We start from the raw sequence: 124,601 nt of genomic DNA, 5'->3' as shown, positions 1-124,601 counted from the left end.
CCCCTACCTATGCTTGTCTTGGCTCTAGGGACTTACGTTGTGAGTCCTTTCTTCAGGGCTACATTCTCCTCTAATCCTCACCAAATATCTGGCCTGTTTGTTCCAATACTTTCCTTTAAAATGGTGGACAGTGACTCACTGGGAGGCCAGGCCCCAGATTCTAGGACCACAAAGAGATACACCTTTCCTGGGGTATGAGAGAGGCTTTGTCTTTAGAGAGACAACGGGTAATCGTCCCCGCTTCCCTGCACCCCAACTCACCTCTGAAGTTGGAGAGCATGCTTCTTGTCAGGTGCAGATGAATTTTCAAATTCTCTTACATTACATTCTTAAAACTCACGTGCTACCCATAGACTTCACTATTGGCCTCCTGGAGGAAAGCATCCTTTACTTCAAAATCTTACATTGCTAAAATGACGGCTGTTGTTTCACACTAGGCATAAATATGAACACAAAGTACTAATAAGGCACAAGATAATCAGCTTAAGCTACTATACTAAATGGCAGACAATTATTGTTTTTTGAAGTGAAATAAATGGATACTGATAGATTTCATTATGTTATAATATTTTATATTTCTGTAAATGAATGTAAGTTCATTTTAGCTGGACTGTCCATTCAATTCGGAATGGTAATACCTTAAGTGAACCACTTCAGATTACTCTGTCTCCTCAGGGTCATTCAAGGGTTGCACATTCCCTTGAGAAGATTCTATGGGTTATTGGTAGGATTTTGAGCTGAAAGTTTGCGTAGTACCACACCGCTTCAGAGAGATGTTGGAGGTCCATAGTGGTGATGTTGTTATGTGTCAACTTGACCCGTCTAAACTACATTTCCCAGAATTCCCTCCCTGAATATTTCCAGAAAAAGAAACAAGGGCTGTAAGAGACATTCTTGTGTGAGACTTGTAGGGCAGAAGTCAAGCAGCGGTACTTTGTAACTCACACCCACTGTTGATCTGCTGGTTCACCAGTTGCATGGGGCAGCATGGGGCCTGCAAGTGCTCCACTTGCCCCTGGATCTTCTCTCAGCTTCCCTGCTTCCTGGCCCTTGACAAGGGGACCAACTTCTCCTGAAGGACACTCATATCATTAAGGTCAGAGGCAGTAAGCTTTCAGCTTGCCCCTGTGTGTCCCAGTTTGTACCTGAGTCTTCAGCTTTTTCTTGCCCTTTACATCTGTCTTTCCTTCCCAACTTTCTGCCCGGTAGACTTCAAGCTCCGGCACCAGACTTAACAACAGACATACAGGGATGGCTTAGGCAGCACTCACCATTGTATAAGGTCAAGCTCCTTCAGATAGATAGATAGATCTATCGGTAGATCTCTTAGTGGTTCTATCCTTCTGTTTCAACCCCGATTGATACAACACTCCTGTCCCAAGTATGCAAATTTCTGTCTATAAGAATTGGCTCCAAGTTACCCGAATCAAAAACTCATCTTTTAAATTTATTTCTTGTTTTTATTCAGTGCTTCTTGGTGACTTCTTAGGTGTAACATTAACTTGGGGCTTGGCTTTTCACATATTATTAAAGCTTGAGATTTTATGACTTTTCCCCAAATTTTGTTTGGGGATCTAATGTAGTCTTAACATTAAGCATTTGGCATTTGACAAGTGAAATGAGGATATTTACATAATTTCATTTTGATGCTTTACATTCCCTAGTGAAGATCCTTTTGTTATCATATTTTGTTATAGATGTGATAATGGTTATATTTATATGACGTCCTTTACCATCAAGAATAATAACTAGAGAAAAAGACACATACTCTAGTAAGTCATCTAAAAAAAGTTGTGTTTCATGCAGTGGAGATTATGCGATATTATTTGAATTAAGGATTGTTAGTGCAAATCCTAACATACTTTACAAGTCATAGGTTGATACAAACAATGGGTGACAACTTACCTCTTTATAGACAAAATACCCTGTTTTATTTGGTAGTTAGGTAGACTCATCTTGGTGCTAAATATATTTCATGTTGCCATCTACTTGTAGGAAGAATAATAAATGTTACAAACCATTTACCTGACCTCCATTAGGAGGACAGCATAAAATCACTGCTTTTATAGAGGTGAACACACTGGTTGGCTGAGACTGCATTATTTTTCTATCTTCCTAAATCTGAAGCAATTCTAACGGCAGAAAAAATGTCAAAGCATGGCATTAGAAAGAAGATAATAAAAAAAACTGAACTCCTGTAAAAACTAAGCTGTAAGTTGCAGGTTGCTGTAGGGTCATGGAAATCTAGGAGTAGGAGAGAGAAGCTGGCCTCTCTAGGTTAGTGTCCCTGAACTGAAGTGCTTAGCAGTCTCAAGGGAATTCGGAGTGACTGGATCGCTGGGAATTCTGTTGAACTAGTGCCACTTCCTGCCCTGAAAGATCTCACACTCTAGTATGTTCCCATGTGCTCCTAGCTTTGGTCTTAGTTTCTGCATTCCCTCATCTATTCCACTCAATATTGTCCTCTTGCTCCAGATGCTGAGCTGTTCTGAGTCTAAGTTAGTGAGGCAGCCTGACCTGGCCTCGAAGCTCCAGATTCTGATCTTTGAATTAAGTGAATAGCTCTGTCATTCCTGGTGGGAGGAAGCTCCCACAGCCTCCCAACGCTGTGCTCAGCAGCTGGAGCGTCTGTCTTGGGAAGGCCTTGATACTGTCTCAGGCCCTCTGCTGCCCTTTCCTGGCTACAACGACTTCTTGGACACCTTGCCGCCAAGGTAGCTAATTCTTCAGGCTGCAGCCTGGTGGGATCTCTAGCCCAAGAAAACATCAGCACCCAGGCCAGGGATGGCACTCAGCTTCATCTATGCTGTGAACTCTTAACAGTAGGCTTATTAACTGTGTGACGCTGAGCAAATTCCTTACTCTCTCTTCGCTTTATTTTTCTAGTCTGTAAAATGGGGATAATAACAGCATCTACCTTACAAGATTATTATGAAGATCAAATGTATTACTATTACTATTTGAACAGTACCTGGTATATAATAAATGCTGTAAAAAAATTAAAAACAAGCAAATGAAGGGTAGCAGAATATGCCACTCCAAAATATACCTCTATGGCATAGGATTACTTTTGAGAAAGAGCAGACACTAGAGAAGCTCAGAAAATGGAAAGTTACCCTGTTGTAAGGGAAGCTGTCATTTATAAAGGAAATCTCCATTTCTTACTCTCTGTACCAGGAAGAGAAGGATGACTGTAAATCACAAGAGAATCTTATCAATGAAGAAGGCATCCACTCAAATCTATATAACAAACCTTGCCCTTGTTTACTGTGCTTTTCCTGGTAACTGCTCATAACTGCCTCCCCCCCTTTTCTCTCTTTTGTCTTTAGCTAAAGATGCTGTTTAAAGTTGGTGGCTTAGAGTTAGTTTCTCAGGGTAACTACCGTGTGTACACAAGACATGCATTGTTAAATGAATTAAACAAAGCGTCCATTAGCCTGCTGTGGCTCTGATGCCGTGGTGGCATACCTAAGCAAACCCACACCTAAGCCTGTAAAGGCCTTCAGGTTACAAAATCAAAACGCTGAAGACAACCAATCACAAACAATCAATTAGGCTTGAAATTATGGCCGATGAGTAATTTCCCTACTTTGCTTCTGCTTTTTCTCTGTAAAGTCTCTCCTGGAGCTGCTGTCCTAACCACTTCCTGTCTGGCACTGCCCAATTCGAAGTGAGTCTTCCTCCAATTAACTCTTAAAATTTTTAGTATGCCTAAATTGATCTTTTAACAGTGTGTTAATAAGCTTCTGTTCCTTTTTCTCTTGCTGATTTGTCTTTTATTACAGGAGTCTCACCTGAGAACTCAGAAGGTAGAGGGAAAATTATTTTTCCTCCCCTATACAAACAAACAATTAATGTGTTGAGTAGAGGAGAGCTACTGATGACAAGGGAGAGAGTTCTGGATTCAGTTAGAGATGTTTTCCAAGAACATGGGAGAAGAGGATGAGGCCAGAGTGCCATGCATTTGTCATCCCTGATATAGAGTCTAAAGGACTCAGCCTGAGACACAATCTTAAAGGCGATAAATTTGCAATTACTTTCCAACCTCTATTCTTCTTCCCTTTAGAAAAGATCTGAAATGTATTCTCCTCTTGATGAAAATAATCCGTAACCAATCTATAAATGAAAATTGGAGTGAGTTTATTGTGAGCCAGATCTGAGGACTAGCTTAGCCTGGGCCTTCCTTCCCCAAGGAAGGAAGGGCATCAAAGAAGTGGGGTGTACAGAGTGATTATATACCATCAAAGAGCATGTATCACATATGATTGAAATGTCCCTTTTACATTGGTCACAAGATTGCTTTGTTAGCACAGCAATTGATGGACATAGCAGATAGTAGGTCTGCTGTCTTGGTGGACACAGCAGGATAGCAGGTCTGTTATCTCAAGCTGGGTGGTCACAGGGTGAGCACAGCAATCAGTTCCTAGCCTAGGGAGAGATGCTTATGCTTAAGGAAATGCCAGTGTGGGGGGAAGTTGCATCTTTATCTTAAGGACATTTGTTCTTGTCTTTGGGACACAGCAAATGCTTAAAGCAGATATATCATGCATGCTCACTGGCAACATCAGGCCATTTTGAAAGAACAAGATCAGGTGGAATTAGGTTTATATCAAATGGCTTCCTCATACTCCAATATATCCTATTGCTTGCCATTTGTTTATCGCTCCTGAGAGTAAAATTTATTCATTTATTCAACAATAATTTTTCGAGTACCTACTGATTTCAAGGCAGATGCCACATGCTGGGGACACATGTAAGCAAGTTAAACATGGTTCCTTGCCCAGATAAAGCTTAGATTCTGGTTTGTGAAAAAGACATTACACAGATAAGTCTGTAATTACTTGTTTAATTACAATTGTGAAGAATACTTTGAAGGATGAAGATAATGTGTAACAGGTATCTCATCTAATCCTGTGGGTCAGGGAAAGTGTCGTTAAAGAAATGATATTTTAGCCTAAGAGCTGAGAACTTAGAGGAGCTGCTTAGGCCAGGGGTTCGGCCTTGAGGAAGAGAAGGGCATTCCAAGCAGTGGGAGCAGCATGGCCAAAGGCTCTGGAATTGTTAAGTCCTATCTGAGATCCAAAAGAGAAGGAGAATTACTGTCTTCCTTTAAAAAGAAGGAGTGGTCAGTAGCAGCTGTTTTACATAATCACCTGTTTCCTCCAAGGGCTGACTCTGTTGGTGCTGTAAATTTTCCCAGCATCACACAATATCGATAGGGAAAATAGAGATTAGTTCTGATTGGGGGAAGGGAAAACTTCATGGAAGAAATTATATTAGGGTTTTAAAGGATGGGTTGGGCTTCAATAGACATCAATAAACTAGAGAATAAGAAGCTATAGACCAAATGACTTACTCTGACATTGTAACATTTTTGGTATTAATAAGATGGCAGAATTTTTTATTTGTTTTTTCTTAGGTCCTCTGTCTGGGTTCCTGAAAGCATACCATGGAATCTGCCGCCAGAACCACTTACAATAAAGTTGTCTTGTTTACAGGTTTTTGGTAAGCTGTTTTTATTCTTTAATAAATAAGAAACCATGCCATTGTCTCCTATAAAATAGCTGAGGTTTTACTTGAACAAAATCTGTTTGGAAATGTTAAGCTGGTTATATGCCTCAAGGTGGTCATTCTCTCTGGATTAAAGCTGTGGAACAATTGTGGCTCCTGTTACAAGGAAAATCACAAAGAGCCATTATGAAAAGGGACAAAAATCTCTGTTCCCAGAGGGGGACTGACAAGCTGAAAGTCCTCCTCTACAGGCCAACACAAAAGCCTGATTGCCTCAGATTGTTTGTGTATGTAAATCAAAAGACGGCCATTAATTCGGCAAATGGGACTGCTAAGCAACAAAGAAGGTGGTGATTGGCTGGATTCTTGCGCATGGGCTGGTGGCAAATCCGACAAATCCCATTGCTTTTGTTCTAAGCTCTATCTGGACACCTTTAGGAAAAGAAGCTTGTTATGTACTAAAGTAAACTATATTCTTGGAGTAGGAGTTGGGACTATAGGACTTGAAGGCAAGAGAACGTATCTTATCAAGGATCTGTTCGCTCAATTTCCCCAAGTTCTCTCCAAGTTGGACTCAACTGTACATCATGACAGATGTTCCAGTGACATTTAGTCAGGTTGAGTGTAATGGGGATACAGGACCTGAAAAAGATCAACAACCAATCACTAAAATCAATGAGGAAGCCAGTGATGTGGATGGCCCTCCACCATACCATAGGGTAGAACCTAGTCTTGAAGATTTGCCCACAGAAGGAAATCAGGAGAAAAGTGAAAAATCACAAGAGAACATGCTGCTCAACCGGTCCATGGATGAGAAGATTCTAAAAGGTAAAGCATTTTCCTTCTCTTCAGTTTGCTTGATTTGATTTGTAACAGGATTCTTTTGATAAACTATTATGACAGGAATGAGCTGTGCATCCTCCCACCCCTGTTGCTGTTCAAATGTGGCCCCTTTTTCTACAGGGGCTGCATTACGTAGGGACTAAATCTCTGCCTTGGGTCAAATCCAGGCTAATTTATTTGATACCTCTGTGACCCTAGACAACTTTCCTAGCCTCCTAAAAGCCTTCGTTTTCTCATCAAAAGAAGGCAGAATAATAGCACTGACATTTGTAGGGTTGTTGCAAGGATTAGTAAGTGTTGGTTAAATGTTAACTATTGTTATTTATTATTATTTTTATGGACAGCCCCATTACTTGAGTAAAAGGAATTCAGAATTTGAAATTTTCCTTCTAACATACCTGAAAGTGTCTGAATTCATGGTTCTATACCTTATATAGATATTAAAGGAGAGGTTATCATTATGTTTATAAATGAAAGGAACCAATGAAGAAATGAGTTGGAAGAGTGAAATACAGTTTTTAGTGATTACAGTTAAAAATCAAAGAAATCTACCTAGTTAGAGTCTAAATTGATAATTTATTTTCCCTGGAACTACTTAAATGTTAAAATATTAATCTTGTGGGTTTTTTTCCCCAGAAAAACCAGAAGAGAATCTCTTCATTGTTCATAAAGCTATCACAGATCTTTCTCTTCAAGAAACAGGTGTTGATGAAGTGACATTCAGAGAAGGTAAGAGGAACTTCCATTTTGTATATAGAAATTGTTTGACTGGATATGGATGACAGTGTTTGCATGGGATGTTGTGTGAGTGTGGTGTTGAAAAAGCAATCCAGGCAACGCCTTCAAACGTTCAAAGCTGTTATAGGCAGATAAGGGATTCTGGACTTATTTGTGGGTTCCACCTTAGAAAGCATTCCAGAACCTTCAAGACTGAAACCACATGATTTTGTATAACTGATTGGCATACTTTGACCTGCTGATATAGTATCTGTCTTTTAATAAGTTCACTAAATCAACCTTTCTTTTTGACTTAGTATCTTCAGATCTGTGTCAGGCACCTTGAGAAATGTAAATGTTGCAAAAATCAGTTTATCCTAAAAGTTTACCATTGACATACAATTTAAAATAATCTTATAAATTTATTTAATCCATAGGAAAATTCTAGACTTCTGATGTAAGCACAAAATGGCTTTCTAATTCTTGTCAAAGGAAGCTCCCTGGGTGATGAGGTTAATTTTAATTGTGTTCTTTCAGAAAAAGGGAGACTAAAAAGAATGTCGATTTTTCAGTGACTATATTATATTTCAGATCAACTCAGGAGACTAAGAGACAAAATCTTTTAGATTTCTCTTCTAAGCAGACTCCTACATTCAAGCAATTTTCAAATAAGCAGGATAAAAATCTATTAATTAATCATTTATTTCCTCTCTTGCAGCCAAAAATGTCTTATCCCAAAATTGATGTCAGCTTGTTAGACTTAAGCAATTCAGCTTAGTCAGGATCTTAGGCAAAATACTAAAGAGACTCTTGATCAAAATGTTAGAACATCACACAAAATACTAAATGCCCAAGCAAGACATGGATTTGCTTGAAAATATCCTTGGTTTGTCCCCTTTGCCTGGACACCTCTTAGACTATGTCTGCTGACCACATGCACTGGTCTACTGTGTAGACACTTAAGGAGGAACATAGGAAGCTAAAGCCATTGTCAAGCTCTTACTTTATCAGAGATAATTTATAAGACTTAAGCCCCTATGAAATGAAGTAAATTATCTCTTTGCACTAATCTTTCTGTTTCCAAGGTAGCAAGCTCTCAGAGGTAGGGATCTCAATCTTCCATCTAGAACCTTTTTTAAATTAATGATCAGGAAGTCCACTGGAAACAACAGTTTTCTAGGATCTTTCATTTTGGTCAAACACAGAATGAAAATGAAAGCAGTCTGGATTTTCAAAGTAGATGGTCTCAGGGTGGATTTTCCCTGAATGGATCCTTCTGTGTTTGGTGGAGCATATGTTTTTCCTTTAGGATAGAGGTACACATTTTGGTGTCTTTTATTTTCACCATGGCAAATACCTATAAAGTCTCCACAGAGAATATGCCCGGATTGAAAAATAAGACGCTAAAAACATTGAGGAAAAGGTATAATTTAAATTCAGGAAGTAATTTCATGCATAACTCCATGCCCGAGTCATGAATATGAGCAAAAAGATCAGTTTCTTTGCTTCTTGTGGTAAAAAAGAAAACAAAACAAAGCTTAAGTTATAGCAAACATTCTAATGAGTATTATTTGTAATGTAAAGAACATGGACTAGACCCCAACGATCTGATAGGACCCGTGTACAACTAGTTAGGAGTGGTAACTCACATTTGCTTCTATCTCTTTTTTGTAAGTTTGCAATCTGATTCCTATAGTTGGAAAAACAAAAAAATGAAAAGAGAATGAAAAATCTTTGATAGAAATGGACTTGTGAACATCTTTCGGTGAAAGTAGAAAATTGTGGAGTGGAAGGGCAAAGAAGAATATCACCTCTCACTTTATTTAAAGATTCTTATGGGGTTGGAAGGGCAAAGTGAACCCCAGGCTTGATAAGGGATGTGATGCAGACAATATTTCTGAGTCATGCACACTACAGACTGAAGCTTCCCACAGAAGTCCTTTAGGGGTGAAAGCCCAGAGAATATCTACTCTCTGATAATTAACTCTTTTTAGCATGCTCAATAAATACTGTTGAGGATATGCTGATATGAGCTAATTGCTTCAAAGTGAAATTTGTGATGAATTAAGTCTTTTAAAAGTCACTATATGGTACTAAACAATGTGAGTTACTTCATTGTCATTAGGGACATGTATAAAATGATGGGCTAATCTAGTACCATGTTGATATGATCTCAACATGATTTTTAAGTCTTGGCTCTTTAGGAATCAGTGGCAGATCTTAGACTATGTTATGTATATCTGTGTGGCCTTGGTGTCTCAGTTAGCTCAGCACACGACTCCTGACCCCCTCTGGCCCCCCACTCCTCCTCCTGCAGCTGGTTGGTACGTTAGGACAACTCTGAGAAGCATGGTGGCAAATATTGAATGTGCTACTCTGAGCATGACCACATATAGGCAAGCATTGTTTTAACTATTGGAAGAAAGCCTTCTTTTCCCTGTGAGATATTTTTCTAGTTTTCCCTGAGGACTGTGTGTGTGTGCGTGTGTAAAATATAGGTTGAAATATTTTATTTTATGTATTCACTTATCCAGTCATGACAGGCTAGACAGGATTTTAAAAGTGTACCTCAGGGAATACCAGTCTCCCTGGATACAGTAGTTCACAACAAAAAAAGTTCCACAGGCAAATGAGGTTGGGTTGCCTATTTTCTCAGAGATTTACAATATTCATTAGCCTTTTATAGGTTGAGATAAATTCTAAAAAAAGCTCCCTTAACTGTATTTTCCAGACTAACTTGCTAGTGTAGCCTGTTTTACTGTTTAAAATGTATCCATAACCCACAGAATAATATCCCATAAAACAAGTTGGGAAATGATTGTTTAGAAAAGTACTTCAGAGAATAATAGCTGCGTATTTGGAACCAGCTGGGTATTTGGAATTTCAACTACCAATTGATTTTGCTACAGGGCATCAGTGGGAGAAAACTACTCTGAGCAGCAGTAACCAGGAAATAAGCAGACCAAAAGAAAGCATTGCTGAACATCCTCTAGAAGAGAGAGAAGATGAGGATAGGAAGAACAAAACTCACCAGGCAACTGAAATTGAATGGCTGGGATGTCAGAAACCTAGCCAAGTTGATGTGTTGCATTCTAAACATGATGAGCAGCCAGAGGTTTGGGATGAAGAAATTAACAATGATGATGATGATGATTGCAATGATGACGAAGACGAAATTAGAGTGATAGAATTCAAGAAAAAAAATGAAGAGGGTTCTCAAGCAAAAGATGAAGGCGATGCAAGTGAGGACTCCCCACTGAGCAGCCCCAGTTCCCAACCTGTGACACCTGATGAGCAGCCACCCTTCGGGAAGAAGAATGATATCTCCAGAAGTGCTTATTCAAGATACAATACAATATCCTATCGGAAAATCAGGAAGGGGAATACCAAGCAAAGAATTGATGAATTCGAGTCTATGATGCATTTATGAACTAACTGGAACTGAGAAGTTCTCACGCCCATTAAAGCAAAAGCTAATTCTATTTTCCCGAGATGCCTCTTTGTATGCCTTAATTGAGTCATCCCCTTTAAAGATGTGGAAGCTTACTCTCTGTTTTACTGTGGAATAATGTGGAAATAACTCTAGACAAAATCCAGTCTGGTAACCTCAAATCAAAAAGCTTTAGACTCATTCTTGGACATTTGCTTTTTAAAACTTCACTAATATAGCGTTGTATAACAAGCACTAAAGAGCCAGCACCCCCGGCGAATCTGGCTTTAAGGTAGCAGTGCTGGGAAATGTAGTCACCAAACGCAAGAGGACTATATGAAACGATTCCTGTATTTCTTTTGATGTCTTTCTTCCTGTACATTGAGGGTGTTAAAATGTCTGATATTAAACCTCTCTTACTTTTAAACAGAGTTTTATAGACTTTGGCAATAAATTTTCCAAAATCCTTTGGCTTCCCCAGTATCTTCAAAAAACATTTTAAGTGGTTTTCCTTGGCATCTACAGAGCAAAAATTCGGTATAGGCCTCCTTCCTAGGTGTTACCATTCACCGAATTTTCTCACTAGAAGGACTGAGCAATTGTCAGTCAGGAAAATTCTGTTTACCAAATGTAGGTTTTATGCATTCAAGATGAATTAAACCCATTGTGAGGTTGATACAGGGAGGGGCTGGAAATTGGTGGGCAATAGACTAAAGAGTTATATCTGGTAGTTTATTTCTGTGACTGAAAATAAAATCTTGTCTAGCACAAAGTCATTAAAAATGAAAATGACATCTTAAGCACAATTTAAAAAAAATACCCCTCTCTATTACCACGCTTTCTCTTATTAACAGTATCTCAGAATAATTTTCTTTCCTTAGAAACCTGAGACAACTCTAATCATAACTATACTAGTTACTATGAAAATGGAAATAATTATCTTAGGATATTTTCAAAGTAGAGTGTGAGCATGCATTTTTAGTGAGAAACCTCTGATAAGTTGTTGGGAATATATAATTTATTGGACCTCGGCCCAAATCGAGATGCTTAAAATTGTGCTTGTGGAGCTTCATTCAAACCAATGTGTCAAATAATGTATTGAATATTTATGAAAAGGGAGAGTCTACATTTCTATTCTTAGATAGTTCTGTAATTTTTCATTTCACGCTTTCGTATATATTACCCTGAACTTTCTGTCACCACAGATAAAGATAATTTTCAGTCTTGCAAATAAAAAAACAATTCCTTATTGTCTGAATGTAATACAGTCTTCATTGTACTGTTCAACCCTTTGTTTATTTCTCTTTCATTTTGTGAAAAACCCTGGGTTAGCCCTTCTTAGATTATTGCTTATTTATGTGTAACAAATCCCACACATTCTAATGGCGATTTCTTTAATTCCTCTTGGTCATATATTTCCACAGTATCATATACTATTGTTTAGTGTTTACAAGACTCGAATTTGAATTCAAGATTGAAGTGCTCATTTTATTCTTTCAGATACTTTGCAGACCATGTAAAAGTTCCGTCACCATCAATCTATAGAACCTACAAATTTTCTTCTTGACAATGCAAGTTTTCAAAACAAAGCCAGGGAAATCAGGTCTTCATTGATAAATGTAGGTAGAAGATTGATGCACTAGGACAATTTCCTGTTTATTTAGCCCCTCTAAATCTTCCCACCTGGACAACCTATTTTTTTCTCTGGCTTACTGATGACCCCTACAATTTTCTACTTCACTTCAAAGCACAGTGTTGTGTTATCCATCATGGAACAGGACCAGATTGTTAACCTTCCATCCACAGAGCCTGTATTTTGAATTATTCCAGCAGAGGTGATGAATGCCTGTGGAACTTGAGTGAGGTGGGTGACTTATGGCCATGTGACATAGCCAAGCAACTAGCTGCTCTTATGGGGCCCCAATATATAGTACCCCTAGCCTTTTTAGCTTTGTGTTCTTACCAGACAATTAACCAACCATGAAGGATTTTGTCCACAAAGACTTTATTTTAGAGTGTGTTCAATGGGTAAATGCTTAACGCCCATAGATGGGGCACGTAGTTGCAAAAGATCACTGAAACTATTCTTTGGTAATGGCGTCTGTTATCCTACATTGCCATCTTATACTAAGGCCCGGGAGTTAAGTGACCATAAGTAATGAGATGGTGATGGGCGTTTGCTTGATTTTTTGTAACCTAAGAAAGACAAGGGTGTGGTTCAGACTGCATGAGGGATATTTAACACATTTGAAACTCATATGGGACACGTCAGAACACAAATTGGTAACTATACAAGAAGCTTTATCACTTTTGTGATTCACGATTCAGGGGCGAAAGAAGGGCTGTGCTACCTGGTAGGAGGGAGAATTGACTTATTGTGAGAATGCTGATACTTCTTATATGACTTTTTATTTTCCTTAATTGCTGGGTGAAAAGAAATTAATAACAGCTTTACTTCTCTGTCAATATAAAATTTGCCTTTCATATAATGCTACCTTTGAAGACACAGAATATATCAGAATCCGTTGATTGATCAATTGACCTATCTATATATCTATCTATCAATAATGTAAATAAAGAGCTGCTGTGTCTGACTTGCTTTCAATAAAAGTTTGTGTACTTGTTTTTGGTGTCTAGACGTTTTTTTTGGCTACCTTTTACTTTTTAGAAAGAACCCTTGCATATGAGTAGCTATTAAGACCATTAATAACTGCTTTCAGAAATCAAGAAAACACATTTTGATTCATTTAAATTATTTATTTCAAAAAGGTCTTAAAATGATTGTGTATGAAATTGCAAAAATAATTTCTGGTGGGTAGATATATAATGTTCGTGAATAATTTCTATTACTTTTATAGAAACTGAGCTATTGTTTTAGATGTATCTTAACTACAACAACTTGGAAAACATATAAATATCTTTGTAATCATCAAGGTAATACATTGAAACTATGCTGACACTTTTATAGTAATTGTTTCTGCATATTTACATGGGGTAGGACTTTTGGCACATTTTTAAATGGAGAACGGACATTTAAGTTTTTCAAAGTGATAGAAAAATCATTTAAAATAAGAAATAATAGAGAATTATGGAAAAAGCCAAAGCACCAGAGTATCATTAAGAAGAAATAAGTTTGACCATATGAGAAAAGCAATGACTTCTTTTAAAGCCTGAACTTCATTGCTCTATAAAAATAAGAGGGCTATAAAAAGTAATGTCAAAAGTTATAGCAAACATTTGCCAATATTAAAATATCAGACACTAACATAATAAATATGAATACCAAAATGTGTATACAGCTCATGAAGAACACGAGGTGACTAGGCCATACAATCAACATGAACACAAGGACACAGGTAGTAATGAGCAGCAGAAACCCCCCAGATACATGGTGAACTACAAACCCCAAAATCAAAAGATGATGTCTAGTAATTAACTGCCAGCTTGGGAAAGTTCTGGAAATGAATTTGGAAAGTAATTTGAATTTTTACTTAGAAACTTAAAATTACATATTTGATTCCTTCTTTATAATAACTTCAGTTGGTCAGAGGTAGAAATACTGGGTACTCAAAAATGTTCAAAGTAACTCCAAATGCCTTTATACTCCATGGTTTTAATCTAGTTCTGCTATTAACAAATGTTTTCAAGTAATCAATATCAAATTCACTACTTTGACCTTTGCCTTCTCTTGTTTTTACGTCCACCTCTTCTAATTAATACGTATAAAACTAGCAACATTTGGGTAGTTGTTTGAAAGAGAAGAATGAAGGCATATGCATAATCCTAAACTGAATATCAAGCATCCTGATAATTTAGAGTTTGGTTACTCCTCTCATGTTTGGAAAACAACACCCACAGTGAAAGGCCACCTAACATACTTTCGTCCAGAAGGAAAGACACAGACACAGCTATGTGCTTAAAAGAGCTAAAAATATCCAAACATTTCTTAATTTTCTTTATTTGTAAGTAGAAACTCCTGGTTTTACTTTCTCCCAGTTCAAAGCAGAAAATATAGAGACATATATTTACACATACATATATAAATATATATATGTATACATCTGTGTTTACAAAGATGGATATGCTTTTTAATGGTCAAGTAAAGACAATCTATTTATGCTATCAAATTTTTAGTTTCAACATCAATATAAAGGCTTTATTTATATAGATATTTATGAACAATATTTTTAAATGGCAAATATCTATTAATCAATAATAAGATAGAAAGTCTCTGTTTTCAAAGAAATTATTTGTTACTTATTTGATGACAACTGCCATCATTAGGAATTCAGCATATTAGAAGTTGCTCTGCTTCCTGGAAAATGAGAATTTTCATGTGTACTTTTGAAAAGCAAAGAGTCACAGAAACTTGCAAAGAGACCCTAATTGGAGTGGTAACTGTTAGTTGACCCATTAGGTTGAAAACAGAGGCATTAGATCTGCTTGGTTAACAGTATTTTTTTTTCTTTCTTTTAGACACAGGCACCATCAACACATGAAATATCATCCATTAAACCTCATCAGGTGTATATAATACTTTATATCACTTATTCAGAGTTAGCCATGATATAGCTATTTGCCAAAAATAAATACTATATATATAAGCTTTAGTTAGTGTTCCTTTACTCATTTCAAGACATTTTGACTTATAGCAATTATTGAGTAACCTATGCAAAAGTTGCCACAAAGCACTATAGTGACAATCTACACAATGGAGTAAAAGTTACAACTCTTGGTTTGTGTTTTAAATTAAAGGACTCTTCAATTGTTCACTTCCCACCTTTGTTCAAATTGAGCAATTTGTCAGCTTTGCTTAACGGTTGGGGGAAGATAGCCAAGGTAATATTATTCACAGAGGACCAATCTCTATATATTCAGATCTCCCTCTCATATTTGTTTTAGGAAATGGAAAAGAATATATCCTGCATGAAGTCAAGGAGACAGACCACTCCAAAGCACGTGGGGATAGCCACCCTTAAGCCTATACTTCAGTTTAACAGAGAGGGAGGCAGCCTCTATTTCCTGTCTACACAACATCCGAGAGAGAGAGACCAAAGAGGTTTGACTCCATGCAGAGGGATTTTAACTGAGCCCACCTGAGTTGATAGTTGTACTTAAAGAAAAAAAAAAAAAAGAATGATAGCAGCAGGGTGTAGTGAAAGAGACTCTCTCTCTCCCTCTCCTTTTTTTAAGCCAGATAGAATGGAAACTGAGTTTTATTGCTTACTAGTGAGATGACCTTAGCCAATCTCTCTTAGCCATCCTCCTTGTCTGCATAATGAGGAAAATGGAACTCATCTCACTAAATTGTGCACAGCAGTGAGATGGGGCACAAACAGTGCCAAGCACGGAGTAGGTACTCAAAGATAATTAGTTCCTGTCACTTTTCCTTTTACTCCTTGTAATTTCAATGTTTTTCTCCAAGATATGGGGGACTTCATGAGAGGCATAATTTCTGTCCTGTGTTTAAATGTGGAGGTTAAATTAAAGACATTAGAACAAATAAAGATGGCGCTATCCAGTGTGCCTTAACCCCGTTCTCTCGCATGAGAGCCCCCTGAAAATCATTTTAAGCCATTCATGGAATCAAGGTTAACTGGGGAAATTGAATTCATTTATGCACTATAACTGATATCTTTGCCCTTCTACAACCCCTACGGCAATAATAGGAGCAAAATGTTTTAATATCTAAGAGAGTATTTCTAAATTATCATGGAGAAGCTAACAATACTTTGTGATCACAGCACATCGTGGTTTTTGATCCTATGAATGACAGCTGACTGAATGTCAGCAAGCAGAACTGAGCAAATTTGATGCTGGTGATAAAACACGGTTGTACCAACAACAGCTGTGCCATCCTTCAGGAGACTAGAGGAAGCTCTGGGTGACTGTTGAAAATGAGAAAGGAACTGTGCAAGCTGAAAAGCTCGGAAGCACTCAGATGGTTTGGTAACTTAGTTTTTGATCAAATAAGCCTTGTAAAAGATTATCAAAACAATGCCTGTGTTTATGGTAACAACATAGACCTTATTCTAAGAAAAGGCAAGAACTCAAGCCAATCCAGGGGAAACTCTGAAGTCCCCAACAGCACAGCCTCCTATTAAAGAATTCAGGACTGATTAGAAGCCCTGATGTGTCCCCTCAATGGTTTTCTCATTAGAAGTGCCAGAAGACCCAGTAGCATATATACCTTTATTATAGTCTTCTGAAAACAAAATTTAGAGAGCAATGATTTAAAAAATGTTATTAGTAGACTATACAATTAGTCAATGCTCTTATTAAGGTTAGACCCATAAGATTCTTAACTAGTGATTAGTTCCTTGTACCTCAGAGTAATTGAGCAAACACATGGTAAAAGCTGTTTTTAAAATTCTATCCAAGAACAAATATGTGATGTATGAAAACGGTCCTTTGTTACATTGACAGTATAGATTCAAATATAGCTTCATATAATAAGTATGTCAAGGTAAAGTCAGGAAGAGCATACACTGAACAGACCATTGAGGGTTCTTTTGAGAAAAACATTCAAATTTCTTCAGCTAGTGTACCCAACGGTAAATATATCCAAGACATAATTTATCTTTTTCTGAATAGAGTTGATGTTTTTGGTGGATACTGTTTTTGAATAAAAAGAGTGTCGTTAGACTGGTGGAAAACTTTTCAAAATTTTTCAGTTACACGAAGAATTGCATGAGGCATCCAGCATATTCAGTTTGGTCAGCAATTCAGTTAGTCCTTTGGCAACTGTCTTGTGTTTTCTCTCCCATATGGCTCTGTTTTGAGAAGAATTATCTCATTTTCTAGCCATTCTTTATCTCATCTGCAATGTCAATGATTCAAATAAAACATCTTAAATATGATGCAAATATGCAGAACTATTTCCCCTTCCGATTCTTAGTTTTTGCTCTACTTTTGTGTAATTAATTGGGAGTTAAAATTAAATTTTGTCTTCTTGTTTTTTATTTATTTTTTTTTGGTGAGGAAAATTCACCCTGAGCTAATGTCCATTGCCAATCTTCCTATTCATTTGCTTGAGGAAGATTAGCCCTGAGCTAACATCTGTGCCAGTCTTCCTCTACTTTGTATGTGGGACACCTCCACCTCATGGCTGATGAGTGGAGTAGGTCTGTACTCGGGATCTGAACCCGTGAACCTGGGCTGCTGAAGTGGAGTGTGCTGAACTTTAACCACTCAGTTACAGGGCTGGCCCCCAAATTACATTTTAAACAGGAAGTCAGAATTAAAGATGCCTAATTTTAGCATCAGCTCAACTGAACAAAGGTTTTCTTTTTTATGTTAATAAGCATATAGCATGGATGTCCTCCAGAGACACACCCCAGCAAAAATATTTATGTATCTCTTTCAGAGGAATGCTTCGGAACAGATTTGTTTAGGCTGGTGGCCTGGGGCAATTGAACGAGCCCTGTCTCTGGAGATGCAAATTCTAATTCTGATTCTGTCACTAACTGGTCTGGGATTTTTAGACAGGTAATGTATCTTCTGGGCATCAACTTTTTTGCCAAAATGAATGAAAGGGATATCAGGATTTCTAAGATCTCTTCTGGTATGTGCAAGTATTGGCATACCTAAGAATAGGGGCTCTTCTTGGATCAAAGAATTATTGGACTTTCCCCCAAATTTATCAATGTTATCATTAGGCCCACATCTGGGGCTTTATTATTTTTTCCCCCCACAGAGGTGTCAGATCCCCTTTCTTTTTTGGCCAAGTGTAGGGCAATTTTTTCTCAACTCTCTTCCTGATGGTTGTTTACTTCATTCTTTTCCCTTTTTACTAGGTTTCCTTCACTTTATTTCTACTTTGATATCTTTTAGAGCCCATTTTTAGCACACTTCATCCCTGTGACTGCTGCTAAATCTAAAGTAGTATTTTATAGAAAAGAACCTGAATACTTTTCCAGTGCTCTATTTCTGCCTTATTTGTTTCAACTCTTCTTATTTGACCCCCCACTAGAATGTGCTCAACAATTAAATGTGTTTTTGGTTGCTACGGTGTGTTGAGACCCGGCCTCTTCTTCTTTGCCTTTTTTCTTTCTCTTTAAATATCCACACAACTAGTAGCTAGAAAGTTACTAGTATATGACTTTTTTTAAAAGTGTAGTTTTAAAAGCAGAAAATGAATCGAAACAATGTCCATATCTAGAATTGAATAAGCATTTGACTTCCTCACTTAAAATTTTTTCCACTGAATCAGATTGGGAAAAAACATTATGCAGTGTCGAGATCAAAATCCTGCCATCAAGGAGTATTACATCAACACTATTTCACACTGTTGGGTAAACACGCTTGTGGTCCAGCGGGATTTCACCAAGGTGATAACTTTGTGTTTCTGAGGTCTTCTAGCTATAGCAACTCAAGTAAATTTTTTTTTTTTGGACGAAGAAATAGCAAGTAAAAGACCAGGTTCTCATTGATTTTACCTACTTGTGGGCTGAAAGAGTTAGTTATTAACAAAAACAGTCATCCTTCGTATCAATGTGTTTCCCCAAATACTTCTGAACTCATTTCCGGTTACCTTTAGATGGCATGGGGAAACTTGCAGGCTGAATTCCAGCATAAGGGGAAGAAGCAGGCAATTTAAAAGGCCACCAGGTGCTGAAGAAGGACTCCAATCCAATGTTGGACTGTTTCCCTGAGTTAACTGTTGCTGTCTCAAATATTGTGATTTAAAAAAAAAAATCTTCCATTCAAATGTTAATAATTTTGAAACTTTTAAACAACCCTGGAGAAATATAGTCACCAAGTTCACTGTCATTTTCACAGTGTCTAACGGGTTTATTAGATAAAAATATCAGTTGCTCTTCAGTCTTCATAATATTTTTCAAATTTCCACTTTTGATTTGGCTTCACTGGGTCACAAGCAGCAACTTTCAGGGTCTTCTGAGAAAGATTTCCTTCCAAGCATAACAACTGGTGATAGTTTCCAAAAACAATGTGGTTCACCTGGAGAGAAAGGGAACCTGGGAATGAGTGGTGGGCTGAATTGGACAACTGAGATGCAAAGAAATAGAGACCAATAAAAAAAGATAGTTTATTGTATTTTTGATTCCTTAGGAATTCTACTGAACTAAATTAATAACATAAACACAGGCTTTGGACAGTATTTTTTTCTCTGTCTCAAACTAGGTTCTCATACTTCTCTAAGCTACAAGACTTTTAGCTCCTCAGGAAACAAAAGATGAATTTTCTGATGATAATGGGTAATAACTGTATTATTTAAAGGAAATAATTCCAATTGGCATTTACTATATTTGATACCTGGCTCCCTCACTGATGGTGGTAAAGAAAAAATACACCATCACAAAAAGTAAGCTAGTTAATTTCTTAAGAATATGCCTCAGAATGTAAATTTGGAATACAACGTGTAATTAGAAAAAAGTCAAAGGTATTTCAAAGGGTGCAATTTTGCTTAATATTTATTGAATATCCTAGAAATGGTCGATAACCTACTTAGAACGTGTTCATGGTTTATAATTTTTTTCACCCATCAATGCTCTCAATTATCCATGACTGTGACAAAGATAATCTTCATTATATATATATTGTTTTGAAATACTTAAAAAAATTGATCGAATAGGGTGACTTCATAATAATTTATTTTAAATATGCTCCTACAAAAACATCGCTCCCCTTGTAGGAATTTGGAAATGTGGCGATTGAGTATGCTCAAGGTTTTGTAAAGGAGCTGGACTTGAGCAAAAACATTCTGGATTATCTACAATGTTCTGCTGGTCGATTGTAAAGAGGTAACTAAATAACTCGTCCCCAGCCTAAAGACATTTGATGTGGGAACCAGTGGTGGAGGAGCATTTCATGTCCCAATCACAGACACCACCTGTGAGAGTATTTCCTTTTAGATGGTCACAATCCAGTGCATTTGGGGAGGGCTGATCTAGAGGACGCCTTTTAAATGCAGATCTAGAAATGTACAATTTTAGTAACTCATTGGTATCCAGGGTCAAACTCACTACTACCCTTTGTCCATCCCTGAAGTTCTCAATTACTAATGCTTTCTAAAAGAAGAGAGATGCTTCTGTGATTTATAGCCTTATTCACCATTTCTCTTGTTTTTTAACACACATATGTTTGAGCACTTGGGAGCTTTAGTACAAAAACTACCAAAAACTGAAAAAAAGGAAAAAGATGACTGTCAAGATATTCCTCTCCATAACATCTAGCAGCATGAAGAGGGGAACCCAACGCAGAAGGCAGCTATGTAACATGTGACAATGTCGCAGGCACAAACAAGGTAGGGGAGCAGCTTTCTAACTTTTGCCATCTTAATTAAGTTATCTTCTTACAAATTGGCTTACCTTTTAAGGAGACCAAAATTGAGCCTATACAAATATCAGCTAATGAAGGCTTAAGTTCCGGGGCCAATCTAGCTGGTAAATAAGCCCTATGTGATTTAAAGACTGTCTCTTCCTAAACATTTTCTCATCAACCTGAAATTTTTTCTGGTGACAGATTCACTTCTGGAGATGAGGAGTGTGTTCTGATTCTCAATCTCTCTCTCTCCCCTTTAGCACAGGGTTAAGAAAGCAGAAGGTAAGATGTAATTTATTCAATAGATGTTTACGGATTTCCCCAACACTATGCAACATAAAATTAGCAGCTTATACGCTAGTAATTTCTAATTTTTTGGTGATAAAATTATCACCAAAGAGAAAAAAAATTGTCCAGAAGGAAATGAAATATAACAGGGAGGATCTATGGGGAGGAAGATTGGAGAATGTGTTACTCAGGTCCTGAGTTTGATCCTGAGCAGGATGAAAAATGTCGTGAAGAGAATAGTCACTGGCTGTGACACCAAAAAGATTGAAAGCACTTCAAGGAAAAAGTGTGCTCATTTTGGGGCTGGTCCTGAGCAAAATGATGATCTCCATATACTCGATGCATTCAGTGGATTTGGTGGCCACGTGCTAGTAAGATAGTGGCAAATTTGAGAAGGCAGTCCTCAAATTATTTCTGCCACCCCAAGATCCTACACTAATGCTTATGGATTTGTACCCTGTTAAAATATAATTGGGAAAAACTGAGAGGACATTGAGAGTGAATAGGATAGAGCAAGTGTGTTCTAGTAAATATGAACAACTGGACCTCTGGAAAAAATCCCTTGATTGGTAGTGTGGGAGTGACACTCCCATCATGGCTGGTTTCAAGCTACCACTGTAGGGGGGCAAGTGCTGTACACAGTCAGCTCCTGCAAGCTGGTTGGAGCTGGCTCCAGCAGGCCCCTGAGAGCCTAGGTCTCTGGGATCCAGATGGCATGAGAAAAAGTCTCCCTGTGTGGAAAGGAGGCACAATGTGGAACCAGATTCATACTAGAGGGCAGGGCTTGTAGGAACCACACTGCTTCTTGCTTTCCTCATATACTCTCCTTATAAACTTTTCTGGTAACCAGTGAAAACCAACTGTAGCCACTAAGCCTGACTTTTGGCTTTAATGGACTGAAGCAAATGACTTTTAGAGACAAAGATGTTGACGGCAATATAACCCAAAGAACCTGGTGACTTCTATTTAAAATTACTGATTTGAAATAATATTGTCAAAGAAAAAAAAGGACTTAACAATTAACAAAAATATCTGCTCATCTCTCTGGATGAACTTTTACACTGCCTCTACTGTCACAAACACATTTAAAGCTTCTGATTGAGGAAGCTGACAATGGGGGTTCTATGTCCTATTTAATTGAAAGTTGGATTTGTGGTAAAGAAGAAGCACAGATATTTTGCTTACCAGTTCTGGGTGAAAGACTGATGTTGATTTATGTAGCCATTTTAGCCCTTTGTTTCTGTTATCACAGAGGTGCAGCCTCAGGGCTCTGTTATCAGGGATGGGAGCTAAGCACCATTCTCCATGTTTAATAAGTCTTAACCAGGTGTAATTAAATTGTTGAAGCTGTGGGAGAAATGAATAGAGAAGGTCACTTCAGGCAGCAAACACAAGTAGGAGCCCTGTCAAAGGTTTCTGACAGCAGTGGTGAAGAACGTGGGCACCCTGGGCAGATGTTTTGTATTCAAATCCACTTTCAATTCTGATAGTGTGGGCATATTATTTACCCTGTCTAATCTCATTTTTATCATTTCTAAGTTGGAGAGCAATAGCGTTTATCTCAGAAGGTCGGGGTAATGACTGTCAAGTGTTTAGCACATGGTAAGCCCTCAATAAATGTTAGCTGCAATAATAAAAATTATTTAGTATAGTTAGTACTAAGATGCAAATGGATGTCATTTCAAGGGCTCTGAATCCCAGACAGCACTGGTGTTTGAGGTATTGGAACATTCAAACCATCACATGATTAAGGCTCCAATTTTTAATGATTAAGCCACTGGGGCTATGGGGAAGTCCAAGTCATGGTCCTAAGTTACTTTGGTGGAAATTATTATGCTTCTTTGCTGGACTGTCTAGACAACTGGACTCCTAGAGGCTGTGTTCTATTGTAGGAAAGGCTAAAGTCTTTCTTTGCCAACAGCACAAGGAATCATCAGGTTGCTGGGGTGTTCGCATCCTCCAGTTCATAGGAAGTGCTCTCAGAGAAGTCCAGTTTTAAGGAGTTGCCAATGTCTAAAATAAATACTGATTTGGGTAATGGAACGGCATTTTCAATTTTTATAAATATTTTCTCCAGTTGTTTACAACCTAGTAATATCTACCTGGTCAATTAACTCTAAGGCTCTGGATCTGTGATCAATTTGTTTTTGCACCAATGTAAACATTTTAGAAAAAAATAGACTGTTGGCAAAATTTATCTGAATGGTTTCATCTGGTGAATCATTTATAATGTAATTGAGATTTAACTTAGATTATCAAGTGCATCATTGGGTTAGACCTCCTCACTCAAAGGGTAGTCCCTGGACCAACATCAGCATCACCTGGGAGCTAGTTGGGAACGCTGAATCTCAGCCCCACCGTGGACCTATTGAACGAGAACTTGCAATGTAACAAACTCCCCAGGTGCACCTTAAAATTTGAGAAGCATGGATGTATGTCATCACACAAGGAATTTATGTTAGTACTAAGAGAAGTGAGATATTCCCTTGAAAAGAAACATCTCAGCTGGTTGAAAAGTTAATAACTAAGGAGACTTTTTATGTAAGGTGACGGATAGGGCATGATGGTAGAATCCTAGTGTTTTATTCCCTTTGAGGTTTTTTGGAGGAATGCTATAGTCACTGGCTTGGTATTAAGCCTTATTAATTCTGCCTCACATAAGTTAACTTCCTTCATGTTTCTTTACTTTTTGTTACTTAAACCAAGCATAAGAAGCAGAAGCTAAATAGGAGTAATGAGACGAAAAAGATGGGCCTCTGTGGAAGGCGCGGGCTGTGTAATTCAGACCTTTGCCTCCCAGCATCCCCTAGAGATGCAACAGTTTTCAAGATCAGAACTTGGCTTTTCCAATAAAATACTGGTTAATCAAGCACAGGAAATCACTAAAATGATGAGTCTTGAAGGATTGCATTATTTAATATTTTACTCTCTTTCCTAATTAAGAAAGAATTCCGTAGGGGCCAGCCCTGTGGCCGAGTGGTTAAGTTCCGGTGCTCTGCTTTGGTGGCCTAGGGTTTCGCCAGTTCAGATCCTGGGTGCGGACATGGCATGGCTCATCAAGCCATGCTGAGGCGGTGTCCCATATAGCGCAATTACAGTCACTCACAACTAGAATTTACAACTACGTTCTGGGGAGCTTTGAGGAGAAGAGTTAAAAAAAAAAAAAAAAGAAAGAATTCTCTTAGCCTCAATTTTGTAATCCACGGCTGAATTACAGCAACAGAGATGACAAAAATGCCTTTTCTTCTAGTAGCACCTTTGAATTAAGATCTTAGAAATGAGATGCACTTGAAAATATAAGCAGCATCTCTAAGTTAAAGCAAAGAAATAAGTCTACACAAGCCTAGATTGTCATCTCAAAACAATTTCTCTATCAGAGTGATCTGCAATTTACGGGACTGAGTTCTACTGATGAATTGATGTTCCTGTGAGTCCTATTTGGCACCCATACTGTAACTGTCCCCACAGAATGAGAACAGGTGGGAAACGTATGTTGGAGAGTGAGGTGCCGTCACCCAGAGCTCAGCGCCAGCACTGTGGAGTCCCTGCTCTGTTCTCCCCGGCCCTCCTCCCTCCTCCAACCATTGTGCTCTGAGTTTGTGGGAGTTTTGCTGTCGGGTTTTCTACCATGGATCATGAAAGTGTGATTTGCATTACTTCCTTAAGATGTAGCAGAATGGGGCGGGGCAACTGAAACAGAAATAAAATTGCTCCCTTAGGTTAATTATTTAAAAACATGTGCTGTCTTTATTTTCTGTATTATTTTATCTTTATATGTAATGTGTTACTTTTCACATTTTTGTCTTTATTCTGGTAGCAGTGAACATTTGTGGAGCACTCAGTGTCAGATATTGTTCTCCACACTTCATACATATTATCTAATTCGATCCTCATGCCAGCTCTAGGGTGGGCACTATTATTACTGCCATTTACCTAAACTTTAAGGAATTTGCAAAGTTAACACACTTTAACAAGTGATGGGGCCAGAACTGGGTCCCTGAAGGGGTTGACTACAGTACCTACACCTTTACTCCCTCAGTCGCTGTCTGTACATTTAGTGGTGGACCCTCTTAGCACCAACCTTATGATTACATAGAAGTTTAGAAGTGAGTTATTATTTCCATTGGTAAAAATGAATTTCTCAAGTGAGCGATGAAGATGTTGTACCCTGCGCCTGTCAATTACACCCGTACCAACTATCAGCTGCACCTCCTATGAGGGAGAAAATCCAGCTCAACATACCTTGCTGCTCCCGTCACAGTCTTCCAGAATGATGGTAGTGTTTTCAATGGAAATGCATTTACCCAAGGCCACATTAATAAGCTAGGAAGCAAAATATAAAACATGCATTCAGAAAAAATATTTTAAAGTAGAACAAGACATTCAGAAAACACAGAATATAAATATAATAAGGTTAAGAGATGGCTAAGTTAATAGCTTGGCATTACTTAGCACTACGATTTTATTGGTTGCTATCTCTAACAGAGACATAATGTAATCTTGCTAAAGTACAGCTTCAATCTGTCCATTTAGGCCTGTGATTCAGCCACAGAGCCAACAAACAGAAGCTTTTAATTAACCCTTGCCCAGAATGCTGAATAGAGAATGAGCAAAAGGTGGCATGAAAAGTAGTTATTTTCTTGTCTCAAGTTTGTCTGATGCATATATTAAAAGTCAATGCACATATGTGCAATTTAATCAAACCAACAGTTGTGGGCTGTGTTCCCTGGCTGACCCCTCCAAGCTATTTGACTGCTTAGGCACTGAATCATAGATAAGTTGAGTCCTTCAGGAACAGCAGATTCAGGCTGATTCCCTGTCAGAATCTTCTTAATGACTCAGGCAAGCTACAATTCATTACAGGAAAGTCATGAAAGTTGATACAGAGCCAAGTTTAAAGGCACTTTCTGGCAGGCCCCCAGGTTTTTAATGGATTTACAGGGTCAAATATGGAGGCAGCTTTCTATAAGTCACCATTTAATGCAGAAAAATGTTGATTCCCTTGCCCCCTTTGACATTCTGAGCAGGGCTAACGAGATGGTGGGTTAACGGTGCGATTTAGACTTCTCAGATTTCTGGAAGAGTTGTGTAGAGCAAGTCTACATTCAGAAAGCCTCCTGTCCTGGGAGGTGGTAAGGTTTTTGTTGCCAGGGACATTATCTGTGGTCCTTCCTGTTTCCTGGTGCCTAACAAAGATCTCTAACTCTGGGGTGCTGTATGACTCAGGCTGTGTCGCTCACAGAGTTGCCAAACTTTGTAACAGTCTGCTCAGCGGCTTGGTCCTCATTTTTACATGCATAACTTAGCTTGCAAGAATGTAAGAAGAATCTTAAGGCACTACAAAATGCAGGAAAATCTAAAAGCAAGAGGGAAATTTTCAAGTATTGGTAAGCAAGGGGCCAATATTGTAAGGACAGGAGAAAAACTTGGGCATGGATAAACCAGAGTTGGAATTGAGGTCTTCTACATAAAGGTGGAAAACTAAAGAGTTAGACCCTCAATGGAACGGTGTACTGGGAAAAACAGTTTACCCATTAGTACAGAGAGATAACAGGGAAGCTAGATTCTCCCATGGGAATATAAAACTTTACGCCAACCTTAGCTTGGGTCAGAGATGCAAATTTGCACTGCTTGCATTGGATAGGAACCATGACAGACCATCAAAGCACAGAAAGAAACATAAAAATTGTACCAGGTTGGTTACTTCTGGTGTGGCTGGCAAGCAAAACAATTCTAGAAGATCAGAATCTCCAACAGAAATTCTCAAAGAAAGCTCTATTCACAATTTAAAATGAAAAATATGGGAGGAGACAATCCACGGTCAGTAAAGGAGAGCGGTCAGAATGCACAGAAAGAATCAATGACCATGAACGTCAGAGAGGAGATTTGATAGAAATGTACACAGGTAGAATAATCCTGGAGTTTAAAGAAGAAAGTGGTGTTCCAATTGTTCTCGGGGTCTTCACAGAGATCAGTATAAGCTCCCGTATTGGTAGATTATACAGAAAATATTCTCTCTTCAAATGGGTTTGGAAACCTCTGGCTTCAACACAGCTGAACAGGTTGTCCTACTCCAGAACTTCCAGAACCTTCTGGAAGTTAACCTTTAGTTCTCTGCTCTAAGAGGCAATGTAGTGTGAAAGTTTGCCAAACGTATTTGACCATGGAATCCTACTTTTGTCATCACAACTAATAACATTGCCTAGAACAGTGTTTGGGAACCCCTAGTTTCACTGATTTCTTTGCATTTATTTTGCACAATACCTTCTTCCAAGCACTCAAAGACAGCAGAAGGAAAGAGAAAACTTTTCTATCCCTTGCCTTCACTTCATGTGAAGATCTGTTTCCCTTCTCTCTGACGGGAAATTACTGTAGAAACTGCTTTTCTTCATATAGAAATAATCTATGAAGTGCCAAGAAATTGTTATTCTTTATCTCATTGTGGATTGTTTTCAAAATTGATTTTTCATTTTATTTTTAAAGAATTGTATCCATGCTTTTATTGTAAGCCATTGCAATCTTTTTTTAAAAAAAAAAAAATCGGACAGTATATAAATTTTAAATGATCTGTTTTGAATTATTTTATTTTCCAACTTAGGAGGTGGGTGTCCACAGTTTATCATAGGATTGTTAAACATTAGCTTATAGGCTGTTTGCTAAGAGTTAAATCCAATATAAATATATAATATAAATTATTTGTGACATTATTTTATTCGTATCAAGTATATTTGTTTAAATAAGAAATGATTTGTTCTCACTCAAAAAAGATAAAACTTTCAATGGATTTAGATTCCTGTGTGTAGGTTGAAAGAAGAGAAAACAGGAACAAGAAACAAAAAATTGTGGAGTTTATTTTCTTGGAACTTTTGACGATTGTCTATCCAAAATAATGATCTAGATAATCTCACTCTGACTTGCCTGGAGAAAGGTCCCATTTTTTTTTTTTAAATAGTGATACTGCTCCCCCCTGGCTCCTTAGAAGGAAGCAAAAGACATCTTTATTTAAATTTGTCTAAGGAAGGCATCAAACAGTGAGGTAATAGAAGGAAAGGATTTGTTAAAATCATTAAAAAGGTATTTTCTGCATTTTGATATATTATAGCCCAGACATCAGCAGACAGCTGTCTCATTTGGAGAACGCTTCAAAAATGTCCTGGGCAGGCTTAACCCAAGTCAGCCTTGCAGAGGAGGCGAAAGGTAGTTTTTTAGTTCCCTCTGGTGGCTAAAGTTCAGTAATGCTCTTGCTGAGATTCTGTGCTGTTGAGAGGGAAAAGTTACTACAACGAAAATTTCTTTCTTTTTTCCCTGCTCAGGAGACAGAATTTAAAAATGTAAATTTATTTTACAGACATGTTATTTGAATGGTGTATAAATCCAGGGTATTCTTCCTAAAGAGTTACGTGGGATAAAATATCAGGTCGAACCGCCTGAAGTAGCTGCTGTTCTATCTTGATCTATAAAGAGGGCAATTTTATGATACATTATGTTACATACAAACAGGTCACATAGACCTGTTTTTATAGAATTTTATAAAAACAGAACAAATTTTTGGACTAGTTTCCTCTCTTTCACACTCTTCCCAGATCTCCCTCTACCGTCAAGGAGAATGGCTTTACTAAAGCCTTGTCATTGGGAGATTTGCTAGGCAGAGAGTGGTTGGTTTGTACAATCCACCTTGTGGGGAGAACTGAAGAAACTTGGCCTAAAAGAGCAGGTTGACTGATGGTCAAGTCTGAGAACCCCTTGCATGAAGAAAAAGGAATCTCTGAAAGAAAATGAAACAAGACTGGGAATCTTTATGAGTAAAATTAAATGAGAAATAAAACAATAAAAGAGAGTCAAAAATATGCAAGCCTGGGGAGGAACTTGAGGTCAAAGCTTGACTAACCTCCCTAAACCCATTCTATGGTAAATGTCCTCATGTCTTGCCATCTTCTTCACATTAGGCCTCACTCCTAGAGTGGGTTTGAAATGCCTTTCATCCTTGTTTTCTTCTTAGCTTTGTACTACCATCCAATCTATCTAGCTTGGCTTCTTCCCTTTTGGTATGTTACCTTGTGCCCTGGAACTTTCTCTGCCATTGTCTGACAATATTTGTTATTTTCAACACCTCTTTGAAATCTGTAAAACTCTAGTTAAATTATGGCAACCCATTGCTTAACCCTACTCAATAACTTCCTATTACGTTCAGAAGAATGCAAGCAAGAGTAAGAAAGAAATACATAAAAGAAGAAAGAAAGAGAGAGAGAAAAAGTAAGAAATAAAGAGAAAGAAAGAATGCTTGCTCTGCCTAGAAAGACCTACATTATCTTTCTTCTTCCTCCCTCTTCAGCTTCATCTGGTACCATTCTTCTGTCCCTCACACCCTGACAACAACATTCATCTAATTTCCTGTTCTTGATTGCCTCAAACTGTCACCTTAGAGTTTTTGCACAAGGGGTGTCCTCTGCTTAGAGCTCTCTGCTTTAGCGCTTGACTGACAGACACTTCGTCTCTCAGGCCTGGCTTTCAAAAGCCCCTCAGGTGGTTCCCCTAACTTAGAAGGATTCATCACTGTGGCCAGTTCCCTAAACGAGAGCTATTATATTTTTTATTTACACTTTACTAGCTTATTTGTTTATTATCTTTCTTCCCTACTCAATTTTAAGCTTCACAAAGAAGGGATCAGGTCTACTTAATTCATCACCCTATAATCCAATGCTGAAACACTGCCTGGTTTATTGATGCTCAATGTGCATTTGCTGAATTAATCAATGAACATGACTGCCTGGAAGCCTTCCACAAGTTTACCTATATTTAATCCTCAATCACATTTTGTTTCATCTGCACTCATATTTGGTGTTTATTCATAACGTAATAAATCATTCTTTCCCACACATTTTCAAAAGAGCTTTGGCATTTTGTTTTTTTAGAGTGATATTTTAAATTGCTGCTTGAACTTACCACACCACTAGCCCTCACAATGGGAGCCTTCAAGTCTGGAAAAACATTGTCCAAGTACCACTTGAAACTTTTGCATTTTAGCTTCTTTCGAAGCTCCCGTTGTTGGGTGAGGTTTCCGACATCTAACCCTTGGTCTATGAGGTGATCCCCATGGCCATAGAACAGCTCCTTGTACTCGTCAAGCCAGACCTCAGCAACCCGCACCAAGTTCCGCTCCACTGTCTTCATCCGGTCTTTGGGGAAGGAATACGGATTGTCATTTCTGAATATGTGACCCACTCGGGAACAGGGAATGATTTCAATTTCACCACCACACATCCACACCTGGAATAGTTTGATGATAAGCATCAATTATCAAATGATTGTCCACAATTCATGGGCAATTAACAACAATAAGAAACCACCTGGTGACTCCCCGCCCCCAGCCCCGTTTGAAGTAGGATTTTTAACTTCTAAAATCTTTTTCAATAGAAAATTAAACTCACAGGTTTATTTAGTTTTATATATTGCTGAGGATCATTTTAGGATTTGTAAAATAGATATATTTTTCCTTCCATACCCCGCAGGGTAAATCCTTTTCGCTAAAGACATTCTCACAGAATTCCAATGAATAAAATACATAACATGAGTTCCTGCTTTGGTTGAAACAGGGAAAGGAGTATATACTTCCATTTTTTCAACCTTCCTTTCTCACATCTTGGAATGATCCATATGATTTGTGGAACACAACTCGAAAACCATTTTTCTTGATCAGGAGCTCAAGGTAATACCCCTTTTACTATATACCACCCCACTCCATGGGAGAGCAGTTGCTGTTTGAACATTCCCACATTCCCCAGTATGGCTGCTGTTGCGACTTTCTTGGGTGTTAACCAATGATTGCATAAACACCCAGAGTTGTCTGAGGTGCCCAAAGTTGTGCACTGGCCCCTGTTGGTGGCCTGCTCTAGAGGCACTTCTTGTACTTCTGTTGCTTGGACTCTCCAAGATGACCCATTACTGAATAATTTCATTACTCCCAATACATTAGAAAAATGTTCTGGGAGAGTTGTTTTGCATCAAGTAAGAATCCCATAGCATTTACACTGAATGGCAGCTATTTCCTCTATATTCAGAGGCAGAAATAGTATTGTGAAATATTAAGGAACTCTAGTAAATTTCATGAGCGCTGCTGATTCTTCCAAATTCAGTATGGGATATGAAACCATTAATCCAGAAGCGTTGAAATTTCCTCTCAGAGGCAGTCACAAATGTGATTGTATTAGTAAAATGAAACCATTTAAAAATGATAAACTCTTAACTGTAAACAGAATTTGAGAAACACCTGGTAATACCTTGAATGAGAGCTCCATATTTTCTCCACCCCAAACATCAAGCCCAGGGTCATAAGTTCCAAGTTCAAAAAAGTAGTTTTTATCGATAGAAAATAATCCACCTGCCATGACAGGGCACCTACAAGAAGAAAAGTTTGTTTTTTAAACTTGCATGTCATGGGAGCTCAACTTTTAGAGTGGGTCCCCTGTGCAGTTGTGATGGAGTTAGGAGGCATTTCAGAATAGCTACCAAGCGCAGGGAGATGTTGGAATGGAGTCACAAAGAGCATGTAAGTGATGAGTTCCCTGGTTCATGAGGACAGAGCTTGATTAGGGTCAAAGATGGGGCCTGGACCTAGGATTCTTATTTGTCCTTTACTCTCTGACACAAACTCTCCAGAGATGTTATTTTTAACAACACTTATTTAGTGCTAAGGGAGTACCAGGCACTGTTGTAGGTATTATATATATATATAAAAACTCATACTTCACAAAAATCCCATGAGTGTGTACCATTAAGAAACTACAACATAGCCAGCCCGGTGGTGCATTGGTTAAGTTCGCACCTTGCACTTTGGCAGCTGGGGGTTCACCGGTTCGGATCCTGGGTGTGGACCTATGCATGGCGTGTCAAGCCATGCTGTAGCAGGCATCTCATGTATAAAGTAGAGGAAGATGAGCACGGATGTTAGCTCAGGGCTAATCTTCCTCGGGAAAAAAAAAAAAAAAAAAGAAAAGAAACTACAACATAGAAAAAGTGAGAAACTTTCCCAAGGCCACGGACTAATATGATGTACATCTGGGGTTCAAATTTAGGTGTTCTGGCTTAATGCTCTGTTCTCGCACTCTGCTATACTGCCTCTATCGTAGACAAGATTTACTGACAGCTCATGTGGCGAATACTTTTTTTTTTAACAACTGATGCCAATCTTTTTTTTTTCTTCTGCTTTATCTCCCTAACCTCCCCCCCCCGTACACAGTTGTATATCTTAGTTGCAGGTGTGAATACTTTTTAAAACCCTTTATATATATTATCTGATTTAATTCTCAAAACAGTCTAAGAGGTAACTTAGTCTATAAATTAGTCTTAATGTAAAAATGAGGAAACAGATGTTTCCTCAACAGGTTGTCATTTTTTAAAGCCCAGACTACTAGTAAGTAGTAGAGTTGAGATTTAAACCCAGAGTCTGACTCCAGAGCCTTCACTACTGTTATTGATCATGGAGGATAGACACGACATTTGAGTCAGCAGTTAGACAAGGCGGTAATCACCCCCCATGGTGATCGCCACTGGTGGTCAGCCAGCTGAAGGTGGCTTGTGTGGAGGTCCTGCCTTGTGTTCTGGGTCTACAGCAATCTCAAGGGTAAAGTAATTCCTGCCCCACACCTACCTCCCTTGCCCCACCATTTATGTACATATTTGATCTGTATCCCAAATGTCCTTTCCAGACTAGCCAGCATGCATTCTCTTCCTAACCTTATATTGAATATAATCTGAACTCAACCGCTACATTGACTCTCAAAATGGGAGTCTGAAAAAGGCAAAGAGTTTCTTTAGGTGTGGAATTAGAAAAAGAGTGTCAAATTCAGGCAGATCTGAGTTTGAATCGCAATTTCTTCTTTAACTAGCTGTATATCCTTGGGAAAATTACTTAACTCTTTTACATCTCAATGTCCTCATCTCTATAATGGGAATGCTACCACCTCTCTCCTAGGGTTGTAGAAAGGGTTAAATGCATAGGGCTTAGTAAATGATAGTACTCCCACTTCACTTGCCAGGAGTATCAATTCTGAAAGCATCACACCTGGCAAGGAGGAGGCCTGCCTTATTGAGGGGTAAGTTCGGGGAAGCCATGCTGCAACGCACAGTCTGGGCTCCAGCTTCCTCCTGGGACTTGCTGGCTTGCATCTACTCAAGTTCTCTCTCCAAGAGGAAAGCTCAGGACTCCCGCTGCTCTGCCTGAAGCTGGCTGTGTGCTAGTCTCATAGATCTGGACTCTGGGAGAAATTTTAGGAAGCTCCCACTTTGGCTTCAGTTCTAAGCTGTGTTCTTCAATCCTGCTTCTCCAGCAATAAAGCCCCAATTTTAATTCATATATGGCTTCTGTGTCTATTTCTCAATTTATTCACAGAACTTGGCATCCCTCCCATGGAAGGAGTAGGATTAAACTCGAAAAGAAAATCCTAACAGCAGCTATCATTATAATGGTATTTCTATTACTATTATTTACTCTTTTAATTTTCACTCATGTAGACTTTCATATTATGTGTGTTTATACAGCATTTATGCAGCATATTCAACTAGCTTATGTCTCTTAGGTTGTAAATCCCAGAGAACAGGAATAGTGTTAGCGAATTTCTCTGGGTTCAGGGCTGAATAGGGAGAAATTGACCATTTGAAAAAATGCATTTTATTAGCGGAAACTAATTTCTCAGGAAAACTTTGCTTTTGGTCATCTATTGGCTAGAACTGTAATTCTTGACGCTCTATAGAATGACAGAATGAAAACATTTGTTTGTGGAATTGCTTCCTACGCCTTTATAAAAAGATACCTGACTGCTTCCTAATTTTAAATTTCACACACTTACCTTATTATGTCAGTGTCTTTAATTCTGTTTTTTGCAACAATGTCTGGAGGAATTGTTCTCCAACCAAAGTTCATGGGCCACACAAAGACGCCTCTTTGAAAGTTGTCCACTGTCATGTAACTGATCCAGGAAATAAACCAAAAGTGCTACCTGAGATCATATCCATATACTTAATCAACCCGACGCCATGTTGTGTTCAAATGAATGAAAGAAGTGCTTATGCATATGATTTTAGATCATCATAAACTTTTAAATAATATTTCAAGAAAACTTATAAGTACAATTTTCATTAGTGACTAAATGGCTGGATTGCTTACTTTTAACTTATAACGTTTTGGTCACTTTTCAGGGGAAAAAAACAATTTAGGAGCATACATATATTTCCCAAAAAAAGAAGAACTAATATGAAGGAAAATAAATATTTTGGAGTTCAGCTGAACAGAAAGAGGAAGGAACTGGACAATGAGTGTTAGGATTTACTGGTCTTAAGGATTGATGATGATTTGATTGATGATCAAATAAATTATTGGATTGACCTGCTCTTGTCCCAAGATATCTATCACATATTTCTATTTATTTAAATAGATAAAGTATGTATTTCTTAGATTTGCACCCCACATGTTAATAATATGACCAGGTATTTTCTGTTGCTGCTGGTTAAAGACTCAGAAGTATCTTATGGAGTATGACAATATTACCTCATATCCTTATCATTGATGACTTCGATTACTGGACAGGCTACTTTCTTTCTACTTAAATAAACTCTCTCCAGAAGAGGTTCCAACCAACCAACGTTACATTCCACGTGAGAATCTAAGAATGTCAACACATCACCTAGAGAGCCAGAGGAAAAACAATCACTTGAAAAAGAGACCTACTGAGTGTGTGTACTTCATGTTCGAAGGTCTCAGAGGTAGCTCCAGAAATGTGGTCGTAAAGGCGGTAGTATTTTCTTCTCACCAAATTCCTGATCCCTATAATTTCATTCTATAATGAAGTGAAAGAAATTTTGTTTCTAGCCAGTGCTGTGGGGCAAGCAACATTTACGTTTGGAAAAAATTGATAAGCCACTTAGAATGGGTAGCCAAGACTGTGAAGGGAATATTTAGTATTAAAGGTGGTTGCTTATGTCCCTTCTAGGGAGGGTGGGTGCCATTAACTCGGAGGGTGGAGAATGAGGACTTCGTTTGGCAGAAAACCAAGAGGAATTTGAGATTCTAAGTTTGACCTTAGGAATGATGAAGAGGAAAAATCTCTCCACAACATAGTGGTGAAAAGAAATTAAGGTGGAGGACTCAGCAAGACATCGAGGACGAGGTGTGTTAAAAGGGTCACAGGGGAGGGGAGAGGGAATAGGGAGTTGTTTAATGGATAAAGAGTTTTACTTTTGCAAGATGAAAAGAGTTCTGGAGATTGATTGCACAACAGTGTGAATGTTCTTCAGAGTACTGAACTGTACACTTAAAAAACGGGTATGATGGTGAATTTTTTGTCATATATATTTTATCAAAATTAAACGAGTTACAGGAGAAAAAAAAAAAAAGGAAAATTGGAGGCCAGAAATACTTATTAAGTATTCCTTTTTTTTTTATTAGGTGTGTGAGGTAACACTCTCTCCCCAGTGAAAATCTCAGTAGCATCTACATTGTTCCAAGTGATTTTATACAAGTAAATTGTGTGTGTGTGTGTGTGTGTGTGAGAGAGAGAGAGAGAGAGAGAGAGAGAGAGATTAATAATAACCGAAGGAATCTGAACCCTGGCCAAAATCTTATGTGTGATCTTTCAGGCCCAACCATAGACCGTAGACAATTGCGAAGACTTACCTGGCAGGCCTCATGCGGGAAAGCTGCTCTCCCCTCCAGGCTTCCTTCGCAGCCAATACACTGCAGACTCTGAAGGGAGTTGCAGTCAAGGCCTCAGGTCCTCCCTGCCCTTGGGCTGGACGTGCTTTTACCACATAGCTGCGTTCCTAGCCCAGCTTCCTCCATTTGAAAGCCCCTCTCAGGCTAAGATCTCTGCCTCTCCTTATGGAGCTGGGTGGATCTTCAGGACATTTTTCTCCACTCTGACTCAGTATTCATTACTTTCCCACATCTTCTCCCTTTCCCTCATCCTGGCCCCCTGGGGCCATAAAACAGGAGCGGACTCCTCAGGCAGTGAGATGATCCTCGTCTCGGCTCTGATCCACCAGCCCATTTTTCTGTGGAACAGTGGAACACTGGGGGAGTCAGAGCTTTCTTCTGTTTTACTTCTTACTTATACGATTGCAGGAAGTTATTAAAGACTTGACTGTTATTTTCTTTTTGGCTCATTGTTTTAATTGACCACTCTGACACCTGGCTGTTCTTGTCACCTCCTGACAAATCTATGATAACATCAATTATCTTCAGTTACTCCATGCCAGACACTGTTCTAAGCATTCCACACGGTCATCTTATTTAATCCTTACAACAAACCTGAAGTATAGGTCTAATTTTTATTCCCATTTAAGAGATAAGAGATATCGGTCTAAGTTTTATTTCCATTTAAGAGGAACAAAGAACTTAAGCAACTTTTCCAAGGTTGTACAGCTAAATGGGAGGCTGGTATTAGGAAACAGTTCATTCAATTGTTCATGTCTCAGGGAGGGGGGAAAAAGCCAGAAAGAGGCAGAGCTATGAGTATGAGAATGCTTAAAGTAAAAGCAGAAGATAGTAGCAGTCAAAGAACAAGGTGAAATTAGATATGTGGATGACAGATTACGATCCACTGAGATCTGTAAGCAACCTCTGAATTAACGGAATTCAGCATCTTATTAATTATCTGATCAACAATGGAAGTTTTGCATGAAAGTAAAGGGACTGATCTTAGCCAAGGTCTTAGCCAGGATGGGGGTTGTTCTTAAGAAGTCTCTTTAGATGCAACCAGGCTGTGCTACGCAGAGGTCACCTCCCACCCCAGTCCCCTAGTCTGGGAGACAGCAGTTACATCTCCTGATCATGGGGGAATCCTAGTTTCAGTGAATTATAGCTTGTTTGATAATGGAAGGTCATTTTCTCCTAAGGGTGTCCTCTTACACAGCCCTCTTTCTGTTGTGGGAAGGTTTGCAGGGGTCATCTAGGTGTGAAGGATATGTGAGCATGGTCTGCCAAGGTCCCTCTTGGCTAGTGGTCTAGTTTCTTTCACCACTCCTACTCCTGGTCCATTCAGACTCAAGAGTTTACAGAGCAGTGTCTGCTAGACTCTGTCGCTATTCCCATAGCAGGCTTGTAGGGTCAAAGGGGCCTGGATCAATTTCCTCAGTCTCCAGGGCAGCAGGATGGGTCCCCAAACTTGCATTCACTTCCCACCTGGCCCACATCCCCAAAAAGGTTCTCATTCACTTGCAGCCAGGACCAAAGGGAAGCAGCATCTGTCCAACACATAGGCTGGAATTCTATATTGTTTTATTTTGGGAGAGAAGAGAATCTTCGCATGTATGAATGTCATTGCTCCACTTTCAGACATTTTATTTGTAAGTAAGATCTCAGAAATCAGAACAGGGAGCTGTCTGTGTAGCTGACTCTGGATGGGATTTCTGATTGTTCTGGATACTGTATGGGACATTTTGCACACTGTTCCTGACCCCGAGAGGCTGAGAGGGATGTGAAATGAACACAGGATTGAAGTCACACAGAACTACCTTCATCCCAGCTTCCTTTCTCTTAGCCTCACTGGATAAGTTACTTTTAACCTCTTTGAGCCTTACCTTATGGGGATATTTCTAGGATCTACCTAATACCTAAATTCCTAATAAATGGCAAGTATTGTATACTGTTTTTCAATGAGTGTTTAAGTTATGGCTCAGAATAATTAACTCAATCTTGATTGCCACATGGCAAGTTTTTCTGTTTCATTAGAGTAGGTCCAATAATGCTGGACTGTTTGCAATGGGTTTCATTGTGGCTTATTTATTTATTTCTATTTTGGTCAACTCAGAGCAGCTTAATGTGTCAAACAGCTTTGGCTTCTTTTTGAACATGGACCCCCGCGTATATTTAGCTGACCAGGTTGGGATATTGCTGCCAGCACCAATTAATGCTGGAGTGTTGTGTTTAGGGTTCCTTGAGACATGTGCACCTGGCTCGCCACTTACTTTTACATAATGATTTATAAGTGAGGCTAAGGAAACCACCTGTTTTATCTGCAGCAGAAACAAATTGTAGAAATTCACAGAAGGACTGTTGCTCTTCAGGAGACCTCAGAGTTGGCCAGGAGCTAGATGTCACTTCTTGTCCATGTACTTAAAGTTAGCCAACTGATTTTTTGTAATGCTCACAGCAATGTCAAGTATTTTGCTAAATTCCATGTCATGAAGGAAATGAGAATCTGATCTCTACTCTGACTCTCTGGAATGTACGTAGCGTTGAACCTGCCCAACTGCAGGCTCCTCTTGACAGAGCAATAATTCACTCAGTCCATTCAATATTAGCATGAGATCCAGGTGGTCGGCTTATTCCTGTGGACCTCAATGACCTCATCTCTTTTTACTTCTGTTGCCTTCATATTGGGACTTTCCCTAGAGATCCATTGACCTTGGCTTACCCTTCAAATTTTGAAATTCTACCTGGCCTCTCTAACTCCTTATTCCCAGTAAACAACTGATTGGACCTGATCTTTTTGTCTGAATCAGATTCAGATGAAGAACTGTCACGCCCTAGAACCTGAATGCACAGTGGACATTGCTAGTGGTCAGAGAGTTACTGTTTTGTCCTTATTATCTTGTAGAAGACTTTTTAGACTTTCAGAGAGCCTAATAATGCTATCCTAAGGGTAAATCTTTAGGGAACAATAGCTGTCAAGGCCTGTCAAATCCTGAGTTCAGATTCTTATCTTTGATTTCTTTGTTTGGCTAAGGCATTCTAGAGCAAATTTCTGCCCTGATACCTTTGCTGATTTCTGATTACAGAGATCCTTTAGGCCCAGAGAGTCTCCTACTAGGCTCTACTCATGAGGACTGGGGAATGCCCAGGGGAGCTTTAGAAGGATTACCCAGGCTGGTCAGCCCCGCTCAGTGATGGTCCCTGAATTATATCCTTGGCTAAAGCTGGTACAGGATCCTGAATCCCTTTGAATTCCCAATAGGGGTTGAGCACACTTTAGGGCAGCTGGGTGTGTCCTTAGGCAAGACTGTTATTAATCTCATCGAGATATCCCTTTCTGCTTCTTTCCAAACCCAGGTACTGGCCCTCCACCAATGCTGCTCAAAGTGTGGGCCATAGACCCTGCTGTCTACAGGGAGGTACGAACAGAAACTGAGAACATATGTTTTAAAACTTTATAGCAGTTTGCCAAAGTAACTTATTGTCTATTTCATATATGTGCATATATAACATCATTATATATATTATATACACACATATACATATGTATACGTTGTACATAGTAAAATTATGTATTTATATACATAGATATATTGCAAATATAATTATGCATATATTTATGTGTTATGCATATATCTATTCATAAATCTATGGCTCTCTAGGGAAGGTCCCAATATGAAGGCAACAGAAGTAAAAAGAGATGGGGTCATTGAGGTCCACAGGAATAAGCCGACCACCTGGATCTCATGCTAATATTGAATGGACTGAGTGAATTATTGCTCTGTCAAGAGGAGCCTGCAGTTGGGCAGGTTCAACGCTATGTACATTCCAGAGAGTCAGAGTAGAGATCAGATTCTCATTTCCTTCATGACATGGCATTTAGCAAAATACTGTTTTTTTTTTTGGAGGAAGATCAGCCCTGAGCTAACTGCTGCGAATCCTCCTCTTTTAGCTGAAGAAGACTGGCCCTGAGCTAACATCCATGCCCATCTTCCTCTACTTTATATGTGGGATGCCTACCACAGCATGGCGTGCCAACTTGTGCCATGTCCGCACCCGGGATCTGAACCGGCGAACCCTAGGCCACAGAAGCAGAACAAGTGCACTTAACCACTGCGCCACCGGGCCGGCCCCAAGCAAAAAACTTGACATTGCTGTGAGCATTACAAAATCATAGCTACTTGCATAAATATAAACATAATAACATATATGCATAATATAAACATAATTATAAAATTATGTATATATTTATATACATAGATATATGCAAATATAATTATGCATATATCTATGATATTTATGCATATATCTCTATTTTTTCCCATTTCTCTTTTAGATAATTTATTTTTATTATAATTTACAAAGCATAGGTCTACAAAAATTTGGAAATTAGAAAAAGAGTTCTATGAGAAGCTACTCTTCACTAGATAGTGGAGAGCAACTAAGATGCGCTTAGCTGGGGCTTTCCACACTAAGAGTTGTGACTCTTTAGTGAGTCATTAAAACAGCTGAGTAGGATTGGCCAGAATCTAAAAAATAAGTACAGTAGAAAAGAAGATAGTAGAATTCATGGCACTCGTTATTTCTTGAAATGTCGACGGTAGTTTTTCGTGTAACCTGTACATGGATGGGGTTGTGAAGTAAAATTTATTTCTTAACATGGGTCATGGTCAAAATAGTTTGAAAGTTACTCAGCTAAAACTGAACTAATGTGCTCAAGGGTGTTAATGAATGACTGAGACACAAATATACATTTCTGCATTTGGATTTACTAAATTCAAAGAAATCATTTTATGGTTGTAACCAAAAATACTGAAGCAGGCCAATTAGGCAACTCTTTGATCAAGTTCATTGCACTCCATCTGAACACAGCCTCCCATGTTGTCTACCAGTTTAGACTGTTCTAGAGATCATTAACAGCGTGCTTTGTGTTCCACGCCGGCAGAGAGAAATTTTTTAAGAAGCACTTTTTTGGTTCTGTGCTCATCAGCTTTCTCTACATGGAGTCTAATTTTCATCTCAGACCTACCTGGATGAAATCCGAACTCAATTGCAATCCCAAACCTGTTCCTCTGCTTATGGCCCCACCACCCATCAAATCATTCAGATTCCAATCCTAAGCTTCGTTTTTGATTTTTCCCATTGTTATTCTCTTCACATCTAATCTGATGGTAACTCTTGTAGGCTCCATGTCCACAATACATTCTAAATCTAACCACTCCCCCCACATGCCCTGGCACCTTCCCAGTGCCTGGACAGTTACAGTATCCTCCTAATTGGTCTCCCTACTTTCTCTCTCATCTCCCTAATATCTGTTCTCTATGAGGTGGCCAGAGTGAGCTTTTAAAATGAAGTTAGACACTTTTATTCTTCTCTTTAATGTCCTTCACTGGCTTCACATTATACCAAGAATAATGCCTGCACTTCTTAAATGATGCATAGAACTTTACAAAAGCCTACCTTTACCTTTCTCTCCAAATGAACCTCCTACCACTCTCTCCATGATCGGCACCCATTAGCCATAATAAACTTCTTTCTTTAACTTGAATATACAGAGCGTGTTTCTACATCAGGACATTTGCAATTCTTGTTCCATTTGCCTGGGAATATTCTTCACTCAGATCTCAGTCCAAAAGTTACCTACTTGGACTATTTCTTCACTATCCTATTTTTTGTACAGGGAAGTAAAACTCAAGTGAGCAGATAATTCACCATCAGAACATGCTTGAATACAAGCTGGTGGAGGTCTGCAAAGCCATGGCCTATGGTGGCAGAGTGGCGGCTAAATGTCTAGAGGCAGCAAAATGTAGTAGATAAGAGGCAGATTCTGGAGTCAAGGTTTCTGTGTTCCAATCTTGGCTCTACCTATACTAACTGAGAGAAAATGGGCAAGTACTAACCTCACTGTGCCTCCATATCTTCATCCGTAAAATGAGGAAAATGATCATATCTATTTCATAGAGTTATTACGAGGATTAAATCAATTAGTATAGAAAGTGTTTAGAATGATGTCTGATATATAAGTTCAACTATTATTATGGGGTCCTTCCATAGTAAGACGTGTAAATAAACCAAAATGTTTGATGTTATTTTTAGAATGCTCATGAACTGAAAAGATTTGCCTCTCCCGTTCACCCACCAACATCCACACGTTAAAAAGAGGTGAGAAAAAAAACACCTGTTGCTCTTTGGGAAGACAGAAGGGGCTAGAGGAAGAGCAGACAGGTCAGGGAAGAGAAAATTCAAAAATTCTGAAGTCCTCAAATACTGATGAGGTCAGGTCAAAAAGGCACATGATTGCAGGGGCTTCTGCTGGTCAAATTTGAGACCATCTGAGCACTAAAAAAGTAATGCTGATAATATACACATTGAATTTTTTAAAAATAAATCCATAGTGATGGGGGCATGAGAGGGAAGGAGGAAGGAGGGAGAGAGAGAGAAAGGGGAGGGAGAGGAGAGAGAAGGAGGGTGAGAGAGAGAGGGAAAGAGAGAGGGAGAGAGAGATTTCTTCTTTATGAGGGAAGTCAGCTAATAAAAGAAGGAATGATAGAGTTAGAAAAACAATTTTGCAGCCCTCACTGTAAAAACTGATTCAAGCGATGATCATCAATGGATGCTAAACCATTGGGTAAAATGTTGTAAGGAAAGCAGAATATTCTTGTGGATCAAAATATCACCCCACAAATTATTCTTACCCCCAAAAGAAAGATGTAGCGGTCAACATCTTAACCAAGTGCTCAAAATTAGCATCACCAATGGTGGGACAACCTGACATCACGTACCTCTTGATTTGAAGCAATAAGAAGTACATTATTCCTATCACATATGTAGTAGAATTCTATATAGTATTTATGCAAAAACATTTGTCCTGAATGTGATATGGGGAAACAGTGAGGAAATTTCAGAACATGGTCAATTGCACAAAAGAAATGGCCTAAACTTTAAAAAAAAAAACCCAAGTCAATGGCCACTAAACAATGTGTGTGGAATTGACTATTCTAGATTGAGAGACTAAGGAGACCAAACAACCAGATGCAGTGCATGAAACTTAATTAGATCTCAAATTTCAAAAGAAAGAAGCAGCTATAAAAAACATTTTGGAAATAATGAGGAAATTTGAAAAGAGCATATACTGGATGATATTTAGATATGAAAGTTATGCTTATATAAGAGAATGTCTCTATTCTTCAGAGTTACTTACTGAGGTACTTAAGGGTGTAGTGTCATGATGCCTGTAAATTCCTTTTCAAAAGTTCAGAAAAAAAGTGTGTGTCTATAAACATGTGTCTGTGTATGTGTGTGTTAAAGCACATATTGCAAGAAGTTAAAACTCGCGGAATGAAATGATGGATACATGGGGGTTCACTGTACTATTATTTCAAATCTGCTGTATGTTGAAAAAAATTTAAATGAAAACAAAAATGTAAACACAACAAAAAAATTAGCAGCTTCTTACCTGTTGCATTCTGTGCTCCCGCCAGCCTGGCTCTTATTAAGCCGTGTCTCTCTTTGAGGCGAAGAATCCGAACTTTTGGAAACTGAGACATGTATTTATCCAAATTATCTTTCAGGTAGTCTGTATCCAAGTAAGGATAGACAAGATAACACTTTAATTAGCTAGGTCTGGATAATACCAGAAGCAATGACTCCTCAACTTCAAATTCCAAAAACTATGACAATTACTACAGTCACAAACTTTTATCCCTTGGGCTGTGATTTTATTTTCTGACATCATTTTTCTTGGATGGATTTTTGTCTGGGTTCAACACTCTAAGCTGTCTGTTTTCTTAAATCCCAAATCCTTCTTTTCAGTGTTGCCATGTTATACAGGGGAGGGCTCATCTTTTCTGAGTATTTGTCAGGACAGGGACACATTTACCCTGAAATAAATGAAGCTCAGGTTTCTGCACAAAATTCCCAGATTGCAAGGTCTTCTTCCAAGACCCAGGGAAGAGGCTAAGCATTGTATGCAAATTGAAAAATTTGCCAAAGAAAGATATTGCAACTGCAATTGGGTAAGACCACTGTGACTTCCTGTGGTGACATCCACTCTGTCATATGTTCCCTCTCTTGCTGGAAGCATGAGGGAGGCAAAGAGGGGTCCAGCTAAAGGAAACTTGTTGGGGTTTTATGGGGTATATTTATGTAGCTTGCAGTCCCTTCTATGTATAGTTAAGCTACTGACAGTTATCCCAGATAGAAGGGGATTCCAGGGACCCTTCTGCTGTTCACTTTCCTGCTAATTTTGTGTTCTTTTTCTTAAAGAGGACCCTGAAAACCATATAAGCTTCAGGTCCCAGGAAATCTGGATCTACCATTCATAAAGGGACTATTACCTACTTGGTAACTATATACTATTTCTGTTTATGCTTTCAAGGCCATTTCTTAAAGTTTTCAACTAGTTTTCCTTAGACATCTCATTGCTCCTGGAGCTCAGGGTGATTGGTTGGGACACTGAGGCTGAGGAAACTGGCCCATGTCATTGTGGTCATGATCAAAGCTAAACGGTTCTGTTAAGGTTGCCCTCTCTGCTATTTTCCGAAATTTTCTGAAGTGCGTTGCATTTGGGGAATTAGTAATGTGGCGGTGATGGGACCTCTGGTGGTCATGGAACTACTTGCATACACAAATTATTTGACAACCCAAAGAGAGATTCTTCATTGTAATAAACAAAAACAAACATAAAGATCATGGTGGATTCTGCCTTTGAGCTCTGTTGGAATCTCATCTCTCCAGTCCCATTGGCAATTTGTCTTCCTGACACTTAACTGAACACACAATATGCTTTGCTCTTGAGGACGAAGCCATAGGCTTTCCATTTCTTTGTTTTCCATAGAATCTAACTCTTACTTTAATTATTACTGGTAGGAAAGGCATCCCATTAATTGTGGGGTATTTGCTTATTAGATAAAAAAAGTACTAGACATAAAAAGAATATTTGTGCAATTGCAGAGAACATCTTCTGGTCTCTGGAACTTCAAAGTGCCCATCTCCAAGGAGCTGCAGTTAGAAAATCACTCCTCCATTGCAGAGAAGTCACAGCTGAAAGGAAGTCTGAGGCAGCTAACCTAACAGAGCCTGATGATAGTTAGAGATGACTTTCTGTATCCAATAGACGCTTGGACTCAGGCCTCTAAGGTACCACATGAAACAATGATCTGGCATTTGTAAAACGTTTATACTTTGTTAAGTTACTCTATAATTTTGCCCTCCATCCAAACTACTATTGCCTCATATCAAGCTATGATTTTCCAGGAGTGATTTTCTTACCTTTGGTGCTGAAGTCATCCACCAACAGAATCTCCTTGATGAGGTGTGGAGGAGAGCGATTGAGGACGCTATGAACAGACCTCAGGAGAGTGGACCACACTTCGTCCACAAAGCACATGATGACACTGGTGGTTGGGAGGTTATTGTGAACTAGCTGTTCTGCACACCTGGGCCAGAACACAAGCAGAGTACAAGCAATGTGCTAACAAGATCCACAAGATGGTTTTAAAAGTCACAGAGTGTGATTGTATGTATACACATATACACTCACATGGTCTGTTCATCTGTCTGTGTTTTTGTCTGTATGTCTATATATTTATTTATCCATCCATCCAGTCGTCTGTCTATCCATCCATCCATCCATCCATCCATTTATCTATATCAGTGATGATTTTATCATCTGCTTTCTCTTGGGGAGGGGAATAAGCAAAATGAAAGAGCAGAGGAAGAATAGCCAGTTACAGTAGTTGCTATAAAAGGACTAGCAAGGCAAGACACGAGAACTTCCTGTGGAGGCATCACACTGTGGTGGAAAGGATGTGGGCTTTGCAGGTGGTTAGAAGCCATTTTAAATCCCACGACCGCTATTTCTCAGATCTTTATCCATTGATACCTTACTTAATCTCTTTGTATCTCAGTTTCCTCATCAGTAAAATGAGGTAATGATTCTTATTTAAGAAAGTTTAACAACCTAGTGAGAATGTACATAAAATGTCTAGCACAGTTTCTGGCACAGGAATTCACCAAATGGGAGCTATTGTTATCCCAATTAGATCATATACCACAAGAGAACATTCTGACTTATTTAATGTTACTAAGTAGTTTATGAATGCCTTTCCAACTGGCCTTCTGCCAAATGGCAAAGGAAACGTTCTTTCTCCCACTCTGCCTGTAAAGGTGTTTATGGAAATGTATATACATTAGGTGTGTATTTATGCCAAATGATTCACCATTTCAGCTACCCTATCTCTGCTACAGAGTAGCCACAGTTGCAATTATGTTCTGGCACAGAAATGAGAACAAGGCTACAGTGGGAGTTGGGATTCACGTGGGTTGTAATTGCTCTTGGGTTTTTTCCATACCCTGCAGTGCAGACCGCCTCACTGCTGGCATTTTTCCATCTCCCACCTGTGCTCCTCTTCAGGGGATGGTGCCCGGTGGAACCTGGCAAGGACTATTTGTCCTCCCTTAAGACAGCTACTGTTAGTAATGCAATTATTAAATTATGATGAGCATCAATAAATATTGTAGGCACTCTGCATTATTTCAATTCAAACCTCAAACCAATAGCATCTCCTCCTCTTTTTATAGATGAATAATTGAAATCATGGGGAGACTAGTCCATGATTATACTGTTAGTAAATGGTGGAGTTGGGATTCAAATTCTGGTTTAGTCTGGCTCCAGAAATAACCATTTAAGAAGTCCTAAGTCCACAAGAATAAAAGCAGCTGGCAGCAGATGTAACATTTTGTGGGGGCAGGCACTTCTGCCAGATAATATAGCTACACTTCGCTTAGTCTGTAACTAAGAAGTAGATAAGAGTAAAAGCCATAGTAAAACCATATTTGCATAGCACTTTACAGTTGGTAAAGTACTATTATGTACATGACTAAATTCAATCTTTATAACAACTGCTTGAGATACATATCATTATAATCTTCTTCCAATAGAGGAAACCGAAGCTCAAGAAGTTAAATGACTCGCCCAACACATCATTTGCCCAGAAAGAACGTACATGGAAATGTGAACAAATATTTTTCATTTCACTGCACTATGCTGATTTTCTCGTGCTAAGGGGATGGGTTTTGGAATCAGAGAGAGATGTGGTCGAATATCAGTTCCCCTTGTTAATGGTTTGGATAAAGTATAGAACTTCTTTGAACCTCAATTTGCCAAGTACAAAACAGAGATTGAGTCTACTTGTAAGATTAAATGCAAATATTATATAAAACTCACCTAGAATATATCTGACATACAGCAGGTACTTAAGAAAAGGTAGGGGAATCTAGCTATGGTCTGTGATTTCAATGGGTTCTTGAAATGGTTGGTTACTATAATAACCCATGAAACCTTAGAAAAACATACATATCCAGTCCCCAGCCCCAGAAAATCAGTTCAGGAGGTCTGAATAGGCTCTGAGAAACTTTCTCTTAAAAAGCAAACAAACAAAACAAAAATACAACCAACCAATAAAAGACACACAAGTTGTTGAGAGGCCAGTTTGGGAACTTGAGCTCTAACACAAAGTGGATTTATTTGCCTTGTCATTTGTGGCTAATCTTAAAAAAATAAATTGAGGGCTGATAGGAGCATGTCCCGAATCTTCAAGTGATGTAAAATAACACATTTGGTCAGGTATCTTGATGTAGTGATTAGGTATCTAAAGTCAACATAAACTAGCAGGCAGCCTAAATTTGTCTGGTTCTACACCAAGGATCCATGCATTGGCATCTCTGAATAAAATGAGACATTCCTGACTTCACTTAAGGGCTGCATTAATTTCTTGTGACCGTTCTAACAAATTACCAAAAATTTTGCTCAATAGTTCCTTCCTCAGTTTATCGCTTTCCTCTCACATTTTACTATAACAGAAAGAAAATAACAGGCCACACCTTCAACATTTAGCTTGGAATTCTCCTCAGCTAAATATCCAAGCTCATTGCTTGTTCTCCTTTCCACAGAACTGTAGGATACAATTTAGCCAAGCTTTCTGCCACTACGTTGCACAGATCACCTTTCTTCCAGTTCTCAATGAAACATTACACATTTCCTTCTGAGCCCTCACAAGAAGCACTTAGAATACTCATAGTTCTACCAGCATTCTGTTCAGGACAATATATGTATGCTTATGGATGATAGGAGCTTCCTTTACGGTGCTCCTCATCTCCGTCTAAACCGTCATCATCAGCATCTTCAACGTTCGTATTTCCACCAACCATTTCTTCAAGGCCATCTAGGCTTTGCCTGTCATACTTCTCAAAATTTTTCTAGCCTCTACCCATTATCCAATTCTTTGGACATTATTTGGATAATACTTCACATTTTTAGGTATTTGTTACAGCTGCACTCCACTTCCTGATTCCAAAATCTACATTAGTTTCCTGTGGCTTCCATAACAAAGCACTACAAACTGCATGGCTTAAAACAGAAGAAACATATTCTTTCACAGTTCTAGAGGCCAGAAGTCTGAAACCAAGGTGTCAGGAAGGCCATACTGCCTCCAGGGCCTCTAGGGGAACTTCTGTTTCTTGCCTTTTCCAGCTTCTGCTGGCCTTCCTTGACTTGTGGCTGCATCACTCCAGTCTTTGTCTCTGCCTTCACGTTGTGGGGGACTGGAATTGGCCACCCCAAGATATGTCTCTTAGGCATGAGGATTATTTTGGGCTTCTTACTTTTAAAGACTGCAGACATGAGAGAGACTGTAAAATGTAGAAGTTACCCTTTGTAAAGAGACATTTACATTTGTAAAGGAAATCTCCATCTGTAAAGGTGTCTCCCTCTCTGTACCAGGAAGGAGGGGGATGACCTTGTCTCTAGAAACTCTTATCAATGCGGAAGGCAAGGACTTCAATCTGCATAATAACCTTACTCTTGTTTACTGTGCTTTTCTGGTAACCTCCTATAACTGACTCCCTCCACCCCCAACATCCTCCTTTGCCTTTAGCTGAAGAGGGTATTTAAGTTGAGAACCTCTGCCATTTTGGCAAGTTGCTCAGTTTTCCCGAGTCTCTCCCAAGTATACATGTTATAAAGCTTTGTTTAATTTTCTCCTGTTATTCTGTCTCATGAGTTTTAATTCGTAGCTGAGCCAGAATGACCCAGAGTGGGTGGAGGAAATGCCTTCCTCCCCTACAACATCATCTTCTCTTCGGTGTCTCTGTGTGAAAATTCCTTCTGGCTCTTTTTTATAAGGATATATATCATTGAATTTAGGGCTTACCTAGATAATTTAGGATAAACTCTTTCTCTCAAGCTCTTTAACTTAATCAAATCTTTTGCCATGTAAGGTAATATTCACAGGTTATTGAGATTAGAAGCAAATATAGCTTTGGGGGGCCATTTCTTTCAGCCTGCCACAAGGGCCTAATAAGTTAAAGTAAGAAATACACTTTTGGTGATAGATTAAAATTAGACTTTTGGTGGTGAATATGATGTAGTCTATACAGAAGCCAAAATATAATGATGTACACCTGAAATTTATACAATGTTATAAAGCAATGTGAATTCAATAAAATAATTCTAAAAAAAAAGAAATATACTTCTTGAGAGAGAGAGATGACACATCTGTTATTTCTTTGAATGGGTGAGTGACATCCTTGCCCCTCAGGAAAAGGTAGGTTTGCTTTGAATTAAGAGAATTATTAAAGTAAGGGAATAATTTTTTTTTTTTTTACTATATTTATGGCTTCTTTGAAGTTTAGGAATTTATGCATTGAAGACCGTGGAAGTGTTAATTGGTGATAGCAAATTATGAATTATAATATTAAAATTCAATTATAGAAAAGAAAAATAATTAGAAAAAGAGAGGACAAAATAAGAATGGAGGGATTTCCAAGCATTAAATAGAATATTGTAGTATTTGATGGCATAATTACTGACAATCCAACAATTGAAGGACAATTTTGGTATTAGACAAACTTTAAACTCTGGAATTTTTTTCACAATGCAAAAATGTCTCTAATGTGAGAATTCACTTCTCAGCATCTCTGGTGATGAACATCAAGGACCAGAAGTGATGAGACTAAAGTTTGCCAAGAGGAAATGAGTGGGGATAGAGTACAATGGATTAAAGAGTAAAGGGTTGATGAGAGAGTGCAAACTATTTTGTACACTAGTTTGGGAGGAAACCTGGAGAAGAAAGAGAGAAGATAACCATGTGGGATGCAGGACAAATTTGTCATCCTTGTTCCCTCTCCCTTTCCTGAGAAGGAAGGAACAGAATCATATTTATGGGCTTCAGGGAAGGTACAAATAGAGTTGAGAGTTAAAAGAATCAGTGATTGATAGGATTATTGGTGGAGCAAGGTCTCTCTCCTTGCATTAATCAACCTTACAGTGGCAGTTGACTCAATTGATAAGTCTTGACTCCTTGAGTCACTCTCCTTTTTTTCCTCTGTCCTGTAAACAATACCTTCTCCTGGTTTTCACCATTACTCACTGGCTTTTACTCCTTAGTCTCCTTATCTCTTTCCTCCTCTTCTTATCTCTAAACAGAAGATTCTCAGAGCTGAGTCCTAGGCTTTGCTTTCTTCTATGTACTATCTCACTGTATGATCTCATCTATGCCCACAGCTTTGAGTCTTATAGCCTCCAATTTACATCCAAGTCAGACTTCTCCTCTGAATTCCAAACTCACATATCCAAGCAACTACCTGATATCTCCTCTAGATATTGCATGGGCATCTTACACATGAGCATTTGAAACAGATGTCTTGATTTCACCCTATCCAATCCAATCAGTCCTCTGCATTTTTCCTCTTAATTAATGGTATCATCAGCCACCTTGCTGCAGAAATACGGATGTCATCCTAGATTCACCCTCTTCCTGACAGTCGATAAAACCAATCTATTGTCAACTTCTGCCCATTGTACTGCCAAAATATATCTCAATTTCAATTTCTTTATATCTCCACAGTTGCCACCACTAGTTCTTGAGCTTCCATCATCTTTCTCTAGGATTATTGCTGAAGTCTCCTAATAGGCCTCTCTATTTCCACTCTTCACCACGTCCACAATACTATCCTGTTTAAAATCCTTCATTGAACTCTTATGCAACAAAGTAAAAAAAAAAAAATTAAAAATCCAAATTCTTTACCATAGCCTTAAGGACACCCTATGGCGTAGCCCCAGCCCATCTTTCCAACTGGCTGTGGGTCATTCCATTATCCCCTCACACTCCACCTAGCCACATGGGCCTTCTTTAGCTCCTTGAAAGGTATTAAACTCCTTTCAGCATTTATTGTTTCCTTAACTTCCAGCACTATTGCTACCCTCCCCGTGTCCTCATGGCTGGCTTCTTCTGTTCATTTAGCTCTTAGCTTAAATAAATATTGCCTCTACAGAGAAGCCTTCTCTGACTACTGTACTGAAATTTAGCTAACCCTCCTATTATTCTCTGTCATAGTCACCTGTATTTCTGCCATGGCATTAACCTTATTGGTTTTATTTCCTTATCTTCTGTACCCAGTATTTCCTAAGGGCAGGGCAAATCTACCTTGCTTACTACAGTGCCACAAACTTCTAGAACAGTTTCACTTAACAAATACTTGATAAATATGTATTAAATGGGTGGATGGATGAACGGAGAGGGAATGGAGCTGAAATAAAAAGTTTAAATGGTAAAAGAAGAGATCTTTTCCCTTGAGAGAGGAAGAGAAAAATGTGGTAATTTATGTAAACAAGTTTATGCTTATGGGATAAGAAGTTGAAAGAATTTCTAGCTCATATTGGAGGAAAGGTTTTTTGCTAATGTAATAAGGTAGGGTCTTGATGAGAATGGGGAATATTTGAGACAGACACTGATACCTGCTCAAAACAAGGTTGATATAAGGGAAGCTATATTGCAGAAAAGAAAACATACTGTAACTTTGAATGACCTCTGATTAACTAACTCAGACATACTCTGTAGATTTTCTGGCTCCTCCCAGTTGCTACAAGTTGATAACTTTGTTGAGTTCCTCAGGAATGTGATGACAGCTGGGCAGAGATTCTATGCTGATAGCCATCATCAATGACAACTGAAAGATCAGGGTATAGGGTAGGGCGTTGCTCCAGTCTCTGATGCATATCCAGTAAAACAGAAGACTATCAGGAATTAAGACCAGATGTCTGCCCCCACTTGGAGATTAGACGGATGCCCCCACCCAGAGGGCAGCCTCCTACATAACTGGCCTGTCATCTTTGTTCTGGAAGATGGTTCTTTCAGACATTAGTCAGCCATCTTCCCCCTTGCTAGCAAGCTATAATAAAGTCCTTTCTCTCATACCTCCTTGCCTCTTGACTGTTGGCATGTCTTGAGGTGGGCAGATGTCCCTCCTTGGACGGTAAGAACACTATGAGAAAAGGGGAAGAGTACTGGCCAGCTGCACAGAAAAGGATTTCTGAAGGGCATTGAGCAATTCCCTGAATTTGGAGACCCCCAAATTTTAGTCAAAATGCAAGTGTCATTTGCTTCACCAGTGTCTGTCAGCCTGCGTGTAGGAGGAGAGAAAGCAGATTGTTGGATTAATCCAAGTCGAGGGGTCATCAGAACAAATGAGGTAGAAAGAAAAGTGATAGAGGATTTTGAGGGTACTCGTGTAAAATGATTCAATTGTTCCATCGTGGGTTCTAAGTTGGGAAAGAGGAAGTAAAGCCAAGAGGAATTTAATAGCCTGAGTGAAAGAGATGATACAGAAGACATCAGTGACTTCCTATGACGTCCTCATCTCTAATTTTATAATGTAAATAAACAGGAAATGCATATTTCATGGTTAAATATTGTTTACGATGTTTGGTGCTGAAAAAATAAGTCAATTCTAAAAAGGAAGGGTCAGCTGAACAAATTCTGTCTGAGTCATTTGAACCAACAAGCCCAGCTGGGAAGTTCTGGGAGTTTCTTTACTACCAAAATTTGGTTGACTTTAGAAACATCTAGTTACACATAAAAATACATTGGGGAGAGTTAACCAAGCAGGCTAATGCAGATGAATCTTTTTATAATATAAATCGTAGATCTTCAGTCTCTTTTAGAAGGAAGTTCTAAGAACTGTTGTAATGCTAGCCAGTTTGAAATTGGAGGGAGAAAGAGCTCTCCAAGATTTGAGAGATTTGGGGCAGGCCCCTCCGAATCACCAAATATCTGATCCTCCATCCTCATAACCTGTCACGATGCCCTAATTTTACCACTAGAGACCTATATGGGTAGATGATGAGGAATTCTAATAGATGCAATATGCCGGGAACTAAGGAGAACCTCTGCCAATTATTGACAAACTTATATTTTAGGTGTATTTAAGGAATCACACTGAAGAAGACCCTATGGAAGATTTTATTGTACAGAGCATATTGGTGCCTGGAAAAAAGGGCCACATTCAAGGATGGGAGAGAGGGGCACAGGAGAAAGTGTGAGGTTTCAAATACAAAGTTTCGGAGTGTGCCTTGGTATGGGCGGCTGGGGTGTCAGGCCACTCTGACATCTACAGGCCCCTGGTTCCCTGCACTACCAATCAGGCGAAACACGTTTCCAGGTGTCTAGAAAACGCAACATGCTTGTTTTGTCCAAAGGCACGGTGGGTCAGACCAGAAAGGCTTTCAGCATTAACTCTTTCTGCATTATTAACTGTTCTTGCATACTGAGAGTCACCCAGTTGTAAAAACACAGGTTGTAAAAAACTATTTCAAGTTATCCCACACTGATGCAACTGAAGCAAATTTCCTTTCTTCCAATTTGCCCATTGAAAGTCCTACTTTCTAGGGGGAGAAGTTGCAGCTCAAGTAAAGTCTAAGTTAAATGCAGGGTATTTCTGGGTTTGTAATCTTTTTTGAGGATAAGAAATCATATTTTAACTTTATATGCCCATTCATTACACAAGTTAGGTGTTTAGAGTCTGTGGGCTCCACTCTATACTCAAAAATTAACTCCATCTGTTTTGTTTGGGGGAAGTCTAGACTTAGATTACTGTAGCCAATCGAACTACTGAAAAATGGGGACTGTAATGTGGGGGTTCCACTGTCCTGCACACAGTTGATATGCTACTGTGGTGGGACAGAAAGACTCTGGACTTGAGAAAGATGACAGTGGACTAAGTGTTGAGTCCTTTCTGACACTTACTAGCTGCATGACCATGGGCAAGTCACAGAAGTTTCCAGAACCTCAGCATCCTCACTTTTGGGACGAAGAATCCTTTGCCTTCATCACAGAATGTCTGTGAAGATTTGATGAGACAATGGATATAAAAATACTTTGTCCGGGCTGGCCTGATGGAACAGCAGTTAAGTTTGCATGTTCCCCTTCGGTGGCCGGGGGTTCATCAGTTTGGATCCCGGGTTTGGACCTTGCGCACTGCTTCTCAAGCCATACTGTGGCAGGCGTCCCACACATAAAGTAGAGGAAGATGGGCATGAGTGTTAGCTCAGGGCCAATCTTCCTCAGCAAAAAGAGGAGGATTGGTGGTAGATGTTAGCGCAGGGTTAATCTTCCTCAAAAAAAAAAAATTAAAAAAACACAATTTTGTGGACTCCTTGTGTGAGGGCCTATAATTACCCACAATGCAAATGTACACATTTCGACGGAGTGCATTGCCTTTTTCCAGGTCGTCTTTAATCCAAATCTATCAAGGGCTCATCATTTATCAAGAGACTTGGACAGTGATGTGTTTTGCTTTCTCAGCTGTGTGTGCTGAGCGCTCAGCCACTAACCTGATTTGAATGTCGCCTATCAAATAAAGAAGGTTTCAGATCAGAAGATTGAGGGCATGATAACATTCTCTCATTTCTATGAATTTTTCATTTTATTCCAAAACAGTCAAAACGTACAATGTGGGTCAAGTCTCAGTCTTCTCGGGTTTGAACAGAAGGTTGAGGAGAATATTTTCTCAGCTTTTATTTGCAATTCAACTACTGCCTCCAAGTGAGCCTTCAGGGCCTCCACTCCCTGAGCTCTGATATCTTTGAAAGGATCGGAAGGAGAAAGGAGCATCTGGCTGACAAGCCGTGTCCAGAATTATATTCTTTTCTCCAAGACCTTAGCGTTATTGGGGCTTCTTTTCCTCTGACTGATAAAAGGGTATGGTTATATAAAAATTTTACTTTCATGTTTTGTTCTTTCTGGGCTAGACTACCCCTGACATTCAGTCAGAATCTCCTGACTGCTAATTTAGAGGATTTCAGTCATGCTCACCACCTCTACGCCAAAGGCCTTCACTCGCTGAAGCTGTGGTTCCTGAGGTAACCGTAGAGCCATCAAAGCTACTGACCTCAGGCTTAGAAATATAAACCACCAGCATCAACATTCACCGCTTTAACAATAGCCTATTTTGGGCAGGCAGCTGTCAGAGTGAAACTGGGGCGGGAGGGAGAAGAGCAGGAGGTGGTGTGATGTGGCAGAAATAGTTCTGGGTGGCGGTCAGGGCTCCGGGGGGGAGCCCTGGCTCTTCTGCAGTGTAGGACTTTGGGTAAGTCCCTTCCCTCCTCAGATTTCTCTGTAACACAAGGGACTGGATTAGATCACTTCCAAAGCTTCATCCAGTATTAACATTCCGTGATTGTCTACGCAACTTTAGCCGCATTTACTCATAAGTGCTTCCCTCTGGGTCACAAGACCCCTGAGAAAAGATAAATTCAATGATTCTTTCCATGGCTTTACATTTTTTGACGTTTTTCCCCTGGCTCTTAGAAGGTCCTGAGTGATCTGGACTCTGCTTACTTCTATGGTTTCATTTCCACCCTCACCGCTCCCACAACTCCATGTCAGATTTCCCTCAGTTTCTCAGTGGACCCCTCTTTTTACCCCTTTCCCCACTTCTCTAACTCCCTACTCTTTCGGGTTGCAGCCCAAAGGCCTCTGCCCTGTTTCAGGCCATGTGCAGCCTTTCTTTTCCTCACTCCAGTAGTACCCTGTGCTTCTGTATAACGTTTTGCTCCACATGCCTTGAAGGCAGAGGCCATCTTAGATGTTAGATTGCATAGCAGGAACCCAGAGATATTTGCTTGCTGCTGAACTGCGGTTGGTGGACCATTTGCTTAGTGCTGAATAGAAAATGATTTCCTATTAATTTTCTCTCTGACGTGGCATCTGACGTGGCATCTGACGTGCAAAACGAATTCCCCTCATACACCTCTGAGCTGTATTTAAGGAAAAGAGATGTTTTAATTTCTGCCAAAGTCCTATGATTATGAGGAAATAAAGGAAGGAGGAGCTGTATCCTATGGAAAGAGCACTAAAATTAGGAGTCAGAAAATTTTCTTTTGAATCTCAAATCTGCTGTTGGCTTTCTGGGATAGCAGAACATGTGTTTTTATAAAGCCTCATTTTCCTCTTCTGTATATCATATGAGAAATAGTATATCTTTCACAGTGTTGCTGTGAGGGTTGGTTAGAATAAAAGCACACACACATATAAAATCTACACACCACACACACACACACACACATATATCACTGCCTGGAACTTAAATAGTCACTTCTTTGTTGAGGCTGAGCAAGGGAGAGATTCTCCTTATTCAGAGAGCCTTGGCCAACCCAGGAGAGGTGGAGGTGATGATGGCCACTGTGAAAGAAGAGTAACTAGAGTCGAGGAGAGAGCCAGCCTGCTGTAAGAGAATTATCACTGAGTGGGGAGGAACCAGAAGCCTAAGGGTTGGGTCCTAACCTGGCCATTTGTGAGCTGCGGGCCCCAGGGCAAGTTACCTTTCCCTGTGTTTTTTTTTCCCTCATCTGTTAATAAGGAGATGTAACACTTTATCAATCTGACATGGTTGTTGTAAGGATCAAATGAGATGATGCATGTGAAGGACGAAAGGTGCCAGTTGCCTGGCATGGTGTGCCCAGCTCGTGATAGGCAGCGAGCAAATAGCACGTGGAATGCAATGAACTGCCTCCCTCTGAATTATCTGCTGCAATCTGAAACCTCAGCTGCTTCTTCAAGTCTTGGTTTCTCTGTAGGTAAAGCTGGGACGATGATAGTACCTGCCCTGAGGAATGGTTTTAAGGATCAAATGAGAAGACAAGTCATAAAGACCCTTGTAAATACTCTATTTCTCATACAGGTCCATATACCAACATTTCAGAAGCAGGGCCAATTTAGAAGATAGCTTAATTTGGAATAATACAGATCTTTTTTTAAACATAGAGGAGACTCTGAAAAAATTCTTTCGTTTTGAAAGCAAACAACAAAACAGGCCTGTAAAAACATTACTATTTTTCCTGAATTTTGTGACTATTGAGCAAAAACGTTCTTTCTTGAGAGGCTCTGCTCTGAATGGGTTACCCAGAACGGTCCAATAGGAAGTTATTTTCTGAAACAAGAGTACACAGGGCAGGGGTTGGCCCATGGTGGAGCGGTTATGTTTGCACATTCCACTTCTCTGTGGTGGCCTGGGGTTCACGGGTTCGGATCCCGGGTGTGGACATCACATCACGTGGCATGCCATGCTGTGGTAGGCGTCCCACGTATAAAGTAGAGGAAGATGGGCATGGATATTAGCTCAGGGCCAAGCTTCCTCAGAAAAAAAGAGGAGGATTGGCAGTAGTTAGCTCAGGGCTAATCTTCCTCAAAAAAAAAAAAAAAAAAAGAGTACACAAGGCAATATTACAGCAAGAACTTGATAAAACTAGGCTGATGATTAAGTTGGGCTCTGGATCAGATGTGTAAAAAAGAAGTTTAAATAGGTTCAAATTCCTACATTTGCTAATTACTCTCTTCCAGAAATATTTCTAGGTCTTTGGCAGTATTTAGGAGAAACAGTTGCTGATTTGCTTAACATTTCTCAGTTTTACATTAATTAGGCACTGTTTAACTGCTTCCTTCTCTTTGAATTAGTAGCAGAAATGTGTTTTATGTCCTTTGATCGTCTTTCTCCTTATTATTCCCTGAGTTATGGGGACAGTATGATAAATAAAAGTATCGAAAGGATCTGTAATCATCTTTTGGCCATATTTAACCTTTGTTGTGTTATGGTCTAGCCTGCACCTTTTAAACAAATTTTGCTTTTTATTTTCTTCTCTTGGCCATGACTTTTCAGTGAAATAGCACACTATGCTCTAACACACACAAATACACAAATATGCCTGAATGTGGACCCACACACACAGTTCAAAAGCACCATTGCAGTGTGTACACCCATAGAGGTAAAAGCTGGAAATGATCCTTTTAAATCCATCTTGTGAGATTTTTGTTTCTCTGCCCCTGTTTTGTTTCTCAGGGAGGTCTCATAGCTATTTCAGCCAATTTTAGCCGACATTCACCTATCATGATTAAACTCAAAAGCAGTCGCATTTCATAAATTAAAATATTCATCCCATGTAAAAATGAAAAAAGCTGAACTTCATTTGACTTTAAAGTTTCTCTTTTCTCACAGCCTGATAAACTTGTAGAAGCCTGAAGTTTGGAAGGATGTGTGGTCAATTTATTTTCTCTCTCCTAGCTGCTCCTCCCCCAGCAGTTCATTAGTTACAGTTTTTATCCTCACTAGGATTGGGAGGGGAGGGGAGGGATGGAAATTCAGGTTCCAGAAAGGTTTTCCCTTCCCCTCAGTAATTTAGTCTGGTTTGTGGCAAATGCATGGTGCTATCTTTTGCTTTTCATATGTGCCAAAAGAAAACTCTCGTTAGCTGTGTAGGAAGGAATCAAATGATTGGTTGACACTCCCAGCTCCGGGCTAGGAGAATAAAGACCAGTTTTAATTACTTTATTGAGGGACTTGCCAGAGTTTTGTAGGAAAAGCAAAGCATTAAATTAAGCCATCTAGGAACATCATGACGACGCAGCAGTGTAGTAGAGCGTGCTGTAATTCTTTCTGTACTTTATAAACTAAAGGCTGGCAGCAAAAATTTCTTTGAGTCATTTTTCTCTAAATACAGATTCAGGAAGTACACTCTTAAAATAAGCTTATTTTTGGAGTTTCACTTAACTATAGGTGCGGGCCTAGAGACAGACGTCTCTAAGTAGAGTTGCCCTGCATTTTCAGTAGATAGGACCATGTTTTAGGAAAACCTATGCGTGTTTTGTGTGTATTTAGCAAAACCTATGTGTGTATTGATTATTGCTGACTGAAACAAACTTCATAGTTAAGAGCAAGAACTGCAAGGGTTAGCTTTTTATAAAGAAAAGATTAAATATGGAACTTTAAAATGACTGTCAAAAAAGCATTTTATTTGAAGCATATTTTATAGGTAAAAGTTCTAGGCAAAAATGAAACTGTATTTTACTTTCTGACATAATACATTCTTGAATGTAAAATAAAAAGAGTTTCCTGCCTGGAAAGTCAAAACATTAAAATTAAAAACAAACAACAACAAAAATATGAACTAAAGAATAAATACGAATTAATGAAGAGATTATAGTGTTAGAACAGAATGTATTTACCTTAAACCAGATACTAACATATTCAAAATGAAAAATTAGGAAGTCAATATTAACTGATAAAAAGACTCATTGCAGGCCTCATTTAAAATAGTCACCTCTCATTTATTTTTTAAACATAGTATCGATTTTCAAAAGTCATTTCAGAGAAACATCTCTTTTAAAACCATGTTGTATAAACCTGTATGTACCTTTTGAGTGTACAGCGCTGTGCTCAGTGCTAAGGGGTATAAAATAAAGTAAAAGACAGAGTTTCCTTCAGAAGCTTATAACCTCACTGAGAAGGCAAAGCAGATTCTCAAGGCTCTAGTCAGTGAAAAGCACATGACAAGGCTTGTTTCAGTAACCACGGGTGCATGAAGGGTACTTGGAATTTAGAGGTCACAGTCAAATCCCGGTCCAGGTGGAGGTAAGCTACAGTTGGGTTTTGAGCAGAGTCGGATTCAGATGTGTGGGAGAAAATGGTGAGGATCCTGCAAGGTGAAAATGGCAGGAGGCTGGGGAAGGAACTAGTGCACCGAAAAACATCGGTGGATGGTGGTGAACATGATGTGCAGAAAAGGGTAATGAGGCTAACTTTCCTAACGCCGAAGGCCTGCATTGGAGAGAATGTCACATGCAGAAAGCTCTAGCTACACTGCAAGGGGCAGAAACCTGGGTGGCACCGAATAGGACAGTGAGAACAATGCTGCTGACAGAAAGGAGTTCTTGTGCTTGTGGGAAAGGCCCTGATTGCATCTCAGCATCTTAGAAAGGGTTCTTGGGGACTCAGGAGAAGAGAAGGGAAGAGCAGTTTTGGAAAAGAGAGTCTGATTTTAGATCTAGAGCAGGTGAAGTAGTTCCGGGAACTCTGCTCATCGCCTCTCCTCCCCAATGCCAGCCTCACGCAAGCCTATCAGTCAAGTGAAAACTAGTTCTAGTTACTATCTTCACTGAGAAGAATTGAATTTAAAGGAACATACTAGCCCATCAATGGTTTTTACCCTTTTTTCAGTTCACTGTATATTCATTAGGCAGTTACGATAGGTCAGTTACTGTGTTAATCAATCCATAATAGTGGATTTTTGGGAAATGTAAAGAGCCGTAAGAGAGATATCCCCCAGAACTCTTAAAAGTTAAAGGATTGAGGGGGCTGCTACTATAGCTAAGTTTTGGAGCCCAGCCCTCCTGTCTTTCTTTTTCTTTCTTTCTTTCTCTCTTTCTCTCTCTCATACGCACATTTTCTTATTAGATTCTATAACAACTTTCCCCTTATGCTGACCTTTAAAATTTATTATCTTGAAAAATGTTATTGTGTGTATTCTTATAAGCCATCTCATGTGCTTTTTTGAGTAAGATTGAAAACAAAATCAAAATAAAGAAACTTCAGTTCCTGCCAACCTGATGAATCACATGTTTTTCATTTGCGTTTTCTTCCAATCTTTATCCATGGGAATATATAATTTGCACATATTTGTAGTCAGAGTATTTGAGTAAAAGAAAAGAAAAATAATGTATCCCCGTTCAAAGCAGAGTGGCCCAAAAGGGCTGTAAATAGTTCAGGGGGTCTGTCCATAGGACCCCTGGTGGCTAAACTGTTGGTGGAGTAGGGCATTAGGTAGGCAGCTCGCAGGAGTGTCTATATTTAACCAAGGTGGATTGTGTGATAAGAGGGAGGGGCCTGGCCGAATGCTGTCTGACTCATCCTCAAGCACACGTGTCATTTTCTCCTACGGTCGGGACAGTCTCCTTCAGAAGACAGAGCCTGACTGTGACTTTCCTGGGCCGCAATCCTGAACTTCCACAGACCAAATTTCGGAGACTAACAAGCGCTGAGAGCCATCGGCCCTTCAATAAATCACATGGACGATAATATCATCGTTGCTTGCTTTTGGCCCTCACACAATTGCTCTTTCTCTGGTTTGGAAGTGCAGCCTGTGCTTCTGTGCAGTGGCTGATTCTTCCCCAGACTCTGTAGCAGTCTGCCGGCTCATTAAAGAGATGTTAAAATAAGGCTACTTTAACTACTACTTCATTCTCTGGCATTCTGTGTTCAAAGCTGGCATATATACGTATACATGCACATGTATATATATAAATTATACATAAATATATGTGATACACAGGATCTCAGATCTGAGTTGGCCCAACATAAGTTTTAGGATCTTTTTTTTGAGGATAATCAGCAAGAGATGGGAGATAAACAGCACAGCATAATTTTGAGCATGGATTTTAATCATTTGTCTTATGACCACAGACAATGTAACTTTCCAGGGCCTCAGTTTCTTCATCTTTATTGTGGGTACATTTGTGTTCTCCTCAAGGTTGTGAGTTTTACCACGTTGAGGGACGTGAATGGCACAGTGCTTGATCTAAGCAGGCTATTAGCACACGGCTGATAGCCATCTGCCAATGGCTAACAGAGCCGAAAATGGCCTTCTCATAGTTGACATCACAATGGAGAGACTCCTCTTACTAATATGAATCCAGGCACATCTCTATCTGCCTTCCTCCTAGTAACGTTGACTACCTGGAGCACAAAGAAGAGTTTTCTACAGAGACCAAACAAGGCCGTGGTTTACATAATGTGCTATGTCTGAGTTTTGACACTCTCTAATTCCAACTTTTAGGCAAACATTGTTTGGCTCAGGAATAGAATATCAAGGTGTACATGGAGCTGTACTATCAATTAATGGATAGTGAACATATGGCTGCAAAGTACCGTCATTTATGATAGGGCCAAAAAGAGCAGAGAACTGGGCTGTATTTGAATCAGATCAAATATAGGTGACTTGATCTACTTTCCAGTGATGCAGTTATAGGAATTTAGTTCTTTGAAGAACTGGCTCATGAAGGCTCATAGGGCAACTTTAGAGCTGTGTTACCTTGGGAAAGTGACAAAATTTCTGAGTACCCTCATCTGTTAATTTGAACCTATAGCATCTGCAACCTCCTTTCTGGGACTCATAAAGTTCATGTGATGTGTATGCAGGTTCTTTGTAAATGGTGAAATTCTAGAAATTTAAGTGGTTATTATTATACTCTTGTACATCCTGCAGGTGTTTTCCAGTTATTAGCTGATTGAATTTTCCCAACATTATTATTCCTGTATAACTGAACTCCTGAAATGTCTACTATCTCCATCTACAAAGATTATTAAGTTTTAGAGGGTAAATTCACTTCTTCACTTGCTAGTGTGGTGATCATTACTCTTGATTAGGCAGAATTCTGCTGGTTAAGATGTGATTCCAGGGAGGCCTAGAAGGCTCTTTCTCTCCCTCCTTTCCCAAATATAGTCCTGACAAACTTGTTAATAATGAAAAGTTTCAAAGTTGGGAATTCACTTCTTTGTCACTGTTTTAATGGAATTACATTTTAAGCTCTACCTTTCACATACATCTTATTAGGAATGGAGTTCATCTAATCATTTTAAAAGGTTTTCCATAGAGGAAAGGAAATGAAACATGAGCTCACAAGAATGAGAGCCAAAGTCTCAGAGAAATAAGTGTAGAAAGTTCAGAAAGAGAACATAGTGGGGAAACTGATATCAGAACTTTTCTCTGTGTGGATGGTAGATTATTTGGACTGTGTCTAATAATTAATGTTGTTTTAATTCTCTAGGTGGCCAAAAATCACACAGAGTTATCTAGAAATAAATTTTCTCTAAATAAGAGCCAAAATACTTGAGGTTGAAGAAAGAGAAGAGAAATGCAGCTTACCCGGCAGGTCTTGTGTCTTCAATGGCTCTGTCCACTGGAATCAAATCACTGAGGTAGACATTGAAATTTCCTTCTTTCCATCTTCTTTCTGCCTCCTTTTCTTTTCCATGGGGAACAACTACAGGACGTCCAAACTGACCTGGAGCTTTGGGGTCCCTTGGGGAAAGTGTCACATCAATTTTTAACACATGGTGCATTCCACTGTCTTCAGGTAAAAGGACTTTTATATGACTTTGGTTGAGTTCTGCAGGCTGGACCTTGGCAGTTAAGTTGGTTCTTGCCAGATCTAGCCCCCCAGCTAAGGCTTGATTGGTTTGAGACACTGTTGCTCTCTGTAGAGCAAGTGAAGAAAAAGACGTCTCCCTTCTATTCCTGGAGATATATTTTCCTTGGCTCTCACCCAATACTCGAGAAAATATAGTTTTGTCTTTAGGATTGGGGATCTCTTTGGTGTCTGTCTTTAGCTCCTCCTCCTTGGTTACAATCACAACATGGCTTTCAGAGAAATTGAATTTCTTCCCACCAGCCACTTGGGCTCCATCAGCCTTTGGCAAGCCTCCCAACTGTGTCTCATTAATAGATTGCTTCTTTAAGTGATTTGAATTGGCATTGAGCTTGGAAAAGGAAAGGGCCTTACTGGCTTTCTGTTTATTAGCATTTAGTTCTTTACTCTGAGTCTCAGTTTTATTTAAGGCTATGGCTTCCCCAGATTTTGGCACTGGTGGGCTGGCAGGGTGTGTCCTCTCCTTTGCTACTGCCTGTGATTGCTGCTTTGAACTGTCAGTATTAAGACTAATGGTCACCTTCAGGTTCCTTTCAGCTACTTGTTTTGATGTGTCACTGCTGAGACTATGACTCTTCAGGGCTTCCTGGTGTATACCCACAGGTCCTGTGTGTACAGATATTTGGGCCAATGGAGTTCCTCTTGGTGCTATGAATGGGGTTTTCTGAGCCCCCTGAGCTGTTGTTTGCTTTGGCATCATGTGGTGAGAGGAAGCTTCAGGTTTGATGTCTCGTCCCTCTGTCTTCTGCTTGCTAGAAGTCACTGGGAAGCTCTGCAGACGTGCAGGATGCCACAAAGGCACAACTTTGCCCCTCCCTGGGGTGTTCTGCATTTTTCTTTCCCTCTCAGCTTGGTCCAAATTATCCTTAACCTTGAGCATACTCTCCTCAGTCTTTCTAAAGTTCTCTTTGCCCCGTACACCCTTCCCGTGTCCCCTCAGTGAGGGCTTCATCTCTTTTATGCTGCTGTAAATGATCTTCATTTGGTCTGGCTTAACTCTGAATCCTACCCGCTCCCTCCTGACGATGTCTTCCTTCAGGACCCGAGTGTTGATCTCACTGAATGAGAGGCGGAGAGCTGCCATGTCAAAGAGCAGCCAGATGACAGAAGCTACAAATATAAATGCCAGGACTCGCCCACTTCCTCGGAAAAACTTTCGGATCTTGTTCATGGTACAAAGGCTTCCTTGCAGCCTGCCCTCCCTTTGAGCCTGCTTACCTTGAGTGGAGAGGGAGCTGAAGTAGTAGCAGCAGCAGCAGCAGCAGCAGCAGAGTTGCCAGAAAGCGCCCCCCTCCCCTGAACACAGCAGGAAACAGCAGTCCAAGGGGAAAGCTCAGCTCCTACCGCTTGTCAGTCTCTGCCTGCGTGGCATTTCACAGCACAGCATCTGTGCCTGCTCAGCTGGCCCCTGGCTAAACCTTGCTAAACACTGCCCTTAGGTCACTCTGGGAGCAGTCGATTGCAGCCACCAGACAGTTCAACATGTCACTCATCTTGTCTCCGTGAGCCCATGTCCACCTTCCTACAAGCCCAAGAAAAGGTGGGGGCCGGGCTGGGGCTGCTGCTTCTCTCCTCCCAGTTCTCAGTCTGCACGCTGTAACTCAACACCACTTCTCATAAGGAAAACATTTCGAGCCATTACCCAGAAAACTTCATTCAGCTCTCACCTTCCGTGTTATGTGAGAGCGTGTGTGTTTTCAGGGCAATTAAATGGGGAAAAAAAGCTATCTAACTTGGATGACATGTGTTCCTGGTTTGTGACCCCACCTACCCCATTCCTGCTCATTAACCCTGTTGTACCTAGGTCTCTGAATGATCTGGCCCTGCCATTAGTCACTGACCTGAATGTTTCAGCTTTCAGAGGTAACAGCTTAAAGAAGGGGCCCACCATGACCTCCATACCAGATGGGGATGTTGAATTATTCGGAAGCCTTCCTTGAGGGGGTGTCAAAATGTTTCTTTGTAAATCAAGTGTTCTTTTTTAAAAACACTGGTCCATCTATTTTTATTAGATTCATTGGACATAAACCTAACTTGTCATATTGCTGTAAAAGCACTTACTCTCAGTTTCGGTACTTCTCTCGTCACAGACCAGTAACAGTTTGCGGACTGCTCCAGGACTTGGAGCAGACTTTGAGTGGTGCTGGTAGACTGGGACAAGAGCAGCCCCACACAGGCTTTAGGCTGGAATCACTCTGGAGAAGCCCCCAAGTTCTGATTAATTGATGGGGTCAGGGGAGAGAGATGACAGCTGGTCTCGTATTGTATTTTTAAGGTCTTTCTAATGTATAGCCAAAGTTGAGAAACAAGGTCTAGAATAAAATGCCTCACTATTATTTTTTTTTAGTTTTTGAACATTGCCCATACTTTTTGTGAAATTCCTTCCCAGATAGATACAGGAAAATCTAATAAAATCTATACATTCCCAGAGCAACTGGGTCAGAATCTGCATTTTAACATCACCTGTTATAAACTTTGCAACGTTTGAGAAGGACTGCCCAGGAGCACTGTTCTCAGCGGATCTCTGAGTGACCTGCAGACAGTGGTGCTACTTATTACTCTAGTGTTAGAGGGATGTAGTGTCCATCCTTTGAGATAAAGTTAGGCTCCTGAAGACTTGGGAAGGGAAGAAGGAAAGATTCTGAATTCTTTTTCTTTTTTTTTTAAAGATTGGCACCTGAGCTAACATCTGTTGCCAATCTTCTCTTTTTTCTTCTTCTTCTTCCCCCCAAAGACCCCCAGTACATAGTTGGACATTCTAGTTGTAGGTCTTTCTGGTTGTGCTATATGGGATGCTGCCTCAGCATGGCCTGATGAGTGGTGCTGGGTCCATGCCCAGGATCCAAACTGGTGAAACCCTGGGCTGCCGAAGTAGAGTGCGTGAACTTAACCACTTGGCCATGGGGTTGGCCCTGTGAATTCTTTATACTTACGCATTGCCGTCTGCAGCATTTGACTTTTAAGTTTGAACTTTGCCCCAAGGGAGGGAACCTAGATAAATGTAGCTCTGGAACATGTTTCTTGAATCCCTGGTTCTCCTTTTTATTCAGTGCCTGCTCACTCTGATTTGGAATATCCGTGTGGATAGCAGTATTGGTAGCTCAGCCGTTTCTTCCACGCATCCCTGCCTCGATTCATCCACCCTTCCAATACTGCTTGACTGTGTTCCATGGCTCAGGCCTTGTGTTGGGTGTTGAGGGATACTGAGTAAAAGAACATAGTTCTTGTCTTTGAGATCTCACAATCTATTGGTGGGTACAGATAGGTAGGCACATATACAATACACAATAAGTAAAAAAATAAGTATTTGAGAAAATAATGTCACAAAATAAGTATTTGAGAGAATAATATCTTGGATTCTATGGGGACATAGCTTAGCTTTCGGATGCACAGATGATTTTTGAAGAAGCTACTCTTAGACTTGAGGGATGAATAAGAACATAGTTATCTCTGCTCATATTGTGATTCGAGAAAAGAAATATTAGTTGGATGGTGAAAGGCAGATAAATTAGCAAAAACATAGAAATGAAGAGAGAGTTTAGTACTTTTGGGGAAGACAAATTTCTGAGAACCATCATGATTGGACACACAGGCTTTGGTGTTAGTTTGCGTGTGAGCGTATGTGTGTGTGTGTACCCAATATGTCCCAAACACTTTGCAAAGGTCTTTGCATTGTCTCTCACTCAATCTTCAAAATCCAATGGGGAAGATACAATTCTAACCATCACTATGTAATCAAGGAAACAAAAGCTTAGAGAGGTGAAGCAACTTGCAATAGAGATTGGATGAGCTGGATCTTGAATAAAGGACTGTATGATGCTATAGTCCATGTGCTTAAATATGACACAGCACAGCTTCTCTAGCTGTGTGACCTTGCAAGTTAGTTAATTTTATGTGTTTACTCAGCAATAAAAAAAGAAAATAATTTCTACATTGCATGCTAATGTGAAGATTAGACAAAATGTTTTCAAGTTCTTGTTATATTGAATGCACTCTATAAATGATAGTCACTGCCACTAATACTGTTGCTGACACTTTGTTGTGATAGGAATGTGACGTGCTTGTGGGAAACAACACACTAGTTCTTCCCAAAAATCAAATAGAAGACTGATGACTAACATGATGTTGGCAATGGGTCAAAAAGTATATCTGAGTATATATTTAATTTTTTTCTTGTTGTTCCTATTTCCTTTTATTATGGATTCAACCAATGAACAATTGTTCACTGAGAACTCACTACATGCCCAAAACATGAAGTGGGTGACATTGTTTCTGCCCCTAATGACCTTAAAACTCCAATGAATAGAACATCTTCAACACAAAATATAGCACAACTATTGAGGATTTATGTTCAGAAATAACATGAGAAATTTTTTTCAGTATTAAGTCTTGTCCAACCGCTTCCCCACCCCAAATGACAGCTGGAATTACTCAAACTTCTATTAGAAAAGTTAACACTTGTTACATCCTAACTATGCTTGACAGCTTTAAAACACTGTTTGAAAAACATTATAAGCCTTCTGCATTCATTTGATGTAAGAACAATGATTTCTTTCTCTCTTTCTGGTCTGTCCTTGCTGGTCATGACATAAATTACTTGTAACAGGAGAGGAAAATGTTGACAAAATTAAAGTAGGCTTATCTAACCTAGGTAAAGTTACTTGTTAGCTCCAGCTTAGTCTTCAGTTCTAGATGGTAGAGAATTCAGAATAAGACAAGAAGAGTACCTAAGAGAGGAAAGAAATCTGATCAAGTTCCCTACAAAAGGAGGAGTGGATTGATAGTCAGACTTGGTCTAAAGTGCTGATTTGGCCTTTAACAAACATGACCACAGACATGTCGCACATGAAAGAACTCCGCTAAGGGTCTCTTCCCAGCCTCTCCCTCATCTTCTCCCCTGGGAGTCTGTGAGAATCCATGAGGATGACAGAAGTTGGTTATAAGGAACACTACAGGCTCAACTCTATGGATCTTCAGGGACCCAGCAACAATTTCTGGTGGCCCCACCATCTCTCCTTTTCTCCTCTCTTGTCTGGACACATATAATGTTCATACCAATGGCAAAATATGGATAAAAAGGAATAGAAAACAAAGAAATTAAGAAATTCTACCTTTAAAAGAAGTCAACAAACACTTTGCCCAACAGATGACTTTTCACATAAGTAAATGATGCTGTTTTTTATTTTAGTTGTATTAATTTCCATGTTTCCAGCAGAAAACTAAATATATAGGTGGGTTGGCTGTTTAAGGTACTTATGACTGTCATCCCAAATGGTAGCTTTAGCTGGTCAAATTTCGCAGGAATCTGCACATACATAGTAGGAGTAGATATTCGTCTAAAATTCTAAAGTCATGAACTGATCCTTGGGAGGCTTTCAGAGGGGTTATTCTAATTTCTATTCTGATTCCATCTGTGTAGTGAAAAATTTAAAAAATATTTTTAGTTTCTTCTTCTGTAAAATGGGTATATTAATAGGAGGACCTGCCCTTTACTCTACTTGGTTGCTATCAGGATAATTATATTAATAGCAACCATTTATTGAGAGTTTACTGAGTGCCTCCCACTAGATTCTCCCAGACTACATTGTGAACTGTTTAGTAAGATAGATCTGCATATAACTAGAGTCAAATCTGTACCCTGTTCCACTTCCATGGCACATATCTCTGAATATTCCTTATTGTTAATTAGTAGGAGTTCAATAAACATGTTTTTGTTTTTATCCTTCAAATTTCCTCAGTGGGAACACAGAATCTTAGAAGTACTGGTTCTAATTCTCCAGCTTTGCATCTAAAGTTACTCTCTCAGGGCATTTGAATGTTTCTTGACCACATAAGTATATTCTGAGTCACTAATGCTTCTTATCTATTTTCTTTTATCATATTTACTCAATTGCCTACTCCTAATTATAAAGGATATAACAGGAAAAACATATTTAAACGTATATTTTACAGAGAATAATGATAATCTATAGGTACATCACTGAATTTGAATTTAGATTTAAATTTGGGGATTCCAGTTAAAGACAATATGGGATGTGGATATTATCCACTTTGGAAATTCAAATGGGAAAGCCAAGTAAATATTAAATATCATCTTGCTTTCTTATTTTAATATGGTCCCTTTTCTTTCAAAATTCTTCCTTTTTTTTGAGAAAAAGACAAATTCTATTCAGCAGGATAACATTATCCTGTGAACAAAATCCACAAAGAAAAGAGAGAAGTTTGAAAATCATAACTTAAAGCCTGGGGTTATTGCAAAATCTGTGGGTAGCATAAAAACACAAATGAGACTCTTGTTCCATTTTAACCAGTTCTTCCAATAAAGATGGATGACTATAACTTCTGGCAGCCATTTAAGCATTGGTGTATGTCTCCTTTTTTATAAGATTTGGAAGCTGGTTAAGAAATGGTCTCACTTCTTAAGGTCCAGAGAATAAGATGATCTGGTCTTAGACATCTGTTCTTGAAAAGGGTTCCCCATATTAGTGGTGCTAAATCACAATCAATTAAGCCTGAGTTAAAGAAAGCGAGGCCTCTATCCTTGAAAGATAATATACTGTACTCAGACCTCAGCTTTCATTGATATTTGAGGAGTGGAGACAAGCCAACATTTGTGCTTTATAGGTTCCTGGCCAATTTTAATTTTTTAACATTTTATTTTGACTAGAGAAAATTTAATAAATTTAAAAGTAATATTAATTGAGTATCTTCCTTAGACAAAGAATTGTGCTAGTTATCAGAAGGAAGAAAATGAAAATGTCCCTAAAGGACAAGTTATCAATGAGCCTAAGACTTATAACTCAAATCCTAAGTTAACAGAGCCATTGTTATCGTTTATTTATAAATTTGGGGGTAAAAAGGAAACTAGCTTAGGGTGACTCTGATAAAGCCTTCACTAACTTAGACAGGAAAGATAAGGGAAGCAATGATAATTTGAAAGAAAAGAGAAAGATTTAAATATGTTGGATTTGAAATATATGTGGATTATGTAACCATGTATATACTGAACAAATATTTATTGAGTACCAACCATGTACTGGGCTAGGGGAAAACAAAGAAGCCGAAGCTCATAGTTTAGTGTAGTTGTTTTCCATGTTTTCGTGCACCAAAAGTCTCATGGAGAGGGATTGTTAAAACACAGATTCCCACGTTCTACCCTCAGAGTTTCCAAGGTTGGATATAGGGCCCTGGAATCTAGATTTTTAACTAGAGAATCAGATGATTCTGCTACAGGTGGACTGAGAACCACACTTTGGGGCTCACTGGTTCAGTAGCAGAGGCAAATATTAACATTAAAATGGGGAAGGTGAAACAAGCAACTAATTTATTGGGGTGGTAGGGAGGGTTTCCTGGCGGAAATGATTGAATGAACTGGCTCGATGGAGAAGGAGAGGCAATTTAGGAAGAGCATTCTAGGAGAAGGAAGAGCTGGCTCAAAGCACTGAGAGACATGGGAATGAAGTGGCTGAATAATTGTAATTTGTTTGATATCACTAGATTTTACAGTGGATTGCCAAGCAATGAGGCACAGAGGGTTGACTGGGTCTGGGTTGTGATAGGTCCATAGGTCAGGTGAGCATTTAGGACTTTTATCTTTTAAGGAATAGAAGCCATTGGAACTTTCTAAAATTGGCGTGTGATACTCCCGTGTTTTTGAATAGAGAGCTGGTGGCCATGTGGAGAATGGATTGGTAGTAGGTAAGCTACTGGTTGAAGACCAATTAGTATGAATGCTACCTATTCATTGCCTTTCTTCAATCAATCTAATCAGACACGGAATAAAATCTAAACTTTAATTGTAGGTGTTATGTTAGTCTATTTAAAAGTTATTCTTCTAGGGGCGGGCCCAGTGGCTCAGCAGTTAAGTTCACATGTTCTGCTTGGGCGGCCTGGGGTTTGCTGGTTCAGATCCCGGGTGTGGATGTGGCACCGCTTGGCAAGCCATGCTGTGGTAGGCGTCCCACATATAAAGTAGAAGAGGGTGGGCACGGATGTTAGCTCAGGGTCAGTCTTCCTCAGCAAAAAGAGGAGGATTGGCAGCAGATGTTAGCTCAGGGCTAATCTTTTTCAAAAAAAAGTTATTTTTCTAGACCTAGAGGGAGGTTCGGAAACAGGATCATCTACTGAAAGAATGGGCCCTTTAAAGACAGAGACTCTTAGAATATAGATAATGTACAAATAAAAATGCTGCCCTCTCTGTTTAAAAGCCAAGAGTGTATCTAACTTTTAAGAAACTCCCCAATTTTTTCCAAAGCCTTTGTACTGTTTCGTATTCCCACCAACAGTACGTGAGAGTTCCAGTTGCTCCACATCTTCATGAGCAATTGGCGTTTTAATTTTTGTCATTTTTGTGGGTATGTAGTGGTATCTGTTCGTAGTTTTAAATTTATGCTGCCCTAATGACTAATGATTATGAAAAAATTTTCACGCTCTTCTTGGCCATCTGCCTATTTCTTTGATGAACAGTCTATTCAAATGTCTTGCCTATTTTTTAATGGATTTGGTTTTTTTTTATCCTTTAGAGACACAGAGAAACTTTTAGGGATGATAGACATGTCTATTATCTTGATCCTGGTGATGGGTTCATAGGTGTATACATAATGCCAAAGTTTATCAAATTGTACACCTCAAAGTGTGCAGTTTACTGTCTGTCTATTGTACTCAATAAAGGCGTTCGGGGAAAAAAAGTCTAAGGAAAGAATAATTTCTGGACAACAGCACAGGTTCAGTGTGATAGTTTCTTACCACTCCAGGTAGGAAAAAGGTGGATGGGGCCATTATTACAGCCTGTAGTTCCCCAAGAAATTAGGTCCTGAGCTCTCTTATCCTACGAAGAAACTGCAGTTCTGTCAGCGAGTCTCAACAAGGGAGTGCAGAATCTGACTGTGTCGTGTTGCCTCAGCCTGTCTGAGAGATCAGGCCCTGAGTCTTTCCGTGTACGAGTCCAGCTAAATGCACTTCTGAGTCTTGGTGCCTGGGCATAAAGTACTCTCCAGTCTTTTAAAAGCATTTAATTGAAGCTAATCACAAATTTAGAGTTCAGCTATAAACATTCCATCTAAATTAAAATTGAATGGCATAACATTTATAACAAAGGCCTATAGGCTTGAATAACAGTCTTTTTTAAAGAAAATCTTTCTAATATATGGTACTTGTGGGGTATAGTGGTGGAGGGGACTCCAGGCCCCAGGCCTCTGTGGAGATTGTGTCAGAGACCCTCTCCAAGAATGATGGTGAGGGCTTTAGAAGTAGGAGGAGGGTGAGAGTGGACAGGGGCAGAGGGACTCATTGCTTAGGAGGGTTTGGTGATCAATTAGAATTTCTCAGTGAGTGAGACAGGGAATACTGAGCAAACTCAGGGAGTACAGAACAAACTCAAGATTTCTATTTGGGTGTCAGGGTGAATATTTTTATCCAGTGGTTCTCCAATTTTAGCATGTACCAGAGTCACCCAGAGGACTGCCGGGCAGCACTCCCAAAGTTTCTGATTGAGTAGGTCTGCAGAGAAGTCCCAGAATTTCCACTTATAACAACTTCCCTGTTGAGGCTAATGGTGCTAGTCTGGGGACCACACTTTGAGAAACATTGGCTTTTACTGCAAATGGGGAGCCTAGAGGAGAAATAAGTTCATAGAGAATGATTGATTTTGATTGTGTTTATTTTTGAGTTTGATGTGCCAGTGAGATATTTGGTTAGACATATCCTTTGTCAAAAAATAATGTTAGTTTGGATTTTAGAAAAGAACCCAGGTCTTAAGGCCTTTGTGGAGTTATAGGCATATATTTGATATTGCATACATAAGATTACTCAGACACCGCATAGAGCACAAGCCAAGAAAATGGCTGGGAAAGTTGTATAAAGAAGGTAGAGGAATAAGAAAGAGACTGAGAAAGAAGAGGGAGCAGGACTGAAAAAGAGCAACATCGCAAAAGCCCAGGGAGGAGAGGATGGAAGATGGTCAACAGGATTAGATGTTTCTAAGAAGTTAAGCAAAATGCATTCTAAAAACAGTCCTTTAGATTTGCTGGTTAAGAGTACTTTGGTGGCTTTTAAGTGAATCTTTTTATTATTGAGGTAAAATTCATATAACATAAAATTACCTATTTTAAAGTGAACAGTTCAGTGCCATTTAATACAACCACAATGTTGTATAACTGCCACCTCTATCTAGTTCCAAAATTTTTGTCACCCCAAAAGGAAATCCCGTACTCATTAAGCACTCTCTCCCCAGGCTCTCCCTGCCCCAGTCCCTGGCAACACAATCTTCTTCTGTGTCTATGGATTTACCTATTCTGGATATTTCAAATAAATGGAATCATACAGCATATGACATTTTGTGTCTGATTCTTTTCACACAGCATAATGTTTTCAAGGTTCATCTGCTTTGTAGCATGAATTAGCGCTGCATTCTTCTTTATGGGTGAATAAAATTCCATTGTATGTTTATCTCATGATTTGTTTATCTACTCATCTGTTGATGGACATTTGGGTTTTTTTCTACTTTTTGACTACAGTAAATATCGCTGCTCTGAACATGCATGTACATATATTTGTTTGAGTACTTGTTTTCAATTCTTTTGAGTATATGCTTAGGAGTAAAATTGCTGGGTCATATGGTAATTCTGTTAAACTTCTTGAGAAACTGCCAGACCATTTTCCACAGCAGCCAAAGCATTTTACATTCCCACTAACAATGTATGAGGGTTCCTATTTCTCCACATACTTGTCAACACTTGTTATTTTCCATTTTTTAAATTATTATTCCAGCCCTCCTTCTGGGTGTGAAATGGTATCTCGTTGTGGTTTTGAACTGCATTTCCCTAGTGACTAATGATGTTCAGCATCTTTTCATGTGTTTCTTGGCCATTTTGCACAAATTTTTTGGAGAACTATTAAAAGTCCTCTGTCCATTTTTAAAATTAGTTATTTGTCTTTTTGTTGTTGAGTTGTAAGAGTTCTTTATATATTCTGCATATTAGACTCTTATCAGATACATGATTTGCACATATTTTCTCCCATTCTGTATGTTGTCTTTTCTTTTCACTTTCTTGAAAATGTTCTTGGATGCATAAAGTTTTTAATTTTGATAAAGTACAATTAGTCTATTTTTTTCTTTTGTTGCCTGTGCTTTAGGTATCATATTTAAAAACTCTTTGGTAAAATTGAGGTCATGAAGATTTATCCCTATGTTTTCTAAGAGTTATATGATTTTTGCTCTTATATTTAGGTCGCTGATCCATTTTGTGCTAATTTCTATACATGACGTTAAGTGAATCATCTAAAAAGAGCTGTGAGGGTAAAATAGTGAGAAACTGAATAGGAGAAATACAGGCTTTTCTTTTAAGAACTTTGGTATTCTGTTATACATAAATTGAGCATTTCCCTGTTTAATGTCTGATCCCTCATCCAATTTTAGGTTCCATGTAGGCAAAGACTGCATTTATTTTATTCACCACTATATCCTTAGAAGCTAGCATTCAATTACTATCACCTTCCACAATGTTCTAGGCACCAAGAATACAACAGTGACTAAACCAGAGAAGGTTCCATTCTCCTGCAGTTCACACTCTAGTGGAGGATATATAACTAAATAACCAGATAAAAAGTATAATTTCAGGTAGTGATGCATGCTAGAAAGACAAATAAAATGGAATAGAGGGAGAAAAATGGAGTTATAAATCAGGGAAGTCTCTTTGAAGAGATAACATCTGAGCAGGAACCTGAATCAAGGGAGGGAATGAGCCATGAGGAAATCTAAGGGAAGAGATTCCAGATGGAGAAAACAGAAAGAGCCAATACCTGAAACTGGAAACAAGTCTGGAGTTTTGGGGATTGGCAGAAATACGAGTGGAGCTGGAGTAGGATGAGTGAGAACGAGGGGGAAAAAAGAAAAATTTGGAGAGGCGGACAGGGGCCAGATTTCATAGCCAATTTATTGTATATATAATTGAGTTGCTTGAAAGCTGGCTAGCATTCATAACATTACATATATTACCTCAAGCAGTCTTTTTAAAAAGTCAATTTTGTGAAATAGTTGCTAATATCCCCATTTTACAGGCAAGAAAACTGAGACACAGTGAGGTTAAGAGAGCTGCTACAGCTCACACAACCAGTCAAGTAGTGGTGGGTCTGGGCTTTGAACTCAGGTAGCCTGGATCCACAACACCAGTGTTTCTCAATTGCTTTTTCATTATCAGGTCCCACTCCTTGAGAGAAAAATTAAATCAAAACTCTTCCTAAAGAAAGAAGAATTAAATACCACAAAATACTATTTTGTTGAGTAGTATTGAGCTTTGGAGAGCCAGAAACCATTGTAATATCTAAAAATTTTTTACCCCCCAACTACCAATTTTTGCCCCCTTGAGGGCAACATCACCTCATTGAGAAAAATGCATGCAGTATACACTACAATGCCTCTCATAAACACACACTTTTTTTTTTAAAGATTTTTTATTTTTCCTTTTTCTCCCCAAAGCCCCCCAGTACATAGTTGTATATTCTTCGTTGTGGGTCCTTCTAGTTGTGGCATGTGGGACGCTGCCTCAGCGTGGTTCGATGAGCAGTGCCATGTCCGCGCCCAGGATTCGAACCAACGAAACACTGGGCCGCCTGCAGCGGAGCGCGCGAACCCAACCACTCGGCCACGGGGCCAGCCCCATAAACACACACTTTTATAGTATAATTTTCTTGTAAATAAGTCATATATAAATGAATACTTTTTCTGATGAGTAAGTAACGTCTCAAATAAGTATCTTTGTTGTAAAATTTTCTTACCAACAGGGAAATGAAAGGGATTAGTCAGTAGTTTGGTGAGACTGTCTTTTATTTGAGGGTAGAGAAGACCTGAATGTTTTTGGGACTAAGGCATAGAGGTAGTAAGACTGAAGATAAAGAGCACATACGGCCTCATCAGATAAAAGTGAGGTCCGGGAGGAGACAAGAAATAGGCTTAAGAACACAGGGGGATTATTTAATTCATTTAGAGAAGACTAGGGCCACATTTCATTTTGTAATTGTACCTGTTCCAGGACAGATAAGGGTGAGTGGAGATGGAAGGAAGGGAAGTTCAGGGAGTTTGTGCCCAAAGGCTTTTGATTGTTTTAGATAAGGCCAAGGCAGTTAGTGAAGAGTTGGGAGCAGGTGGGAGGGGGTTGCTGCACTTGGTAAAGGTTGCAATCAGTTGTTATGAAAAGGAAGAAATGCTGCTAACTCAGAACAAGAGTAAGGATTGTCAGAGAACTTCGAGAGTCCTGCTGACATTTAAACTAATGTCTCTAGTCTGGGGGGAAATACACTGAGTGACAATAGAATAGAGTAGGGGTCTGGACAGTCCCACAGCATTCATGAAGCAGAGTGACAAAGGGTGATGGGGAAGCAGATATGGAGTGATGGTCTCTGACCAGCTTGATGGGGAGCAAGATGTCATGCAACACTTCTTGCAGAAAGTGGAATGAGTGGACCTTGAAGCATTAGTAGAACTTCTACAAGTTAGAGTAGGAAGTAGGCACTAGGGTTTTTTGTTTGTTTGTTTGGTGGAAGGAGACCTTCTTTAATGACCATACGCATTTAAGAGCTTTATCTTTTAAAAATCTGTTACTAATAATATAAAAATCCTTCCTCTCTCTCTTTAGGCAGAAACTGGATTAGTCTTCAGCTGCTCTCTGCTATCACCCACTTGAAAGTTTCAATGACTCATACGCAGGGCTGAAGTTAAGACAACCAAGATTTGGGTGAGTCTCTTTAGGGCTTGGCCAGAGCCAAATTGTCAGATGAAGTGAAATGAGTGCTTGGTGCCCAACCCTCTGCCCTGACACTCAAGAAGCTCCCCCTGCCTAGCCTGAGCCACCTCTGCTGTATTCCAGGTGCCTATACCAACAATGGCCCCAGAACATGTCCTGACTTCTTCCTCTTCTCATCCATGAGAGAAGTGAAGAGAAGAGAAGGCACAGGAGAGAAGGAGTAGAAAAAGCAGTGTTGTGGGAGGGGCAGACAGCAGGAGATATGGAGGGCATTTGAGGGCACTTTTCATGTGCTCTGAAAATGTGGGATGAAATGAAAGCCTTTCAAAAAGAGCTAGATGCTTCTTCATATCTCCCCCTCTCCACCACCAACTCAGTTCCTGCCCCCAGGAGAAAGATCAAAATAACTTTCTGTGGGATGAAATGATCACAATGACTTTGGATCCAATTACGTTATCATAACCTGGAAACAACTCTTCCATTTGAGGCTTGCTAAGGTATTGAACCGTGAAACTCAAATTACAATGTAAGAAATGAAAAAGATTTGAACTCGGGGCCCTTTGGACATTTCCTCAATATCAAAGGAGAATTTTTTTTCCCTGCTCTCTGAGAATAGGATATGAAACAGATAAGTCATAAACTAACTGAGAAATGGTGGAAGCAATACCTAATTGGAAATGAAACTAAGAGAGGGAAAGAAAAATGGGTTCAGATTAATGTCAGGCTTGAAGTTATCACAGGATGTGAATTTTGTTTACAGTATCACATATTTTCAGCATTACTCAGCTCTTCTGATGTGAAGAGTCTAAGTGTTGTCTTTATCCTAGGAAGCTGAGGATTAACTACTCAAAGCAGGGCACACAGGAGACAGGAGCATGCAGGCGTCCACTCATGGTGGAGCTAAGAAATGTAAATATAGCTCTAAAGCCCTCACCTTATCTCCAGAGGAATGAAACAAGCCTGGAAATAGATGGACTCTCCCCATGTATTGGGGCTGGACTGGAGCCATGCAAAGAAGAAACACTTGAGAAAGAAGAAAAGATGAGCAATGTGTATATTTTACACGTGTGCACACATATGTGTCTATATATTTATATGCAAACACATAAACTCCATGTGTGGTTTATGTTTGTGTGTACATATTCATAGTTACATACATATGTATGTGCAGAGTTCACAGAGCACACCCAAACAAATACACACCAGATGTGCTGATTTTGAGTTCTGTAAGAAAAAAATCACTACTGAGAAAGAAATGAAGCAGGGTTTTTGAGGACATTGGTCCTACTACTATTTTTGGGGGGCCATATCCGATGTTTTGCATATGTCTGCCTTGGGTAAGAGGAAACTCAGGGGCAACATAATAAGTGCTCCAAAATTTTGGAGTAATATCATGTGGAAGAAGGATTTAACTCATTCCATATGGTTCCAGAGAGCAGAAATGAGGCTGAGGCGTAGCAGATTTCTGTTCTAAATGAGAACAACTTCCTAACAATTAGTACTATACAAAAGAGACACGGATTCCTTCTAAAAGTAGATAATGATCTGTCTGCTCTTGGAAATGACATGTGGCAGAGGCTGCATGGCCATCTGTCACAAAAGTTGTAGGGGGCATTCTTCCATTTGGTGGGGGTTTGGACTACAGTCATTTGCTGGGCGGTCTCCATTCTGAAATTCAATGATTCTCTAAAATACATAAACAAATCCTGAGGCAAGTCAAGTCGGATAATGGTTTTGGTTTTCTGACTGCCTTTATTTTATTCAGTGACCTACGAGTAGAGAATTCCTACCTCAGTAGGTCCTAGAGATAATGATTTTTTTTCTGTCTTCTATTTGATTTCTGTTTTCTCCATTTCTTTTCTTTACCTTTCATTTTTGTGTTTTCTGTTCTCTTTTTCTAGCCATTTTTTTTATCCTGCCTCTGCCTTCTAGACATAAGGGATAGAGTGAAGACAATATTTGTTGAGAAAGCGAAATGAGGAAGAAAAATGTTTAACTCAATTAACTTTTATTTTCACCTCAAATACTGGCTGCGTGTGAGTATGTGAGTGTGTGTGTATGCGTGTGTGGGTGTGTACCTTCAGTCAGCTGTGGCATTGCCTGGGGAATAAGGTTTGTAGCATTTTTAATGTTGATGATTCCTCTTCCAAGAGGATGTTTTGAAGAACCAGGGGTTGGGAATCACTTTTAATCATCAGAACCCCTGGAGGCTGTCACCAGCATTTAATGGGAGAAGGGAAGGAATGTTCAGTGTTCTGCAATGTGTGTGACAGTCCCATCTAATCAAGTATTATGCCAAATGACAACCCTATTCACCTGAGAGTGAAGGCTTTGTGATAGACTATCTGGATTTAAATCTTGGTTCTGACATTTTTAGCTCTGTGATCTTAGACAAGTACTTTAACATCTCTGGGCTTTTGTTTTCTCATCTGTAATATGAAGGGTAATAAGAGCACTCACCTCACTGTGTTGTTATGAAGATTAAATGAATTAACAAGTCAAGTGCTTAGAGGAACACAGACAAATAAACACGCTCAACTAGTGTCAGCTGTGATTTTTATTTTTCTGAAATGACCAGGAAGAAGGTATTTGGATTCATTTTACATGTTGAGTATATGGAAGTTTCTAGATGCTTTAACCAGTTTTTAGGGAACTAGAACATAATGAACAAGTACGCACAAAAGTGTTGCTTATGGACCCCTTGAGGTTGTGAAGCTGCTGTGATATCACCACGGACACACATGTGCAGTGAGCATTGGCAAGATAAAGCTGCTCTTTCTTCTCCTCTTCGCAAATATGCAAATACATACCCAACTATTTCGCTATACACACACCCACACACAGAGTTGTAATAATGCTAATTCATTTGAAGTCCTAGGAGTTGTGTCACTATGTATTTGCTCAATAAATAGTTACAGAACATACCTTTACAATATGTGGGGACTGTAGAATTTTGAAACTTTTTTCTTTAATTCCTTATGCTTGGAAAGGCTGTGATTCATGCAATAGATCATTCTTAATCCTACATTGATAATGAACATTATTTTGTCTTTTTAAAGACTGACTCAGAAGGCATTTCAAGATTTGCCACATCCCAAGGTCAAAGGCATGGACTTTAACAATTATTCTACCATAAATTAGTTCTAGCAGGCACATTTGATTTAGTGGAATCTGTTAAAACATTGTAATGCTGTAGAAATTGGTTTTAGAAAAAAGAATTCCTGACATTAGCTTGTTTACTTTTCATTTTAAATCTATTTTAGGAAAACAGAGTCAAGATTCTTCCTAATAGTGGGTACTTTGGTTTGATGAACAGTATTTCCAGTTGATTCTGTCCTATGTGTTTAAATAAATTTCCTTCCCAGCTCTTTTGGAAAGGAAACACAAGTCCGTATGACAATATGTGGACTGAGCGACATGATTCTCCCATGGTATGACTTACTGTATTTTTCTATGACCACATATTCAGAAGTGTTAAACCTTTTCCTGCCTTTCATGGATGCATCTGTGGATCAACCTCTGGCACACATAACCTGTGTGTGCTGGATATCACGAATTCCATGGAGAAGATGGAGACATTTTGTAATTTATTAAAATATGTGTACTCACTCATTTTCCACTATTTGTTATGAGAATTAAATGACTTCATACAAGGCAAGTGCTTAGAAGAGCACAGATGAAAAAATACTTCAGCCAGTGTCAGCTATGATTTTGATTTTTCTGGAATGGCTGAGATTAGGCTATTTGGATTCAGCTTACATGTTGAGTAGATGAGAATTTCTGTATGTTCTAACCAGTTTTTAGGGAACTGGAACATGATGAACTAGTACTCAACAAATTCTATGGAGAGGATGGAAATATCTTATAATTTATTAAAATAAGAACACTCCATGTACCAATCTGGTGTCAAGATCTTCATAACGGGGGAGGCTGTGTCTGTGGGAGGCAGGGAGTATATGGGAACTCTCTGTATTTCCCACTCAATTTTGCTATGAAAATAAAACTGCTCTAAAAAATAAAATCTATTATGTTCTCAAAAATACTATTGCAATTGAGATTAGGGTTGTAAAATCACCATCATCATCATCATCATCATCATCTTTGAGTAATACAGAGTCCAAAAAAACCAAATTTTAAATTACTTCTTTTCTCTCATGTATATCCTCACCCCCAACCCCAGTGGGGGAGTTACCTGAATTTGACTTTATAAGGAATTTCATTTACAGACTTTGTGTTTGCCTGCCTTTAAGCGGGCCCAGCCTAGAAAGGAAAGCCAAGAAATAGTCATCTTCACGGCTATGTGATTGGCCTACTCAGGGTAACACTGGTTTGTTGGAGTGCTCCTGGTTACTAGCTTATATAGCCATGATCTGGGTATCATTTATATTGTTTTCTTTTGTTTTTACTGTTCTGTTTGTTTGTGTTTTTGAGCATTAAATGTTTCATTACACTAAAATAAGACTACCCACTCATTATTCATTTTTTAGCAAAGAAATGAAAACACTGAATAGAGAATCACATGTACAAAAAGAAGTTCTCTATAGGGACACAGCCTGGCATAGTAAACAGCAGACACAGTTTGAGGTCACCAAATCTCAAACTCACATCTCTCAGCTCTGCCATTTGCTTGTGTTGGGACTTAGGCACCCTGGTATCCTCAGTGAGTGTCAGTTTCCTCATGTGCAAGTGGTGGGTTTTGATGCCTATGAGAATAGCTGTGAGAATTGGATATGAGGAGGTTAAAACCCCCAGCTCTGTGTCTGGCACACAGGCGATGCTTATTAAATGCTAAGATGGCAATTAATGGCAGTTGCTATTATTATCTCTGTGTTGAAATTTTTGATAAATGAGTTTTGTTAAAGTATTGTCATTTGTTTTCAATTATGACAGTGCTTGCAGCAGTGACAAAAAAAAGAAAAGATTGAGACTAGGCTTCAAAATTTGCTATATAGTAAATAGGCAGAAACCTACACTCCCCAGATAATATTAGCCACAGACTTTAGGGGCAAGATACAAGAATACTACCCCATGTGACTGAAATGTCCACAAAACTCTCTAGCATGCATGAGATTAGCTGTGCTTGAAGGTTTCCAAGAAGTAGCCCATATTGGATTATGATTTAGATGTAGGTACCCAAGGAGCTTCAGATGTGTGTGCATCTGTATATATACAGATGCACCTTAATTTATAATCAGTAGGAGCCAGGCTAAAGAGTAATAAAAATAAATGATAAAGTAGGACATTATAAATTTATTTATCACCTATTCATTTCACAATGTTATGTGATAAGTACTGTGTTATGTACTGGGAGGGAAGGTGTGGAAATTTATAAGACATAGTCCTTAAAATCAAGTTTCTTAGGCTAATAAATCAGCATTTATAACACAGATAAATAATAAATGCTATGGAGAGTTTTATGCCACAGCTAATGGATGTACACAGAAGGACAGCTGGTTAGCTTGGAAAGGTCAGGGGAAATAACTGTAGGAATGAGTAATAAAGATTGAATAACAGCTATCAAGAAAGACAAGGGGATTGGGTAATTCCAGTCAGAAGGAACAGTGTGCGCAAAAGCACGGAGACTTAAGAGCATGTGGCACATGTGGTAGGTCAGGGAAGATGCAGGAAATAAACCTGGAAGGGTAGGCAGGGACCAGATCATCATAATGCTTATAAACCACACTAAAAAGCCCAAGAAGAGACCCAATAATCGACAGTTGCAGGAAGAAATTTCTGTTTCCCTTGTAGGTTAGTGAGCTAAACTCTTCACTTGGGTTTTTATTACAGGTTCTCTCTCGCAGGTTCTTTTTTTGCTGTCCTGACTCTGCTCCCTATGGGAATCTGATACACTGTGGTCACAATGATCACTGACGCTACAGAGCATTTTTGTGCCTGATGTGGAGTACATAGGAGTACTTAGGAGTGGAGTGTTTTGTAGAAGGACAAAGGAGCTTGTAATAAAATTGTGTAATATGATAAAAAATCTGCTGGTGAGCTTACAAGAAAGAGAGCCTGTTCTACAAAATGATCCTCGTGCCTCCTCACCCACAAAACCACGTCCCTGTTTTGCTCACTGGCTTGCTTCTCCCATCTGTTACATTCATTTCAGGAATTAAGAGCCCATGTAATATCTACCTGTGTCTTAAGACTCTTCCCTGTGATTTCTCATTTGAGACTGTTCTTGCAGGATTGGGTCCCACATGGTGGATTTCCCCCATCTCTCTCAACCTTCTATGACAACTTCCAGCCAAAATTACCCTGCATACCCTAGTGACTAGTTAGATCATCTGACCAATTAATTTGCTCTCAAGTATTAATGGCTTATCGTGCCTCAATAGCTTGACCTTCCCCAAGAAGAGTATTATTATGCTTAATGTCTTCACCATTGTATTCTCATTGCTTCACTTTTCTTGCTCACACCCAATTTATGTTCTTTGGCAATATTTCATGTATATTTTTAAATCTTTTTTTAATGAAACTTTATTTTTCAGAACAGTTTTTGATTCACAGCAAAAATGAGAGGAAGGTACAAAGATTTCCCATATATTCCCTGCCCCGACACATGCAGTAGCCTCCCTGATTATCAACATCCCTCATCAGAGTGATATATTTGTTACAAGTGATGAACCTACATTGACACATCATAATCACTCGAAGTCCGTAGTTTACATTACAGTTCACTCTTGATGTTATGTGTTCTGTGGGTTTGGACAGATGAATAATGACATGTGTCCCCCATTGTGGTATCATACAGAGTTGTGATACCACAGTATCATATTTTCACTGCCCTAAAAATCCTCTGTGCTCTGCCTACTCATCCCACTTCTCACCCACTCCTGGCAACCAATGATCTTTTTAATGTCTTTATTGTTTTCCCTTTTCCAGAATGTCATATAGTTGGAATAATACATTATATAAACTTTTCAGATTGGCTTCTTTCACTTAGCAATATGCGTTTAAAGTTTGTCCAGGTTTTTTCATGGCTTGGTAGCTCGTTTTTGTAGTGCTGAATAATGCTCCCTTGTCTGGATGTACCACAGTTTATCCATTCACCTACGTAAGGACATCTTGGGTGCCGTAAAAATCTGCATGCAAGTTTTTGTGTGGGTGTAAATCATTTTCAAACATTTTCCTTTTTTCTTTTTGAAACAAGACTATTGAAATAAATAAGGCATGAGGGAAAAGCAATACCTTTACTATCAAAGGCTTCTTTAATGAAACTGAAGATAGACCTCCGCAGATGGGATGGCATTACTGTAGGCTGATCTGGTGTCATTCTGAGCAGAGGGGTCTTTGGCCTTTCCTTAAACCACCCGGTCCAAGGAGGTCATTGATTTTGCTATATTGAAGAATTTCCTGGCTAAAATTCAATGATTCTCACTCTTTCCAATTTCAGAGCTTGCTATAAATCTTAGTGGTCTACTTAAAAGAATTACAAGAGCCTCAGTTGCCCTGGACAAATAGTGATCTCTAGTGTAGTCTGATAATATTCTAATATGTCTTGAACAGCAACTGTAATCACTGAACTCTTGACTGCGTCACCTGTCAGATGCCACATTCATTGTCCTGACCATGACTTCATGTATGCTCACCAGGAAAAGTTCTTAGAGGAAATACACTGCATGATTCTGGTAGGCACCACTATTTTATTCTTTGAGAATGGTGCCCTTGAAGTTGTGTAATACTGCAGCTTTGCATGGTGTGTAAATACACAATGTTTGCTTTTGACTTGACTGTTACTCCATTCTTCCTTAACCTGTGCTTTTCACTACCTCCTCACACACCCTGTTCAGCTCAATGTTTTAGCTGACAAACTGCAATAACATTGTCCATAATAACAGAGTAAATTGAGATCTTCTTGTTCCTGACTTAAGGCCACTCTCGGCACTGAGCTCTAGGAGGCTGAGTGGGGTGGATGGAGAGCGCTGTGACTATTTGTTCTGTGATGGTTTTGTCCTGATTATATGCTTCCACTTGTAGCAAAAGTAAATTTTACATGTAGATTAAAATTACCCATATTACTTTTAAATCTTTTGAACACAGCGACCCTCCTTATAGTCAATGTATAACAGACTTTTATACAGACAATTTATCAGCATAACCATCAGATACCATAAACCCTTCAAATTGAGAGATTTAGTCTCTCCTTTTTTTCCTCTTGTGTTACATAAAACAGCGGGTCACCATTTTGCTTTCCTTTCACTCGTTAGCTGGAAGAGCTTCCTAGTCACACAGAATAATGTGTTCTGCTATTGTCACTACTTTGGAGAGTCTCTCAATATTTAAATGAGAAACTCCTATCTTCGAGTGTTGAAAATGTACGCCTTCATGGTATTTTAAAGTTGAAGGGGTATGGACTTAACTAACCAATTTATCCATACAAAAGTGACTATTTTCTCGAAGGAAGAAATGCTGTTTAAATAGCCAAGACTATGTGTGTATTTGTAGAGAAACTCAGTCTATAGTGCTTGCAGTGGGAATGTTTGGCCAGGCTAATAGAAATAATTTTCAGAGTTTAGGCCAAGGACCCAAAGTTTAAAAATCTAGAGAGTCGTCTTGTGGACTCCTTGTGAGAAACTATGGATGATCAGCTAGCCAACTGAACTGTGTCCAATAACAGATTTTATTTTCCCAAAAAACGTTTTCCACCTTCCTTCACTTCTTTCAAAAATGATATATTTTTTTACAATGAAAAGACAATGACATAATAACTAATTGCTACTGGAAATTTAATTTAGAGATCTTTATAGTTGGCAGAAATGTGCATTTTTTCTTTTCTTTCTTTTTAAGGAGAGATTCTTGTTTCATTTTAATACAGAAATAGCCACCTTATGTAATGTTAGGATATCCAGATGTTGTATTGAACCCAGATTTAAACCTCTAGTCCCTGTGTATTTCCTCACTCAAGAAAGAAGAATTTTGCAGCAGGAGACTGTTTCATGATCCTCAAATATCTGAAGAATCTTCCTTCCTTTCTCTCTTTTCCCATTTATTCATCCACAATATCCACGTGCCTGGTGTATTGCTAAGTGCTTGGGATATCAAAATGAAATAAGTTTTTGTCCCAGTTATCCAGAAGTTCTCTAATAGCAGACATCTGAAAATACCTAAATAAATATCAAGGAAACAGGAGATTGATGTGTTCAGTGGAACTACTGAGAAAGGAGAGGTGGACTGTGTCTGACTTTTCCTTTCTGCTTACTCTTTGACCAAGAGCTGCTTTATCATCCTTGATTGTGAATTGTCCACAGGCTTAACCAAAACCAAAACAAAAAACATGAAACCAAAAAACTATGAAATAATTTCTTAAAGTATCATTAGAAAAATAATTGCTGACACAAAATTCCATAGCTGATGAAAATGTCCTTCAGAGAACATCTTCAGAAGATCTTTAGAAAAAAAAATGAAGAAAGAAACAAAAACCCCAGAGTATTATGACCAGCAGACTCACGCTCACACTAAAGAAGATACTCAGGGACATTTTTCAGACAAAAGAGAAGAAAAATAATCCTAAATAGAAGCTTGGAGATTCAGAAAAGAACAAAGAGTAATGATAATGTAAAATTGTAAAAGTGTATAAATAAATCTAAGCAGAAATCGACTGTACAATCCCATGGTAATAATAATAATATGAAATTTAAAATGCTCAGAGAATTAAGACGTAAAACAACAATGGCATATAATATGGGGAGTAGCGACTTGAAATAAAATAATCCAAGGTTCTTACATTGTTCCGAAAGTGGTAAAAGCACCATGCCAGGCTTTTAATATGTCAACAATGCACATTGTAATTTCTAGTGTAAGCACAAAAAGAATAGTAAAAATAAGTAAAACTTTCAAACTAATAGAGGAGAAAAAATGAAAGAAAAAAAATTCACCAATCCAAATGAAGGTAAAGTGTGAGAGAAAAAAGGAAAGAACAGGTGAAACAAATAGATAAACTTAGTAAAATGATATATTTAAACCATGAATATCAGTAATTGCATTAAATGTAAAGGGATAAATCTTTCAAACAAAAATATTTTCAGATGATAAAAAAATTCAACAATATGATGTTTACAAGAAGCACATTATTTTAGACTGCAAATCAAGTTTCAAATATGTCAAAGGAATGAAAACAGAGTATGTTACCAGACTAAAATGCAGTTGAGATATAAATCGGTCATAATGATAACAAGAAAATTCTCACATATTTGTAAATTAAGAAGCATACTTCCAAGTAACCAATATATCAGAAAAGAAGAATGACTGAAAATCAGTGAGACAAGAATCAATCTCAAAAAACCAGCTAAATACAGTACATTAAACCTAAGAAAACAGAAAGCAGCAAATAATAAAATAAAAACAGAAAATAATGTAATGGAAAACAATCATAAAATGGAGATTAACATAACCAAAAGTTAGTTTTTTGAGAAGGCTAGTAATATAGATAAATATTTTATAAGAATGATCAAGAGAAAAAGTAAGAAGGCAGAGATAGCCAATATAAAAAATGAAAAAACATGAAATTAAAATAGATCCCTCAGAAATTAAAAATATCAAAGAGCAAATTATGAACAACAGTATAGTAACAATTTTGAACATAAATGAATTCCAAAAAACACAAAACTTACCAAAACTGATGCAAGAAAAAAATAGGAATGATCCCTTGACTATTAAAGATATTGAATCCTGAATTAAAAAGATAAATAAACTCAAACCAACAAACAAAATCCAACCTGCCACAAAGAATACTCTCAACCCACTTGCCATCTTTGATGAATTCTATCAAAGTTTAAAAAGAAATACATCCGTTTAGATCATTCTACCAGAGATTAAAGAAGGAACACTCCTCAACTTGTTTTATGTGGCAAACATAACCTTGACACTAAAACCTCATAAGAACATTATGAGTAAGGAAATTTACAGGCCAGTCTTACTCATGAACATAGACATAAAAACCCTAAACAAAGTGTTAGCAAACCCAATATAGAGCAATATCCAAAAAGGATATGCCATGATTAAGTTAAGTTTATTCCAGGAATACAAAATAGGTTTATCATTAAAAAAAATCAGTGTAGTTCACAAACTAACAAAGGAGAACAATCATATGACTATCTCAAGAGATGGAGAAAAAACTGCTGATAGAATTCTGTTCTTATTCATGAGCAAAAGTCTTAGGAAACTATGAATAGAAGGGGACTCTTAATTTGATAAAAGGTGTCTACAAAAAAATCTAGAAATGTCATCCTTAGTGGGGAATGCTGAAAGCTTTTCTTCTGATATGAAGAATGGAAAAACGTGGCTGAATATTCACGTCTTTTCAATGCTGTCTTGAAGGGCCTAACCAGTGCAGTAAGTCAAGAAAAAGTTGCTAAGAGAATAGGGAAGGAAGAAATACAATTGTCTTTGTGTTTCAGATGATATGATTGCATACATAAAAAATTCTGAAGCATCTGTAAATAAATTATTACAATTTATAAGTTAATTCAGCAAGATTGCTGCGTAAGAGGTCAACTGAAAAATATCAGTTGCATCCGTATATACTACACACGGTAGGAGCTGAAATAAACATTGAAGATAAGTGTCAGTCAATTCCCCTAGCCAAATGCAAAATTTTAGACATGCTCAGAAGTGGAATTAGTTTTAGTCCAACTGAATCTGGGAGGATTTTATCTCAAATGTCTTTAAAATTCTCTGAAGTTTTTTTGTTATAGTCTCTTTGCAGCAGAATGCTACAGGTTTAGCGATAGTTATTTGAAGAATAACTTCAAATAAAAGAAGTTATTTGGAGAACAAGCCTATTTTTTTAATCTGGGCATTTCAATATCTGTGTGACTTCTTCCAAGATATCAAGGACCAGCAACGTCTCACGCTGGAGAAGCCCCCATCAATAGTTAAATGGGATTTTGTTCTGCTACATTTCCTCGCTGCTTTCTTCCCAAGTGTCAGCATCTCCCTGTGAGCAGCCTCTCTTTTTCCAAACCCTCCCTGTGGTGAACCCAAATGTTGTTTATCAGATGAATGTAATTCAGCCCACTAAAATACATCCTTGCCAATAGGATTCGTGCTACGAACCCCAACCCCCTCTGCCTAGTGACATACGCACGGTGTTCTCAATCTGCGTCATGAAGATCTGGAGGCAGATGTAGGTGGTACCTAACAGATGCAAACTTTTTATTTTTTTGAGCTTTTCCTTTGTCATTTGGACATGTTGGTAGAAAAGCAATCAATCCTTAGCTATAAAGGATTCAGAGAGGGAGTTGGCTGTTGCAGCTATCCCCTAACCCTGTCCTGCCCAGTGTATCCTACCAGATCTCGGGAAAGGAAAGACCCATATGAGCCTTACATTCTGCAGCTCATTTCAATCCACTCATGCCTTGCATTTCTACAACTGGGCCAAACTTTCCCACCACACATACCTAACCAGCACAAGGGCAGCAATGCTAGAGATGCCTGAATGGAATCTGGACCTACAAACACAGCATTTGCTTCCACCCTTACATGAATTAAAAACATCGTTGATATTATTTGTCTCCAACATTGAAACATTTTAAAACTGACTTCTAAGACTCAGAAATTAGAAGCATGTTTTAATTACCTAGCAACCCTCTATAGGTTTAGTATGAGAAATATGAGAAATAGGAGAACAGAAAATGAGAATATGATTATAACAAAGAATTTCTTTTAAAAAATCTCTTACCTGGAGGAAGAGCAGAGAACTCCCTACATTTGGGGTTTAGAAAGATCCTTCATTCAACCATGTCTTGACTTAAACTAAAACAAAAACTCTAAATATGTAACTTATGTTATTCCCTCTTTATTTTTCCAAATTGTTGAATCCAAGGTGAATTTCAAGATTATTTCGAGACTTTTTTCAGTTGGATATTCCAGGTATTCTTTTCAAAACTCATAGTAGTTTAAATAAACTTAAAAGATTTTGAAAATGAGAAGATATGACTTATATCTAAACAAAATCATTTTAGAAATCAAAATTGTGACGTTTGAAGAGGATCTAAACTTGGCAGAACCATGTCTAGAAAAGGAACAGTAAATTTTGAAAGTATTGGAAGGCATGTGGTTCAAAATGAAAGTTTTCACCATGTGATCAAATCACTTGTTTAAATTCAAAATCTTTCCCCCTCTTCTAACCGATGCACATTTGAGCTTTATCTTCCTGCTTTCAGATTTGGAACTGAATGCCTCTTTAGTTTCAGAAGTATTGCTTTTAGTTTTTGTTGAAAAATATCAGATTTGGATTGTCTTTTTGTTTATTCAGTGAGTTCACTGTATTAAATCAGGAGACTTATTTATAGAAAGGAGAGAGAGATTCACATTTAGTGTTTTGGTTGACCCTGGCGTAAATCCCAAGCTTTTCACTGTCTGTCAGTGGGTGAGTGAGGATGGCCACTTTGCAGTGTCCTTGCTTTTTAGTTGTAAAGTCAACCAATTTGGGAGTATTGCCAAGGCCACTATGCTATTTTCTAGGAGCCTCCCTCAATATCTCTTTTCAAAAGGCCAAGTTATACTTGAAATATCTGTACTTGTTAACATTAAATCAAGGTTCTATTTCATTAAGTTAAAAATGACTTAGGACTTTCATACTCACATTTCTCTCTCTCTTTTCACTGCACAGCCTTCACAGCCTTATCAGTCATAGAATATTGATAGCACAAAATGTGGCAGAATGTTCCTATACATGATTTTTGGTGCTATTTTAAGCATTAAACCTGTTTCTGTGGCACAGTCCATCATGGATTTTTTTCTAGACTTATATTCTAGAATTGGCCATGATCCATCATCTGAAATTTGTACTAAATATTTGGAATTTTAAAACTTCTTTGGTTTATGGTCATCTTCCCTTTGTCCAGAACACATGATGATTTTGCCAGGAGACTAGGGTCATGGCACCTCAAACTTTCAGTTTCTTCAGAGCCTGCTCCCATTCCCTGACACAGCAGTGGGCTCTGCCTGACCTCCTTAACTTCTTGACCCCAGGGAACACCCCGTTTAGCCACTTCTATGGGACCTCTTCAACCCAGAAGGCAGCCAACTTAGACAGAATCCCACTGATTTGCTTCGAGCCCAGCTACTTTAAATGGTGACTACTTAGCCTAAGGAGACTTAAGATTTCTGAGTGTATGAACTGAAGAAAGGACAAGTTGATCTTGCGGTTGAACTGTCTCCTCTGACAATCCATCTAGGTCCTTGCCTTCAAAATTTTCCAAGGAAGCAGGAAAGAAGGAAGCAGATGTCAATCTCTTTGTTGATTTATGTTCCCAGTCTCTATGAGACACTTTACAAACCCTCTAATCACTTCATCACCTCACTCACTTCTGGTTTCCCAAGTTTTCCTTAGTTTAACAAATATTTATTAGCTGGAAAGTTAAATGCTGGTCTGAATTGCATACACTGACAGTCTTTCTTCACTTGTGGATGGGGAGCAGATTTTTTCTCTTCGTTATAGGTTGGGTAAAGGAAAATGAACGGCACAGCACTTTCTATTTGATGATCCATTTCAACTCCCTTTCCAATTTGTGTTTTGCTCTATATAGGCAGGGGTCGTTGCGATTGATAAAATCATTAGACCTTTTCTTCTGTCCTTCAGATAAGTCTAGCATAGGTGTATTTAGTATTTTTTTCAGAAGGTGAATGTAATTATTGCCTACTATTTTCATTACTGGAGCTTCAGCAGAATTTCCAAGACAGTAGGAAAAGTACCTGTAACATTCTGTTGCATTCCCTTAGAGAGTAGTCAGCAGGTTGTTGAATATTGTGGCTGGCAATTTTCATTATTTTGAAAAGAGTTAAATATTCTTATTAAGTAATCACAAACTTTCCATTCCTATGTTTCTGATTAAATTTCTGCATACTTAATCCTGTGATGTGGTTAAATGCATGAGTAAAAGAAAAAATTAATGAAATAATTTTTTTCATTTCTCCATTCCCTATGTCTTTCGCTTTGCCAGGAGATATAACTTGACTCCTGTTTCTGCAAAATATTAATTGGAGTCGAACTTGCTCTAATTCACAATGACCTTGAAATTAGAAGTCTAAAAACTCTTTCTCTAGAGTGTAGAGTGGCTGTCTGGCCTCCTGTAACTATGTTTGCATTTCCTTCTCCTTTTTGTCTGTTTTTCCTAGAGCTGTAGCAAGGATCTCTACCAGAGGTAACCCATGGAGTCAAAAACCAGAAGAACATCCAAGCCAGATGCAAGCTGAAGCTCAAATACCGGAAGCAGAAATAAAGTTAAAAGTCACAGATCCAGAAAAATGAAGCTCAGTAAAGATGAAATGAGAGAATAGATTGGGAACATGTAGGAGGACATTCACGAGAAAAACCGTAAAACTTGGTGGATATTTAAGGTTTGCTCTAAGGTTTTGTGGTATATGTATGTATTTGAATTGGTCTGGTTTAAAGAACCAGAGCTAATCATGATGGAAATAAGACACATTTTTCTTATTTAAGTGTTATTTTCTTTGGTGGAAACCCAAGATACCTATAAGAATGAAACGTCAAGGCTCCTGGCATTACTCTAAGGCTGTTAGGCTATATAGTAACTCCTGGCAAGTTCTTATTTCCTATTTATAGCAACACAAGCCAATCTATTTTAAACATATGATGCTCTCTGGGAAAACAACAATAATGTATACAGTATGGCGAACCTCAATGGGTCCAGAAGGCAGATATTAGTCCACGATCTGAAACCAAATTGTGAACCAGGGAGTAAACTAAAAAGCCCTCTAAATGATAAATGATAGTATAGAGCTTTCTCCAGAGGAGAGGTTGGCATACTTTCAAAACCTTACCCAGACAATTGTATATAGAGTAAGGGAGCTGATGAAAAGTAGTAACATATCGACAACTGTAAGCAATAACAGCTGACTTCAAAGGAAGGAGAGAGGACGCTTCCTGCAAAAGAGAAGCAGATTAGGGACAATTTAGGGAAAAGAAGGAGCCTTGCACGCCTCATGAGTTCCTAGGGCATTATTTCATTTTACATAGGTCAATAGTTAATGATCAAAATGATAACTCTGAGGTTGTCATTAGAGAAGGTTAAATAATTTTCTTAAAAAGACGGTTTTCAAAAGGTGGCATTGTTAAAAGGGTTTGCTTCAGTTATGTGGGAAAAAAGTCCACGTTAAACAGTTGATTTTCCTGATAATGCCAGATGTATTAGATTTTGCTACTTGTATTTCAGATAATACGTTTAAATCTTTGAGGGCTTGGTTGGAAAATAACTGAAGTATTACTAATGGGCAAAGTCTTTAATTTGGGACTCCTCTGCCTCACCTTCACAAAGGAATATGGAGGCTGTGTGGCTGTGTTTGGAGTGGGGGTCAAAGGAAGGGGCAGGGTCTGGAGTGTTTACACACTGGGGGCCCACAGAGTTAGATCCTTGATCTCTGAACCTTTAGGACCAGATTTCCCCTTGCCAGTCAATGAGTGGTACTTGCTGAATTTTGTGGTGTGTGTCTCCATCTTTATCCACTGCCCAGGTTATGGAGGTCAACATTAAGAGATGATTTTAGGAAAGGGGAATAGAACCAGAATGAAATTACCTCAGCAGTCAGTTCTGCCTAGAAGACCAGCTAATTTGGGGGCCCTCTGTTATGATTGCTGGTGCTGCTTGTATGCTGCTTCTCATCACAAGAGGCTCCAGTCTCAGCAGTATGAATAGCAAGACAAGTAGAAACCAATATTTTCTTCTTCTTTTCGTCTTGGTTGCAAGAGAGTTCACAGCTAAATTTGGTACTCAAATACTGCAGCCACCTTTTGCCACATTTTAAAAATTCTAACTATTTTAGGTTGTGCCAAATTGTTTATTTTTTCCCTTTATTGTAGTCATAATGGGCTAGTTCTTTGTCTTCTAATGTATGTCTTTTATGGTAAAATTTGATGGAAAATTAACTTGAAGCACTCCGTAATAGGGAGAAAGGATCAAAGGTAGGTACATCCCAAAAGAAAAAAGAAAGGAAAAAGGGTGGAATATTGCAGACAATGAAGGGATTGTGATTGTGAACAATAATGTTAGAAAATGTGTTTAATAAATTTCAAAAGGCATGCAAGCTGTGCCCAATAAACAGGAACAAATTTTCCTAGGTCATAACATTCAATCCCTTAGATGCACTGTGGCTTGTCTATGGTGATATTGCCCTGAACGGGGACTTGTTCTCTCACTCCTTCATCATTGACACGGTCCTCAGGGAAAGGCAGATTGCTGGGATTTTATGACTTTGGGTGTGATATTTACATAATATAAAATCATGACATGGCTTTTTCTTCCTCTCTTCCTTTTTCCCTTCCTTCATTCTCCTTTTTTTCTTTTCACAAAAGGAAGAGAAATTTCTTTCCTGTGGCCCATGTACAGGTTCTTTCAGCAGGCCATGGTACACAGTTTTAGTCCCATCATTGAGTTACTGAGACAGTACAGGATTGTGATTAGGGTGCCTTGCTTTTGGCTTTGTAGGCACCAGATTTAAGAGTGACTGTTGCTTAGGATGAGATGCGAGATATGAATGATGGCTTTAATTTTTTATTTTAAGAAGTGAAATTAATATGGACACAATTGATGAGGTAATTTACTGATAAAGTAATTTCAGTGAATCCCAGGCCGGGGTGGAATTATTCTCCCATGATTTAAGAAGGCAGTGTCTCTCAGTTCTCCTGCCTCTTTGGTTTAGGAGAGTTTCAACCTGATTATTTTAATTAAGCCTTAGAGTAGTCACAGTAAAATGAAAGATATTTACACAATAAAAATGAACATGCAGAAAACAACAACAACAAATGAACATGTAACAACAGAGATTGGATTGGTGGTTACCAGAGGAGAGGAGGGGAGGGAGGAGGCGCAGGCGTGATTAGGCACACGTGTGTGGTGATGGATTGTGATTAGTCTTTGGGTGGTGAACATGCTGTAATCTACACAGAATTCGAAATATATTATGATGTACACTTGAAAGTTATACAATGTTATAGTCCCACATTACTGCAATAACAAAAAAAAGAAAAAAAATGAACATGTTTAAAGGAGGCCAGACTACTTTATCTTGTCATTTTGAACTTAACCTCTCTAATATGCCTCCCAATTCCTTTTCATCATTCTTCCAAGAATCTAGTTTCTACTTTTGAATTATTTTTCTTCTTCTTCTATGAGTTATTTAAATTCTTTCTATATACCAACAATAAAATAGCAATAGTTTCACTAAGAAATGCTAAGTTATACAAAAACATGCAAAACACAGGGGAACCCAGACTGCTTAAGATCACATTGTATTTCTTCAATCCTTACTCCAAACTCAACTATATCAATATGTACTTGTTTATCTTTATAAGTGATAATATCAAGCAAAATCTAAGAGGCAATTTTCTCAGGAGATGTAAGTCTAGGTATTCTCAATAGTTTGGTTTTAAATTGTTGAACAGGGAAGGACAAGCATAACCTGCAAGTTGGGTGCTGAGCAGGGAAATGTTGATGAATAATTGGAGGGCTGGGTACAGACAACACTAGTTACGTCTCCAGTCGAATTGCTGTATAACTTAATGGTCATACTTTGGTTTTTATGATGTTAACTGAAACTCTTTAAACTTCAATCTCTTCATGAGTTAAATGACATAAAACACACATTCAGGGAACGTGAGCTAGAGAAAACCCGAGTAGGATTCCTCATTTTCTCGGCCTCACCAACGCTGAACTTCTGTACTTGAACCAAATTGGTACTCTTTTTCTTTCCTCCTTTAGAGAAAGTTGCTTCTCAACATGCTCTGATGTTCTTCTTGTAAACAGACTTTTGGTAAATTTAGTGTATTTAAGTCTATTTTGGTAAATTTTACTATTTAATTGATCCTTCAGTCATGTCCAGTCTTGATGTCGCTGAGTCATGGGGTGAGCACAGCTTAGTTCAGGATGGGAATAATACTATAAATGTTCATTTTGTGATTCTTTAAGATTCAAAACTGATGTTTTACTCAATTCATTTGAAAACTTGGTATATGTTTCTACTATTTCAGATATATTTTCTTGTTCATATCATTGGCTCTAAATCGGTAACAACATTTTGAAAATTCTTAGCTTACATCCATGCTATCCAAACAAGTCATTGGAGGAGAAACTTGTAGGGTCATCTATATCTTGCAGCTTTGTAGAGATATCCTGGGTATGTCATGACATCCAGGATTTCTCTCCTCCATAACAGTATTATAATCTTGAGTGTGGAAACAGAGGGTGGTGGTCACATAGAGAAGAGTACAGGTTCGGGTATGAGTGAGCGCATGTACACGGGTGTACATTTGGACAGGAACAGTGACTAAACAGAGGGCTACTTAGTATTGATGTGATGAGATGAACGTTTAGCATTTACTGTGTATTTTATGAAAACATATATTAAAGAGATGTTGATACATTTTTCCTTATTGTTTTTCCTCAACTGCCATGAAAATAAACCCCGCATCCTTGGCAAAGTCAAATAATATTTTATATTTTTCATTTGTATGAGTGTTACCAGATTCATCAAGCTATTGTAAAAGATTAAATTTGTTCAGGAGGACTTAATCTTTTGAAAGCCATTTGTGTTTTGCTTTTTGGTCACTGTTTTATTCAAGGTATTTACAAATTAATTTAATTTTTTAAAAATTAAAATTATGATATAAATGTGTGTTTCTGCATGTACTATTCTTTGAATATAGCACAAAAACTAGGAAATAGTATAGTTTGCCTCTTTATACATCCCACCAGAATTAAAAATAGTCCTTATGAGAAAGCACAGTGAACTTCAGAATGTGAATGAAAATAAAAGCAAGGCTCAGTAATTTGCATGGAGGTTGTGTTTCATTAATATGTGTCTCATAGAAGCAGTCAGCATGCAAAAATAGATGGCAAATCTGACCAAGAGTTTAAAATTGCAAATTATACATAAAATGTTTTCTAAATTAATTAGAGAATTAATTGAGTAGCATAACTTAAGAAGAAAACTAGTCGATATTGTACAACATTTGATAATCAGAGTCATTTTTCTACAATTATTAAATATAATTTATCTCATAATGTTATCCTTTGGTAAATCGTTACAACATTGTATGATATATGTAGCTTATTAACAGTTTCATTAATTGCTATTAGAGGAAAGAAGCTATGAAAGCTGGTACACATAGGAACAAATGTTGAGGCAGATGGTTGAAATTAGTGAAACGTGATCAGTTGCTGAACTAGTTTACTTAATTAGCTTTCTACATCAGAATCATTGAAATAAATTTGTTATATTGTCTTCAGAGAATTGAAACTCAAGGGATAATCATCATATATCATATTTAAAAAAATAACAAGACGAACGGCAAAGAGCTGTGGGTGTTGACCCAGGACCATTAGTTTATCCTGTGTTGAGTTGGCTAAACTGTTCAGAATGAGTGGGAAATTTTCCCGTTAGGGAATATCAACTGCACTGACATCTTTCCACTGCCTGTAACGTGGAAAACAGAGAGAGAAGAGCAAGGGGAAGTTGGCCAGTGCCCACAAAATTTCCTCGATGCTGTTACTTAGTGAATAATTCTTGATTAATCCTTAGAAAACCTGAAACAGATTTTTGAAACAACAATTTCATGAGAGTTTCATCTTCAGTGAGATGCCAGAAAATTCTAAGGCATCAAAATTTTATTAATTTTCATGCTCAGGCCATTTTTGGCTATATTACTGGGGATGAGAGTGGGGTAGTTAATTTTTCAGGTCCTTATCTTTGGTTAATTCTTATAGATTTGAATTTGAATATGGGCACCAGAACCCATAGCATGAACAACAAATAGTCAAAGATGGTGGAGATTTTGGTGGAAACATGGTTCATATTTGGGAGAAAGTATGATGATATTCTAACTTGTGTAATGGAATTCTCCAAAGTTTGGGTGACTATTATGTAGTTTATACCTACTGAGGTTTCTGTAGGTTTGGAACAGTTTATTATCCTCTCCCACAGGAATCTTTTTCTGAATTTTCTTTTTAAGACACAGTCTGCTTTGTAGCAGAAGTAGAGAAATAGTCTATCAGTATATAAATGTTTCCAACGATAAAGTCTTCATCTATCTTTTTAAAACATATTAGAAGTGAGCTTTGGGTGATTGTGTATTTACCCATGTGAGTCTGAATGACAGCTACAGACGTGTATGATCCATTAATGATACAGCTACCCATTGCCCTATTAGGATGTGTAGTGGGGTTCTTTCTGAAGGTGTTAGTTTATAAATTGTTTGATCTAGGAACTATAAAACTGATGCTATTAGTGGTTTGGCCTTTGTCATCTTCTCTGCCTTTATCATCACCCTTGGACTTGGGGAAGAAAATAGGAGTAAGATCATTTTACTCATAATATATTTATAGGCCCTGTGCCAAGAACCTTTCAACTTTTCAAAGTCCCAGAGGATGTTTGCATCTTGAACTTTTAATCAATCATCTTTATAATTTAAAACCCCAAAATGAAAAGTTTAAGATAATAAGTTTTGACATATCTACAACATGTAATTAAAAAAAATAACCAATTGCTACTTTTCTAAACTCAGATAGTGATATATAACATTTATTGTTGGAAGTGGGTCCACTTTTTATGTGTTTGCTGTGAAGAAAGCTTTAATATAAAATGTAGTCAATCTCTGTGAAACTACTTTACTATTTCCATGCTTGTCTTCAGCAAAGAAAACAAGGTGCATCTTTACCACTTGTTTAAAACCATTGCATTTTAGCTCCCAATTTGATACTCTTCATAAAAGACAAGAAGATATTAGGCATGATGCTAGCTTGTTAGAATTTAGGAATGAAATTTAGGGAGCCTAGAATGATCATTCAAAAAATTAAGAAGCTTAACTTTCTTCTTACAAATAACAGATGAGACGAAACATGTTGTTACAAATACTCTGCATGTGAAATCTGCATGTGAAAAATCTAGATATAAAAGTACACCATAAACCGAGTAATCAGATCAGTGGTGCCATTATTATTATTATTATTTATTTATTTATTCTTTTGAGGAAGATTAGCCATGAGCTAACATCCGCCACCAATCCTCCTCTTTTTGCTGAGGAAGATTGCCCCTGAGCTAACATCTGTGCCCACCCACCTCTATTTTATATGTGGGATGCCTGCCACAGCATAGCTTGATAATCAGAGTGTAGGTCTGTGCCCGGGGTTCTGAACCAGCATACTCTTGGTGGCCACAGCCGAGCGCACAAACTGAACCACTACATCACTGGACGGGCCCCGAGGGGTGTCATTATTTTTAAGATTGAGCAACATAGAACTGGCTCTAAGCAAAATTTGAGTCAGCGTAGCTGTTTTTGTACATTACAAAATCCCTTGGTGACCTAGGTTTTAGCTTAAAGAATATTATTATTAAATTACTCTCACTGTGCTATTAGTATTATTTCTTACACACCCATCATTCCCATGCACTAGATTTGTAGTTCCTTAAGAGTAGAGACATTGCATCATTGCTTATCTTTCCCGTCATTGTAAAAAAACAACCAAAACTGACAGGTGTTCAGTGAACACGTCTTGGTTCAAAAACTTTTGATTCCAAGTATTAGGAGCACTTCAGGAAAGCTGCTTCTACTCCGGATACAGATTGCTCTTAGTCTAACAACAAAAATACGAGATGATCTACAAAACCCTAACTTATTTGTACCCCTCAGAGATCTGAGACTGCAAAGCAACTAGGACCACTGACTTCCAGAGGATGGCAAACCACTACAATGAGAGGAGGGCCACGGGAAATTTGCCCCTGATAGAGCACAGTAAAAAGAGGAGGCAGCCATAAAATCAGGGAGGAAGAAAACAAATGTGTGATGGTTAATTTTATGTGTCAACTTGACTGGGCCACAGGATGCCCAGATATTTGGTTAAATATTATTTATTATTATTGGGTTTTATTATTATTAACATTATTGGATGTGTCTGTGAGGATGTTTTTGGATGAGACTAACATTTGAATCAGTAACTGAGTAAACAGATTGGCCTCCCTGATGTGGGTCGGCCTCATTCAATCCGTGAAGGCCTGAATAGAATAAAACGCTGATTAAGAAAGTACCCTTTCTCTCTTCTGGACTGTGTTCGAGCTGGGCATTGGTCATTTCCCTGCCTTCAGACTTGGGTTTGGACTAGAACTTATACATTGACTCTCCTTTTTCTCCGGTGTTCAGATTTGGATTGGAATTTATACCATCAGCTCTCCTGCTTCTCAGGCCTTCAGACTCAAACTGGAGGTAGACCAACAGCCCTCCTGGGTCTAGACTTCTCAGCCTCCACAATCACATGAGCCAATTCCTTATGATAAATTTCTTCACAGGCACACAGACACATACATCTTATTAGTTCTGTTTCTCTGAAGAACTCTGACTAATACAAACTAAAAATTTAACAAATTCTTAAAAGCCAAATACCAGCCTGCATGACAGTTTAGAACCCTTGAAAGCCCCAGACAACAAGGAGCCTGCAAGCATTCACCAATGCTTGTCTGTGAGTCCAGGTGCTCATGAGTACAATTGGAGGCATGGCAGGAGACTTGAGAGAAATTCTTTAGTAGAGCAAGCATGTGGATGGTGACTGGCTGCTACTGAGGGAAAAGTGCACTGTCTGGCTCTGTCCATTTTTTTTTTTTTTTTTTTTTTGCTGAGGAAGATGCACCCTGAGCTAACATCTGTCACCAATCTTCCTCTTCCTTTGCTTGAGGAAGATTACATCTGTGCCAATCTTCCTCCATTTTGTGTGTGGATTGCCACCACAGCATGGCTGACAAGCGTTGTGGGTCTGTGCCCAGGATCCAAACCTGCAAACCTGGGCCACCAAAGCAGAGCATGCAGAACTTAACCACAATGGCATGGGGCAGGCCCTGTTTTTAATCCTTTTCTTACATGAAAAAAATGATCTTCCCCTGGGAGAAGGGTAGGTAACCTTTCATAGTCTCTCACCCCTGATATCACGCAAAGTTTGGTTGCCATTGGGATAGAAGTAGAAGAAAAAAATTGTCTTCTACTAGGGAATCAAATAGGAAATTTACTTGAGCACAGGATCTTGCGCTGATAACAAGCAGAGTTCTCTTATCAGATAAGACCATGAAACTCAGTTTTGCACAAGATACTCCACTGATACAAGGCAGAGTTTGTCTGCCATGACGAGAGGAAGAGAAATGCTGAGAAAGCTAGGACAAGAGACTAAAAATCCCCAGGTCTCACATAAGCCTTGCAGTTAGTAACAAGCTAAAGCAGGTAGTCTATCTCTGGGCAAGCAGAACTGTTCTGGAGGGAGATTCCCTCTGTGGCAGGAGCATGTAGAGTCTTCTGAAAGGTGAGAATGGGATAGAAATACTGACAAAAATTCTCCAGCACTCTAGGTCTCCCACCAAGCACAAAGTTGTAACAGTCCACCACTGGAGGAATTTGAAGTCTGTGGTGAACTAAAGGTAATTAGAGCAAAGGTCAAATCCAATGGAGTTCAGCTACTGCTGAGATTGATCCAACTCCCATGCTAACAGACTGACACAAGAAGAAATGTGCCCATTTCTTGTTGTAAATTTATACCATTATTTTTCTTTTATCCACGAAGTCTGCATTTGATCAAATATTATATAATACATAAAAAAGCAGCAACAAAAACAACAACAACAAAAATAACCAATTAGCAAGAGATAAACAGTCAACAGAATCAAACCAAGAAGTGACCCTGATTATTGAACATTAGATGAAGTACTTCAAAATAACTATGTTAAATATGTTAAAGGGCATAGTAGAAAAGAAGAACACATGCATGAACAGATGGGAAATTTCAGCAGGCATATGGAGATTGAAAAAAAGAATCCAATGAGAATGCTGGAAAAGAAAAACATGCTAACAGAGAAGAAAATTTCAATTGATGGGCTTATCAGGAATCTGGTTATAAGAGTGAAAAGAATTGGTGAACTTTAAATTAGATTAATAGAAATTAACCAAGCTGAAACAAGAGAAAAAAAGAAGAAGAAATAACAACGACAGAATAAGATATCCAATAGCTATGGGATAATATAAAATAACTTAACATATCTATGAATACTGTTTAATGAGAAAGAGCACAGAATGAATATTGAGATAATGGTCAATTATTTTCCAAAATAAATGAATGACAACAAACAGAAGATCAAAGAAGCTAAAAGACTCTCAAGCATGATAAATTAAAAGAGAAAACACACTTAGGCACATCATAGCCAAACTTCTGAAAATCAAATATGAAGAGAAATCTTGAAAGCATCCAAAGGAAAAAGAAACATTATAAATAGAAGACCAAAGGTAACAATAACGGCAGACTTCTTGTCAGAGACTAAATAAGGCAGAAGGTAATGGATTAATATTTTTAAACGTAGTAAAAGAAAAAAAAAAGCTGTTAACCCATAATTTTATACCAAGCAAACACAGCCTTTAATAATGAAAGTAAAATAGAGGACTTGTTCAGCAAAGATGAGAAAATTCATTAGTAGTGAATTTACACTATGACAATGTTAAAGGAAGTATTTTAGGCAAAAGGAATATAATACAAGATGAATATTTGCATCTACAAGGTTAAATAATGCTGTTAAAAATGTGGGAATATAAAACATGTTTTATTTTTTTAAAACACTTTAAAAAGATAATTGAGTGTCTACAGTAAAAATAGTAACACTGTATTGTGGGATTTATAGCATAATTAGGAGTAAGACATGTGAAAGCAATAGCAAGGAATTAGTAGAAGGAAATGATATTATGTGGTTTTTACAACATATTAAAGTGATGCATTTTTGGAAGGTAGGTTGAGAGAAGTTAAAGATGCATATTGTAAACCCTAGAGAAAACACTGAAAAGTAAAACAAGAAGCTATAACTAATAGGCCAATTGTAGACATAAAATTAAGTCAGAAAAATATTCATTTAACCCAAAAAGAGGGCAGAAGCAAGAGGGCAAAAAAGAACAAAGAATATGTAGCACATTTAGAAAACAGATAGTAAAAAGGTAGATTTAAATACAACCATATTAGTAATTGTATTTACTGTAAATGCCGTAAATATGTCAGTTAAAAGCTAAGTATTGTCAAATTGGATTAACAAGAGCAAGATCCAACTACATCTGTCTGCAAGAAACTCACTTTAAATATAGAGAGAAGGGTAGATTCAAAGTTAAATCGTGGAGAAAGATATACCATGTGAACACTAACCAAATGAAACTCAAGCAGGCAGCATTAGACAAAGCAAACTTCAGAACAAGAAACATTACAAGAGATATAAAGGGACGGTACAAAATGATAAAGGGGTCATTTAATTCAGGAACTTTAAGAATCCTAAATATGTATTCTTCAAAAATAGAGCTTCAAAATATGTAAAGAAGAGACCGTGACAGAACTGAAAGAATAAACAGACAAATCCACAAGCCTAGTTAGAGAACTCAGTGTTCCTCTCCTTATAAATAGCTCATGTAGACAAAAAATTAGTAAAAAAACTTGGATAAAACTATTAACCATGTTTACCACACTGACATTTATAGAATGTTTCCACAAAAAAATACCAAAACACACATTGTTTTAAGTTTACATGAAACATTAATGAAGATGGAACAATTTCTGGGCCATTAAAAATGCCACAAATGATATAGAGTGGAAATCATACAAATTATGATGTTACACAATGAGATATCATCTCACTTCTATTAGAATGGCTAGTATCAAAAAGACAAGAGATTAATGCTGGCAAGGATGTGAAGAAAAGTGAACTCTTGTGCCCTGTTGGTGGGAAAGTAAATGTGGAAAACATTATAAAGTTTCCTCAAAAAATTAAAAATAGAACTACCGTACGACCCAACAATCCTACTTCTGGGTATCTATCTAAAGAAGATGAAATCACTATCTTGGAGAGATATCTGTATAACCATATTTATTGCAGCATTATTCACTGCAACCAAGAGATGGAAACAAACTAAGTGTCCATTGACAGATGAATGGATAAAGAAAATGTGATATATATGTATATGTAATGGAAAACTATTCAACCGTAAAGAAAAAGGAAATCCTGTCATTTGCAACAACATGGGTGGATCTTGAGGGCCTTATGCTGAGTGAAATAAGCCAGGCAGAGAAAGGCAAATACTGTATGATCTCACTTATATGTGGAATCTAAAAATTTCAAACTCATAGAAACGGAGAGTATAATGGTGGTTGCCAGGGACTGAGGTATGGAGGAAATAGGGAGATGTTGGTCAAAAAATATAAACTTTCAGTAATAAGATGAATAATTTCCAAGGAGGTAGCATAAAGCATAGTGACTATGGTTAACAATACTGTATTATATATTTGAAAGTTATGAGAGTAGAGCTTTAATGTTCACACCATAACAACAATAAAAAAATGTTAATTACGTGAGGTAAAGGACCTGTTGACAAACCTTACTGTGCTAAGCATTTCATAGTATACATTTGTATCAAATCATCACATTGCATACCTTAAAATTACACAATGTTGTATTCCGTTATATCTCCACAAAGCTGGATTAAAAAAGAAAAGAAAGGGCTAAATCCAAAGGTTTAAGCTTTCACTTGACTCTATAAAAACAAGAGTAAATTAAATATAAACAAAAAGAAGGAAGGAGATAATAAAGATAAGAGCAAAATCAATAAAATATAAAAAAGAAAGCTAATAGAGGACATTGATAAAACCAAAAGCTGGTTCTTTGAAAACATGAATAAAATAAATAAGTGTTTAGCTAGACTAAGGAAAAAGGAGAAGAGGTAGAAATCATCAATATCAGGAATAAAAAAGTTTACATTATTACAGACCCTATAAAATAGATAATAAGGAAATATTATGACCAATTTTATGGTCATAAGTTTGATGACTTATGAAAGAGAAAAAATTTCTTAAAAATTAGAGACTGCCGAGGCTAGCCCAGTGGAGCAGTGGTTAAGTTTGCACGTTCCACTTTGGCAGCCCAGGTTCACCGGTTCGGATCCCGGGTGTGGGTGTATGCACCACTTGTCAAGCCATGCTGTGGCAGGCGTCCCACATATAAAGTGGGGGAAGATGGGCACGGATGTTAGCTCAGGGCCAGTCTTCCTCAGCAAAAAGATGAGGATTGGTGGTGGATGTTAGTTCAGGGCTGATCTTCCTCAAAAAAAAAAAAAAAAAAATATAGAGACTGCCAAAAGTCACTCAAAAAGAAATATATAATCTGAATAGTCTTATACTCATTAAAGACATTAAATTTGTTGTATTTGTAGTTAAAAATCTCTCAACAAAGAAAGTTCTAGGCCCACTTCACTTCACTGGTAAATTCTGTTAAACATTTAAAGAAGAAATCATGCCAACGTTTTACAAATTATTCCAGAAAAACAAGAGAGGATAGACTTCTGAATTCATTTTTTCAAGTGAATTACCCTGATCCCTTGATACAAAAATGTTACAAAGACATTACAAGATAAGATACTACAGAACAATTTGTGTCATAAATAAAGACAGACAAATGACTAACAAAATATTAGTAAATCAAATCTAGCAATAAGAAAAAATAATAGTACCTAATTACCAATCTGGATTTATCCCAGGAATGCAAGGTTGGTTGAACATTTAAACAGCAATTGATATACTTTATTAAAAGACTGAAAAAACATGGTCATAACATTATATTAATGGATATGGAAAAGGATGCAAAATCAGCATATAAGAATCAATTGTATTTCCACATATGAGCAGCAAACAACTGGAAATTGAATTGAAAAAATACCACTTGTAATAATACAAAATCCATCAAATACACAGGAATAAAATTTAAAAAATATATGCAAGACTATTATATTGAAAATGACAAAACATTATTGAGAGAAATTAAGGAAGACATAAATAACTGGAGAGCAATACTGTGTTTTTGGATCAGGAGGCTCAGTATTGATAAAATGTCAATTCTCATCAAAATCTTATCCGGTTTTTCTTGGGTAGAAATTGACAAGCCAATTCCAAAATTTATATGGACATCAAAGGGACCTAGATTATCCAAAACAATTTAAAATGTCCAAATTTTGGAGGACTCTCACTACCTGATTTCTAAACTTACTATAAAGTTACTCTAAACAAAACAGTGTAGTATTGATTTAAGGAAAGACACATTAAACAAAGAAATGGAACTGAGTCTAGAAATAGACTCACACAACTGATTTGTGCTAAATGTCCTAAGGTAATTTAACAGAGAAAGAACAGTTTTTTTAATATATGAGATTGAAAACATTTTGATCTACATGCAAGATAATGAAATTCAACACTTATGTCAGACCACATTAAGAAAATGAACTCAAAATGGATCATAGACCCAAATGTAAGATCTAAAACTAAAATAATTTCCATAAGAAAACATAGGGAAAGTCTTTTCCATCTCAAATTTGGCAGAAATTCCTCAGATAGGACATGTACAAAAACATAAATCGTGAGAGGAAAACAAACTGATAATACTGGCTATGTGACTGAAAAAGTTGCTTGTTTAATATGGCCATAATTTTTCTTATCTATAAACAGAGATAATAATCCCACCTTCATAAGTCTGTAGTGAAGATTAAATATGTAAAGCATATGGCAGCTGCTCAAATTAGTGGTATCTATTTGTAATTATTTTTATTAGCAGTAATATTAGTAGTGACATCCAAAGCAAGATGATGCTCTTCAAGGATTTTCTTGCTTGTAAAGCTTTATCTTTTCAATAGGAAATGCTTACAAATATCTAAACAGTTCCCACGAAGATCAGAAGGAAAATTTATTCTAGAACTTAGTATTAGACTTTTTCTTCCTTTTTACTTATAGCCATATAGGAAAATGAGTCAAAGTGAATTTTAAATCCATTTTTTCCCGTCTTTTTTCTTCTCTCTCTGACTTTCTCAGATCTATCAAATGGATCACTTAAGTTTGCTTTGATGCTTTCTTGTAGTTGGTCAATGAAGATTGATTTATGCTGAGTAAATACTAATAGTTTCTCACAAACAGATTTATGGAAAATACTAATTTAAATGTGTTTTTTCCTAGAACTAGAAGTCATCCTCTTGTTACGACAAATCCTGGAACAACAGCTTATAGGTTTACCTTTGACATGGACGTTAAAATGTATAACCAGCTAGCATGATGTTAGAAATGAACTCTTAGAGAAGTATTTTTGTTTTTTGTCATATGTCCCATCTACTCCATTGGTGAACACTTTGCCAGATCAGGAACCAATCTTTCTTTTTTCAGTGATTAAAGGACCTAATGAACTAACAGCTTTTTCAGTTTGGCTCCTTGTTGATTACAACTCTAACAAGTGAACAGAAGGGCTTATTTGTTAGAAATTCTGGTGAACAGCTTGCTGCAAGTTTAATCAAAACAACTTTTTATTCAGACCAAGCTTGTCACTCTCTGTATATGAGGTGACAATAGATAGAGGCCTTTATGGGGACTTGGAGGTGAGGCTAGACCAAAAGAAGGGGTATTTGTTTGTAGGGCTGCTAGAAGATCCTTGTTTGAAGAATCAGTGTGTTTGTTGATGTCCTATGGGGAACTGATGAATTTTTGTGATCTTCAAGCTATCCCTTAAAAATTTGTCAGAATACAGTATGAAAGTTCTATAATCTGCTACTTAAAGTGATTATTTGAGAGATTTTGCATCATAATGTTATTTTTAATGATTATATTCAATGTTTGGAGAAAGTATCAGATTGGAGTGTATTTGCTCTGCACAGTTAGCATCATTATGACTGTAGCAAATTGCTAAAAGTAGAACAGTAAGGAAATGAAATGTGAATATAAAAGTTCAAAGGAACTTAATACCTATCCTTGATCCTTGTACTTCCAGATAATCGAAAATTAGGGGAAGTTTCAGAGAAAGACCACAAAGACAGTTCTGGTCAAAACAGCCTGTCAGAAAAAGTTCCAAGTAAGAGGGTGGTTATTCCAGAAAAAGGTCAAGATGATTTCATCTTTTACATTTTTGAAGGTCACTATTACTCTAGAGCCGGGAGTGATTTTGCCTTCCTCACCTGACCTCAGGACATTTGACAATGTCCAAAGGACATTTATGTTTGTCACAACTGAGTAGGGAGGTTTGCTACTGGCATCCAGTGGGTAGAGGACAGGGATGCTGCTATCACCCTACGACGCACAGGACAGCCCCTCACAACGTGACAGTTATCTGGCCCAAAGTACCAATAATGCCGGGGTTGAAAAACCCTTCTTTATAGGCTCTGATAATTTATTCTTCTTTAAAGCATAAGTGCGTGTGGGATTTGTCCTATATAATAACAGAATATTTCTAACCAATTAAGAGCAGTATTTTCAAGAAAAGTTATTTAAACATCTCGACTATCTGTAAACATTAGATAGATACTTTTCTCTTAAGTTGTTCCAAAAGTTGTATTTCCAAAGGCAGGAAAAAGGAAGTAGATTGTCCTATGATTTTGTATCATAAATGGAAGTCTTACTTGATAATATAATTTTTTTGTCAAGTATCAACATTTTGGATACACTCTGTCTACTCTTCATAGTAGAGAAGATATTATTATGCCCATTTACATGTAGAGAAAGTGAAGTGAGGAGAGATTAAGACGTTACCTGACTAGGTAGCATCACTAGCATTATGAATATAGGTGTTTTGACTCCTAACGAGTTCTGTCTCACTGCATCCTTCTGTCAACTGCTTTGCACACACATAACAAATTGTTCTAAAGATACAATAATGAGGGGCTGGCCTGGTGGCGCAGCAGTTAAGTTTGCACGTTCTGCTTCGGTGATGTGGGGTTTGCCAGTTCAGATCCCAGGTGCAGACCGATGCCCTGCTTACCAAGCCATGCTGTGGCAGGCGTCCCACATACAAAGTAGAGGAAGATGGCACAGATGTTAGCTCAGGACTAATCTTCCTCAAAAAAAAGATATAATATTGAAAGATGATTATGAGTTTAAAAAAATTTTATGTGCCTGTTTCAAAGTAAGGACATGGACTGTATCTAATATATATTATTGCTTTTGTCTTTCAAATTAGTATTTAAAGATCAGTGAACCTTTGGAAAATGCAAGAGAACATCTCACCATTCTAACTGGTACATAAAGGGAAAGAATGTAGGTTTATCTTCGCTCTTTGCATGAATTCCATCTCAGGGTAACTGAGAAGTTGGTGAAGGGAGGTTTTCCTTTTTTTTTTGGTATATGTCTTTTTTTTAACTGATAAACTTTAGTTTTTAGAGCAGTTTTAGATTCACAGCAAAATTGAGTGGAAAGTACAGAAAGTTTCCGTTACAGGCCCCGCTCACTCCCTGAAACCTTTCCCACTATTGGCACCCTGCACCACAGTGGTACACTTATTTCAATCAATAAACCTACATTGGCACCTCATCACCCAAAGTTCACAGTTACATTAGGGGTCACTCTTGGTATAGTACCATCTGTGCGTTTTGACAAATGTATAATGACACTTAACTACTGCTGTAATATTATACAGAATAGTTTCACTTCACTAAAATGTCCTCTGTGCTCTGCCTAGTTATGCCTCCCTTCTCCCTAACCCCTGGCAACCACGGATCTATTTTTATTGTCTCCATAGTTTTGTCTTTTAAGAATATCATGTAGTTGGAATCATACAGTATGTAGTCCTTTCAGATTGGCGTCTTTCACTTAGTAATACACATTTAAAGTTCCTCCACGTCTTTTCATGGCTTAAGAGTTCATTTCCTTTTAGCGTTGAATACTATTCTGTTGTCTGGATGTACTAAAGTTTATTTATCCATCCACCTACTGAAGGACATCTTGCTTGCTTCCAAGTTTTGGCAATTATGAATAAAGCTTCTGTAAATATTTGTGTGCAGGTTTTTGTGAGGACGTAAATTTTTTTGACTACTTTGGGTAAATATCAAGAAACACGATTGCTGGATTGTATCATAAGAATATGTTTAGTTCTGTAAGACACTGCCAAACTGTCTTCCAAAGAAGCTGTATTGTTTTGCATTCCCTACAGCAAGAAACGAGATTTCCTCTTGCTCTGTATCCTCTTCAGCATTTGGTGTTCTCACTATTTTGGATTTTACCCATTCTAACAGGTATGTTGTGGTATTTCATTGCCCTTTCAATTTCTATTTCCCTAATGACATATGATGTTGAATAGCTTTTCATATACTTACTTGATATCTTTGGTGAGGTATCTGTTCAGGTTTCTTGCCCAATTTTTAATTGGGTTGTTCATTTTCTCATTGTTAAGTTTCAAGAGTTCTTTGTATATTTCGGGTAACAGTCCTTTATCAGATGTGTCTTTTGCAAATATTTTTTCCCAGTCTGGGTTTTTTTCTCTCATTCTTTTGACCTTGCCTTTCACGGAGCACAAGTTTTTAACTTTAATGAAGTCTAGCTTGTAATTGTTTCTTTTATGGATTGTGCCTCTGGTGTTGTATCTGAAACCTCACTGCCATATTCAAGATCATCTAGGTTTTCTCTTATGTTATCTTATAGGAGTTTTACAGTTTTGCATTTTACATTTAGATCTGTCATCCACTTTGAGTTAATTTTTGTTGAGGGTGTAAGGTCTGTGTTTAGATTTATTTTGGGGGAATATGGAAGTTCAGTTGTTCCAGCACCATTTCTTGAAAAGACTTTCTTTTCCCCATTGTATTACCTTTGCTCCTTTGTCAAAGATCAGTTGACTATATTCATGTGAGTCTATTTTGGGGCTCTCTGCTTTGTTCCATTGATCTTTGTGTCTATTCTTTCTCCAATACCATGTGGTCTTGATTACGATAGCGTTATAGTAAGTCTTGAAGTCACGTATTGTCAGTTTTCTGACTTTATTCTTCTCCTTCAATATTGAGTTGGCTACTCTGGGTCTTTTGCCTCTCCATATAAACTTTAGAATCAGTTTGTTAATATCCACAAAATCACTTGCTGGTATTTTGATTGGAATTACATTGACTCTATAGATCAATTTGGGAAGAACTCACATCTTGACATTACTGAGTCTTCCTACCCACATACATGGGATATCTCTCCATTTATTTAGTTCTTTGATATCTTTCATCAGAGTTTTGTAGTTTTCTTCATATAGGTCTTCTATATATATTTTGGGGGGGTGCTAATGTAAATTAATGTGTTTTTAATTTCAAATTCCAATTGTTCTTTGCTAGTATAGGAAAGTGACTGACTTTTCTATGTTAACCTCGTATTCTGCAATCTTGCTATTATTGCTTCTTAGTTCTAGGAGTTTTTTCATCAATTCTTTCTGAGTTTCTACATAGATGATCATGTCATCTGTGAACAAAGAGACTGACTTTTTCCTTCCCAATTTGTATATCTTTTATTTGCTTTTCCTGTCTTATGCTATTAGTTGTGTTAGCTGGGACTTCCAGTAATGTTGAAAAGCAGTGGCAAGAAGAGATGTCCTTGCCTTGTTCCTGATCTTAATAAGAAAGTTTTGAGTTTCTCACTGTTGGATATGATGTTAGCTGTAGGATTTTTGTAGATGTTCTTTATCAAGTTGGGGAAGTTCTCCTGTATTCCTAGTTTGGTGAGAGTTTTTATCATGGATGGATGTGGGATTTTGTCAAATGCTTTTTCTGCCTCTATTGATATGATCATGTGATTTTTCCTCTTTAGGCTGTAGGTATGATGGATTACATTAATTGATTTTCAAATGTTGAACCAGTCTTGCACACCTGGGATAAATTCCATTTGATTGTGGTGCATAATTCTTTGTACACATTATTGGATTTAATTTGCTAATATTTTGTTGAGGAGTTTTGCATCAATGTTTATGAGAGAGACTGGTCTGTAGTTTCCTTATAATGCACTTATCCGATTTTGGTATTAGGGTGATGTTGGCCTCATCGAATGAGTTTGTAAGTATTTCTTGTTCTTCTATATTCTGGAAGATAGTATAGAGAATTGTTATATTTTCTTTAAATGTTTGGTAGAATTCACCAGTGACTCTATCTGGGCCTGATTCTGTCTGTTTTGGAAAGTTATTAATTATTGATTCAATTTCTTTAATATAGATTGTCAGATTTTCTATTTTTTCTTGTGTGAGTTTTGGCAGATTGTGTCTTTCAAAAAATTAGTTCATTTCATCTAGTTTACAAATTTGTAGGTATAAAGTTGTTCATAGTATTTCTTTATTATCCTTTTAATGATCATGTGATCTATAGCGATGTGCCCTCTTTTGTTTCTGGTATTAGTAAATTGTGTCATTTCTCTTTTTTTCTTAGTTAGCCTGGCTAGAGGTTTATCGATTTCATTGATCTTTTCAAGGAACCAGCTTTGGTTTTGTTGATTTTCTTTATTGATTTCTGTTTTCAGTTTCATTGAATTCTGTTATAGTTTTAATTTTATTTCTTTGCTCTGCTTATTTTGGATTTAACTTGCTCTTTTTTTTCTAGTTTCCTCAGGTGAAAGTTTAGATTATTGATTTTAGATCTTCTTCTTTTCTCATATATGCATTCAATGCTACAAATTCCCCCCTGAGCACTCCTTTCTCTGCAACTCACAGATTTTGATAGGTTCTATTTTCATTTTCATTTGGTTCAAAACATTTTTGAATTTCTCTTGAGATTTCTTCTTTTACTCATCTGTTATTTAGAGGTATGTTGCTTAATTTCCAGGTATTTTTGGGTTTTCCAGCTATCTTTCTGTTATTCATTTCCAGTTTGATTCCATTGTGGTCTGAGAGCAGCCATTGTATGATTTCTATTTTTTAAATTTGTTAATGTGTGTTTTATGGCCTAGAATGTGTTCTATCTTGGTGAATAGTCTATGTGATCTTGAGAAGAATGTGTAATTTGTTGTTGCTGCATGAAGTAGTCTATAGGTATAAATTATATTGAGTTGCTTGATGGTGTTGGTGAGTTCAACTATGTCATACTAATTTTCTGCCTCCTGGATCTGCCCATTTTCTGATGGGGGGTGATAAAGTCTCCAACTATGATAATGGATTCATCTATTCCTCCTTGTAATTCTATCAGATTTGCCTTACATATTTTAATGCTGTGATGTTAGGTGCATGCACATTAAGGATTATTGTCTTCTTGGAGTCTTGATCCCTTTATCATTATGTATCTTTACCTCTGATAATTTTCTTTGCTCTGAAGTCTGCTTTATCTGGAATAAATATAGCTATTCCCACTTTCCTTTGATTTGGTTACCATGGTATATCTTTCTCTATCCCTTTACTTTTAATCTATATTTGTCTTATATTTAAAGTGGTTTTTGAAGACAACATACAATTGGATCTTGTTTTTTGACCCATTCTGACAATCTATCTTTTAATTGGTATATTTAGGCCACTGACGTTTGAAGAGATTATTGATATAGTTGGATTAATATCTACCATGTTTGTTACTGTTTTCTATTTGTTGCTCTTGTTCTTTGTTCTTACTTTTATCTCCTACTTATTTTCCTGCCTTTTGTGGTTTTAATTGAGCATTTATTTATTTATTTATTTATTTATTTATTTTTGTTTTGAGGAAGATGAGCCCTGAGCTAACATCCGCCACCAATCCTCCTCTTTTTGCCGAGGAAGATTGGCCGTGAACTAACATCTGTGCTCTTCTTCCTCTGTTTTATATGTGGGATGCCTGCCACAGCATGGCTTGACAAGCGGTATGTAGGTCCACACACAGGATCTGAACTGGCCAAGCCTGGATCACCAAAGTGGAACGTGTGCACTGAACTTCTGCACCGCTGGGCTGGCCCCTAATTAAGCATTTCATATGGTCCTATTTTGTTTCCTTTCTTAGCATATCAGTTATACTTCTTTTTTTTTCTCTTTTACCTTTTTTAGTGCTTGGCTTAGATTTTGCAGTATATATTTACAACTAATCCAAGTTCACTTTTAAATAACACTGTACTGTTTCACAGGTAGCGCAAGTACCTTATAATAACAAAATATTTCTAATTCCTCCCTCCCATACCCTGCATCGCTGCTGTCATTCGTTTTACTTATACACAAGCATATACATGCACAACAAATATATATATACATATATATGTATATAGGCATACATAGATTGTGGCAATTATTATTTTGAATAAACTATTATCTATTAGATCCATTTATTGCCCAACAGTTCTTGATATTCTGTTCTAATTTTTGCCTTTATTTCTCTCTGTTTTTCACTTTTGAAAGTTTCTATTGTCATATCCTTAAGCTCAGAGATTCTTTTCTCAGCTCTGTCCAGTCACTATGATCCCATCAAAGGCATTCTTCATTTCTGTCACAGTGTTTTTTGTTTCTAGCATTTGTTTTTGATTCTTTCTTAGAAATTCCATCTCTCTGCGTACATTATGCATCTGTTCTTGCACGTTGTCTACTTTTTCCTTTAAAGCCCTTGTCTTATTAATCACAGTTTTAAAAAATTCCTTGGCCTCATAATTCCAACATTTCTGCCACATCTGACTCTGGTTCTGATGCTTTTTCAATTTCTTCAAACTGTTGGTTTTTCTTTTCTTTTCTTTTTTGCCTTTTGGTATGCCTTGTAGTTTTCTTGTTGAAAAGTGGACATGATGCACTAGGTGAAAGAAGTTGTGGTAAATAGGCCTTTAGTAATGTGTTGGTAGGTGTCGGGGCAGGGGAAGTGTTTCACAGTCCCATGATTAAGTCTCACTGTTTTAATGAGTCTGGGAACTTCACCAGTGCTTCTTACCACCCACCCTTACCTTATGTGAGAGAGGAAGGCTAGGGTGGGCTGGAGTTGGATATTTCTCTTTCCCCAGGTTGGTTAGGTTCTGAACTGGTCTTTTTGTTTGCTTGTTTCTTTTCTGTTTTTTGTTTTTTTTTGAGGAAGATTAGCCCTGAGCTAACATCTTCTGCCAATCCTCCTCTTTTTGCTGAGGAAGACTGGCCCTGAGCTAACGTCCATGCCCATCTTCCTCTACTTTATATGTGGGATGCCTGCCACAGCATGATGTGCCAAACGATGCCATGTCCGCACCTGGGATCTGAACTGGCGAACCCCGGGCCACCGAAGCAGAATGTGCGAACTTAACCACTGTGCCACTGGGCTGGCCCCCGGTTGGTTAGGTTCTGATAAAATCCTAACACATTAAGCTCTGGTAAAATAGTTTCTCTTGAGGACAGGCTTTGTTAAGAAGAACAGAATGCTTTGGTGTATTTCAACATGGTTCCTTTCCTCTCCCCTTGCCAGAAGCATGATGGGATTTTTCTCTAATATTCACTATGAGAATCTGGTAGAGTTCCTGGAAGTAAAACTTATGAAGGTGTGGGAGCACCCCATGATTGGGACCTTTTTGAGTTTTAACTCTCAGAGTCGTCCACACTGAGCCTCCAACAATTTGTTAATTATACGTAAGGATTACCTACCCTGGTTCTGGTTCTCATGGAGCTTTCTCCTTGTGGGTTTCTCCTGCTCTTATAAGTAGTGATTCTCTGTATCCATCTGTTTGTCCCTCCAATTTTAGGGACAGAGGTTTGCCCTGTGACCTCATTTCTCCAACAGATCTGAGAAGAGTTGTTGATTTTTCAGTGTGTCTAGGTTTGGACTTGTTGACAGGTTGGAGTGGTGACCTCTAAGCTCCCTACAAGCTGGACCAGAAACTGGAAGTTAGGAGGTTTTTCTTTAAGGAAGGATTTCAACTAACAAGTGTGGAAAAATGATCAAATCAAAATATCATTATTTTGCTATCCCTAATAAAATAACGTATCTAGGGAATGATCATGAATGTTTGCTAAAACAGGTAAAAAGCTTACTGGAATTTTTCAGTGGAAGGGTCAGGCTAACACCTCAATCAATCTTAACAGCCAAAACAATATGCACAATAAGAAGTACGCATCACTACCTGTGAGGTAGCATTGCCAAAATACTGAACGTTATTCTTATCAAGTCTCAAGATCTTATTACTGGCTCATAGGAGAGGAGATTGAGAAACCTGCTAGATGACACCAAGGAGATGCCATCAGCAAAAGCCAGAGTATGGAAAATTCTACTGAAAAAGCTCTCTGCTTCTTAAGCAAGTGCATGGGGGGAGGAGGGGAATAAAAGAAAGAAAGGGAAATATATAGATTCATAAAAGACTGAATAGCTATTGCAATCTGGGTCCTTGATTGGATTTCAATTTGAAAAAAATCAACTATAAACAAAAAATTGTGAGACAATAGGGGAAATTTAGATGTTAACTGGATATATGACAGTGTTGAAAATATTTTATGATAATTACACTTGAGTAGGTGTCAAGAAAGAAGCTTTGTTTTTTAGAAGCATATGTTGAAGTATTTATGAATGAAGTGCAATTATGCCTGAGATTTGCTTATAATAATCCAGAAGGATAGGAGAGAAGAATGGGAAAGTATCTTAGAGTTCCCTTACTCTAAAACCTTCATTTGATTGGTAAAGGACAAACTCAGAGAGGCTAGGGAGCATATCTATTGAGATCAAGTGTAGCTAATGGCTAAGCTGAAATTAAAATAAATTGCTGATTCTTATTCCAGTACTTTAAAATCAGAATGTTTTAAATATCTCTTTATAACCTCAATTGTATTGATTTAACAAAACAAAAATTAAGAAAAATAAAACAGTAATGTCTAGCTGAATAATGATAACATTCCAAGCAATCGAGGTACGAATTAATGATATTTTACTTAGGTTGAATAAAACGCGAACCATGGAAGACTTTAGCCTTTCTTTCCTTTTATTATCTGTTTCTTCCCAGGGAAACAAAATTCCTGCAAAACTTATGTATCTTAGCACTTTAGCACCATTTCAGTGTTGCCCATTTCTATTTAGACCTTTTATCACACTTCTAGGCTTTCATGTCCCCTCATTGTGGCCTTTCATAGAGGCTGGTAATATTTCAGATGTCTAACTTTATAGACTTTCATTTTCTTTACCCCAATTACTTCCCAACTTGATCTTCCTGAGCAGTTCTTGAACATAACTAGCTTATGTGATAAAGTAATATCTGTTGAGTTGTCAACGGAGGATAACAACTTGGTTTGAATGTGTTGTCTTTTCGAAATGCCTGGGAATTCAGGGAACCAAGCTGGGCTGGGGATGATTAGGGATATTTTTAAATGGCGAGTGGGAAAACTTTTAGTGTTCCTCACATAATATTATTTACAGCACCTAATCTTCTTATATTTAGAGTCACTCTTAATCCCACTCACTTCAATGTTAGCTATTGTTCAGTGCTTCTAAGTGTAAGGAGCAGAAATAATCAAATTATGATACAAATGACTCATATGATTGTATTGGTGTATTTAGTTACTTTTGCTGTTCATCAAACACTGATAAGAATAACTTTTGACTTGTTTCCTTCAAAGAAGCTGCCAGGATGTCTCCTACTAATTTTTTTTTTTTTAAGATTGGCACCTGAGATAACAACTGTTGCCAATCTTCTTCTTCTTCTTTCCCCCTCCTCCCCCCGAATCCTCCCAGGAAATAGTTGTGTATATGCTTTTAGTTGTGGGTCCTTCTGGCTCTGCTATGTGGGATGCCACCTCAGTGTGGCCTAATTTAGAGTGGTGCCATGTCCACGCCAAGGATCTGAACCGGGGAAACCCGGGGCCGCTGCAGCGGAGCGCTCTAACTTAACCACTCGGCTACGGAGCCGGCCCCCACCTACTAATTTTTTTAATTCAAATCCACAATATATTTACCAAGACAACTTTCCACAACCAGTTAAAAGTGCAGACAAAATTTTACATTTACTATTACTGTTCAGAAAGTTTCTATTTTCCACTTCATATAAGGGAGAAAGGAAGAAGAAACGTTGAATAATTAAGTCTTAAGTGCTCCTTCACTGAAAATTTTATTATTTTTAAAATTTACATGGACTTTAGAAAAATTTCAATTAAATTAAACTCTCTTCCATTGAGAAAAAATCGAAATCTCTTTTACATCATTTTTTTCTTTTTCTTTCTATTCATTCCTCTCTCTTATTGCTGGGATGAATTTTATGACGATAGGACATATTATTTTGATAAATGACTTCTGTTCTAGATTCCATAAACTTCCTGCACTCTTAGAAAAATAGTTAACTCATAACTCTGAAAGAGAATTCTAGAATTAGAATGCATCTCAAAAGAAAACACTTTCTATGTTAGACTGAAAGCCAACTTTAAGTTAATTTCTAAAGGCAAGCTTGAAATTAGATGCAAGCTCTCTTTAAGTTAATTTAATTTCTTTTTGTCAGGTAACAAAATTTTGAGAATTTACTTATTCTAAAAAAATATATCAAATATTGTGGGAGATTTTAAAAGAAAAAGGACACAAAATTCAAATTATAAGAATGAAATTTCTTGCATAATATGGTTGAAAAGGATTGTAATGCAATGTATAAGCAAGGGCTCACTAATATTGGACAGATGGGCAGGAAATGTAGTTAGTACAGAGATTGGGCAAGCGTACCAACGGGATTTGAAGAGATCTGGGTTTGAATCACGACCTGTATTTTGTTTTCTTTAAGACTTAGAATAAATCAACCACTTGGATTACTCAGTTTCCTTATCCATAAAGTGTGAATAATTAGAGATGTGGTGGAACCTACTCACATTGGCTTGCAGGAACAAGTTGTTAAATTTTCTGGAATTTGGAAATATGATTATTAAACATTGTCATTATTAAAAATTAAATTCTATAAACTTTCAATTAAATTAATGATGCTAAAACCAAAGGTCATGAATACTCAAAACTCAAGACTTCCTAATTATTTTGTTGCATTTTAGTATTACATATGCTTTTGAAGTTATTTATGTCAATGATATTTATAGGGTGGAAATGATATATAATAGTATATACTGTATGCAAATTGCCAACCGTATAAATCAGATCTTAATTCATTGTTTTGTTGATTTCTAGAGTTAAGACAATGATGGTAAATGTTAATATTGTGGATGAAATCTAAAAGTGTATCGGTTTGCAACTGTTACATTGTGAGTAGCACACAAAACTGAAGAAATATTCCTCTGGTATTTGAAAACGATTATCTGATTCAGCAAAATAATCACTCACTTATTGATGAATGAATGAAGTCCAATGTACGTCTTCTTTTATCACTTTTATCTCACTCATTAACCTAAGTAAAATGTCAACTTACATTCATGTTGGAATTAGACTTGTTTCTCAGTTGCAACCGTTGGTTGGCTTCAGATAAAGAGATGGAGAAAAATTAGTGAAAGCATGCTGTGAGAATCAGTTGGCTGTCTGGAATTTACAAGAAAAATTATTGTGTATTCTATCTTTATTTAAGCATGATAAAATATCTAGAACGTCCAGCATGATATCTGCTACATAGACGACCATTGTTGATGTTACTTTTAAATCTATGTAGTGAAGGAGAAATTGAGAAGAGAAATTGGTTTCATCAGGAAAAGTTTTTAGAGTAGGTGTGTTTTGTGGTAGATTTTGATGAAGTGGAGTTATAAATTAAGATAGTCTAAGACTGATAGTTAAAATAAAGAGAATTCACTGGTATTCAATTTTGTCTTTCTTTGTTTAATTATCTTCCTTGTTATTTTTAGTTTAAATAGTCTGGTTTCTCTCACTAGGATCACAGGAAGTGTTTTAAAAGTAGATTCTTGGACTTCAGAGGCAATCTTTTAAATCAGAATCTTCCGGAATTGGTAACCCCTGGTGCAGCCAGGCCAGCTTCACATGAGGACTGGGGCTTGGCAACCACTAGAAAATAAGGTGGGAGACTGAGTTCTTGATTCAAATTCTGCTTCTGCTTTTTCGTAGTGTGGTGAACTTGGGCAAGTTACTTGGTCTCTCTCTATTTTAATTATCCCACCTCTAAAGTGGGAGCAATGATGAAATAGTAACAAAGTTGCAGTGTGTAAGAAGACAGATAATATTCAGTATTGCTAAAAGAGAAAAATATCCTATGATTATGTTCTGTCAAATTCTGTCAGCATATCTATCGTTGTTTGAATCATTCTTATCTCAGCCCTTCTTTTTTCCTTGTGAATGAAGTTTGCCATATAATGCTAATATTTTAAAAAATTAATTGTATTTGTATTAATTCTGTGGGAAAAATTGCTACTTCCTGCTGGATGAGTAACTTACTATACTTTGATTAAAATGATCAATGAGAAAAGCTTCATTAATAAAACACAAAGACTACATTTTCTGTTTATTAAAAGTAAATTCTATTTTTGTTTCACATTTGACTAAGGAATTTCATTTTCATATGGTTAGTATGTACTGGTATTTGTAATCGTGAATCATATCTTTCTCCAAATGTATTAAAGAGATGTTCAATTCTAAATCATAAGTCAGTTAGCCATCTGTTTTAGATAAAGTTACCCAGTGCTTAAAATTAAATGACAAATATTTCATAAAAAGTATGTGTGAGAAAAAAGTTATTTGTGACTCAGATTGGCTTGTGTTGAAGCACTTTTTCCTTTTAGCCACAAGATGGTGCTTTTGTACTCTGTATGTCCATTGAGAAAGCAAAAATATCTTTAAAATGGTTGACAAAAGACTAATTTTAAAAGAATCATTAGAGTTCAAAGCACTTGTTATCATTTCCAAAAAACACTCTTCATTATACCCTTGGGTAAGAAATGTTAATATGAAGGTAAAAATGAAAAGTGTTTCTTTAATCCACAGGGACATTTCATTTTATGTTTTTAAGCAGGGTTGTGACTCTCAATGTTTATTTCTGTTCGTAACTGAGGAAAGTCCCTCCAAGTAACCAACATCTGTATAAGACTGTTTAATCCCCAACATATCATAGATCCTATTAAGATGCTGAAACGAGAGCTTGTGAAATGCTAGTCACAGTAAGTCATTCTCTTAATGTGGTTGGGTTCAAAAGTGAGGAGAAGGTAAAAAGAGAGTCCTCTAAAAATAGATATGTTGTGCTTCATAGCCAAGTGTCATACTTTCTTTTGCATGTATGCCATTATCTCATTCTTCTTCTGCTCTTTGATTCTAAAAGGACTTCTTGGCTTATGGCATACTGAGTTTATTCCTTTCACATGACAGTCATGGACATCTTAAGATTCGGGAGTTGAAGAGCCTGTAAATATCTTTCATTCAATCTCGTAGCCAAAGAAGGCATTTTTTGTATTTCATCTCTTGATCGTCCAACTGTTGTCCTGTCAACAAGAACATTTCTGTGATGGTTTTCTTTTCCTTTTTGTCTAACACTCTACTCATTTTTTTTTTTTTTTTAATCTGTGACCCCTGTTTCAGACTTACTGCCTTAAGAGACTTTCATGAAGATTGAATATCTCATAGTTTTACCAAATCCTGCCTTTTAAATGTAAGCCACTGGAGCAAATTATGTTTGAAAAATATACCTACCTAATTCCCTGGTAGGGTTTTTGAAGATATTGCATCCCAACTTTTTTCACGAAGCTTTTAGGAAACAAGTTATCATTATTAAAAAAATTCAGAGTTTTTACTCAGGACTACACTTCCACCTAACTTCAGATTTCAACTTCAAACCATTTAGAAGATTCCTGTTCTACCTGACCAGCCTTTTGCTGGTCCCAATGGCAGTACTTAAGAAGGAATGCTGTCTCTGTGGAGCATAGTCTTTTTCTCCATTCAAAAATTATTATTTTAAGGGCCAGCCCGGTGGAGCAGCAGTTAAGTTCACACGTTCCGCTTTGATGGCCCGGGGTTCACAGGTTCGGATCCCGGTGCAGACCTAGCACTGCTCATCAAGCCATGCTGTGACAGGCCTCCCATATATAAAATAGAGGAAGATGGACATGGATGTTAGCTCAGGGCCAATCTTCCTCAGCAAAAAAAGGAGGATTTATGGTGGATGTTAGCTCAGGGGTAATCTTCCTCCAAAAAAAAAAAAAAAAAGAGGATAGAAATCATTATATTTTTAAATAAAAATTTTTACTAAATTGATAACCTCTTGCATATCTCAATTTCTTTCAAGCCCTTGTGTGAAAACAGGGGTATGAGCAGAAGACGAGCGGAACAGAGGCAAGGCAAGAGGAGGAGGTGGGATTGCCTAATTTACATGGAGGCAGCAAGCAGACACCACACTAAAGGACTCACCTCTATAAGCGGCTCCCTCTCCTAAGCAGCTACTTAAAGTGGCTCAAAGTCTCCAGAACAATTTTGTTTGACCTTTTGGTAAGACCGCCTCTACTAAGCAACTGATTTTCTTGTTCCCAAGGGTGGAGGCTTGAGATAAGTTTTTCTGTTGCTGTATATTAAAATTGTATCAAATCATGTGGTTCCTGTGTAGTACCAAGGAATCCTTAGTAATCGAAAGGTGGACGAGGGGAAAACACAGTTATGATTCTCTACTCAAGGACTACAGTATCTCCCGGTGATTACCACCATCTCGAGTGACATGATTTCTTGAATTTTTTAATCCTAGAAGACTGAATGATCAGAGCACGGCTGCCTGTGAAAAAGGGATCTTTTAGGGGGGTTGTTAGTAAGGGAAACTTGACTTGTGATCTGCATCCATCTCGGGTTAGTAATGCCTAAAGCACATGAGCTACTTAGGGCAACATGTCAATGAGAGGGACGCTTCCCCATGCCCAGCAGCGTGAGGGGACAAAAGGACTGTTTGGCCTACATTACTGAGGCAAAAGTAATTCAGATGACTTTTCTCTTTCAAGTCTTCCATGCCCTCGTCCTGTTAAAATTGAGAAGGGAATATCTGCTGTTCTGTAAAAAACATTTTTATGGATGCTACGTTATATCTCTATGAGAAAGTATTTTGCACTCTCTCCTCATGAACATAAGAGGTATTTTGAGATGAAGGTAAGAGAGTGATTCTGAGTATGGTACTACCCAGAGCTACATCTGTTACATGTCTAAACTCCATGAGGCTCCAGTGTGACTCTGAGCTAAGAAAGCACCCAACCTTATTGGATTTTCAAGGTTGTTTCTAAAATCAAAGTCTGTGTCATAACCACATATGCCTTTTTCTTTTCTCCCTCAAGTTACTTCAAGTGGCCCAGTTCATGGTTTGCACAACTTAAGGATGCCTACTACATGGGAAGGTACTGAATGGCGCTTTTTGTCCAGTTTAAAGCATGGAGGAGGGAACATTCCAAGCACTTCTTCCCATACATCTCTAACTTAGGTAGATAACCAATTATCAGTCATTTAGTTCTCAAGCATTATCACTTGACTAAAGTTAAGAACACCGAAGGAAGAGGACAACCAATGCCTGCAAAAGAAATTTCTTCCCTTGCCAAGGATGGGGATAGATGATAAGAAGCTGTCCTCGTGTTTTGAAGTTACAGGCAGGATTAAAATCATGCCGAACACCGCAAGCCAGTATCTTGAATCAATCCAACACTTGGGCACATAAGTGTGGTATCAGGATTTAGATGGAAGAAAAGGAAAAGCTTGCCTAGAAATTTAGGGATGAGGTGGGGAAGGCAGGACGACTTGGGGTACCTACAGGCAGGAGAACGTGACATCGATGGCTCTCCACCTGACTGGGGCATCTTTCAAGTCCTGTGTAAAAATGTAGCCACTGGTAACTTTTATATAACAAATTGTGATCATCGACATCAGTGCAAACTGCAATTTCTTCTAACATCTGAGCAAGTTTGTCAGAGGATAATTATTTACCATTCTGATGAGTCCAGGCGGTCCGCTAATTAATTCTTCAATGGGATGCTTGCCATCCTTGTTGTTCCTTAATACTGCATACTGAGGGTTGTGCATAACTGGGATTGGCACAGGGCCTACCATAACGATTATACACGTCGAACGCTTGGTGCCAAGTGCTTTTTAATTCAGTTTCCCTGAGGTCAAGGAGGGAGGGCTCTTCTGTGCCGTGTATTTACAATTTTTAGAAAAAGAGTAGGTGAAAATGTGGTTTTACATTAGGCAGTTTAAAAAATTCCTAGCCCAATGAACATTGAAAAATAATTAGGACTAGGTACAAATGTATTACAAATCTGTAAATTAACACTAAAGGCATCAGGACAGAGAATTTGATAACATATTAACGTTTTTATCCGTAAACATAATCACAAGACTTAAGAAATTATCCGTGATTCTTTCTAGGTAAGCACAGAGGGAACAAGTAAATGAAGTACAAAGTCATAACACCTTACTAATAATGAAAATAACTGGGAAATCAAGTTAACTTATTTTAAACAAGTCTTTCTTAAAAGATGGGGCTGAAAATAATATGAATCAGATTTGCCTACTAGCACAGGACAAATTAAAATATGTTTAATTGATAAAGATTGTTGATTAGTTATGTTTTCTCGTAATCTCTGCTGGAAAATTCAGACCTAGAGGTATATTATTCAATTTCATTTTCTATACTCTGCCTTTTAAAAAATTCCAACTTATATTATTTTATGTTAAACTGCGTTGGTGGATGCAAGTTATGAGCAATATTTCATTTAGGACAGACACCCAATTAAGTTGACCTTGTCATTAAGAGAATCATGTGTTTCATTGCTGAATTTAAAGCTTTGATAATCATTTTAATGGCGCTTCAAAATGACCAGAAATTTCTAGCAATAGGGATTACAAATTCTCGCATTTCCCCAGGCAAATAAAGGACAAGACAGGCTACCTAGTCATGTTCCAAAAGGCTTTTTCTCTTCTTTATCAGATAAGTATTTATGGCAGACAAGCTACCTCTAGGCTTTATCGACGATGATGATAAACTGAGAAGGAATGACAGCTGAAGGAGAGAGCAAAAACACGAAGGCTAACACAAACCATCTACTAGGGTGTCAGTGTGCATCAGAGAGTGGCGAAAATCATCCCCAGGAATGTGGGGGTGGAGAAATGAGGAGGAGTGTGTTGACTGACTCACAAACAACCGTTCAAAGTTTAAAAAATCCCAGAAGTTGAAGAAAGCTAAAGAACTTTCAGTTTCCACACCTGATAT

General features: G+C 38.0%; 2 protein-coding genes across 2 annotated transcripts; one reads left to right on the top strand and one right to left on the bottom strand.

Moving 5' to 3' along the window:
• The first annotated feature begins 5,683 nt into the window (after positions 1-5,683).
• ERMN (ermin) lies at positions 5,684-13,125 on the top strand. The gene is made up of 3 exons (XM_014858270.3): positions 5,684-6,339; positions 6,991-7,083; positions 9,981-13,125. Exons 1-3 carry the CDS (start codon positions 6,099-6,101, stop codon positions 10,499-10,501), a joined length of 855 nt encoding a protein of 284 aa, XP_014713756.2. The 5' UTR covers positions 5,684-6,098; the 3' UTR covers positions 10,502-13,125.
• A 4,279-nt stretch (positions 13,126-17,404) lies between these two features.
• On the bottom strand, positions 17,405-64,615 carry GALNT5 (polypeptide N-acetylgalactosaminyltransferase 5). Its single transcript, XM_014858271.3, has 10 exons — positions 62,791-64,615; positions 45,030-45,196; positions 43,216-43,335; positions 34,617-34,752; positions 33,919-34,038; positions 31,351-31,468; positions 30,017-30,340; positions 25,316-25,396; positions 22,259-22,420; positions 17,405-19,462 (listed from the first exon to the last, which is right to left on the bottom strand). Exons 1-10 carry the CDS (start codon positions 64,242-64,244, stop codon positions 19,322-19,324), a joined length of 2,823 nt encoding a protein of 940 aa, XP_014713757.2. The 5' UTR covers positions 64,245-64,615; the 3' UTR covers positions 17,405-19,321.
• Positions 64,616-124,601: the final 59,986 nt, after the last annotated feature.

The sequence above is a fragment of the Equus asinus genome, chromosome 4 (assembly GCF_041296235.1).
Source record: "Equus asinus isolate D_3611 breed Donkey chromosome 4, EquAss-T2T_v2, whole genome shotgun sequence".
Classification (NCBI taxonomy): domain Eukaryota; kingdom Metazoa; phylum Chordata; class Mammalia; order Perissodactyla; family Equidae; genus Equus; species Equus asinus.
Note: the sequence above shows the minus strand (reverse complement) of the source record. Positions and strands in the feature narration are given on the sequence as shown.

Coding starts and splice junctions, on each gene's coding strand:
- GALNT5 (XM_014858271.3), bottom strand. CDS start 64,244: ATGAACAAGATCCGAAAGTTTTTCCGAGGAAGTGGGCGAGTCCTGGCA. Junction 30,341..31,350: donor ATATGGAGCTCTCATTCAAG/GTATTACCAGGT, acceptor AAACTATTCCAG/GTGTGGATGTGTGGTGGTGA. Junction 25,397..30,016: donor TTGTGAGGGCTAGTGGTGTG/GTAAGTTCAAGC, acceptor TTTGCTTCCTAG/CTTATTAATGTGGCCTTGGG.
- ERMN (XM_014858270.3), top strand. CDS start 6,099: ATGACAGATGTTCCAGTGACATTTAGTCAGGTTGAGTGTAATGGGGAT. Junction 6,340..6,990: donor GGATGAGAAGATTCTAAAAG/GTAAAGCATTTT, acceptor TTTTTTCCCCAG/AAAAACCAGAAGAGAATCTC. Junction 7,084..9,980: donor TGAAGTGACATTCAGAGAAG/GTAAGAGGAACT, acceptor ATTTTGCTACAG/GGCATCAGTGGGAGAAAACT.